General features: G+C 41.3%; 2 protein-coding genes, 1 long non-coding RNA gene and 1 pseudogene across 8 annotated transcripts; 1 reads left to right on the top strand and 3 right to left on the bottom strand.

Moving 5' to 3' along the window:
- The first annotated feature begins 8976 nt into the window (after positions 1 to 8976).
- On the top strand, positions 8977 to 41693 carry LOC136099247 (uncharacterized; annotated as a pseudogene).
- On the bottom strand, positions 33861 to 36141 carry LOC139827724 (uncharacterized). Its single transcript, XR_011738642.1, has 3 exons — positions 35913 to 36141; positions 35701 to 35801; positions 33861 to 35040 (listed from the first exon to the last, which is right to left on the bottom strand). It is a non-coding gene; the product is annotated as an uncharacterized lncRNA (long non-coding RNA).
- Positions 41694 to 44863: 3170 nt separating the features above from the next.
- On the bottom strand, positions 44864 to 50348 carry TTLL2 (tubulin tyrosine ligase like 2). 3 transcript variants are annotated; one of them, XM_065835343.2, is made up of 3 exons: positions 50245 to 50326; positions 48495 to 48699; positions 44864 to 46774 (listed from the first exon to the last, which is right to left on the bottom strand). In XM_065835343.2, the coding sequence occupies exon 3, from the start codon at positions 46758 to 46760 to the stop codon at positions 45102 to 45104; it is 1659 nt and encodes a 552-aa protein (XP_065691415.1). In that variant the 5' UTR covers positions 46761 to 46774; positions 48495 to 48699; positions 50245 to 50326; the 3' UTR covers positions 44864 to 45101. The 3 variants fall into 3 exon arrangements, with proteins under 3 accessions (XP_065691415.1, XP_071662454.1, XP_071662455.1); XM_071806353.1 differs by lacking the exon at positions 50245 to 50326 and adding an exon at positions 49440 to 50227; XM_071806354.1 differs by lacking the exon at positions 48495 to 48699 and having other exon boundaries at positions 50245 to 50348.
- Positions 50349 to 51277: 929 nt separating this feature from the next.
- Positions 51278 to 72468, bottom strand: UNC93A (unc-93 homolog A). 4 transcript variants are annotated; one of them, XR_011738333.1, is made up of 9 exons: positions 72009 to 72468; positions 69344 to 69525; positions 68187 to 68416; positions 64984 to 65109; positions 61935 to 62152; positions 60644 to 60779; positions 58923 to 59054; positions 53172 to 53488; positions 51278 to 52559 (listed from the first exon to the last, which is right to left on the bottom strand). XR_011738333.1 is itself a non-coding variant. In XM_065834673.2 (8 exons), the coding sequence occupies exons 1-8, from the start codon at positions 72093 to 72095 to the stop codon at positions 53223 to 53225; spliced, it is 1377 nt and encodes a 458-aa protein (XP_065690745.1). In that variant the 5' UTR covers positions 72096 to 72468; the 3' UTR covers positions 51278 to 53222. The 4 variants fall into 4 exon arrangements, 2 of the variants coding, with proteins under 2 accessions (XP_065690745.1, XP_071662453.1); XR_011738334.1 differs by having other exon boundaries at positions 51278 to 51479; XM_065834673.2 differs by having other exon boundaries at positions 51278 to 53488.
- Positions 72469 to 121896: the final 49428 nt, after the last annotated feature.

Raw genomic sequence — 121896 nt, 5'->3', positions numbered from 1 at the left:
ATATAAGTGAAGACCAAGTTTTGATACAGCATTGGTAGAATGAAATTATTGGCAGAGAATATAGAAAAGTTATTTTGCTGCTCAATGATACATTGCATGATCTCTGATAAAGTAATGGTTATTTGATGGTGTATGCAGTGAATTAAGGTGTTTTGGTGTTTTTTTAAATCTGTTTGCCCTTTAAGTAAAACTATATTGTTGTGTAAAAATTATTCCCAAATACTGTTTCATTGCAGAAATATTCACAGTTTTTGTGTACATTTTATGCATTTAGACAAAATCTAAACCAACTGGTTTTAAGGAAAAAAGGAGACAGAGGTAAAATAAAGGCAAATCAAGGGCCAAATCTGGACTGAAGCACAAAATCAAAATTACAGACGTTCTTAGAGCTTTGTAAAGGCCCTCAAGCAAACCACAAACCAAACAGCTCTTTGAAGGGTTTTGCCTGGACGCTGTGGTTGTAAACAGTCTGTGACCTTCCCGTCAGTGCCCTTGATCACCTGATAAAAATTAGTATTTTTTGTTAGAGCTGTAAAACCAGGTTTTTTAGGAAGCCTTCTTGACTCCAGCTTGTCTGCTGACTTCTACCCTACAAGAGAACTTCTGGGAATGCAGTTATCAGAAATTAATATTCCTTAAAATCTGCTACCTCCTACAAAGGCAGCTAATATGCCTGAGACATGGGCAAATTTGGATACTCCAGAGGGCCTGAGAAAGTCCTGAGTTTCTCCAGCCAATAACTGGAGCATACAGGAATCTTGTTAGACATAGACTAGTTCATATACTTCTTGCCTCAAGACAGGAACCAAAGCACAACAGTGGACTGAAAAGATAAACAAAAGTTGACATGTGACAGTGGAGTTTATGGGATCTGACAGCTACAGAAACATTCTCAGTAATGTTTTCAGCATATGTTCATTTACGACTCTTCCCATGGACTTTCATATCCCACAGAGTCAGGTGTAAGAAAAATCTCTGGGGGAAAATTCTAGAAGGAAACCTCAGCTGTTATAGAATCTGACATCAGCTGAGACATACTCACATTTACAGGGTTCTGGCTGCAGAGAGGTTTATGCTCCCACATTCCCAGGTAGTGACTGTCACTACTGGATGCATCACGTTTGGGTGGAGAATATTACCTGGAAGAATTGTGCATGAAAGGAACATATAGTGTGATTTTAAAATACCCTTAACTAATGAAGAGCCAAGGCACAGCTCTCAAGATAATACTGTCCATGGAAGCCTGCCTTGCAAAGGAAGAAGGGGTTAGTGGTAGCTGGCATAAAGTCCATTTTGTTGATGTAAGCTGTATCCACATTATTGTTGTTATAGTCTGTTATAGCCAGAGTGTCCCTCTTGTGGACTTTGCTTAAGGTGGTCTGATAACTCCAGCTGGAAAAGTAGATGTAACAAAAGTAGACTGAGTGAATTATGTAGTATCACCTAGTTCAGAAATATAGCAGTGCTCCAACTTAAAAACCACCTGCAAATTATTGTTACTGCCTTCTTGACCTGAGTTTGGAGGCTTGGGGACTTTTTGAGCTTTTAATCAGTCTGAGTTCTGTAGCCAGTAAGTCATGCAAAAAAGCCACTGGTTATTGATTATGAATTTTTGAAATTTCACATTTAATATCATGACATGTTGTGAGACATTGATGCTGTCCTGAGAACTTTTTCAGACAGCATGCGTTTCTTTTAGGTGTAACATTATTTTCGCTGTTGCATTTTTTTTTTTTTTTAAAAAAAAACATCTGCATGCTCAGATTTGTGTGTCTGTTTGCTCACTCAGAATAGTGCAAGATTTCCCTCTAGTGGTTAAAACTCGTACAAATGTTGCGAAAGCATAATGCAATATCTGTATTACCTAGTTTTTTGTAATTGTACACCACAAAATATGCACAGGAACGTCACTTTAAATAGATGTTATTTGTAGATGTAATCAAAGCTGCTCTGCAGCTTGAATAAACAGAGACATTACAGAGCAGAGTGCAGTAATGCAGGGTTTTTTTTGTTGTTGTTTTTTGTTTTTTTTTTTTTGAAAACCAGGTCTTTTTTTCATTGTTGTGGGCTTGAGTTGTCTTGTGTAATGGAGAATATGTGTCCATTTATATCAGTACATGTAACTTTCCTCTTCCTCTCTCGCGGGGTGGGGGGGGTATTCTTCAGTTAATGTGTTTTCTTTGTGGTTTTTGTTGTGTGGGTTTTTTTTTTTTTTTTTGTGGCAGACACCAGTGTCTTCAGAGACTTCAACTGTGGCCCTTTTTCACTCTGTCTGCAAACTCCTCTTCTTCTAAGTAACAACAACAGATCATACAACAGATAAAGCATCACATGGTCATTCCAGAATTTCACGCTTGCTTTGGTTAATTCCTCTTCTGTTTAGGGATTAATTTATAGAAATGAACAACAGGAGAGGAAGCTTGAAGTCCATTGTCAAGCTGCTTTTAATTACTATTCTATTTTGGAATTCAATTATAGCGAGTTGCCCATGCCCACTTGTTTTGTCTAAGGGAAGTACTGGTTTTGCTGCAATTGTCAATAGATGATAACTTGATCCCGGTTCCACCCTGAAAATTCCACATATCCTTGATTGACAGGTAGTAAGCAGAACTATTGAAAAGGATTAGGCTGACCTTGCAGAGGCAAATGTCTTTTTACCTAGAGCTTTTCCTCCAGATTTAGTTGTACATGGTTCTGATAGCTTCTTCATAAGCTCTATGTAACATTTATGTATGTATTTGTACACATGTGTTTATATATAATTTACTTATGTATTTTTATATTATGTACATATTTATACACTATGGTAGTGCTTCCTGGTTTGAGAACTTTCAGGTGTTATTTTCATCCAGCTTTTATCTTCCGTAAAGCACTTGTCAGAGGTCCCTGCGCCCTAAGTGTTCCTGCTTGTTCATATTTGCCTGCTTCTTGAGGCTTTGTGATCACTTCCTCTGCTAGAAACCCCAGCTAAATGTACAGCAGGCTAGACTTCAGCTGGTTTTAGACTGAGTTTTGCTCCCATCGTATTTGCTCCCATTATGTTTTCTTCTTGAATAGGATTGGTTTTGAATACGAGAGGACTGCCAACATCTCACCATGTTAGTGCCATGGATGCTGAGGATGTGGCAGCTCAGTCACAGCCCCACTGTGGGATTGGTGTTGGAGGCTTGGATAGGAAATGGGCAGTGAGAGAAACGTAACATACCTATAATATGAGAACATAAGAAAAACCGTAGGATACTTTTGCAGCTCCAGAGACATCTTTATTACGACATGCTGATGGCTTTTGTTTAGCTTCATGCAATTTGTTACCTCCTTCCATGTTTGTTTTCAATTCCAGACTAGTATTTTTGTTGGGGCTGGTGAAAGGCACGGAAGTGCAGGTGGTTTTCACATCACTGACAGAGACAAGTGATGTGATGTGTTCACAGGCAACAGGATTTCTCTTTTGTTCAGCTTCTGCTGCCTGTAGCTGTATTTTTTTCAAGTGCTTCTTTCAGTGTGACTGAGAACAAATCAACAGGAAGGTCAATAAACTGTATAGTGCAGATATGTGTGAGGAGGCAGGGGAAGATGTAAGTACCCAGAAAGAAACTTGGAGGAAAAGACTGAAGTTGAGCAATACAATTTCCATATTGGAAAGACAGTTCTTTCTGGAACTATGCTAATCTATTTTGTAACATATAGGATTCTAGTTTACTTGTATGAAACAAAAAACACAACCTCATCCCTTCCTCCAAATCTCTTATCTGCCAAAATTTAAGGGAAAGAACTGGGTCTAAGTAATATCTGTTCCCCAGCCACAGGTCTCTTCTCTGACATTTTGACTTTTTTTTTTTTTTTTTTTTAATTTGTTCATCCTTTCCCTCCTCCTACAGTGCTGTTTGTTTCTTATTTTGCATCTTGGTAGAGCTACCTGAGTTGGTCTCACAGTAGGCAGGAGAAGAAACGGAGGGATCTGTAATGTAAAGGGAGCTGACTGCTAAATGGATGTTCTTTCTGCAGTGACTTTCCCTCTGCTCCAACAGTGTGGAGCTCTCCTGAGCAAGCCAAACAAGGCAGCTGTTTCAGCACTTCTTTGAGCTGCATTTTCAGAATGTTGATCATATTTAACTTTAATAGGTAACTAAGCCATCCTATATTTAATAGAGGTCTTTTTCTATATGGCATGGTGTACAAATGGGAAAGAAAAATCCTAAACAAACTGATTTGGAAGATTTCTACTGGGACAATAATTCTGTTGTAGTGAAACTTTAATGAACAATAAGCACGGCAACAGAAATCTCTCCTGAGGCTTCTTTGCAGAGGCCAGGATAAACCATATGCACTTAAAGCACGCTGGAGTATCCTAAATGGTAGATTATAAATGAGCTGTGCTTAAATGAGAGTAACTCATGTCAACTAGATTACACTAAATTGTGGATACTGCTACTAAGTTGCTGGTAATGTACACTCAAAACTAGTAAACAAATCACACTAACAAGTAACCAATTCAAGAAGAGCAAGCCTTTATGCTGTTGCAGCTGCATCCTGGGGGAAGTAATGAGCTTGGTCTCAAACTGCTTATCCAATAAAGAACAGGAGCAAGTACCAAAAGGCTGGATGTCACAGAGACTTAAAAAAAACCCCAAACAATCAGACAACAATAGCAAACTCCATCTTGCTAGTGGGGCATCTTGCTGGAAGAAGACCTGGCATCCACTTGGAGAAACAAGGGAAAATTCTAGAAACACCGATGTTAAGGTACACAGACTTGACAGAAAAATATTTCCATGGCAGAGGTGGCATACTGGGGTTCAGCCGAGCTGCTCAGGGTGAGGAGCAGTGTTGCTCCACCACCAAGGAAGCGCTTCAGCCTTGCTCCACTGGACTATAGTTACATGAATGATGCTGCAGCAATAAAAAATGAGACAATAGGTGTGGAACTGACCATAGATAAGAAATAATTTGTCACTGTTCAATGTTGGTGATTACAGTAATGAATTTTAGCAGTCGTCAAATATTGGCTTTTAAATGACCAGTCATTGTGATCACAGGGAACAAGTAAGAGCTTAATACAAATAAATGGCTATGTTCTTCACCTTAAATAAATGCATGATTTCCTATTACACCATCAAACAATTGCATATTACATAAGACAAATAAATCTCAAAGTATAATGAAAAATAAGCAAATATAAACATAACACAACCCATTAATAACTTAAAAAAAATATCACCCAATACACCTTCTAAATGTACTTGTGAGCACATCTCTTACAATGAACGACTTGAAGGTTATAATTAAATCCTAAATATCACTAGGAACTATCTGAAAAATCGATTTTGCTTATCTTGAGACCAGTCTTGCCTTTCTCTTGAATCGCTCAAGGTGTGAAGCTAGATAATTGCTCTGGTATTACTGATAGCTCTATTTTGCCCTATGAAATTCCTTGGTTAGCTAAGTATTTTTGGAAATTATTCAGTACTTTTGAAAGAAAAAAAATAGATTTTTCTGGTGATGTATGTTATTTTTCATTGTATTAGTTTAGACCTCTCAAAGCATACAGAAGTCAATGGGAATTAATGGACAAACTTCATCCTTTTTATGTTTTTTGTCTTTTGTATTGTATGTTCACCTTTACAGAAGCCAAATATAACCCATGAAGCAGCTGCATACTTATTTGTATAAGCAAATTTCAAAATAAAGTGTCATTTTGTTAGGGGATTGTACCCTTCCCAGCAGAGAAGGACCAAGATCTGTGCATGGGATTGTTAGGTATCAGAGCACCGCTGATATAGAATAAGAAAAAATTAATCGGATTTCAGAGACTGTTTGCAGTGAGTGTTGGGTAAGTCCAACACTTCAATGCTTGTTGAATATTTTATATTATGTGCTGTTTAAAATAAAATTATCACCATTTATTTATGTCTCCTTGTTTTGTTTATCTATAGGCATCAAGTTTATGGCTGTTGCTCCACGCTTAATACAATTTAAAAAAGCAAAAGGAGAATTTACAAATAAGAACTTCTCATTGCTCTCTGGTAGGGAGAAGCTTGGTGAACTGCTTCAGGGTTTAAGAAAATTCTTCTCCCAAAAAGTCTTCTAGCCAGTGCTCCGGGAAGAGTGGTCTTTGAGGTGTCTTTGTCACCGACAGCTCTTGCACAGCTGCGAGTCTGGCTCTGAGGCTTCTGCTGAGGTCCACAGGCCTGAGCATCTATGGTTAACTTCCCAATGCTGTTTCTGGGGAACTTATTAGAACTGCTGGGGTTTCAGTAAGATTTCTACTTTTTTTCATTGGAAGTTTTGAGAATTTAGCGGTTTTAAAGATCAGGTCACGTATGCATAGGTGTACTGACTGTGCACACACATACTGACTTTATGCACGCCAGTATCACATCAAGTGCTTTAAAATTACGTGGTCGGAAGGCTCTGTGAAAGTGCAAGGATTTTGCATATTTATTTTGTCTTATATTTATTAAGAGACTGTCTGGGATAAAACATATTCATCTTTATAATAGTTTTTAAATTAAAAAATCTGCTGAAACCGAGAATCCCCACAAACACTTAACAATTGTCAGCCTGCACCATGCTTCCTTGTTTGCTCATGCCGGCTGCCCAGGTGCTCTGTGCAAGGGTATTTCTACCCCACCGGGAGCAGTTTTGACCGTTTTGGCCATATTTACTGAGAAACTACTTCGTTGCCTGGAGAAAGGGAGGTTTTGTGGGTTTTGACTGAGGAAGAACCACAGGGGCCGGGGCTGTGGCTGAGAGCTGCTGTTTACTCACTAATTCCCTGGCAACCCTCAACAATGAAAAAGCAAACATTGAAAAGATTAATGATAGAGTGAGTTTTAGTGTTCAGTTTCTTATCCAAACTAAAGGCAGCTACCAGCCTAGGCAATGTTAATTCTAATAAGCAAATGATTTCTTACCTCTGAAACCTCATACGTTAAGAATATACCTCCCCCCCAACCTTTCTGAGGTAGCAAGATATTAAGCTGATGAAGAAGATCAACTATGATCAACAGTTATTGGATTTTTCTTTTTACTTTTAATGGGATATGTATAGGATATATTTTGGCACTGTCGAGTTAGTCACTCGCAGACCTCCTTATCAGTGTTGTGGTTTGAACATCTTTTCCATGCTGATGATTTCAGGGAGGTTTCCTTACAAAATCCCGTTCTTCATGTTTTTACCTGCTGTGCAGTGGATGTGGTGCCTAAGGCGATGTAACAAAGAAACAAATGAAAAAAACCCAACCAACCTGCATATGGTGCTATACTCAGGAAATCACTGGGAGGTTGGAACTTCTAGTTCCATTTCCATTTAACCTGAAGTGGCGACCTGTCAGTGTAGAAAACTCTCGTGTCCTGTGCAATACCAGGATCCAGCCAACACTGCTGCAGGTAAGAGAGGAACAGGCTGACTCAGGAACTTCATGTTCCTTCTTAGGTTTTGGAGGGAATTACAATATAGGGTCATGGGCTCTACTCTTTTCTTTAAATATCATTTCTTAGCTCATTCTTTCTGATCTGTTCCTGTCCAGTCCTCTGTCTTCACTACATCTGCTTCCAGGTTTTTTTTCCACTCCTGTATTTTAGTGCACAAGCATCTACCCAGACAGCCTGGACCTCTGTTGTTCTAAATTCATAGATTTTTTAAAATAAAATGTTTCCGGTAGTACTGTAGATAACTCTGATGGGAGTTTAAGCCTGTAAACAACATAACGTTTCCTAGCTACACATGATGGATCTGTCAAATGAAGTATTGAACCTGGTAGGGTGTGTATACAACTTATGCAAACCACTTAAAGTAGGAAGAAGGCATTAAATAATTTTCTTGTGAGCAAACGAAGTTCTTGGAGACTCCACTTTTCTCAAAGAATGCAAAAAAAACCCCCTTTAAATCCTCCCACAGCAGAACAAGATGGGGAACCTCACTAGCTTCAGCTGCTGAAATATACTGTCCTACCCCAATGTTTTTTTAAGGTAAGTAGCAAATTCTTGGCCTCTGTCTTGGAAGGACTGAAGCCCAGTGCTTGAAGAGGGGAAGCAGAATGTTTGTGTTGCACAGCTGTCTCAGCCATACCAGTCTCAAATAGAAGGGATACAAGGTGTAGCAGTGTAATCCTATAACATCTTTTTGAAATAAACATTATTCTGAGCTACTTAAACATTGAGTGGTTTCCTAGTGGTGGTTTCGTTGTGGTTTGTTTGTGTGGTGTTTTTCTTTCTTTCTTTTTTTTTCTTATTTATTTGTTTGTTTGTTTGTTTTTTCCCCACATGCCATTTGTTTTCTCATGTTTCCTCCTGTTATCTTCATTTTCTGCTTTCTGCAGTCTTCTTTGGATGTTAAGCACTTTCTCTGAATTTAAAGGCTGAAGATTTAGCTGAAAGACAAGGTTAGGACAGTTCGGCAAATGCTTCTAGTGATGAATAGATTTTGGTATTCATTGTAACTAAGTCTTGCATCTATTCCTGTTTGTCTAAGGCTTGAGGATTTAATAGTGAAAGAGCAGGCAATACATCTAAGCCATTTTACCTGGTAGAAATTTTGTGATTTTATAGGTTTTTTGTATTGCGTGTATCCTAACAGTGTTTTTTTTTTATATATGGGTATATTTATATGTACTTCTATATGTGTACATATATGTAAAAACATAGAGAAATATATGTATAAGTATGGTTTACAGTTTCCGAAGTCAGGAGTTCAGCCTGGGCTAAAAAAATAATCTACTGGATGAAAAAAAAAAAAAAAAAGAAAAATACAAATCACAATATTTACTATGTCAGTATGACACCTTTGCTCATGGTGGTTTTTACTGCACATCCCTAACATGGATTTTTGGAAAGCAGGGCATGGAAGCAGATGCTTTTAAGGAGGAAAATCATATGTCACAGCAGACTGCCAGTGATCTGGTAAGCACGGTACCATGTTCCAAAATAATAATTGACAAGATCATGCTTCCTTTATCCCTAGGTTGAGTTTCCAGCATGAATGAATCCTCTGGCAAGCAGTGTCCAATTTTATACAGCTCAGAAGCCAGTGGCACAATGGGTAACAGTAATGACTCAACAGAAGACCTGAACTACGACCAAGCTTTTCAGCATGCAAGGCAATTAGGTAATTTGTCCAGTTCTGCATTTTTTCCTCAAAAGTTCGCTTCCAGTGTAACCCAGGCTGGAATTCATGATGCAAGTGACACCCTGGAAATGTTCACTCCTCCTCTGCTCCCTGACTCAGAGCTTGGGATGAACCATTATACTCCCACCTACAAAAACATGGAACAGGTTAGTTTGCTTTAAATAATCACTGAGTTTATAACTGCACATTACATATTTCTGGTAGTTGCACAGCCTCTCCAGGAAGAAAGGATCAGTAACTTTTGTGTCTGTCTATTGGTAGGAAGCTTTATTGGCAAGCATGGATGTGTGCATCATAATACTGTGTTTGATTATATTGCTCTAATAAATCCATTAAATAAAGTGCTTTTCCCAAGAGACAATAATTTTCTTCTCTTGTTGGATAGTTACTGTTATCTCCTTCCCTCTGGTGAAAAAGATTGCTTGTTCTGGCCCCACATCCTCATGTGTGTAAAGGTCATGTGGCATTTTCATGTTCTTATTTCTGTACGTCTTTCTATCCGTCCTCTTCTCATCCTTGATCCTCTTTTTTGGCTTTTTTCCGTTTCTGACTTTTCCTCTTCTTCTTAGTTTGGACAAAGAAATGGACAGGAGTAACTCCACAGTATCTCTTTCAATGAGTGCTCCATGTGCTTCTTTTAAGATAGTAAGCAATACAGTGATTCACAATTACAATGCACAGTGATGCACAATACAGTGATGCACAATTAAAAAAACCTCATGTTTCCAATATAGTTGAATGTATTATTTAGGGTGTGTCTGTGCTGGCAGTTTTCAATCCTTTCTTCACTGGAAGTCTATCACAACTTTAGCCTTTTTTGATAATGTAAAAATCATAAGTACCTGTGCTAACAAGGCAGCATCTTCTGCCGCTTCCCTTAAGACCAACTCACCTCAGATCTTTTCTTATTACTGTTGGTACCAGAAACATCAAGAAACACGGTTTGATATTGTATCTTCATGATATTTTCAGACTCCAGGGCAGCAGGACCAGGTGATGAGGCAGCATGTGGAGCAGTTGCAAAGGCTGGTGGCTGAACAGCAGAAAATCATTGCGCTTTACAACCCAGGTATTTGGGGGCTCCCTCCTCATGCTGCAGCACCCTTGTCTGCTGACACTCACATTAAGGCAGTGAAATGTGGCAGTTCCTTAAAGAAAGAGAAGGTTTGATGGTTGTTTTCCATGGCTGGGAGCTTGTTCTCTAGCAGCTGGGCTAAAACATTCATTTCTTTACACACATTTTACACAAGCTGTAAACCCCATAAAACATTCATTTCCACTTTCGCACACTAAAATTCCAGGAGAACTATGAGGAGGAGTCATTTATGTTTAATTATAGTCCTCCCATATAGACTTATACTGAAGTATGGGCTTGAATGGTACTGCAGAAAATTATAATATAATGGTGAGCATTACAGAAAAGTGGAAATATCCTTTTTTCTTTTTATATACCTATATATGAAAGGCACAGCTTTAACTTAGATAAAAGGAGCAGAAGAAAGGCAACATGCCATGCTTCTGTTAACAGACTTACCTTTAATAGTACAGCCTGTTTTTCACAGCAAGATACAACCCATTGAACAGCTTCATTTTACCAGTGATATTGCCAGAAAACACCATCTGCTCCGCAAGCAGAAAAAGAGGAGACCTCCGCTTTCAACCTTGTCCACAGTAGTAGCACATTCTCCTTAGCATGTGACCCCATGATGGAAGAAGAACTTTGGGAAATCATGTAGACTTGTGATGGCATTGGCCGGGCTTTATCAGGGATGCTTGTGCACAACACTAGGCAGGGAGTATCTGTAAGGGCAGGAAGGTCAGGGGATCCTTGGATTGCTGCTGCTCCTCAGACAACCTGCTGCAGAGGCAGCTTCACCTCACCCATGTGGTAGGAGTCCGAGCAGCCTAAGGCATCCCCTGTCTGCATCTCTGCATTGTTCTGGCATCAGTTTTCTCAGTCTAATTTCAAGCTTCTTTACCCAGTTGAGGAGCTGCAAGGTCTCATTCTTCTAAGATACCAGAGGACAGTTAGGAAAAGAAGATGATGGCACCTTGCATGCTAGAGCTCACTGTAGCCTGATGGGGTCTTACAAATAGCTTTTTAAAGCTGAACAGCTGCAGGTTTTTTTCAAAACTTTCTTATGTTCTAACCATACAAAGTGTGAGAAGTGCTCTCAGTTAAAGACAGCCATGTATTTTGCTGTTCCTCCATGCATGTACAAAAATACTTCATAGCACACCTAGTTTGACCAGTTTGGATAGAATAATTTATAATAAAAAATCAATTTTGGCTGCCATAAAAGGAACTTCTGTTTGCAAAGTTCCTTGCAAAATAGTAAGCATTACTTCAGGTAGAGTTAACGATAATAATAATAAAACCACCAAGAATTTATGGTCTTTTGCTTTTTCCCCCTCTTGGAAACTCTGGGAGTTGGCGCTTGTTAGCTGGCTTTAGAGAAATGTGACTTTATATTATTGTTGCTCAAAAGAAAATGAAACTTTAGCAAGTTTAATCTACCTTGCTAATGTACACAATAGCAATTATTAGTGAACAAAATAAAAGACTTTAGAAGAGTGACACCAGCATGCCTGGCTGTCATTGTATGGATTTTCCTGATGGAGCAATACCACTGCAAGATAGTTGTCAGGAGCCACCGTTGTATACCAGGGAGACAGTCTGAGAAAAAGACAGAACGAAGACTATGGCTGAGTAAATGTAATCTTCATGATCATGTGCTTTTTGCCTCAGAGAAAAGTTGGGTTGGACTGGCAGGCAAATGCTTAGTGAGTCGCCTGTGATGAGCAGGTTGAACAAATACACAGTCTGAAGCTTCCAAGTTTTCCAATGAAAGCAGAACAACCACAGGGCAATTATGTGTCTCATTAATACCTGCCCAAATAGCACAATCCACAGGACACTTGTTAGTTCCACCAGTTCTCTGTGAGCAGAACAGTTAGGCTGCACCACTTTCTTTGGGTTCTCAGAAAAGAATGAACAGTGTGAGAAGGAAAGTGTCCTTGGTGTTGTTACGCTTCATCATGCAAACTCCTCTTCACCCCGCCTCAGTGCTGTAAGTCACTTGATACATTTCTGAAGGAAGGAAGTACAGTTTGTATCATGAACTCGAGACCAACCTTATAAAGTAAGAAATATATTTATAGGGTGCTGTTTGGGTGTATTTACATATCCAGGTACATTTAGCTAACATATAAAGCCACAAATCTGCACTGAAAGTTCTCATTTGTTAGTGGAGGCAATGTAGGTTGAGGGTAGCAAAAGACATTTCATATTCTAGACCCATTAAGCTTTAAAGAGACAAAATATGAAGAACTACTACTATTTTGGTTATGACTGATGATTGCAGCAAGCATGTTTGACAATTTAAATAAAATAACAAAAGCAGAATTTCATTCTTTCACTCTGAACATGCAAACCACCAGGGAACACGAAAGCGACACTGGTTTTGTGCAACACCAGTTTAGCAAGAGATTTCTAGTTCAGTGCAAAATATTTGTCTTAAGCTCCTCTAATTTTTATTTTCTGATAATTGTTTCTAGGCTTTTCTGTTTCTCCTGGGATACCTTCCCAACTAGGAGACATGATGCCACTCTTTCCGTGCTCATCCACTACTCTAATTCCTAACCAGTTCCCATCAGAAAAGTCTTCCCAGGCTGAAAGCCTGGGAGGCTTACAGACCGCTCCCTTGTCGATGTGCTCAGCTTGGCAAAGCAGATCCTTGCTGTTCATGCCAAATGAGAGCAGTTCAGAAGTTTTGGGAGACCATGTGCAGCTTTCAGACTCAGGTGGGTAAAATGTGCTGGAAATCTGGAGCTAAGGCTGTTGTGCAGATCCTGTGAATTTTTGCCCTTGCCAGTGGTTGTTATTGATTTTATTGCAGATCAGGGAAAGGTGTTTTGTTTTCATGGTGGACTTGTTATAAAATTTTTTAAAGTATTTTAAACTTGTTGAGTTTTTTTCTACTTTTTAAATCACAGTTATGTTGCATTTCATACTGACAGAGAAACTGGAACTTGTAGATAGAAATGTAGCCAGAAGTCATTCAATTTGAAAAGCTGAGTTATGTGAAGTAGGGAATATGCTACATTTAGGGGGAGAAGCATAAAAAGTAGGAAGTGGATATAGCTTCCAAAGGTGAGAGAACATGTTTCTTTATCTAAGAAGGCCTGCTCTTCATCAGCAATCTTGGTATTTCTCACATTGATATGGAGTTGCACTGTTTGGAGGAAATACAATGTGAGCTGCTACTTGGTGTTTTCTTTTTCCTACACTTTTCCAGCCTTTTCTTCTGTGGGAAGATACCAAATGGTGAGAAAGAAGAGAGAGTGATTTGCAAGAAATAGAAAGTTTATTTCAAAATGGGGGGGGAAGAGGAACAAAAAGAAGTGGGAATGAAATGGCTTAAAGGGGATGACAATGTAAATCAAACCTGCATCCTGGATACCTTCGAACTTCAGTAGCAAGACCTGACTGTGACGCTGTGAGACAGTCCCATAGTACAATTGAAACTTTGATTTCATATTCTTCAAGCTAGCTCAGGACCAGTACTCTCACGGAAAGAGTCTTGTCTCCTTGTGCCCGGCATCACTATTTTCTTGCGGGGTTAACCTGAACCTGGCTCAGTTGCCCAGTGAATTTTACCAGAGAGCTTCAGAAATACTTCTGCCAGCACGAATGTAGGGAGGAAAGTGGTTGGGGACATCAGGAACCTGAGAGTAAGAACACATTAGGACAGGGGGAGGTACGACTGCTTTTTTGACAGCAGCGCTGACTTAGACTTGCTTTGTGTGTGTAAAATGTTGTCTTGAAGACGCGGAGGCCTCAATATATCAGGTTAAATCCTGACTGGAAGCTGGTCAGTGCAGATACCTATGAAATACCCTTCAGCTGAATGTGTAGTTGAGGACTGGGCTGAACTGAGACCTTCCTGACTGTTGTGACAAGTGTGAGGTTTTTATTGCTGGAAACATAAACATGAGTGTACCAACGGCTTGTCTAATACTTTACATTCTTATTTAAAGGGATAAGCACCGAGCCATTGCTTCAGCGTACTGGGAGCCCCACAAAACAACTTTCCAGACAAGATGCTCAGGAAGAGAACAGAAAAGAAAACAAAGGTGAATTACACAGCTGCTTGGACACGTTGTTCTTGCCTTGCACTGGGGAGCACTAGTTGAAAATTACAGTTCTGGGACACCTCTCATATTAGAGCATGTTGGAGACAGCATAGTCCCACATGTGAGACTCTGAGAAGGGACACATGCTCTGCATCCCCTGTAGCTGCCAACCTGCTGGATCACTTCTGATTCCTTAGACGTATTCTGGTGCAAGGCAGGTGAGAAGGAGGTGACAGAGAGAGCACCGCTTGCCTGCTGTCAGACTGGAGATTTTGGGTGTGTAGCTGGGAAATGCTGAGGGAAGGATGTAAAGCTTTTGTATTCTTCTTGTAGGACCAGAAAGTCTTTTCATTATGTTGTGAAGGACTTCAGGAGCTCAGGGTGCATTAATGTGATAAAGTGATCTATATAGTTCCTGGGTGCTGCAACAGTGTGTTCTATAAATGAGCCGGTAAAGGCTGTTTGCTCCAGCTGATAGGCCTAACTTGAGCTAAAAGAGCAAGTCTCCATTAGCTGACACTTAGAAAAAAAGATTAACTGAAGTGGGAGCCTTCTTGTAGTGAACATAACCAGTAAGCTTCAATAGAAAGATGTACAAATTTGCACTTTTGTGAAATAGGGTAGAAAATGCCTAGTTAGAAAGTCTCATGTGTACAAATACAGTTTAATGAACTGGCTTGCAGGTCACATAATTACAGACATATGAGTAGTTAAGTACTGTCTAACAAAGAGTCTTCATTGCAATGCTTAGCAGTGAACACATTAACCAAGCATTACAAATCTCTAGAGGTAAAGAGTACAAATCATACCATTTGCCCATTCCTTATTTCTAGCAACTAGACTTGAGGATAAGGAGCCTCTTTTTTTCATGGGTTGCACCCTTCCACCTACTTAATTCAATTGTATTTTGTGGAGCATTTTCAAAAATCAAAATCTTGCATATGTTGTTGAAAACATAAACATTTCTAATTTATTTCATTATGTTTATTTTTCATGTATTCATTCTATAAAGGCTTTGTTTTCATTACCCTTTTTCCTGTTGCTTAGATAACAGTCAAGTAAAAGAAATATGTTTCCCTGAAACTTCTTCTACTGTCAGAGAAGAACAAAGAGACCAAGTAAAAGAGGAGATTCCTCTATCTCCCTTCAGCATAGAGGGGAGGATGAAGACTGGAAGCATGGAAGACAGGTGAGAAATTACCTTAACCAGTCAATCAAGCTACAAAAGCATGTTTTCCTTGACTGTACATACACTGTGTGTGTTATATTTGTAACACAAAAGTTCTTACCTTTGCTTGAGAGTGGCCAGGTACACATGGGCAGGGATTGGACAAGTCCAGGGACTGGCAGTTGATCTGCCTCTGTATAATAGGATGCTGGTTTAGCCAAGTTAAATGAACTGGTCTTGCAACTATGATATTCAAAGGCTAGAAGTAAGGCAAAAGTTGGCAGGGAAAGAGGTAAGATCTTTTGTTATACCATCATTTCTTCTGCAGCGGCCATCAGTTTGTAATAGCAGCATCAATCTGATTAACTCCTTCATTCTTGTCTTTGTTCAGCCTCTTTAGCTGTGTCAAGACCAATTTTTATGTGCCTATATAGGGAACAGGTCAGTGAAGTAATCCTTGTTAAAATTATATGGAGAGGAAAAAGGTACCTTGATCGGCATTAGTGATGGAAGAAATGCTCATAGAGTTGTTACCTTTCCTCAGCTGATGCAGATAGAAGCAACAGCTTTTCAACACATGGAGCCTTCCATCAAGTATAAAAGAGAAGCAACAAACTTCTAAGCAAGTACAAGACTGGGAGTAATCATCATTAGTGTGTTTTACTGTGTTAACCATGTGGGACCTGAGCAGAGAAGGAAGACAAGGACCTCCAGAGCAAAAAGCCAAGAAGAGGTGGCAGGACCATAAGTACCTCTTGGCTAGCAGACCTGACCTCATATGCCTTTTTGGATCAGCAGCGAGCTTCTGAAGTCTGTTTCCCAGCCACCCCCACTCGCTGTGCTTTGGTTCACATCATGGTCTTAGCATGAGCTGGAAGAAATTGAAGCACAGAATGTGCTCCAGTTCTTTGTGGTCTTGTCGCTATGGGACCAGGCTTGAAGTAAACTTCCTTGAAATGCCTATTGTCTAATGCTGAGTCCTCAGCAAGAACAGTTTTGGTCTACAAATCTGATCTTGTTAGGCCATGCTGCTTGCTAACAGAGCCAGACAAGAAGATATTATCTGTGGTACAGCGGTGATAGGTGGAGGTGGAGTATAGAAAGAAGAGTAACTTGCTGTGTGACTAGTAACTCTATTAAACACAGGATTTTTTAATATGCAGTAGAAATTATTACTAAGTGCTGTAATTAAGGCTCTAAGCATATTTCTAATGAAATAAGACATGTCCTTGTATGCTGTATTATGCTTCATTTTGAATCAGTGTTCAATTTGTCCTTCCACAACACTATAGACATTATTTTTCTCCTCTATCACTCTTCACCAGCTAATTCAAACCACTCTGTCAGAGAGATAGGGAGTTCTTTGTCAGTGTAATGAGCTCTAGTCTGGAGAAAATGCCTGAAATATTTTTTTCCTTTTGACTGTTTTCTGGTTTTAAGGACTGATCCCAGCCAAAAAACTGTTACTTGCTAAAAGCATGACTAATGTTTAGTCTAGACAGGATGTTTTAAAGTGACACTTACGTGTCACATGATAGTGGGCTTTTTAGTAACATGCTTCACATTAAAAAAAAAATGGAGAGAACATTTCAGTTCTAAATTCAACATCAGCTCCATGAGAATTATTGAAAGAAAATTATAGGGTGTTTCAAAATGATGGACCCACTTTCAAAGCAGATTCCATTCAAATTTGGTCCATCTTTTTGAATCATCCTGTAGTTGGAGAACCTTATCAATGAGTACCTTCCTGTTCCTTGCCTAGGCCAATCATACCAGAAATTGGTACTGGACAGAAGCCTTCTGAAGAATTTGTTGAAGAACAGCTTACAGTAGATAATAATCTCATAGCAAAAGAGCAGAAGGAGCAGCAGGTACTGTGTCATTGGTGCATTCACTTTGTTTTTGACAAGTTCTCATGAACTTGGGTATTGTTTGGGATCTGTTTTGGCTCATTGGCTCATTCCACTCTTCATTCAAGTGATGTTGGAAGATTTTTCCCAAAAGCAAAAAAACTATTACTTAGTCACAGTTGTATTCCCCAATGCTTCTCTTCTTCTCTTTCCACATACTTTCCGGGTGAGAGTTTGTGCCGGAGTATCAACATACTTGGATAAATTAGACCTAAGGTTGGTTCTGTTAGTTTATTTCATAATAAATGATCCATTCAGTCTCTCATGTACAACTAATGTGAGAATGGGGGCACTTCCAAATATAGTTTTTGTACAAGGGCCAAGTACAGTATTACTGTTCTGCTTTTTGCCTTATGTGCAGTTTGAGATGAGTTTATGTCTGACACCCCTGGGAGTCAGACTCAGCATTTTGTTAGGCTTGTTGACTTGGAGGATGCACATTTTGCCATCCAGGAATTTTCTCAATGTCTACTCAGCAAAATAACATCTCAGACTGTTGCACACACACACACACACATATATATATATATATATATATATATATATTTCTGTGTCACATTGTAAAAAACCATTCAAATTTACTTTAAAAACAAAGACAGACAGAACTTGTCTCATTTTCTTCTATATAAACACTTAGCATCATCTTAACCATCTGACTCTGCTAAAGAATGAATTGAGGTGTCACATGGTGACTGCTTCTAAAAGTTCTTGTACCTTCCCTGTAGTCTCAGGGCTGTTACTTATGCACTCAGTTATCCATAGCCAGTGTCTTCGAGACTTCTGGTGTCTCAGCTTTTTTCATTATCATAAATATCTTCCTTTCTGGAGAATAATTCTCAGACTGTGACTGTCAAGATTTTTTGTGTGTTGTTTTTTAGAGTAAGGCAAAAGTAACACCTCGAAAGGCTTTTCTGAAACGAAAAGAAGATATGGCAAGGCTCAAAAAAACCAAACAGAAGTCTTCAAAAGAAGACAGCAAGCATTCCAGGAGAGTTTGTTTGGACTGCTGGGATCATTTCTGCCAGCGTGGCCAAGTGGATGTAGGAATACTACAGCCAGAGGAATGCTCTCAGTTAAATCTGCAGGTCAGTAGCTCCATGCAGATGGAAACACATGAAAAAAAAGCAGACTGTGCTTTACTTGAGTGGGAGATAAAGGCTCAAGGTGAGTGTGAAGCAAAAGTAGTTGAGCAAAGTACAGAAGAAAAAGAAGTGACTGGGAGAGATGAAGACGCAAAGGAAAATCCTGTTGACTCACCACAGAGAAAGTGGCCTGTACTGCTGTTAATACAACCATGTCCTGAAACAGTCACAGAAATGAACCTACAAGTAGGTGAGGAAAGGGAAACTCATCATATGGATTCTCTAGGGCAAGCAGGAAGAACTGATGGAAGACCTGTGGAGGGTACCCTGCAAAAGGGCCTAGGTAAGGTGGATGGCATCTTGAAGGGTCATGTCACAGAAGGAGCAAAAATGCCCTTGGAAGTCGTGCAAAAGCATTCTCCACTTCAGGATTTAGAAAGAGATTACACCAAGGAGACAGAGTGGAGTGCAGGCCCTGTGTTCATGCAGGGACAGAAGTGGGTTCAGGTATGCCCACAGGAACTTGTTTTGGGGAGCCAGAGTGCAGAAAGCAAAAGTAAAATCTGTACTGGGTTTAAGATGGTCAATGATAAGATAGTAAAAATTACACATAGCTCACCTGAGGCTGTGGAGAAGGGAAGCTCATCCTCAGTCTTGCAGCAGAAGTGGCAAAGGAAGGGGACAGCTGCCTCAACGTGGCATGTTGCATCTTTGTCTTGTGAGTCAAGCTGCTTGTCCTCCAACAGTGATGATGACCCCAAATGTCACCACATTCAGTATCCATCCCAGCATGAGCCTCAAAGAGTAGATCATACTGACAGACATTTGGATCTCTCTGATGGTGATTATGCCAGTGACGAGCTCAGTGAAACTGAAAAAATGTTTGTTAAAAAGTACAGCAAATCACCCCCAAGGAAGCAAGATATCCAAGCGATTGCAAGACAACAAGGGCTCTCCTGCAGCACAAGCAGCAGTGATTCCAGTACTAGGGATGTCAGGCTGAAAGAGAGCAAGGCTCGCTCTTCTCTTCAGCAGTCCCTATTTCATCTCACAAGATCAAAAAGGAGAGGGCATGAACCTGAATCAAAGAACGAGTATAGTGCCAGGGATGTTACAAGCCTGGATCTGCCATCCTCAACAGTGGCTGGTGAGGTTCCTGCTTTCAACATTAAAGAAACCCCTGCAGTGGAGGAACCACAGAAAAAACTGCTTACAGACACATCAGGTAAGAGCTACTCAAGTTTTGATTCACACTTATTTTCTATAGGGGAAAAGATTTCTCTTGGATTTCTGACTCATTCTGTGTGTGCTCCCTAAGTATATGCCCACTCTGTCGGTATTTCTCAGTCCTAAACTAGAAAAAAAAAAAGAGAGGAGATATATATCTGCAAGCCCCTTCTTTTGCTTGACTCTCCATCATCGCTAGCCATTTTTCCTAAGTCTTTTGCTTTAGATGCACTTTCAGGTGCAGACTTTTGACCCCATGAGATGGGTGAGAGGTTCAGTGAGTCCTCGGGGTCAGTGCTAAAGTTTCCCATAGCTTAGGTGTGTTCCTCCCACTGACCCCTTGACAGTGAGTTGTTCACATTTTTTATTTACCCTCCTGAGAAATAACATGACTCTAAAAAGATGGGCAAAATAATTTCTCAAATGTGCATATTTTTTCCTAAGACACAGAGAGCCTCACATCAGTGGAAAATTATGATTTCCCAAGAACATCTTTACTCAGTTTGTTGTGAATGTGGTCCAAGTTCTTTGGTCAACGAATCTTTCCAGCCTTTTGGTCCAGTGACCTTAGTTCTGGCAATGAAATGGTATCCTTTTTATCAAACTGGTTTGCAACTTTTCTTATTTCTTAGTTTCTACTGAAGGACTTTCCCCACACTGACTCTTCATCCCAAACCTATTGGCTGTCTCTTTGTGTAGGATCACTCGAAAATTAGTTGTCCTACCTGAAGTAATTGCCAGAGCAGAAATATTAACTTCTGATGGCTCCTAATTGCTCTGTCACAACTTGTTAAGCACACTCTATTCCATGTCAGATTGCTATTAAAAATAGGCTCCTGAGGTCTCTTTGAAAGTTGCATTCAAAATAAGGTTGAACTATGACGTGGCATTCACATTCCTGAAAAGGAATTCAGCTACTGACTCTGATACATCCCCAAATCTGTTTCACTTATTGTAATTTGTAGGTGTTGGATTGCACTACTAAGAACTATGCTGGGAATGGAATACTTGCATAATTAGGCAAAGACACATTAATTCTGTTTGATTGATCAAGCAATAGAGCTTACCGCACTTTTGCAGTCTGTGGTTTTAAATATGAAGAGGGAGTCCATAAATATTCACAAATTTCTGTGTACTAACACAGATATCTATATAGAAGAAACCCAGAACATCCTTACCAGAGGATTAGAGACTGGTGTACGTAATGGACGAACCCCTTCACTGACCAGGGTGAAAGAAGAACGAGAGAAAGCAATCAATTTTTGCAGGTAAATCTTTATACAACAGAAACCAATTTGCATGTGCAGTTAAGGCAAATATTTCCTTTACTATCCTTAAAATCAGGCTGCTAAATTCATGCTTATTAGCTGTCCTCTTCTCAGCTGTGTCTATGTTGTTTCAGAACTGAAACACTTATTTAGCCATCTGGATAAAAAGTGAATACCGAACTGAAGTATGCCAACTGTGAAGACACTGGTACAGTTTGCGACTCAAAGCTGAGTAATGCCAAATGTTTTTTATAAGTTGCTGAACGTCTTCAGATTACACTGAAATCAGTGAGAACTCAGGATAAGCTATTTTATGGGATCAGGCCTCTGATGGAATAAAGGATTAACTTCTCTTATCACAGTCACATCAAGGCAGCCCATATTTCCAAAGATAACAAAAAGTGTATAGCATATGTCAGTGCCAACAGCACTGTTATTTCAGAAATATTTATCTTCAGACTAGACTGAGGATGGATTTGTTACCATACAGATGAAGAACTTGAAAATTCACATGAGAGTTGCTTTTGTAATCTGTAATTATTAAATGCTGAAAACTTTTGGTTTTGTTTTGGTACATCTTCACAGAAGTGAAATAATTCCTTACTGTAAAATCCCTGCAGGAAATAAGCTTTGAAACTATGGGGTTTGGAATAGATGTGCAATTACAGCTGTAACTAATTATAGGTTATGCAAATGCCTCATCAAAATTTAGTATGCTTACAATCAAATAAAATATATAATTTTTAATGTGATGAAATCTGTTAGAAATGACTAGGTATCATCAACTCTAAACACAGAAGAGATTATTTTCCTTTTTGCATTTCAAGCCTAGTTCTTAACTAGCGGCAAATAATCCTAATTTGTTGGTTTGGGGTTTTAATATATAATGCAAACTAAAAAATTGTTTTTCACATCTGCTTGTTCATTCCTTTTGATTTCAAAGACTGTGGAATTAGTGACAGAGAATATTTCTGAATGACAGTTATCAGTTTGAATGATTTCCTCTTATAGCTCTCTTTTAGCAAAATACTTTCACTATCTTAAAAATAAATAATTTCAATCAGGATCCTTTTTGTTTGTGATCTTGCTAACATACTGGAAGATGATCACCAGCTGATCACGATAGGTGTTCCAGATGTGAATATCTGTGGGATTTGGCAATTCATAAAACTACTAATGAAATTAGGTGCTGTTTTTACTTTTACTGACATAAATTATTGCTGTGTAGGGATATATTGGTGCAGAATTACCGCAGTGCACTCTCTGCTGGCCCTGTGTTCTCTATCTGCTGACAGTACTGCCTCACATGGCCTTGATTTTTTTGTAATAGAGCAGGGTTTCAAAAGAGCTTTCTGTGAATTTATCTGTCATTAGCCATAGCAGATAATTCCTGCCTACTACATTGGGTACATCTTTTCACTCACTTTTTGTATTTGATGAGCTAAAACTAATTACAAAACGCAGCTTCTCCTCCTTGACTGCATTGGCCCTGTGCTGATTTATTTAATCTGAGAATCTGCTTTGTATTTTTAAACCAATAAGCCTACAGGGAAGACAGGACGGTCACTGCATTGATAACATTTCACTTGTGCCATGTTGACAACTTGCCAGAAGCAATGAAAATCCTTTTGAGGGTGGCATGACGTGCCTGGACCTGCCCTGTCTATCCATTCTTTTGTTTCAAGGAACTTTGTTTTTAGACCTTTGCAGACACAAATAACACAGGCAAGGGGGTGAAAACAGTTGGGACGTAGTGTGTTGTGTGTATCTGGTACCTAAGAGAGCCTAGAGAGCACTCCAGGCAGCAGCCTGTGCCTCCACCCTTGCAGCACTGAGGTAGTTACCATTGACATCAGCCAGAGGATTCAGTGATGATCATTTCCTTGTTCCTTCAATCAGGACAACTCGTTTGCTATTTTTAATACATAATTTCCTTGTAGGATCAAATCTGTACTCTTCTTGGACCAACAGTAATAGCCAGCAGGAAACTAGCAAATAATTTACTATCATATTAAAAACAAACTCAGCAGCTGGATCATAGTAATACGAATATACTCCATTTGAGGATATGTAAAGATTTATACTCTTCCCCTCTTGCTGGGTTTTTAAGTGTATTTCTAGGTCACTAATGCCTAGAGACATTGAGTCCAAAGCAAAAACCTCTTCTGGGAGCTGAGCTCCCTCATTTAACTCTTAAAGTATATTTGCCTACAGAAAGCTCAACATGACCTAGCAATGTGCATTTGCGGCCCAGAAAGGCAACTGTATCCTGGGCTGCATCAAAAGAAGTGTGATTAGCAGGTTGAAGGAGATGATTCCCCCAGCTCTACTCCACCCTTGGTGAGACCCCACCTGGAGTGCTGCATCCAGCTCTGGGGCCCCCAACATAGGAAGCACATGGACCCATGGGAGCAAGTCCAGGAGAGATGATCAGAGGGCTGGAGCACCTCTCCTATGAAAACGAGCTGAGAGAGTTGAGGTTGTTCAGCCTGGAGAAGACTCTGGGAAGACCTTATTGGAGCCTCCCACTACCTAAAGGGGACCTACAAGAAAGCTGTAGAGGTACCTTCTGCAAGGACATATATTGATAGGACAAGAGACAATGGCTTTAAACTGAAAGAGGGTAGGTTTAGATTAGATATAAGGAAGGAATTCTTCAACACAAGGGTGGTGAGGCACTGGAACAGTTTGCCCAGAGAACTTGTGGATACTGAATCTCTGGAAGTCCTCAAGGCTGGGTTGAACAGGGTTGTGATCAACCTGGTCTAGTGGCAGGTGTCCCTGCCCATGGCAGGGGGGGGTTGGACTAGATGGTTTTTAAGGTCCCTTCCAACCCAAACCATTTTATGATTCCATGATAAACTAAAGTACTTTATCCTCTTTCATTCAAGTCCATGGCTGCGCTCATTTGTAGGAATGACTAGGCTACTGGAAATACAGCTCAGTTTGCAGCCTTGCATGATGAAGTGCTTCTTAGGTGCGAAGCCAGGGAACAAGCCGTGCCTTCTGCAGATCTGCTCTAATTTAGCTATTTCTCTGAAAAGAAAATGTGCTTAAAAGACTCTAAGTTCATGGTCACTATGAGATTAGAAAACTTCAATGAGAATTATTCCATCTGCTCGGTAGAATAAATTTTGCAGCTGAATACATACGTGAGTGTTCCCAGTGACAAAGGACCTCAATTTTGACAAGTGCTGATAATTTTTTGCCACTCCCAGCAGAATCAACATATATGGAACACATCCAAGCCCTCCAAAAATAATTCCCAAATAAGGTACATCTACAGACAGTCCTTTGTAATATTCTTTATGCCAACTCCATACTCTTTGTTTACCTTCTGAATAGAACACAAATGGACCAGTTCAAGACTTTCAGGATCCAGGAGCTGACTCACCCTTTGGAAAACAACAGAGACCAAATTCACACACCGCAGAAAGAAAAAATTGCCCATAGCAAGTTTAAAGGAACAGCTAGAGTCACTGGAGAGAATGTGAAACCACAAGAACTACAAGTAAGGTGTCTTCTGTAGAATAAATACGCAGTTCTCAACAATTAATATCCTTCCATACAGGCATCTTATGGCAGTACCTGAGTCCTTCCATTTGTCACAGATGGCCAATTATTCATGCTACTTCTTGAAGATGGTTGTGTGTACAGTGAAGATATATCATGTTAAGAAGACATTGCTTTGGCTTGTGTTTTAAATGTATATCCCGCTTTCTTTATATGAGACAAAAAATACGTGGTAAGGAAGACTGAGAGGTTCCCATGTTCCTTATACATCCTTGTAATCGTTTTACCAGATGTGAGCAGGTTCTTGAAAAATATCAAACTCTTACCATAGTTAACTTTACATTAGTTAGTGGCATAGTTAACTTTACATTAGTTAGTGGCGTAGATTTATTTGCCATCATTCTCTATTCTCATCCCTGAGCTGGGAGTTTGTTGATTTTTTTTTTCCTTAAACTATCCTGACATTTGCCTTTGATGTATTATATTTTGATGATATCTGTATATCTAACAACCTGGCCTGCCTAATAACATCCCTGAGTCATTTATTGTGGTTTCTTCCAAATTCCTTTAGGGCATTCTATTTCTCTGAATCCTCTATTTCAGCCTCCTTAGTGATAAAGCAATCTCTGAATATCTGTGGTTATTATCCCTCTTAAAAATAGCTATACACAATATAACTTGAAGTAATCGTCTAGAACAGTCACTGATAAAGAGAATAAAAAATGGTGAGCCATGTGAGACAGTGATAAAGGAGATGGGAGCAGCTAAAACTGTATTTTTATAGGATTAAAGATTAGGCAATGGTAATGCTCAGAAATGTCTGGAACAATGTTCTTCTGCAAAAAGATATCTAAAACAAACTAATAGATTTGACAGCAAACTGACAAGTTCAATTATTATCTTGACCAGAAAAGTTTCAGAACAAATTAAACTGGTGAGATAGTACTTGTTCAAACTCTCTATACTTTTGTTGTTTTTCATTTGTACATTTTTGAAATACATGTTTTTGTACCTTACACATGGTGAATATTTTCTATGTTCATGTTCCGTATTCCTCTAGAGGTAACATTTACAACAGGAGTTGATTAACTCTTTCAGTGAGTTTATTTTACTATTTTGAATATAGTCTGCACAATATTTTGAAACATCAACTTTATTTCCACCTTTCATCTTGGATTTAAAAAAATTGTTAGAATTTCTGCTGGGGAATAATTGTGTTTCCTGATTAGGTCTAGCCCTAGAGATTATGTTTGACAGAATTGTTTTAATCTTTTGTTTGCACCTGATAACATAATGAGTGCAGGTTCAAAAGATTAGTTTTCCATAAAACAATTATAGAACACTTTCTGAGACACTTATCTATGTGATTCCCAAGTTCAGAAGTCTACTTTTTCTTGAAAATGCCCAATAGATATGCAAAATTGTGATAAGGCAGCTTGCAGTAAAGAAAGGATGATGATGAGGATACAAATGTGCAGATACACAAGTGAAGGGAAAGTAGGAAAGGGTTGCATATGACAACTGGTTGACTACAGAACAAACTGCACATTTCTCGCTTAACTCCACCAATGTTGCGTTTGCAACATCTAGCATGAATGCTTCAAAGGAAGAGAGCTCAGTGCTGGCATCAGCTCAGCTGAGGGAAGAAGAAGGAGGGAAAAAAAGACTGGAGATGCATGTGTACGGAAAAGTCCTCTTCAAAGTACACCAAATTTCACTACTTTGATTTTCCTGAACTCCATTGAAAGTTACGTCTTTGTGATCCCCTGCTGTTTGTAAGGATCATTTAACTAATCATGTGCCCTTGTAACTACATTAAGATCTAACAAATTTATGTTTTTGCCATAAAATATACCTTGTATCTTTTGCTTTTTTTGAAAACATCCACATTTATAGTTTTTTTGTTGTGTTTTTTTTTTTTTTTTTTTCCCCTGATTAGTTTGCATTTCCTGATTTTTCCTTCACACAGCAAGGACTTTTCTCTGCTTGCTTTGTAACAGTTTGTTTTATAATTTCAGCTACAGCATTTTGCAGGGCAGTGTTTTGATTGTGATTTTTTTTTAAGAGATAATTTAAAATGTATTCTATTTATATTGCAGACCTTTATGCTGTAGACCTTTAAGCAGAACAAAATACTCCATGCTTCCTTCTGGGTATATAAGGTGGGCATGCCTAGTCCAGAGCAGGCAATGACATGGCACACTTTTTTCTATTGGTAGATATTAAAACAACAGATTGCGGGACTGCAGGAGGAGTTCAAGAGAAATGAGTCCTGCTGGCATGCTGCCTATGGCAAGCTGAGAGATCAGGTTGAGATGCTGACCAGGCAGAACATCGAGCTTCGAGATGAGCTCAGAGTTTCAGAACATCAGAGATGGAAAGCAGAAAAAAACACAGAAGCTGCGGATTTCATGGACAGAAAATCAGAGACCCCGGTATTGGAAGATCTTATCTGTTCAATAGTGTCTGAAAAATTCAGGCATAGTTTCTCTTTGCAGCTGGCATGTGGGAATACTGTTCCTCCATTCCTGCCACGATCAGCCTGAAGGGGGGAAATTCAGCTCTGTAGTAAGCCATGTTAAAATACTCTTACTGTGGTCCTCTTCCACTTGGCCTTAGTTATCCATGATATGGGCACCTCTACAAGATAATTCAGCCAACCTGTCTTAGACATTTATATCAGGGCATATGTATCCCTCCACTAACTGAGAAGGGAGTTTAGATAACTCATTTACATTCAGTGCCTAAATTAGACAATTGAAGTTACCTGGAATTAATGCCAGTATTTATGTATATAATGCAATTTCCTTTTTTAATAGAAGAGCTCTTCAGCCAGATGCAGGCTGCTTTCTGGCAATAGATATAGTGGGACCTTTTATAAAACCTCATTTCAGTTCTTATTTTGTGGTATTATCTTTCTGGGAAGAAAACCCTATTGGTGTCCTGCCTTGCAAAGTTGGACTCCTGAAGGAGTGGAAAATATAGTGCCTAGTGTAAATGTCTCCAGCAATCTCCTGAAATCAAAGAGGTTTAATCGTAGGTTAACAGATCCCATTGGTATTTCTCATTCAGTATCCTATTTGTTTAATATACTTGTAGAGTTACTTGCTACCTTACTATAAAACTGGCTAACTTCATTTAAGGGAGTTAAAGGTAGAAGAGAGTTGTTACCCACTTCACACACAGGAGACAGCAAGTCTTAGTGGAATCAAAATGTACAGACTAGAATTCAAAAGGCAGAATTCTGGTTTGAGTGGGTCATTTCATCTCCCATGTATTCAAGGGAGAAAAATCAGTTCCTTTAGAGAGAGATCAGTTTCATCCTATGTGTATCAAGGTGACAAGAACAGATAATCGTCTTCTAGATGGTGCAGTCTAGTGAGATGAAGCCCACTCTTCCACAGAATGGCTGAACCTAGGAGAAAATAAAATTGCATCATTTACTCCTAGATATTTCCCTAATTTGCAACTCTAATTTCTAGTAATATCTCTTTAAAGACATTGAAACCACTAATTAAAGTGTCTTTTGCTTTATGATGTGAAGAAGTTTTGGTCTCTATTTGATTTTAATGTACTTGTTAATGCAATTTTTCACCTATCACTATTAAGTTTCATTGAGAATGTCATTTCAAGTTACATTTCACTTAAATTTTCCCAAACCTACCTGTTCATATGACTCATCCTTTTACAGATTGTGATGGTCAGAAAAAACTCTTAGTCACATGTACAGAATGAAAATATATAAAAATTACAATAAAAGCAAGGATAAGAAAAAGTTAGCTAACTTTTGATGCAGGTCAGATTTCTGTATTATTTCTACTGCTTTGGGACATTTGGTGATGTAGAACTACTGCTCAAGACACAGAAGATTTTTGTTGTGTGAGAGTAATATTAGGATGCTGTATGTAAAGATGCTAGGATGCTATATGCAAAGATTCTTGTGTCTGATATCAGGGTGTTTCAGTCCATAGAGTGCAAGATGCTGAATTTCATTCATTGTGTTTAAATATAACTGTATTTATTACAAAAGAAAAGCTCAAAGCTCAGATGGCTTTGAGTGTTGTTTGATTCTACCAGCTGTGCCTTGAACGTAAAATTATGTATTTATAATAAATTCTCCATTAGGTTGCAGAAGCTATTCTGCGAGAGACAGCATCTTCTCCCAAACAAGAAGAAAGATCCTGGAGAGATAATCACAAGAACTACAGCATCTCTCATGTGGGCCCAAAGACATCTTTGCAGAAACATCTCTTTAGAGATGTGAATAGCAAGGTATGTACTCTTATTGCCAGTAATAACTTTTCCATAGTTTCAAATATTTATCAAAGAGAACATTATTTGTAATCAAAATTTGTGCAAATGAAAGTCCCTGTATAAGCATGGTCATGTTTTCTTGCAGTGCGATTGTGCTGTGATTCAGAACAACTTCGCTTGTAGTTTTTTTCCTGGTTTTGCAGTAGCAGGTGACAACACTTTTTTACCTTTTCCAGACCTAACTGAATTGTCTGTTGTTTCCAGATATGCTCTGAATTAACTGGACTTGATATTTCATGGATTGATTTTACAGAGAACTGGCATACCTTGCCTCAGCAAACCATAAATGCAGTATTTTGCTATTTGCGGCCTTACTTGCCAATAAGCACTAGTGGCCTTCCTGTCTGATAAAGTCAGAGGGAAAAGCACTTAGCTTTTTACAAGCTGTGACAAGTTAACTCAGTATGTCAAGTGAGATGCTTGTTTCTGGCTGCTTCTCCACAGCCAGTTTACTGCATTTCTTATACATCTCACTGTTTGGAATATATAGATATCTAAATATCTTGTAATCCTTTTCTTTCTCTTGGCTTTGAATTTCTTGCTTCTTATTATGAACATCTTGAATATGACAAGTCCCCATTCTTCCTTTTCTGCACAGTTAGCTGAAATCTGTGCTTTGTTCAAGTGAACAATCTCTGAAACTCTTCCTACCTACTGGAAACTAACCTTCTGCCTCCATTGGCTAAAGCAAAACTTAGCTCAGGTCACCCAACACACTGTTGTCTCTGCCTGTTTAAGGACTGAGATCAATGTAAAATATGTCAGATGAGAAAGGAGGCAACTATTCCAATGTAGTGATCATGACAGTGTGTGACTTGAAAGTCACAAGATGGTGGCTTTAGTGAATCCTGCATTGTATGAAAAGAGATAATTATAAGAATTACTATAAACTGAATATGCTTAAAAGAGCAGAATCAGTCACATGTTAAATAGTAGCTTCAAGGAGGATGCAGGTATTATGTGCCTGCCTTCAAGGCTAAGCAATATGTGTTTTTTATAAGTCAGAGGTTGAGGGTTTAGCTGGAGGAGTTTGGTTTATTAGTTCTATACTGATGTCAGATCTCCCCAGTGCCTTCTAGAGCTGGGATCTCTCCATTCCTCTGTGTTGCGGTGAACAGAATTACAAGCCAGACAAGTAATACGGTATATAATATCTGCAGTTAAAGCGGCCAGTAAAAAAATCTATCTTTGGTAGCTTACCCTGGAAATTTTCAAGGTATGAAAGAGTTTGTTTCATCTGAACATCTTAAGCACTCTTGCAAAATGAGGAAAAAACAGAAACATTTGTTCTACATAGAGACTCCCTAAGACCTACTGAGTTAATTTTCCTCCTGTGGCACACAGCCACATGCAAAAACATTTGTGGCTTCAGCAACAGTTCTGAGAAGGGGGGAGCTGAGGACAGCAGACTTTTGAGCTTGCCATTATCTGAGCTTTCACCATCCATCCAGCATTGGATCTAATCCAACTGGAATCCAGTACAAGCAGGAGCTAGACTGGTGGGCATAGTGCCCACGTGTCCTGAGCGAACTTTGAAATGTTTGACAGAGACACACATTTTTTATCGGATCTGATCTCAGAAGAAGGCCTTGCAGTGAATAGAGTGGCTGCTGATTATTGGAATCTAGAGTTGATCGCTCAGGTACATGGAACTTAAACAGAAGCCCAAAATCTGTGTTGTAACCATAGATCAGAACATGGTGACTCACTTGTGTTTCCTTTGTATTTCAGGTCTCTTGCTAGCAGGTGGATGCTTTCCCTCAAAGATTCTGTGAATCTGGACAATTCTAAATTTTGGACATAGATAAAACAAACTCTCATGCTGTTTCTGTCCAGAGTTGAGAAACTTTGCATGGGAGTGCCTCAAAGTGAACGGGATAACCTCGAGTAACAGAAGTAGAAATGCATGCCACACGGACAGGTTTATATCTCTATGAGATATTTAAGTTAAAGCTAGCTAGGACTGGTGACTTTTATCAGCTGTAATCAAGAAGAAAAAACAAGATTTAACATCTGACAAAGCTAATAGAATTTGAGGATATGTACAAAAACAACTGGGTAGCAAATCTGAACAATGATCAGTACAGATTAAAGACAGATTTTTTTAGAAGAAGACTTTATGAAAAAAAAATACATATCTGAGAGATGTTCTGCATCTCTGAAAAACATATATTCTTGTTCCTTTTATCAATGATGATTTCTGTTTGTACCGTAGCACGACCTAGCTGGTGAGAAAGGGGTCACTTCAAGCTGTGCTTGGGTGAGACAAGAAAAATGTCAATTTTAACTGCATTAGTGATTCTTTCAGAATACGGCTTGAAATATGTATGGATTGGCCAAAATGGTTAATATTTATTAATTACAAATATTTATTAATAGAAATTGTCTCCAAACAAGCTGGTTTCTGAATGTATCATGTTATACATTTGGCAAGAACAAGTTGTCAGTTTCCTGCCAGACATGCAACTATGGATACATGTCAGTTATTTCTATGAGAAAAGATACGTTAATTTGCACAGGTGGGCAGTTCTACTGGAAGGTAGGCTGATAACATTTATTAGGGTTTTTCTTGGAAACATTTCAACCATGGTCACATGCACTTACTTCCAATCTTATTAGAGGAATTTTACTATCCAATTTTGCAAGGGATTTTGATGACCTTTAAAGATGTTATTTCATTGTCTATGAATATTCTTCCTGACCATTTACTAATTCTGAAGCAGGGAACTATGCGTTCTGGGAACAGGTAGGTGGACTTTTGTAGCATTAGAATTTTCACTGCTTTATGCATGAGTATTTCTTGCTTTTTCTCAATTTTTTGATCTGTTAGTGGGAATGCAAATTCTATGTGATACAAACTGTGATACTTGAAGGCCACAAGAGATACCTATTTATGGGAACTAGCAAATGAAAGATTTCCAGGACAATTTGATTTATATCGGAATGACAAAGAACTATAGGTGTTAACCTGTGGGAGGAAAATCTCATTAGAAAATGTAAAGAATTATTGTTGAGTGTAAGAATCAAGGAGAATGTAACATTTTTAAAGTATCATCTCTGGCCTAGGTGGGCCCTGAGTACCAGCACGTTCTCCTGCTCTTTATTGCATGCCTGATAGCATAGATCTGGGGACAGAGGAAGAGGAGTGGGACTCCAGCAGTTTGGACTGAGATTGGCTTGAATTGCTGTAAAACTGCACCATTAGCTTTTCAAGTTCTCTCAGATCACTTTGGAGTTTCAGTCTTGAGACCTTTAGCAATAAAATGATGGCTTATGATCTCTTTGTTTCTATCCTTCTGCAATTTCTGAGATAATATCTCTTTATCAAAAATAGTTTTAAAGATCTTTAGTACTATATAATTTGTCTTTATCTGAAGTCCCAGGTATATTTTGACAGTTCACTGGTTCATATTTGAAATAATGATCATATTTAGAGAACTCAGGCATATTCACAGAATCTGTCTGCAGAAAACATCTTTAAATTTAAAATACAAATCGTATTCCATTAATTCAATTAATTTCTGTACTTTTTAGTGTCTATGTCTGAAGAAGTTAATCAATTACCTGTCTCCTGCTCAGAACCATTTTATGGTTGGAGGAAAAGATGTAGCCCTTTAAAATTTTACCATAGGGTTTCTTTCTTGGCTTCTTCCTTGTAAGCACACCCATTAAATTGTAATGTCATTTATTAATATAAATAAGCGATTACTATCCACAACAAATCACCTAAATTTAATTGATCAAATGGACAAAACTTTACAGATGTCAAAAAATGGCCGTAGTGACAGTTGTCAGTGAAGTAATTGTGCAATCATCCTGTGTTTGTGCTTTGTTAGTTCCATGTCCCTTGAGTTCACGGGCTTGGGCAAATGAAGCCAATGGCAAATATATTCTTTCCATGGACTGCTTACACTCACCTTCCCAATCAGCCACTTTCCTGTGTGTGAGACATTTCAAAATCAGAGTACCTGGTACCATTTCCACAGGTTTTTGAATGTTCCTCTGTTTCTGATCATCATGTGCTCACTCCTAGTCATCCACCAGATCAATGCATTAGAGATTCTTCTGCTATCAGATCTATCAGACAAGGACATTGTCCTTGCCATTTCTGGGATGACTTCAGCAATGTGGGCCTTTGTCTCACACTGCCAGATATTTCTGCATTTGGTTCAGTACCTTCAACATTTTGACTAGGCAAGAGTGCAGCCTCAGTTTTACTGTCATACCAATGTAATGTTTTCTTTGCAGCTGCCAACCCCTGGCAGTCATTGCATAAATCCCATAATCTCATGGTGATCATGCAGGAATATTGTATGTTTCCTCTGTGCTCTGATCTAAGGTCTCCAAGAAAAATCGGGGAATTTTCTCCAAGCAAATTGGTTTGCTTTTGAGCAACTGTGATCTTTCCAGTTTAAATATCTGATACAGATTGCTTGAAGCTGTTCATATCTAATTCCCTTCTGTGGCTTATATCTGTCTCAGGGTCCTACGAGGCTTGTGTCAGTCTTAACTGATGGAGAGGTTTGAGGGCAAAATGTAAAAAGGATGGACAACTGGCAAGTAAAAATGAACTGTCATGCAATATATTTTACTGGAGTCAGCTCAGCTGTGGTGTCCCAGGGAGGGATATTTTTCATGTTGGTGGACAGTGTGATCAGAGCCTGAGAGCAGCTGTTGGTGTCACACTATGTGCCTACAATTGCTCGCAACCCGCATCATTCTCCAAGTCGAGAAAAATGTGGGAAGCAAAATAACATCCAGATAAAGTTTTAAGTATAAAACGTGTGTGTGTGTTGTTCATCTGTGTGTATGTCCAGATACAAAAATCAATATTTTCCTAAAATTTTAAATGCCTAATAATGCACCTGTTGTAGAAGCATTTTTAATGCTATTTGAAGATGTTTATATCAGCTTAATACAAATGTATTCAAACTTTTAGGCAATAAAAAGTTCTGTGCAAAAGACTGATCCTTCGAGATTGGTGACAAAGGAACATCAAGAAAAGAAGCCATCCAACTGCTCCCTTGGCAGAAGCACAACACCAATTGGCAGGAGAATGCCTCACCAAGGAAGACTGACACCTTTTGAACCAGAAAAAGTAAGCCAGTAGCATGGTCTACTTAGGCTGCCTTTATTTTATTTTTACAGTATTGTTCAGAAGCTGGATCAAGATCATGATCCATACATAACTGTTTCTTGGTCTTCTTTCCCCGGTACTGCAGGTTTTTTTGGCAGAAATTATCTCAGAGACTGTACATACACTGAGGTATTCAGGTATCTGCAGGCTAAAGCATGTGTGAAGGCTTTGAAACCTGCCACCCCTGCCCTCAGAAAAAGTTCAGAGATCATCACAAGCACCAAGCACTGGGACATCGCATGAGCCAGGAGCTCCCTGGGACCAGGGCCTGGGAGCATCAGGGGCTCCCCAGGGGGTTTGGCAGGGAAGGGCCCGTCCCATTGTCCCAGTCAGGGAGAAGGGCAGGCTGGCAATGGGAATCAGGGTCAGGCCAGAATACCAAGTGTCAAAGCCCATAGTGATGATTCAGGTCTGGGGTTACATCAGAAAGTCAGTCCATGAGTCAGGGCTGGGGTTTCAATCAATAAAGCGCATGGCCAGGCTCAGGCATGGCTGCAATGCAACCCAACAAGGACTAAGTGTGAGAGCCACAGCTGAAATGCAGTTCCCGAGAAAAGAAGGGGGTGAGTGGGGACTGTCTCAGGCTTCTTCCAGCTTTCACCCACATCTCTTTCTTCACAACAGTCTGAACCAAGATTAGGCACCTGCACCATATCAGCAGGTTCTGTGCACAAGCAGCTAAAGTCCAAGGAAGTGGAAGTGCACTCTGGCCATGTCACTGTTAGCTCCCATGTTGTAGAGAAGCATGACTGTATGTCAGGACCTCTCCATTTTGCTGCAGGTTGTACATCAACTCTCTCTGACTGGAAGAAGAACAGATGATAGGAAGTTACCTGGAGCTGTCTCACATCAGCATAATTTTAAGGAGCCTAACTTATCTTCCTGTGTGAAAGGTAAGATTTGTGGGAACTTTCTGCCTGCTTAGAGTGGTCTGCAAATGACTTGGAGACACTGGTCCCCAGCTCTTGGCTCACAGGCAATATGTTGTCAGTAAAATTCTCCTATGATTCTTAGATGAATTACAAAATTGTATCTTACAAGAGAGGGAGAACAGATTGTGCCATTGGCTGCAATTTACTCATGTAGTTTGCTGTCCTGGAAGCCCAGAAGGCGGAGAATGGACATGGTCTGCATTGTCTTTGGTCCAGAATAAAGCACCTTCAGGAGGATAAGCAAGCCGTTAGCAAATACTATCAATATAAGAAACAATGTCTTACAAGAATCTGAGAGCTAGCATCTTTAAAAAAGTCTTCTGAAATAGGTATGGAAACATGTGATGCAGCCATTTTCATATGCTTTCAATGACCATCCCTTTCACTTTTCTTTTTTTCATAGGCAGGCCGTTGCCCATTTCTGATAGCTCAGAAGACATGTCTCTCTCACATAACCACAGCAACAACACTTGCAGCTTTGCACTCTGCAGTAATGATGAAGTAACTGAGGTATTTCACTATGTAACTCTATAAAATAATTCAGTGTCTGTGATCTTAAGTTTTCATAGATAGTATGCTAACTCCCATTTAGCTGGGAACAATATTCTCCTAGTTTTATTTTCTTGCCTCTCCTCATAATAAATACACTCTTTAAAGCAATATTGCAATGGATTCAAATAATATAGTAGATTTCCTTATCAATATATTCCTGCACAACCATTGGACATCAATAAATTTATGTTGCTAGTTAACATTTTAATTTTGGCTCAGGAAGAAGAGACTCTTAATCTTAAAAAACTGGAAAAATCACTAAAACCTCAGAATAAAGTGGCTTTTGTGACCACACGCAGGAGAAGTGGCATAACTACTTATGACAACAAAGTACCTTCGGACAGTTCTGCTTTTCTGGATGCTGAAGCAAAGGTTTGAGAAACTTATGGTTCTGGCTTTTATCTGGTCAGCAGCTATCTTCTTTCCATTTCTGAACTGAAATAAAACACACCAAGAAAAAGAAAATCTTCCATTCCTATTTCCTGTGCTATGCAATGGACACAGAGCTTTAGGGATGGATATGGCAACTTAAAGCATTGTACTTACAGCTTTATACTGGAGCATATAATTGCCCTCTGGGGAGTAGTACTCTCTGTTCTTTGGATCACACAATTCAAAACACATCACCTCTTCCAACTGTAATTAACATTAGTTAGTAACTGTTCTATATGTTAAGTGCCAGATGTCAATTAACTTAAGGCTCCTTTATAAAGCTGCTGAACAGTGCAAAGGGCACTGACTGTAGCGGTAAATTGGATGTGTAACATCGTGAATAGTTACATAGTTAGCATTACCTACAGCTAAGAACCGTGCAGTTTGTTTTGGAAGAGTGTGTCTAGTTAATACATGTACCCTTTTTTGCAAATCAGTAACCCAATGTTCAGAGATATTTGTTCTTGTGTTTATTCTCTCAGTTTCCTGTAGTGTAGTTTCACCAGAATGTACTCTTGTCCCCTCAGTTTTGGACTTTCTCTATGCTATGTTTTGCTCTGCAAACTGAAGTTAATTGGAGTTAATGTGCAACACTTCTAGTTACGACTGAAATTCACTACAAATGAAAATTCATTACAAATGCAAGGCAATACCAGAAAGAAGGGCAACTTTCCTCTGTGTGTGTGAAAGTAAACATGGGGTTTGCATATTTAATTAAAATATGTTAAACCGAGTTCTGTTTATATAACACTAACTGCGATGTTTTCATTATATAGCCTCCAAAATCAATATTATCTCAAAAATCGGTATTACATCAAGAAAGAAGAAAAAGTGAGGAAAAGGTGCAGGAAAAAATAGAGTATCGTGATGGAAAGGTGAGATAACGTAGGATGCAAAATTACTTGCAGAAATCACCAATAGGACTGTAGTATAGATGGGAATCACTACTTCAAGTAGCCAGAGATGATTATGTCTCCAATTAAGTGTCTATTCCTTAAAGGAGAGATAAAGTGTAAAGTTCCCACCATGAATGGTAGGCAATATACATAGCTGATGGGCTGGAAATCAAGTAACCAAATTATTTTCTTGTCTCTGACATGGATTTGCTCTATGACTTTCACCAAGTCCTCTTTGTTTCAGCTACCTCATTTGCAGGCTGTGAGGAATAATATACTTACCATTAGAGATGTGCTAGTGGGGTAGTGATGGTGTTTTGTAGAGCAAGATTAAAGGCTGTACTTTTATTTCCTTGGAAGTGAGTCTAATGGCAGTGAGCTGTGCCAGCTGGACACTACATGTGGGAAATGCCTTTTCTTATAGACAGCTGTCTACACCTGAAGTAGCATCAGCAGAGCTGTGCTCAATGCAGCCTTTCCAGCTCGCTCAAGCCACCTGTCAAAATCCCCAGCAACTCCCCAGCTGCGTTTTGAGATTGTTTCCAACTGTGCCTTGTCCTGAAGCCCATAGCTCAGCATGGCAGCTGCTTTTGCCCCTTTTCTGGAAATTCCTGCCTTCCAGGAGGGGACAAGCGAGCAATTCTTGCTGGCTTCCTGTTGTGTCCCTACCCTCATTGACACCAAACTGGATAATTCATTCCTGAGTGGCCATGACACCTTTCCTGCACAGCACCTCAGGAATGATCTTGAAAGGCTGATTCTGTAGATGAGTCCATGCACAGGAAATCTGGTGTCTTGCTGCTGGGAAAGGTTGTCAGCAAGGCGACCAAGTGAACTGGTACTAGTTTCCCTGCTGATAGGCAAGCACTCTTTCCAACACTGTCTCTTCTCATCTGGGCCAGATATGAACTCAGTCCCAGATATTTCTTCTATTGCACTACTCTAAGCAGGCTCATCCTATTAAAACATTCCTGTGATACTGGCTGAGGGCAATCTCTGACAAATTACAGTTGTCAAGTAATTCAGTTTCTGTGTCAGTTCCATTCTGGGCTTCTCACACCACCAATACAGGCATTGATTAATGGATAACTTCCAGTGAGCAGTCATAGAAATAGCTTTTGCAATATAGCAGTTGTTCAGGGAATATTGGTTTAAGATGACAGTTCTTTTACTGCTAATGCTGAGATGAGCTCTGTGAAAGCTTCTAAGAATCACATTTCCCTCTTGTAGAAGTAGAAAATACAGTATCTGTTGTTTTCATCCTCAAAAGAAAAATTTATTTATAAAATTGAGCGTTGGGCTGGACTTTCCTGTGCAATTAGAGAGAAAAGTCAAAAGGGGGATTGATACCTTTAGATAAAAATATTAGTTCTCGTTTAAACTATGTGGAACTTTTTGCAGCAATGCCTTTTGTCATAAGTAGGTGTAAGAACATCTTTCCATTACAAACTAGTAATTTTTAAATAAAATAATTTCTAAAAAACTAAAATCTTGCCATCAATAACCATTACAATGACTGTTTGGGGAAATACCACATACATTTCTCTCAAGCATATTTATTCCTTGTTTTTGGTTGGGAGGTATTCCCTTTTTGTGGAGAGTCTGATAAAATTGGAATCATATGGCAGAGCTATAGAGCAGCTTCTGATTGTCTTCTTCCTTGAACTTCAGCAAAATAACCATGTTATGGGATTTGATATATGCTGAACAGAACGAGCTGCCATAGTAACTCCAGGAAATTGATTAACCAGTGGCTATGTTAGGTATGAAGTCTTCTTTGACCAATGCATTGTTCATAGAACAACAGAACATTGAGCACACTGATGACATTATTGCCACCTGTTGTTAAGAAGACTTCAGCAATTTTGTAGATCTCTGCATACAGCCACATTTTATTTGGTAGTACTGAATGTCTGAACAATCTTACATTACCTGAAATGAAATAGTTGTTAACATACGTTGGCAGTCTGTCTTGATACATCAAGTTCAATCACTTTGGTTCACACAATCTAGAACAGGGGTCTCTTGAATGACCTGTGTGGAAGGTGTACCACCATATGTGAAAGTAGATACAGCCAGCAACTCACTGAAGCTGGTGAAGGAAAACCCTGAATGGCTTCCCTATGGCCACAGGGCTGTGTGCTTCACCTTGCTTAACAAAAAAGCAAGGTGGTAGGGTGCAAATGTGGACCGAGTGCTAGAAGTGAGTTAATTTTGTGAAAAATACTTTTGGTCTCTTTTACGCACAAATGAAGCAAAAATAATGTACCTGTGCTGCAGAGCTAGCTTTTGAAATACAAAGGAAAGTGTGACTTACTTCAAGCTCCAATTTAATTGGAAGACAGTGCAATATTACTCATCTCCTTTAACTTCATTTACATCAGATGCTCTATGTGTTTGAAGGTAGAAGAGGTGCTCACTGACGGACGCCGAATCATCACTTTTCACAATGGTACTAAAAAAGAGATCAGTGCTGATAAAAGGATGACTACGATCAGCTTTTTCAATGGAGATGTAAAGAAGATCATGCCAGATCAGAGAGTGGTGTGTAACATTGTTTTTTCTTTAAGGAAAATTAAATTACTAAATGATTTTCCAACAAGGTCATATGATTTATCTTGATCTGTTGGTTCTGAAAGAAATTTATGAGGAAGGGTGTTAGTTTAAGAACCATGAATGGTGAGACTGCTTCATCTGCAAGGACAAAAGTGGAAAGAGAAGGCGGCACAGTCAAAGGAACAAATGGGTAGTTGGCCAAGAAGATTAAAGGAGACTGAGAGAAGGTGAAGGGCAGGGGCAGTCATCTGAAGCAAGGACTGAGTTTCATACATTTCTAGTGTAGGCAGGACAGGGGCTTCCTCCTTCTTGGTATTACGTAACTATAAATTGTTAATAATAATTTGAGCTAACGAGGAAATAAGTGAGGCCTTGGCAGCAGTGGGACTATTTTAAACCAATAGTGCATGGATGGGGAGACAAAGCAAAGAGATGGGAAGATGACTTCCGTGCCTGCACTGTTGTCTTGTACAGCCACGAGGAGAGATGTGAATGAGGGGAAGGAACAGCAAAGCAAACATAGCTACTTTTATAGGTGACAGATACAGAAAAAGACCTTGAAATGACTTTTTTTAAGCTGGCTTATTTTTAAGCATATTGTTATGGTTGAATCTGCTTATGCAAATATTATGAATATGCTGCAAACACTTTACTCTCCTTCCAGATTTATTATTATGCAGATGCACAGACAACCCACACTGCTTACCCAGATGGCCTGGAGGTGCTGCAGTTCCCTAATAATCAGATAGGTATGCAAGAGCTCATAAATGTGAACTACATGCACAAGAAGGTTTCTGCTATGAAAGTGTCATTTGCTTCTGACTCCAGCAGACTGTTTTTTTTTTTCTCAATTTGCATTGTCTTTGCATTTGACTTTCAGTCTCTTCCATCACTTTACCACTCAGTTTCCTCCTACAAAGCAAAGATTATAATGGGGTGTAAATGCATCTCTTCTAATTTTGATTATCTGATTATGTGATCCTTTAATTTCTTCAGCAGTATGCTGGATATCATTTCCATCCTCACTAAAATGTAAAAAAAAAATCTGATCTAGCTCTGTGTAAAGCAACATGAAAGGATATTATAATAGACAGACTTTTAACACCTTCTTTTCCACAGAAAAACATTATCCTGATGGCACACAAGAAATTGTGTTCCCAGATCACACAGTGAAATGCCTCTATAGTGATGGATTCAAGGAAACTTTTTTCCCAGATGGTACAGTAGTAAAAGTAGAAAAGTAAGTCTTGAGTTAATTACAGGAACCAGGCATTGGGCACAGGTACAGTGATAATGGCATTTCAAACTGTGGTTGGATTCTGCATGGCTGGGAAATTTCCAGATGTAAGGAGAAATTATTTGTAAGATAACAAAGGTTTTGCTACAATGAAGCACTGAAAATTTGTTAACTTCCACCTTGGATGATAGATCACCATTTGTCACTGGCAAAGGGACTGTGAAATATTCCTCATTTAGTTCCATGTAACTTTACACTGGTCAAGGTTACTGGGAGATGACCAATCATCTATGTTAACAATGGGACTTCAGATGATGACTTCTGAGCTCTATTCCTAGCTTTTTGGCACACTTTCTGATCTCAGGCAAGGCATTTAATGTATTATCTCTCAATTTCTCCATGTAAAATGAGGAAAAATATCAACAGCACTTTCTTAGACATGCCTCTTCTGGACTTAGGGAGGATCCTGTTGTAAAATAGATTTCTTGCTTGCAAAGTGCCTTGAGAGCCTTGTATGAAGAAGTCATTTAAAAGGCAGATGCCACCATTCATTAGGTATTATACTATGTACTGAAGTACTTTTGTATTGAAATCTTATTGTGAGATCAGATCTCTAATGCCAACCCATATAAATTCTGAGGTGAATTACAATGTGAGGGAGTTGTCATTTGACATTATTTTCCATTTCCATTGTGTCGCATTATATGGCTCAGTGAGACAGGTTAATAACAGATAGTGCCTTCTCATCACTTAATTCATTGCTGTTTCTTTCAGGAATGGAGATAAAATAGTGACATTCAGTAATGGCCAAAAGGAGGTTCACACTGCGCAGTTCAAGAGACGGGAGTACCCAGATGGCACTGTAAAAACTGTGTACTGCAATGGCAGACAAGAAACCAAGTACTCCACTGGACGAGTTCGAATCAAAGATGAAGAGGGTAATATCATCCTAGACAAGAGGTGATTCCTCCCATCAAAGGGCGGTACTCTGCGTAAGTAGCTCAACCTATTTTCCCATCACATCAGAACTGTTAAGAAGATTTAAGCCTTGTGAAAATGAATGGATGGATCTGTAGAGCTGAAATTTACTTTGGTTGAGTGACTGGTGCTCAGTGTGGAATAACTTTACCCAAATGAAATGTCTTCCAAGTGAGACTTCAAGGAAATGCAGTCATGTATGTCTCAATAAAATAAATGCCCATAGTACTTTTCATCAAAGTGTTTGTTTCATGATACTGATCACACTTTCCCCTGTTTTTCTTCTAGTTAGTGACAAAAGTGGCTAAAGTTAAGAAGCATGGCATAAGAACCTCAAAGTTTTTTGCATTTCAGTTCAGTGCTGCCTTCTGCTGACTAAAATCTACATTTGCTTGTTTGGGAGCTTGTTGTTGGTTTGGTTTGATTTGGGTTGGTTTGTTTGTTTTGTGTTTTTATTGTTTTTTCTTTCTTTTTTCCTCTCTTAACCACCATTAAAAAGGTGGAAGCGACTGATGTTTTCAGTTTGGCTGGGTTCTTTGGAGCAGAAGATCCCAACGTGCATCAGACCTTAAAATGAGCTGTACATTAGACAAAACCTGGGTGGGAGTTCAGTGAACAGTCACACCTCTGGATGTCTCTTCCAATGTAAATGATTCAATAATTATATGATCATAATCTAAGAACCCTGTCTCATGCATTTGAAGACAAAATGTAATATTTATTCAATTCTAGTCATTATTCTGGATGAAACAGCCCACTTTTTTTCCTTCAGCACTCTTTCATCAGACCTCCTCTGTGATGCTTTGTTTTTGAATTCACTTCTCTCACTACTGCCTTTATTCTGCCAGTAGTCGAAAAATATTTCTGGTCAGTGAATCTTTCCAGCCTCAAGGCTCCTTGGATTACACTTGATACCTAGGAGAACAAATCATTTATCACATGCTGCTTTCAACTGCCTTCCCCGTGGACTGCGTGTCCATCATCTATCTCGAATTTTTCCAAAGCACTGAAGCATTTCCCTTGTAGACTTCAACTCATTCATTACCTGCCCATTGACTAAGGCGGCCAATTATCTGCTCATGCCCTTCAATTTCCTTAGCAACAAACACACTTTCACAGCATGCTGCTTTAGCTTTTTCTCACACCTAAGTGCAAAATAATTGTAATATTATGGAATTTCTCTTTCTTCTCTTCAGTTTCTAGTGAGTCAGACTGTCTACAAATCACCAAATCACAGAGCATCTTTGGAAGAAATTGACTGAATACAACAAGAAGCATTGCTAATATTGATCATACATATGCTGCAGTTTATTAATTTAATCATGATACCCTGAATATCCATGCAGTTTTGATGTCAGCTGCTGTGATAATAGAATTGCATTGTTTTTCCTTTACTCATGTATAACAAAGGAACAGTTTCTAAACCTGTTCTTTTCACTACTGAAATATTCAATATATTTTATGTGTTTTGTAAAAGGAATCTCTAATTAAAAGAAATCCAAGAGATTGTTCTTTTCCACATGTTTCACCAAGAATTTCAGTTCAGTGATGCCTTTTACTCACTAAAACAAATCTACATTGTTTGGTTTTTTCTTCTCAATTAAGCATCACGAATGGAGTGAATGTGATTAATGTTTTCAGTTTGGCTGGGAAACTAGATGTGATACGAATGTTTTGTAGAGGATCACTGTTTTTATTCCCAGGAATTCCTTTTAACAAAAGGTCCCTGTTCTCCAGTTAATATGCTGACATTCTCTCTGTTTCCATAGTAATAGAGAAAACAGGCTTTATTTGCAGCTTTTAGCCTTAAATCACCATTTGCCATTCAATAACCTGTGTATATAATCCCTTCCAATTGTAAATCAAATAAGGAATGATTTTATTTGTATGCTGCTTACTCCTTGCTTCATTAAGCACTCTCTACTGCACTTGGAGGAAGCACTCAGATTCTGGAATAACGAGGCCTGCGATCCCGCACAGGTGTAACACACAAGGGACATTTGCAAGGCAGTCTGTAAAACTGTGTTGGTGTAGACACACATGTGTGCAGGCACCTTGCTGATGTGTGCAAACACGTTGCTGATGTGTGCATTGCCCTGGTTGGCGCCTGCTTAAAGGGAGCTTGTGATGGTACCCAAGTATGGGCCTGGTTCTACTTTCTGGCATATCAATGGCAAAACTTCCATTGGTGAAATCAAAAGGTGAGACTACTGGGGATTTCATCGTACTTTTGTCAACCAGTGTGTGGCCACCATTTTTACCAAGGTGTCTTTTTCAGGTAATATTTTATAGTGTAATAGCAAAGGGATTATTGAAACAAGGGGCACAGATTTGGTTTGAAAAGGAGACAGAAAACCACCTACATAAACAACAAGCTCTGTCAGGTATAAGCGGGAGTCCTGCACAGACCAGTGTACATTATTTTTCTCAGGCTGATTCTCACAACCTATCTCCTCCACCTCCCACTTGCATTAGTGCACCAGAAGCAGCAATGACCCTACCAGCTATAGTTCATTGTTGTAGGAAAGCAATCCAATTTAAGTGTGACTGCATATGTACTTAAACTGTAGCAATGCACGTATCTACTTTACTATGGTTTTTGTCCTAGAGGGTTTATAGTGAAAATAATTTATGAATCCTTCAGGGAGATAGAACAGTTGGGAAACCCCACTTTTCATCTTTCCACCTTTCCACAGGTTTTCTGGCATTAGTGCAAGCCTGCTACAGCCATTATTTGGCCTTAATTTTGATTCAAATTTAGAATATGCTCCAACTTCTGAACAGCTAAGGACAACAGAGATGCACAAGGGCAGGGCAGTATTTTGACCATAATTTCAAATGCTTCAGTTCAGCATCAGTATTTTTCCAGCACAGCTGATAGCAAAAGTTTTATTGCAAGCAAAACAAAGCTGCCTAACCACTGTACCCACCAGGTGGCTAATTCAGAGCCTGCGAGAGACAGGTTTGATCCAGTCTTCCGAATGTGAAGTCTGCCTCTGTTACCTTGGGAAGCCCAATGATTTCTTTCTTAAGAGGTTTTCTGAAACAAAACACTGGAACAGCATATATATCTTTAAACAATTACTTTCTCTAAGAATTTCTACAGAATCCTACTGGTAATAAAATGGAAGTCATTTCATACTGTTGTTTCATACAATGTAAAATTAATTTCTGAAAATGAATGCTGGGAAGCTCACTGGATTCTTCGAAAACATGATAGGTTTGTGTCATTCATATTACCTGCACCTTTGTAAAATGAGTGAATGTTGAATGTTCCCCATGTAAAGTGACTGGTTTTCCAAGCCATAAAGCACCGTTAGTTCAGAAAAGAAAAGAAAAGAAAAGAAGCAAAGATCATGGAGAAAAATAATAAACAAAAAAAGTCATTTCTGAGAATGTTTTGAGAAATTAAATTCTCCATTTTTATTCTAGGATTACTTTAATATTGCAAGAATTACTTAAAAATTAGTAATTTAATTTTAAAAATTAATCTTTAATGGTAATTGCTAAATTACAATTTTAAAATTGTGTATTGTTTGAGATATCTCTCTTTTTAATTCAGTTTCAGTGTACATCTACCTCCTTCAAGCTGAAGTTGTAATTTATGATATGGCTATACAACCTACCACCATGAATTTACACAGAAGTTAAACATCCTACCCTTTTCTTCGTGTTCTGCTCTTTTGATGGTAACTGTTTGCTCACTAATTTGTTTATTTCCTTTATGATGCTCTTCACATCTGTCCCATCCTTGGAAGCTTGAAATGCAGCTTCATTGAAAGGAAAAATAAGGACAAAATCTCCTACCCGGGGGATAGGTCTCTGGTCTTTATCAGAAAGGAAATAGGGGCGTGTGGTCAACTTGCACTTGCAGAAGTCAGGTGTAGGTAACCAGTGGTTGAGTTGGTCAGATTTGTGTGGAGAATACCCAGCTCCTTGGAGTTGCTTATTTTTAGCTTCAGCTTTTTCTGGGGAGGGTGGTTTTGGCATGTTCATCCTTTCCCGCATCTGGGAAGTCAGTGTTTTTCTTGGATATGCTTTGGCAGTTTTCTTGCTCAGGGTAGCCACCTTACCAGTTGATCCTCTTGCAGCCTGCAGGGCAGGTTGTACAGAAGAAGCAGAAATACATTTAGCTACTTTTTGGCAAGTGAGTAAGCCAGGAGCCTCCCTGGTGGCACTCTCACCCGCTGCGCTCCAGGGCACCCGTCTTCTACCAGCCTTTGTCCTGGCCACTTGGTTTTGCCTGAAAGCGTCAATCTGTCTGTAGTTCAGCAGTTCAACAATATCATGAAGAAGTTTTCTCTTCACAGTGTCATCAGTGGAACAGTCTAAACGCAAGGCTGGGTTGTAGTTGACTTCTAAAAGCCATGGCTTGAATTTCTCATCAATCAGGATGTCAAAGCCAAAGAGCTCAAAGCAATTGGAAGCCACTGGTAAAGGGGTTACTGCAAGCAAGGTGAGAATCACTATGTTATTGATTTTCTGCCAGAGGAGCATGTCATCAACCCCAAATATTTGAAGGTAAGAACGAAATTTGCTGAATGTCCATTTGCTGCCACAGCCAATGCCTTCCTTATATTTTTCATATGAAGCCCCGTATTTGTTGATGCTGGTGTTCGTTAGGTGGGCATAGACATTGTCCAGAGAACCAAGGTCAAACTTTTCAGTAGCAAACCTCACCAGCCCTTCTTCGTAAGTGTAAATGGTGAGGGGGCAAAAACTGGTGACACAGACATAGAGGCGCAGATCCAGTTTATACCCTGAAATGAGCAAAGGGTTGCTAATGTACTTCTGCACAATAACTGTACAGTCATATACTAAGTCTTTAATGTCTTGGAAAATGAGTATGCCCCTTCCCCGGGAAAGACCCACAGGCTTGCAAATCCAGTAGCTAGATCTTCTGCCTACTGACTGCCCCTCCTTGCTGTATTCTGATAAGAATTTGATGTAGTCATTGGGCATGATGAACGCCACTGGACTAAATTCATACAGAGCTGATCCATATGATCCCCTCATACGTTTCAGATGCCTTGCCAAATAGTCTTTTCTGGTGATCCGGACAGCTTCTGGGTAGTGGTTGAGCCTCTGCCAGGGTTTAATGCTGTGGTGGTCTGTCATACGGAAAGGCGAGTTCCGCCAGTACAGGTTCCAGTCGGCATCATCTTGCTCCTCTTTGTCAAATTCAGTCCAGCCGCGTTCCAGTAAAACCTCACGGACTACTGCAGGGGCATTCTCATGGAGACGGAACACCAAAGGCCTCCAGATCTCTCTTGTATCATAGTCATCTGCCATCATTTCCACATTACTAGCTGAAAGGAAACAGAATCGCCAAAAGAAACAATGAAACCAATGCCACAGGCAGGCATCACCCTTACCGTACTCTTAATGCCATCACTGCCAAAATATGAGCAAAGCATGTCGCCCTGTGTGTTTCTTATGATCCACAACTGAGAAGTCAAACGGTGTGTTTCAGCTCAAAGTTCTCCAAAAGGGCATCAATTCCAGATAGCTGTAAGGCAGCACAAAGCATTGATTGCTGCAGAGCTATGTCTCCACCCTTTATTTACTTTTTTTTTTTGAGGCAGCTTACTAGAGCAGTAGTTATCTCAAAGCTTTTCTTATTCTTAGATACCTAGAATTTGCTTTTTTTTTTTCTTTTGCAACTGCCTTCAGCTTAATGGTCACAACTTTGCACTGCTGAGACATTCTGCTAATGTATTGTGTTATCCTGCCCTGAGTAAACTTGATTAAGATTATAAAGGCCAATGCAAAACTAATGGCAGACAGCAGGAAAACACATATTGATATCAATGCTCTTTTCCTCCTTTGACACAAGCTGATTTAACTCACTGATAATGTTCTGCTATTCCTCCAGTGAGCTCCTCTTCAGATCCTGAAAAGCAGGGCACATTCTTCTCTCATTGCTTTCCTCCCAAGACAATTATGTTCCATAGAAACATACATAGATTTTGAATGAAATACCATTTCCCATTAGCTATAGTGGAAGTAGATTACGGTCCCTGTCTATTTCGAGTTATTTTGGGCATAGCAATTCTCATATAAACAGTTCATGAAGTGTGCTTTTCCCTCCCCAGCTAGTCCAAACTAAAACAAGATGTCCTACTGGGTGGTGGCACAGGGGGCAAAAAAAAGTCCTCTGAACTGGTAGATTTGAGAGTGTTGCTGTCTCAGTTTTAATTTCCCGAAACCTTGTAAACTGTGTAAACCGTGAGGATTAAACTCTGTGTTTGGAATGGAGAGTGTCTTGGATGAAAGAATATTTGTGCTGAGGACTATTCTGATACAGTATTAACATACTGACCTTCACCTCCTTTCAGACAATAGCAAGCATAAGATACAAAGTGGGTGAGACATACACTAGATACAACTCCTTTTACATCCTACTACCAAAGTGATATCCTTGCTTTCTTTTCAGGTTGAGTTTTAGACTCCAGAATGAGTATTCTCTGTCTTCCAAACAACTACAGAAACCAAGGGAATATGTCACACCTGAAAGTACCCAAAGCAGTGTGCAGCTGAGTTGGCCAGGGTGCTTTTTCTGTGGAAAAAATTATGGTTTGTTGAAATGCAAAGCTTTTTGCCAGAGAACAAGAGTAATCTTTTGCCAGCCTTTGGTCCAAGATGTGAGGAATGAGGCTTCTTTTGGAAGTGGACCTCAGGCCTCACTAATGGGCTGAGAGTGTGGCCAAAATCTGAATTTCTGTATAAGATGACTTTTTATATTCCAAAGTAATACAATAGTAATATGAATGTATGTAATGATGTTTTACAGTCAGATTTGCAGTACCATTCCAGCTCAGGTTTAAGCTAGTGTTGGGAGGGAGCAAGATCTAGACAGCACTGGAATTATTTCTCTGAATCTCCTTAGAGATCAGTGATTCCCTCCTTGTACAGGCAGCAGTTGAATTCTCCTTAGTGAGAGCTTTCCTTGGGTGAGTGGTTTATAGGAACAGGAGAGAGAGATGATAAGTAGGTACTGAAGTGCAGCCATGATCTAACAGGACTTACATAAAACACCACGAAGGGGTAAGCAGTCTTGCTGTGTCTCTCGCAGTCACTGCTTCTTTACAGACCTCAGAAAGCTGGTGGCTTGCTGCATAGCTTGCACAGAAACCTAATGTGGTGGACTCAGGAAATGTTTGTTATCTTCACTTCCACTTTCTTTCCAGGGAGTTCTCTTTCCTGTCTGCTTATTAAACAGCACTATGTCACACTACAAAACGAAAAAAAAAAAAAATAGAGAAAACTAAACAAGTTTTATAGTAGTTGGATTAAAAACTTGGCCAAGTATAACAAATTAAAAAAACGATGTAACTGAAAGTAGCCACGCTAAGCATTTGGATGTGTCAACTTATAGACTGCTGTTAGCTTTGTCTTTTCTGTGCTGCTCAACATTGCTACTAGCAGGTTTCAGTGAAAAGCACTGTTGTACATGAATCCTGTGCCATCACACTCTCCACTAGGTAATAATGAATTAAGCTGTTAGTAATGTCCGAACAATGAAGCCTTCTTTGGCAGTTTGTTCATGCCAGCTTGTATTAATTGAACATCTTTCATACCTCTGGCATTTGGGGAGTACTTTACAGGTAATTGGCTCAAATTCCCTGGTAATTAAGTGTTAAGAAAATAAAATATTTCAACTAACAAAGAGCACCTATCTGCTTTTAAGGATGTCATATCATATAAGCAGAAGCTCTTGAAGTGCAATTATGAAACAGTAACTCTAGGATAAAGCATTGGTCTAAATGAATGAACACAAATTTCCCTCCCTTTACTCTGTATAAACATGTGCCCAGATGAACACCCATCTCCCCATTAGCCTGCATTCCCAACGGCTTTGTGTTCAGCCCATTCCTTAATAACTTGGAAACCCACTTGTGTGTTTGCAGGCATTTTTCCATAATACAAAAAATGCTACAGCTGTTTCTGACATCATTCAAGTTTAACACATACCTAACGCTGCTGCCAAGTGGCACCCAGAAGCAGAGACCTTCCCCCTGAGGACAGCAGGACACTGTCATCTGTGATCTCATGGTTCTGAGCCCATGCAGTTGTGCTGATGTCAAGCAGCAGACCCTGCACCAGCATCCCTGGGGAAGCGCTCAGGTGAGCTGGGGCTTTGTGCTGGCCATGGCTACTGCCAGCAGTTCATGTGTTCCAGTCACTCAGTTTTACACTGATGGGAGGAAATACAATCCTTAATGGTTAGGTATCAAACATGCTTGTTTGCCAAGCTAACACGGAATGTCTCTGTGTAATTAGACTCAGTAGACTGACTGGTGCTTTTTCTTGTCAAGTCTTCAATTCCTCAGGGTGACAGACTACAGCGCAGGTCTGGAAGCTGCCTGCCTTGAGATTTCATTTCAGCAATACCCATTTTAATAATTTCTTGAAGTGATGACTTCTATCTGGCACACCACCCAGGTCCGCCCTGTCTGTCTCAGGCTGAACAGCTTCCTCCCAAAACTCTTGTAGGCTGGCGCCGGGTTGCAGGCAGGGTCCGGGGCTGCTCACCCACTCGCAGCCGCGCACCCACCCGGGCAGCTCTGCACACACTCTCCGAGCGCCCGCAGCCTCTCAGCGCTGCGACACCGCCAGCAGCACCAAACGCACGTTCCCGAAGGCGCAGAAGCGCGGCTGAACTGCTGCACATCGCGCTCAGCTTAGCAAAAGTGTTAGTATTTAAAGCCATGGCCGCTGGTTATGCCGTGGCGGGGGCCAGGCTGAGCTCCCCCCCTACCCCGGCCGCACATCGTACCTGTGCCCGCCGGGGCCAGGGTGCCTTCCCCGCTTTCCGCCCGGACCGCGGCCAGCCCCGCCGCCTGCTCCGGGCCACCCCCGGCCGGAGTAGCCAGCCAAGGCGGGCGGCGCCGGCGGAAGGGCCGTCGGGCGGCCGCGGGCCGTTGCCTGGTGATGGGGAAGGGCGGGGGCGGGCGGCGGGGCGCGGCACAGCTCACCCCGGCTGCCCCGGGCCTTCCCGTGCAGAGCCTGGGGCTGTTGTTTTAACCGCACGAAGCCTTTTTACCCGAGCCAGCCTGGGAGGACGCACGCTTAGGGAGCCCAGAAGGATGAAAACCCATCAGTTGCGGCTCCCCCTTCTCCCACCGCAGTCGTTACCTGCTACCCTTGCTTATGGTGCTCTCTTCTCCTTATTGCCTTAATAGTAAACAAACCCACATAAATTCTATAACTGTGTGCTGTCCATGCATAATGATATCCTATATGGCAGTTTCTGTTTAGATCATATCCAAGACAGATGGGCAGCTTTATCCTCCCTCTGTCCCAGGAGTAAGCATGCTCTCTGTATCAACACATATAGCTGTGGTTTTCATCACCAAGGCAATGGAGTTTTTCCTCACGCTACCTGTGGAATGGAAAAGTTGGTTTTCCCCTTGTTTTACAATTGGAAAAATGACTACAGTAAAGTTCTATGACAAAATAAAGAGCGGAAACAGCTCCCCAAACTGCAGGCCACAAGGTCCTGTCTCCCATGTTGACTCTATATTGGTGACACTGGGCTCCTCTCCAAGGTCAGAACACCTCTTTGGTGGCTCCTTGGTGGTTCCTCACATTTTCAGCTGGAATCTATGGAGTGAGGAGTCATTGGCTGGGATGCCATTGCTGAATTGTACTGCAGACAAATCCTCGGTGCACAGAGTACAAAACACTTAAGGAAGTGTGCTGGGTTCATCCTGGCCACCAACAAAGCACCCACCTAATTGCTCATTCACCCCCCTGACCAACAGGACGGGGGAGAGTATCAGAAGAACAAAACTGAGAAAACTCATGAGTCAAGATAAAGACAGTTTAATAGGTGAAGCAAAATGGCATGTGCAAGTAAAGCAAAGTAAGGAATTGAGCCAGTACTTCCCATTGTCAGGCAGGTGTCCAGCCAATTTCCGGAAAGCAAGACCTCAGCATGTGTAGAGGTTGCTTGGAAAGAGGAGAATTCAGAGATCTCTGTTTCACTGTTATTGAGGTGAAATCAAGTTTCTATATGAGATGGAAGCAGAGCAAGGTGAGAATCAGCAGCAGCCTAACAAATCCATCTGTAATCTCTGGATAGCTGCGAGGCCATCAGGATTCTGCAGCCACAATAGTTTTGCCATTTGTATTTCCAACAGAGAGATTAACAGCACGCTTTTGAGCTGACAGGGCAAAGCCACAAGAAAAAGGTGGATCTGTGAGGGAGCCCACCTGTCGGCTTCTTTTCTGCAGTACATAATAAATTTTACTTAGTTGTAGGAGACCTGGAAAATAAGCTTACCGTATTAAAAGCCATGAAGCAACACAGGGGAAGTCTGGAGGGGAGTTCAGGTTCTCAGAAACAAGAAATTTTAGAGAGATAGTAAAGTAGCATGAAAGATACTGTTATTTAAAAGCCCTAACAATTTGGGGATTTTTTTCCACATAAATTGTTATTGATTTCTATCATGCTGTCACACCATATGGTGCCTCATCCTCCTGTTATGGCTGATAACTGAGAAGTAGTTTCAAGTGTTAGCTTTGTGACATGCAGCAACTTAACTAGCCATGTAGTTTATTCTGAAGGGCAGCACTCACCTTGGAGATGAACATTTGTCTCCAATTTCTTTTATGCCGTCTGCCTCACACAGAGGATCTGATCATTATCAGAGGATCTGATCATTATCAGATCTGTCATTATCAGTAATGATCATGATATTTATGCAGTGTTTTCTCATCAAGATGTAGTGACACTGCTCAGTAATTGCACTGTAGCATTCTTCTTGCAGTAAAACCACAAAAATGAAATTCTGGAAACAATATAGTATGTATAAAACTAAATAGAAGTTGAGATGAAATGAGGGAAATCCTCATGTGTGCCACTGCTAGATGCATATAGGCCTCAAAGAGATATTACAGCATAGGCCCATCCTCCTTTTCTCCTTACTCTATGACTTGCACTGTTACCCGCATCCTCTGCATGGCTGGGCTCCCAAGGTAACGTGCCCTGGCTGCTTATCTTGAAAACAGCTCTGTCCATGGATGGGAAAGTGGGGAAAGACTGAAGGATCTGGTCATGCAGAAGGCATCTGTCTTGGGAGAAAGCTGCTGTAAGCAGTGAGGGAAAAATTAGAAACAGGAAGCCCAAAAGAGAAAGAGTGCTGGGGCAGAGGGGTGACATGGGCAGAAACACAGTTGTCTGCTGAACTAAGGTTGGTAGACTCAGCATTTGGCAGATTTTGTAGTGTTCAGGTATGAACTGTAGATACAGCCAGTTTATAACTTTATGTTATTTACAGCAAGTGTTAAAGAAAGCACAATAAGAACAATGAAAGTCTTTGTAAATAGTGGTTCCATGAAATTATATGTGTTGTTCACAGTAAGCTGAGCAAACTCAGTTGCTGTCATCTTCTGATGGTCCATGTGGGATTTTCAGGTTTGATTGTAAAGCCATGGTACTAGGTCTGATCCACAAATACGAAAATGTGAGGACTTTAAGAGTCTTGTTTACCTTTATTAGGACTTTATTAATTAAAAAAAAGAGAAAACATTTAGTTTGACTTCTGTATGGAAGAGTGAAGTTAGATGCTCTTCACTGATAAATCTGAGATGTCAAAAGACATTTTCACTCCTAAGACATTTACGTTGTACTGACCTTGAAATCTATTTCTTTGCCTCTTTCTGGAGACAGTACGTGTTGAAAGACCCTTGAAGACATACCTGTAAGAGCCGGCCAGTTTGCTTTGGCTCCGTCGCTCTGATCCTGCTGGATTACATGTATGTTTCCTGGGTGAGGGCTCCTACATTTTCCTTCTTTGTAGCAGTAGGGGCTCCAAGGGAGCTCTTAGCTTCAAGATATTCAACCGCGCCATATGTCACCATAGACAACATAAGCACAGACAACAAAATGTACAGTTTGATGTAGACTTGCAATTTGGTGCTATAACCAAAGGCAATGACGAATCCAAGTGATTCCCAGAGACGGTAATTGGCAAAGGCGGCCTCCTTGTGTTTCTCAAATAAAATGCCATAGAGTCCTAGAAGAAAGGAGAGACACAGCTCGTGAAGATTAGGTCTGAAACCACGTATTTTCTGCAAAGGGAATAAATAGACCACAATGAGGAAGAAAGACTCTGCTTCATAAATGTCAGAGGAAGGAAAATATGAGCTTTGTTTTAAAACATTTTTGCATTCCTGTGAATTGTTGTAAGTGAAATAACAGAGCAAAAAATGACAAAATAGAGAATATCAGAGAAAAAGGGAAAGAAAAGGAAGGAAGGAAGGAAGGAAGGGAGGGAGGGAGGGAGGAAGGAAGGAAGGAAGGAAGGAAGGAAGGAAGGAAGGAAGGGAGGGAGGGAGGGAGGGAGGAAGGGAGGGAGGGAGGAAGGGAGGAAGGGAGGTAGGTTTCTATTGAAGTGAGAGAGAAGGAAGTTTGTTTTTCAGATTATCAGCCACAAAAGAGAAGGTTCTTGTACTGATAAGTAAGGAAGAAGATGAGGTGGCCAGGAATAGCCCTTGACACTGTAGAGTCTCCATGTATATTGCTATTGGTAAGGTTATACCGGGTCCTTACAGGCTTTCAAAGAACGGGCAGTTTTGTCTAGGGACATGGTCCTTAAGGACGAAGTTGCCCTTTCAGTGTGGGGTAGAAAGGATCAAAGAACCATAAGGACCTCCCTGCAGCCATCCTTCACCACTTTCATGGGGAACCTGCATGGACCCTGCATGCACTTGCTGTCTACCTGTTCCTGAAACCATTTCTTTCACACACCTAAGAACACTGAGAGACTGTTAATGTAAACTGCACGTCCCTTATTTTCACAAGAACTTGGGCCTCAGGGAGCCCTGAGGTGAGGCTTGCACAGTGTTATCCATGGTAGCAACGTGTGCTATTCATATTCGCTTGGAGAAACAAACTGACCCAAAACACTTCAGTTAGAAAGTTGAGGAGAGCACTACCTCTGAGCTCAGATTTAATATGCAAAGGAGATTCACCTCTCTGAGATAACCAGGTTTTCAAATTTTCAGCTCCTGGATGGGTTAGCAAAAATAATACCCTTGATGCATATAGAACCTCTGGGCTACAACTGGAAAATTTGCTTGACATAGAGACATAATTAGACTGATTATCCTAATGCAGTTGTGTTCACTGGGAAGCTCCCACTGAGTCCAGCCAGCTGCACACCCATAACTGGGAGTCAGGGAGGGATTCCCAGCCCCCAGGTCTGACCAGCTGGACACACAGGGAAGGGGAGAGAGCTTGCTCTCCTCTGGGCACTGAGCTAGCATCAGTGGTGGTGAAACAGCGCGAGTTTCCAGTGACTCAGCTCTGGTGTGCAGGGAGGGCAGGGGAGGAATATCATGAACCTTGACTCTTCTCATCCACTTCTCTAACAACACATCTGTGTGAAATATGCATATTCAGCCAAAATGCACAGAGGACTACAAAGTTCTTGAGAAGTTTGAGCAGGCTCAACTAACCCTTTTGAGTTTTGTCAAGAAGGGGAAGACATCATCTATATGTAAAAATTCACTGCTTCCTGATGACTATAAGAGGACATTTACTGAATGATCCAATTTAGATGTAATGGAAAACCTGGACAAGTGCATCACAAGATGTACTTAGTTCATTAAAGTTCCTGAGTATAGTGTAGTGTGAATTATTTGATAATCCTTCATAGTTTTGCCTAATAAATGAACAAGTTGTTAATATAATTTTACTGATATGCCCTATGCTATCTTCTGAAAAGGGATTAGTGAAGACAGTTTCATATAGGGAGGCTTTTAATGCGTAAATATTCTGGCTTTTAGGAGGCACCTGTTTTCCCTTGATATTTTGAAGCCTTCTTTTTTGGTCAAAGCAATGGGAGAATCCAGTGGGGATATAGTTCAAGGTTCAGCTCTAGGAACAGCTGACTTGGCAGGAAAATTCTCATTTCCAAGATGCATATGTGGTATTAGCTAGCAGTTACATAGGAACACAATCATGGCTTTGTCTCAAAGCTAAACATTTCTCCTCATCACAGACACTGTCAAGAGCAATGGGGGTGCAAGTTGCCTGGCTGAAGTTTTAGCAGGACCTGCCAGGCTGTCTGCGGGGAGGGGCAGCTACATCTGATGGAAATTATTCACGCTAATTACCCCTAATTACCACTCCCTCTTTCCCCACTCATTCTCCTGGGTAGGAATGGGTATATAACAGCACTGCTGGAAATAATTGAAGTCCAGGTCTATAAACTTTCCAGATTGATTTGTATCCTTTCTAAAAGCTCACGTCAGCCTGGAGTGAGTTTTTTTACTGGATTTATTTTACTGTAGTCTATCCTACAGCTCTGTGCTATGCAATTGTTATGACTGAAGTGCAGTTATGGCTGGACGGTAGTAATAGCATCTGTTAGATAAGAGAGAGCACTGTGCGGTTTGAAACAAAGCAGCTTTCACTGGAAATAAATGGGAGTGTCCACACACGTACACAAACATGTTAGGAAACTTTGTAGGATGAAGTGACTAATTTACTGTGAGCCTATATGCCCTCTAGGGGGAACTCCAGCATCAACTATCCACAGCAGGCCAAGGAAAGCCATCTTCCATCACCACAGACTGCCTTAAGTGTGCGGCACAATGCCATTGTATTTATTCAGTGGTTAATCTCCTGAGGCCCAAGCATCAGTCGTGGGAGCTTCCCAAAGGAAGGGCCACAGACCTCGGTCCCCAATGCTGTTTTAGAGGTCTCATCTCACCTCACAGACTTTGGAGCTGGCAATTTCTCATGTGATGTATAACTGTATAAAACTGATGAAGGGGAGAAGATATTTAGTTCTAAATGGGCATGTCACACTAAAGATCCTGTTCTGGAATGCAGCATTACTCCACAGTAATGTCACTGCACCTCTCTGTTAAGGTTTATTGTCATTCTTTGATGTTTCAGTGTGACAACGCGCAAACTGTATATTTTTATAACTGGGAGCTATGGAACAGCTGAAAAAAGTACAGACAAAAAAAAGATACTGTGCAAGCATAAGGAACATTTGTGTTGGTTTGTTGTTTTTTTTTTTCCGAGCTAACACAAACGTGAGATTTTCACAAGTATCCTGCAGGAAATCTGGGAATGCAGATGACCTGTTACAGTGCTATAACAGAGGTCAGTCTTGTCACAGCACTGCAAAGCTCACTCACCATCAAGTAAGGACAAAACTTTGTCCACCATCTATGCCTCATCCAGGGGTTGGGAACTGCAGCCACTTCCCAGGCTCCTTCTCTGACACTTAGGTCCTCTGTACTTGTCCCTTTTCCTAACAAAGGCACCAGGTGCCTCTTTTTCAGGCATGTAGGGATAATACTCAGGAGAAGTCTTTCTCAAAAGATATCTCAAATGTGTATAAATGCCCGAAGAGGATGGAGCCAGGGTCTTTTTGGTGATGTCCAATGACAGCACAGAGGGCAAGTGGCACAAACTGGAACACAGGAGGTTCTCTCTGAATATCAGGAAAAGCTTTTTTCACTGTGAGGGTGTTTGAGCCCTGGCACAGGTTACCCAGGGAGGGTGTGGAGTCTCCATCCCTGGAGATCTTCAAAAGGTGACTGGACATGGTACTGGGTAACTGGCTTCGTGTGGCCCTACTTGAGCAGGAGGGTTGGACAACATGGCTTCAAGAGGTCCCTTCCGACCTGAGCCCTTCTGTGATTCTGAAAAAAGCCAAGTGTCTGAGGGCAAGGCTTTCTAAAAAAGGCAGAAGCAGGGTAAAGGGCAGGTCCTTTATCCCAGTGAGAAACTGAGATATGGCTTTGAAGAGTGTTGGGAAGGAACCTGATGAAAAGTCAGGAAGACCGTGTCTGAAGAAACAGGAGGAATGAACAGCTTTACTTTAAAGAGAGCAATTCCTCACCGAGGTTGAACTTCCATGAACCTGAATAATGAGAGTGCTGATTTAAAATTCTACCAAAGGGAAGAGAGAAGATGAGAGGGCGTCACTTGATGCATGTGCTAGCTCTTCTCTAAGGGATATGAGCTGGAGCGGCTGGAGGGCCAGAGAAGTCTGACTGGTCACTTCTTTGTGTGCAGAGGGGTTACTTATGTGTGCTGGAAAGGAGATTGCTACGAGTGCCTCATGTGGGCCCAGATGAGCTAGTTCTGTCACGTGCATATTCCTATGGCGTCTGCCAAATATGAATTTGAGATAAACAATATTCATAAAATAAAAAGAAAAATATGGGAGCAGATGGGAAAACATGTAACTGTCTTAATGATACAGGCTATAGCATTGATTTTAAAAGAGTGTGACTGACAGTGATTAGCAGATTTACTTCAAGTCATCACAGACTATAGCTCTTTTTTGCCCTCTTCAGCACTTTAGAGTCTGTCTTTAGCCTCTATAAGAGAACTTCCTCTAGTTGTGATTGAGGAATAAATTTAAATAATCCCTTACGGAAGTCAGTTTGTATCAGCTCATTATCTGAACTGTCAGTACACAGTAATTGCACTGTATCAAAAGCAGTAGAACATAAAAGATGATGTAAACAACCATAGTACATCAGATAAGAAGTCCAATGGTAGGTATACTTCCAGGAACAGACTCCTAGGATGAGTGTGAGAAATGAGGCAAGTATACAGTGAGGTCTCCCTCCTGCATCCCTCCTGACTGTCAAAGACACGGGGACTTTCTTAGTTGGAGATTTCCTCTGGACCACCAGACTATAATAACTCCCAAGAACATTTTCCCCTGAAGTGACGTTAATTCCACCTTGAAAACATTTACATTTTTGACAATGAATTCCATCCTTCGATTATGCATGGTGTGAAAAGTGAATTTCTAATCACCTTTTCCATACTATTAATGATCTTACTGACTGCTTTCCTTACTTATCACTTGTCCAGGCTAAAGTCTGTTAGTCTTCCTTCAAGTGGAAGTCTCCCATGACTCTGTTCTTTTTTATTGCCTTCTTATGTCTTATCACATTTGATTAAGCTTTTGAAATGGAGCAAATCAGAACTGCATGGATTTACTTCTTGGTTCCATGATGTTGCTTTCTGTGGTTCTCTCATTCAATTTTTTTCTAATAACTCCTAACAGCCAATTTTCTGCTTTTTTTTGTTGTTTTTTTGCTGAGCTTTGAGTTGATATTTTATCGAGAATGCTCTCCTCTATTACAAAAGACAGCCTAAATGTATAATTCTTCTGAGTTTTCTGATTTTCTTTGAAATACTTATACTCCTCCAGAATATTTATTCTGAATATCCATTATCATCTGCAGTGTTCTTGTCTCTTCATCTTGGAAAAAAAAGTTTAATGAATATTTTACTTTCTTATTCCCAGCTTGTTCTTAGTTTTTGTACTTTCCAATGAGCTAACATATTTCCTTTAGATGCTGTCTTAAACCCATTATCACTTTCCTGCACGTGTTGTTTTATAAATACAAACAGACACTTTTTTATATCTCAAGAGGATTCATTTCATTGTCACCAGGACTTACCATTAGTTTGTGTCTGCCAAATGGCATCAGATAGGCCCCAAAGAGCAGGGAATACGAAAAACACAGCAAGGTGCTTAGGATGCGGTTTCCACAGCAGTAGCGCTATTATACAGGCGGTGTTTGTAACTGTAGCTGTTGATTTAGAAAGAAAAAAGAAGAAATATAAATGCTATTACAAACAGGACAGGTAGTGGTAGATAACGCTTTCAAATTCCTTCCCCAACTAGAGCACAAGGGAATCTGAAAGTCTTTCTGGTTCATGGAGATTTGCACTGACTGAGTCGTTATCACATGAAATACAAGACAATGCAGTTCTTTTGCAGGCTTCAGATAATAGTTCTGGGCAGTGACCTGAGCTGAGAGATTCTGAGCGCTGATATGGCTGTTGGCCCAAAGGACAAGAACTGCCACTGAGTAGGAGAAGGAGCTACTGAAAGACTTGCAGTTATCATATGGGGTGTGTGGGAAGGGGAAGGGAGCCACCCTTCTGCTCTCCTTACCTAGTCCTTAAATGCAGGTTTCCTTTCAGGGCCAGAGGAGACAGTTACGGATATCTGGAGGGTCTGGTGACTTTTTGTCTTTCTTTTTAAAAGCAGAATGTAAACGAGTCACTGATTCCTCCCTACACAGGAACACCTTTACAGGCTGAGTACCAAGATCACTAAACAGAACAGAGGGGTTCAGAGGTCTTGCATAACTAACACTGTAGGGGTTTATTATTATTATCTGGGATTTTTTAAAATCTAAAATAAGTTTCACAGGGTGAGACATACATGTAAGACAGACATGTACAGAAGAATCTCTGAACTATTGACTATAGCGTAAAGAACTCTAAATTTCTTTTTCCTTGCCAAGGTTTAAAGTTTCCTGTGGAGGAACTGCCTAGAATGTCTAGATGCACATTGACTCAGTCAGTGACGTTTCTAATAATACAAGTTGCTGTGTAGTGCAAGTAAGCTATCAGTACACTTCAGTATGAATACCTTAGTGGATACAGGTACACAAATGAAATATTTCTTGGTATTTTTCTGCCTCCATTACTCTGCAACTCGTTGGAACAGTGTTCTCTGGAGAGGAAGATGTTCTTAAATAAAAAAACTCTTCTCATGCCAACCTGAAAATTACTGACACATACAGAGGTCCTCAAGTTATCCTAGCCAGACACACTGGCATATGACTTTTTTTCATTTTTCTCCCTATAGAGCAAGTATTAAAAAGGACATCAAGCCAACTTTTAAAAATTATCCTGAAATTCCTAGATTGGTTGCCTAAATTCCAAGTTCACCATCCCCTGAGACTCAAATCAACAGTGTATCTCATGAGGTTTGCTGTTGCTTTCACTCCATTAAGGTGAGGCGGTTTCATGCCAATGGAGAAATCCATCTCTGGTCTACTCTAGACCTCAACCTCTGTGTTGTAAGATCGTTTATCACTGGTTGCATTAGAGCCGTGAAGCATCAAAGCTCTAGGGCACTTTATAGACAGCACCCTCAAAAGCAGGGTGAAACTATACCACCAGCAAAGTTATGTATGGCAATGACCTCAATAAAGTGGTTAACTGTGCTGCCTCTCTTCTCATGAATGAGGTTTGCCTCCAGATTGACTTTGGTTTTAATTGATAGCTGGCAGTGAGCTCTCCCTTCATTTTGCACGCAAAGCAGGGAGCACTGGATTTGATATGTTACACGAGGTGATCAGTCCTTCAAGTGACCTTTACATACCGAATGCAAATAGAAGTTTTCTACCGGTGAACTGAGATATCTTTCCAAAGAGCAAAGAGCAGAGGGAATTTACGGCTGAAAAGCAGATCATCGCATAACCAACATAATGTATCCCCAGGGCACAGGTCACATACGTCTGGAAGAGAAGAGACAGTGGTGACATGTTTTCTTCTATGAAAATATCCAGCTAAGGTTCAAGGGTCTTAGCCTGAGTATTTGGTAAATAGCCAGCACAGATGAGATCAAAGGACAACAACTGCAGAGTTTGCTGACAAGTCCCTGGCTTACTGACATAGTTGGCCTTCAGCCACGATATTCCTAACCCAGTTCCCCATCAGACTGATGCCATGCAAACAGGGCAGTAACAAGCAGGAGAAGAAACCAGAGCACTGCTCACTATGCAAATAAAACTCCTGCAAGTAGCATTAGGAATTTTCTGCTATTCCATTCATAGCCCAAGAGATGAAAATTGATAGTCACCACTATGGCCATTACAGAGCAGCTCCCAAGAAGTGAAGAGGACCTCACCTATAAGAGTGTACAGCTCATAGAGATGGCCATGGAATAAGTGCCCCTTTCAATCCATTCAAACACAGCAGCAAGTGCCCCTCCTCCATCTGCTTATGTGCAAGGTTTGAAAGCTTAAATGTCAAATAAGCAACTCAGGAAGTTTGCCCCCTTTCTTTGGAGGTTTTCTCAACAAATGTCTGGAGAACACACGTGCTGTGGCTGTTGGTTTGTAGAAGAACTGGAGGAGCAGAGGTGGTTTTGATCATTTCAGTCCATCAGGGTTTGGACCTGTTGCACTAGTGACTGGTGAGGGATTGCAGCCAGCCACATAGAGCGTTTGCCTTCTTACCATAAAGGTTCTCAAAATAAAACATGCCATAAGTGTGCTGACTTGCACTTATACAGACTCTAGGGAAACCAGAAGGAAGGAAGATATAAAAGCTTTGCAGACTTCTGGCTTTTCTCCCAGTTTGTTATTTACAACAAGCTGAAGAGCTTGAACCTGTAGATCTCTGCTGTGGTCTCCACTGATGAGTTAAGCTCCATACCTCATTCTCTTTATGGCTGTTCCAAGGGACATATTTACTGCTGGCCTCTCCTGTTTGAAGATGTCACTCAGAATTCATTCAAGTAGAAGTAAGCAGTAATTTAGCAAACCACAAATTGCCACCGAAAACATCTTAATTTAACAAGTAAATATAGATCAGATGCAATAGTAAGACACAAAGACACACACACAAAAAAAAATCAGACAGAAATAGATTTTCTTTGTCATCCACACCTTTGTGTAGTCACCAGAAAGAAATCCCTGTTCAAACCCACTGTACATTGTCAGAGGAATTAGAAGACACTGTCTTTTATCTTTAAGATGCTGGAAAGTTGCTAGGAACGTAGACCAAAAAGATGGAGTCTCTAGTATTTCTTTCTCAGTCTCTGCTTGCTCAGATTTGATCTGGTCCAGAAATATAACAATCAGCAACACAGCTAGCACACCACTAGCTGCAAAAACAAAACAAAAAGTTCATGAAAAAATGAGGAATGCTGGAAGAATGATGGGAAGTCGCTTGCTGCTGTTATTGTTCTGACTTAGTGCTTAGCTCTCTGTGGGATGTTTTGGCAGATGCCTCTGATTCTGGTGCAGTGCAAAGGCCATTTCTGTGAAAACAAGGCAGCCTGATCAGCATTCACATCTTCTACATACAGCTGTGCACCTCACAAATCCCTTCAGCTTGGCTGTGATGGGGCTGTGGTGACAGCCGCCGGGACGGCTGCTGGGCCGCAGGGGGTGATCCTCACCCTGCCAGGGCAGGCCAGGGGCTGCAGGGATGGGGAGCTGGCCAGAAGCAGCTCCCTCGGGAGCTATCAAAAGACTTTAAATCAACACAACAGGGGATTATTCACTTGCAGTGCCAAGGTTTTCATGGCTAGAGGTGATCTTCCTTCAAATACATGCAAAGAAAAATGAAGGGCTAAAAGTAGAACTGCTGTCTTGGATCTCAGTATATGTTGCTTTTTTGGAGCCATACTTTGAGTACACAATATGTGCCATTTTAAAGTTGATAGTGAGCAACTCTGGGTGACTTGAAAAAGATGGAATTTACAGCTTTGAACCCCTAATTTCCTAGCAGAAGCAGTATATGAAAGAATGCATGGGGTAGTTAACAGAAAATGGTCATGCATACATCGCTGTAGATTTATTGCTTGTTTTTTTTTAATGTAATCAAGAAGATAACTGTGACTCATAATATACACGAAGCAGCCACAGATTTACAACTGATTGCTTTGTTACAGATGCAAGGCATGATTATGTTTCCTCTCTTACTTATGCTGACTAGAAATCCATCTGTGGAAACAAGTGGCGTTCAGAGAAAAAGGGAAACCAGGCACCTTTTCTCATCCACATTGCCTGTTCAGTGTGCTCCTACATTACTATGTACGGGCATGCTCTTTTCTGTGAACCTTAAAATGTCCAAATATATTAGCAGATTTACACTAAATTGCCATCAATTTTTTATTCTTTATTGTTTCTACCAGAATGAAATTATATTTTCCAGTGTCCTGGTTCTCCACTGTGGCTGAGCTGTAAACCTTTCATCATGTAAATCATTGTTGGTTCTGCCAAGGTGTTTATTAGTGCTTACGGGCTGATTACAGGACTTACATGGGTGAGAGCAGGACATCCACATTTACAAGACAAATATTCTAACAAATATGTCAAATAAATCAAGAGCAATTGTAGGAGATAAATAACTGCATGGCTTAATAATAGTTGGTATGAATATAAATAGAAACATCCACAGTCCTCAAGAAAACTAAACAACAGAAGACTTATCCATTATTATCCTCACCCAAGCTGAGCAAAATATGTGTTCAGCAACCAAACAGAGGAGACATTTTAAAAATGTCTGTGAATGAAATATTTAGCTATTTGGTTTCCCTCGAGGTAGGAAAAGACATATCTTTTATTAAGAGCTTAAAAGAAAAATGAAACCCTACTGACGCACAGTCAGTAGACAGCAGAGTTGCATTCATTTTGCATGAACAAAGCCTAAGGGAGTACTGTATATGTTAGTCATCAAATTTAAATTTAAAGCTGTGACCCAAACATGCCTTTAGCAGAAAGGCATAAGCTCCAGCACGAGGTGGAAGGGAATTAGGAGGATATTCTTTGCATTTTCTCACCAATTAGGAATGGAGGTTGAAAAAGGAGGGGGGTTTAGCAGCGATGCACTTGTCTAATGAGGGCTGGCTCTGACCAGATCATATACTCTCTGCTTGAGCATATGACAAATTCTGTGCATCTGTCTCAGCATAGAGAGTACATCTATGTGCAGAGACTGCAAAGATATTTTAGCAGAGCTAAGGTGGCATATTGCCTTGCTAGATACTTTCCCTTTATCCAGAGAATAACTTGTTTTGAGCCAGATATGTTTTGAACTTTCCTTGCTGAATAAATCTTTGCATATCTGTATTTGTCTTTCTGATTTCTGATGGCATCAGCCTTCCCTCTGCTTGATTCCTTTCCATCCTTGTGCAAGGAAGGTCTATAGCAGCTGTAGTTGCTAAATGGTAGACACAGCAATTTGCCTAGTGCTTCATGTTTTCTTCACCTTTGACACTAAGACACATAATTCAAGCATCACAGCTGAGAATTGACTGAAGTTGTAAAACCTCAGCAGGGATTCAAAAACCTGCCACCAAATGACTGCATGTTCTGAGAGCCACCGTTCAGGTCCACCTCTAATTACAGTGCAGTTCTTGTGCTAATGCTGTTTTACACATGGCAGGATGTCAGCCAGTTCCAATAGGCATCCCCAGATAACTAGAAGTTGGTGAGTTCGAGTACCACTAGCTGCGCAGCTCTTAGCATCTTGAACCTCTGCACATACATATACATCTGCCCAGTGCTATCAGTAATTAGTTCACTATTGCTGATCCTGAAGACAGTGAATTTAAAAGTATTTCATGCATAACTGGATAAGCTGCTGCAATCCTCTAATTGCAATGTGGGCATAATTTTGATTCATGTCTGTAAAGCAACACTGACTTTGGGTGAAACAGTGGGGTCACCATACTGGGCTTCAGCTTTATTCCAGGTGAAAAGTGTAAAGAGTGTGTGGCTCCTTTAGATAAAAATGACATGACACTGGCACAAAGCATTTGAAAATATTTAGGAAGGAATTGTTTACAGCTCTCACATATCTTATTTCCTTTTAGCAAATTGGATTGAAGGAGGAAGTAGGAAACTTAATCTGCAAAGCCATGCTAGGTTTCACAAGTAGTAGGTTCCCCATCAGTGATACGCATTAAAGAGTGTGTGGATTACTTACCTGTGTAGATCCCTAGCAGAGTGTAGATCAAGGAGTTGGAGGGTTCTGCTGACCCAGTGGTGTTAGTGATCTCGGTCATGCAGTCATATGCTCCGCAGCATGCCAGGTTTTTTTCTGAGATTTCCACTAATTCAGTAAGAACCAAAAGAAAGGTAGGACAGGGGAAAAATCAGATGAATGCATGCTATATGTAAGGATATAAGGAGAAAAGAATCCAGCACGTGGTGATTGGTCCTGATTTCAAATCCTTCTTGATTAGAGATGTTAGCTTCAGAATCCCAGTCTAACACACAAAAATCAGGTTTAACAGAAACAGTTGCTCAAGACAACACACTGAATTGATGGTTTCATGGAAACATGGACTAAAGCCAGAGGCTGAAATCTGAATCCAAGCTCAGTTTGCAGTATTTAAAGTTCCAGTGTGTATCTATACCTTTTAATCATAATACTCCATGAAACAGGTCCCGCAGTTTACCACCACTGAACTAATGGACCACAGTTCTTACAGTCAGAGCACATTATACCTCTCTGGGTAATTTCTGTATACGTTACAGGAACAGAAACCATCTCGAGACATCTTTTTGTTTTATAAGTTTAAATTACGATTACCCACTAATGCAGCCTTCCAAGAAATCAGCTTTTCCTGGCTTTTTCACTTTATTACTGGCTTTATTGCACTTTGAGAACATACTTGAAACTAGAACAGTTTGGCAGAGTTTGGAGTAAGACTTATGCTTTGTTCAGTCCCATCAGTGTTGTGCTGGGCATGTGTCAAAGCCACAAACGTGCATGTACTCACGCACCCTATGTGTCACCACGACACTGTGCCCACTCCCTCCAGTTCCTTTTCTGTAAAGGAAAAATACTAACCCAAACTGTGAGCCTGAATAAGCTGTGTAGTGGGAAGGATGATAAAAAATGTACAATTATTTCAGTGCTCTCACTGCAGAATTTGTCACTGGACCAAGCATAATAAAGGACAATACAGCATACCTTGGCTGATTCCTTGAACAGGACTTGAACTGTAATTTTTCAGTTAGAGTTATTGTGTAACTATTTTTGGTACATTTTTCCCTATTGCTTCTAATCAAAGCTGCTCCAATGTCAATCAGCCATTTAACTAGCTTCATAAACAACTTTAGGTTCAACATCAGATAAAACTTCATAACATAAAGAAAACCATTACGTTATTATAGCCAGTGGCTACTGCTACAGAATTTTGAACAAACAGACCCTCAGCAAAAATACCATATGCAAAAGGTGAGTCACACTAGTCAAGTGTAGAAGTGTGTAAAGTAGGTTTTTTTTATGTGTTCACACATCATCTGAAGATGGAGATGCACATGCAATTAGTGATATGGAAGCTGCGAGGCAGGGTTTGCTCTAGAAGTAAGGCTGTAATATTGATGAGTGAGAAAGGATGAGTCTCAGAATTTACATTGATTACTGTCTTCCATGGTAGCATTACCTCATGGTGCAGCCTGCCTTGCTGTGTCGGGATTCAGTAATGCAAGCAACATGTCAAGTGTACGTACATGTCTAAATTTTAGGCATTTTGATTCTGCGGGTACATACTGTATCTTTCTGACTGCTCAGTGAAATTATACATTTTAAGTGTATGGACAATATGGGTGGATATCTTTGCTGCACTGTCAGAGGAGAGGAAAAGAAGTGAGTGCCTGGAGACCCTTACGCCCCTGCAAGAAGCACCCTCTAGATTAAAGCTGAGTCTCACTGAGGAGGCGCAGTTGGGAAACTTATAGCATGACTGCTCATCACTGTTGTGAAGATATGCAAGGCCTTTGGCTTTGAGAGCTGTTCATAGCACATTCACCAGGAGCTCAGCCTTTCCTGAAATCCAATGTAACTGATCAAAAATCAGTAAAAGTTAGAGTTTCGTTAGAATTTAGAGGAACATCCTCAGATGTAAAACTAGGAGAGGATTTACAAGGAAGAAAAATAGTATTTTAATCCTCTTAACATCATTTAACATGATGCGTGCTGTGAGGCAGAGGAGAGTAAAATGGTTGCAGCCTGTGCAGACCCCAGGGCTGCCCCACAACCTCTGCCCTGCAAATGGAACCAGAACGGCTGTTCCCTTCCGAAACATTCTGTGGCTTAGCGATCAGGTCAGCAGGGATCAGCTGCACTCGATACAGTCCTTTAGCTTTCTGCTTTGATAGTGTTTCGCCTATAGTTGCTTGAGTTTAAAGGATGCATGATTCTCCATAAGTGTCACACCATGTGACAAATTCCATGCCATAAAACCAAGGATTCAAAGATTAAAACTTGATGCCAGCTCCCTGACATTTAGGTTTAACTGAATATCTGTTTGAATACCCTCCAGAGGACATACTGTTCAACTGAGCCAGGGAAGAGAAGTAACTTCTTGCTATTCATAGTAGCTGTGTATCTGGAAAGTTCTTTCCATGCCCATCCTGTTCTGACTTCGACAGGAGAGGGAATGCACAGGAGACTGCAATGCTAATAGACTGCAGCACTTTCAATCTCTAAGGTGGCATCCAAGTATTAATTTATCTTCACAACTGCCCCTTTAAAGTTTACGCAAATTAAAAGCATAGGAAATGAGAGCAGGGCTGTTGAGTGATTTCTTCAAGCTGCATCGACATCTCCTGTCTGGGCCTGAAATACAGCAGAGGAGCCCTGGCATGCAGGCTCCTGCCAACAGCTACTTCTATTTCTTCTTGACAATTCTGTAAAGCACTGATTTTCAGCAAGCACCAGCATCAGCTTGACTAACCTTGAATGCTTAACAGCAAATTAATCCAATACTACAGGCTGTGCAAAAAGGCTGCTTTCAGTATTTTGCCTTTTGTTTTAACCACTTTAAATAGAAGGCAAATGTGAAAGATTGTAGCTGCCAGCAGCCTATCTGTGCTCTACAACACAGGGGTGGAATTCAAAATTAATTTGGTAGACATCTGTTTTTGAGCTAGTTGTCTGAACTCCCTTTGTGACTGAGGAAGAGTAGATAGGAAATAGACACTTCCAGAGAGAAATTTAGCCCATCTATTTCAGACATCTACTTTCAGATTAGCTAAATCATATCTGAAGTGCCTGTTTCTGCTGACTATGAAGGCAATGGAGAGTCACTAGCTCAGCTACAGAAAACTACCTTTTAACTATCTAGAATTAGCTGATGTTTTTAAAGAGAAACAACAAGATTGTTAAATATATTTTACCTTTGTTGGAATCTTGGCTAAATATCAAGGACGAGATCAGATTTCCCCAGATGCCAGAGGACTGAAATATCAGAAAGAAGACCCCAAAGTATTGGTTGATAATGTCTTTAGCATTTTTTCCTGCTTTCTCAGCATATGAATTGCCAGCAATGGTGAGGTAAGTACATTTGGCAGACCAGAGCGGTGCTCCTCCTAAGCCCAGGATCACAGAGGTAGGGATTAGTGTGTACCTGCCAAAGAATACTTTATTTAGCATAGATATCATCCATTAGCATAATAATCATTTGCCCAAAGATCCAGAGGCAAAAATAGACAACAAAGAAATATATTTATCCTCTGTGTGATTCCATAAATCTACTATGTGGAGCTATGGAAGAGCCAGTCTTTTGAACTTAGGATGTGTGAGCACTCCCAGGGGCTAGGTCTGGGCTAGGCTGGCTGGATCTGTGCTTATGTGTCTTGTCCTCTTGTAACTGAGAATTAAATTGCACCTGCACTTTGGAAGATGGATCACAACAACTTTTATCTGTAGAGTTGTGTTCCCTGTCACTGGAGAGCAGAGGGAAATTGTTCATCCACCTCTGAAAGGGCAACACAGGAGTTGGCCTTCTCCTGTCATCCTCTGCTCCTGGAGCCACTGACTGGAAGACAGCATTCCTGTACCAGTCTTTTCAGAAATATTCCTGAAAGTCATTAGGATTTTAGAAGGAACTTCTGATTTTTAGTTAATTTTTTTTTTTCTGAAGAAAAATCTCTGCTACACACATGAGTTAGAGAAGCAGCTTTCAGATGGGCTGATGGATGCATTCATTCTGGCTTCTTGCACGTATTGACCTTTCTGGTTCACCTGCTGCTGGATTTATTTATCCCTGTTTCCTGTAGGTAACACCTTTTGCATCCAGCTTTCAAATCCACAACACAGAGGCAGAGGAGAAATTGAGGGAAGGGAAGGGAAGGGAAGGGAAGGGAAGGGAAGGGAAGGGAAGGGAAGGGAAGGGAAGGGAAGGGAAGGGAAGGGAAGGGAAGGGAAGGGAAGGGAAGGGAAGGGAAGGGAAGGGAAGGGAAGGGGAAAAAAAAAATAATAAGAAAGAATTTTCCCCTTACTGATTTTTTTTTTTTCAAACACAATAGACAGGGTTGAAGTATTTAAATTGTACCAGCTAGCGTAGAAGTTTCCTAATGAGAATGTGATGTAGCAGCACATAGAGCCTGCGATGGTCCACTTGCAGCCCAGCTTCTTGATGAGGAGTGGAGGGAGGAACATGGACGATAAGATGAGCGCAGCATAGATAACACTTAGGGAAGCAACGCCCAGGCCTTCTGCTGAATGGAGACTGCTCTGCGTGGACAAAAACAGTGGCTGAGATTATTTTTGTCACAGGCATGTGTTACTATGGTGTACAGAGAGTGGCTTCAGGCAGAAATAGACATGGAAGCTGGGGCTGACTATTGCTGTCTCCATTCCTCAAAGCAACCTGATTATGGATTTATGTTTTTTTCTCACAATGATAGCCCATTTATGAAAATGGGATACAGAACCAGGTGACAATTGCTCAGATTCAAAGCTTCAGTCAGACTTTAAATTATTCAGTGTAACTCATTTGTCTTTGAAAGCTACCTGAATGAAGGATAACCTCTTTTCTTGGCCTTCCCTTTTTGTCTCAGGCAGGAATATCCTAAGATCTACAGCGCAAAGGCTGACTTAACAACAGTGGAAGATTCTTTGCTTTAAACTACAGGTCTGATATTTACTAAATTATTCAGAGATCAAGGTCCAAATATCCTAATAGGCTCATAGCAGCCCTTTCTAGTTGGAAGTAATCAATTCACCCACATTTTCAAAAGGGAGAAATAACATTTTACTGATCTGAATAAGTTTTATATTTTTATGCTCAGACTGGTTCTCCTCTTGATACCATGAAAGTTTCAATGAGAAGATCAAGATGCTGCTTATCAACATTTTGCTATTTATTTTCATTAAAAGCTGACACAATCCAGTACAATTTTGGAAGGGGGAATGGATGCTGGGAGGGTAGCACTGGAGGGTGCTGGAGAAGAGCACGGCTGCTGGTGGCTGCACCAAACACTTCCAAGCCCTGTGGTAGCTGCATGGTCGGGCCATGCAGGACCATGGTGGCAGCCACCTGGCACCCTTGGCGAGAGGCTGTCATCAAGACAGCAAGGTGTTTTGTAAAAGGGCTTCCTGATCACTGAGATCTTATTTCTGAAACACTACATGCCAGTTTTTTTCAGCTACACCTTCCAAAAATTAGAAGCCAGGCCTCCAAAATCATATGATTACCTTAATTGCTACTGGTTCTTAATGTTTGTTTGGGTTTGGTTTTTTTTGGGGGGTGGGAATATTGAAATAAATAATGTAAATTTCTAATGCTTGTCCTACAGGCTATAATATAATTAAATAACCTCCTTAATTGTATCTCAGCAAGTCTGCTTTAACCACTGAGACAAAACTGAGAGAGAGGAGGACTACTCAGTGAATCAACATCCCTCCTTCCTGCAGCATTACCGGAGGCTTTACATTCCAGCAGTTAACATGAGTATGGTCCATTTCAGATGATGTGGCTGACTTGCGGCTTCTTGGGTTTATCTTCCCCCAACTTGTTAGCCTGCCCAGCTCATAACATCTCCATCTATTTCGGGGACTGTTTTTGCAGAACTCCCCCAAACTTGGAATTTAACAGCGTCAGAGAGGAGAGGAGAGGGAGAGGAGAGGGAGAGGAGAGGAGAGGAGAGGAGAGGAGAGGAGAGGAGAGGAGAGGAGAGGAGAGGAGAGGAGAGGAGAGGAGAGGAGAGGAGAGGAGAGGAGAGGAGAGGAGAGGAGAGGAGAGGAGAGGAGAGGAGAGGAGAGGAGAGGAGATGTATGGGGCTATTAACAGCAGGGACCTCTTCATGAAATGAGGTCAACCCCTTGTCACTGCGAACAAGTGGATCATGTAATATATCAAGCTCTGCCTTTAAAGCACTCAGGTTCTCACACCAGTGGGAAAATCTGACCCAATTGATCAGAGTCATCTTTTAATATCATTTCTAAAGTTGCTTATAGATGACTTACACCCATTTTTTTTTTTTTGTCATTAGACTAGCAGAGTCATCTAGTCTGAGAAGTTCCTCCCTGTGTTTTTCTGCTCTGAAGTGTCCATAGACCGCAACAGTAACCCTCTGTCTTTTATTTTGGCTATGCTGAACAAGCCAGCTCTGTCAGCATCCTAAGCATTCAAGTAATTCTACAGCCCCATTTCTGCTAATGTGTTTTAAGATGTTATTGCCAATACAAGATACAGCCGCCCTTGATGTAAAATAATATTTTTATTATTATATTATGATGCCAGGAATTGTATTATTTTATACTTAAATTATTTCATGTATTTGGCATACATTTTTAGTATTTTATGTTGCTGCATACTAATAATAAAACTATAGTGATTTAGAAATCTTCAAAACAAACCCTTTCCAGAAATGGAATTTGTTTTCTGCTTTGCCGCATATTATTTTGAGAAAAATTCTCATAGAAATTTAGTTTTAATTCAAACAGCTTTTGTGGACATGAAGAATATGTGTCTAACACAAGTGTTCAAACTATCTGAGAGGTACTAGAATAAAATATTTAGTAAATGCTGTGAATCTGAGTGATCTTGGTGCATCAGCCTGCACCAAGCTGATGTTCTAACCCACCTCAGAAAAATATTGTGCATGCCTTCCTCAGAGAAAGCACGGAAAGACTGGCGGGTTTCCCACAACCAGCTGGCCTGATGCTCTTCCAGGCCAGCACTCCTGCCAACCAGTGGGAAACGCTCCACTTACCTGTAGACTCTGGAGTCCTCCATAAGCAGTGAAGAGAAGTAAAAATCCAAAAGAAATGACCAAAACATTCTTCAGATTCCTTTCCATGTTGATTCGCACAAGACAAAGGTCTGCCGATGCACAAAGCTGATCCAATTATTCCAGGGGATGCTTTGAGCTGGAGAAAAATAGTTTATGTTTTGTTTCAAAAGGTTACTTCTCACTGCATTTGTAGAAGAAAGTGTTGTTAGTTATTTGAGGACTGGCCAGTGAACTTCACCTATTCTGATCCTGAAAACTCCTTACAGAGTTGTTACTCATTCACCTGGTGTGACTGAAGCACAAATGAGCACTCCCAAAGGACATCTATCAAGTTTTATTAGATAGGTCTAGAAGTTACTTGCAACACTTGGACCAATTTTAGTGTTGCGGTCGTACATTACACAGCTCTCTACTAGCACTAGCACAGAAGAAAAAATGTGCAAAGTGTTGTGTCTGTCTGATATAAAGGGCACTAATCTGTAGAGAGCAAAGGTTAAAAGATGGTACCAAAGTCTGTATTAGGTCTATTGCTTAACGAAGGTTACAAAAGAGTACTAGGAAATGAGATTGTTTGTGTTACAATGTTGTCTGCATGCACCAGCCCTATGGCTGTGCAGCGTAGCAACCCAGGGGTGTTGGCTGCTTGGCAAGCGGGAGAGCCTTCATCCCTGCTGAACCCTGCAGCTTTGGTGTTTCAAATTTACCAAGTCATACTCCTGAAAATAATTTTACTCCATCTTTCACATCAACTCAGAAGCCAAGAAGAAACATAGCTTCAGCAGATAAATGAAAAAGCAGCTTCCCCTCCCTTCCACTGGCCCCTGGAAAGACAAACAAACAAAAAACCCAAACAACAACAACAAAACCAAACCAAACCAAACCACCAACAACAAACAACAAATAAACAAAACCAGCCAGTGTGGGATGTATCTACCTTGCCAGAGCTGTCCAGCTCAAGAAGGGAAAAGTTTTCCCCCATGGCCAGCCCACCTGGCTGTGTTTGCCTTTGCACTTCCCTAATTTCAGAGCCTGCCCTTATGAAGTTGCATTGCCTGTTTGGTCTTGAGACATTGGCCATCCTGCAAATTCTGACTGAACTTTTGAATATTCCCTTTCTGAGCACACAAATTCTTCTCTTTTCCCCTAAGCATGGCAGAGCAAGCAGATCGTCTGCAGACCCTCTCTGCAGCTGTAGCAGAGAACGGATTTGAACTGGAGGGCAAAGTGGAATTAAAAAAAAAAAAAAACCACCATGATATAACTTAAGCCTATTGATGTGGAGGTGGTTTGTAGGGTGTCCGTAGTATCTAGTGGAAATGCACAGCTTGCTCTAAATCCCACTAGATGGCACAATTTTGCTTCCCTCAGGGACGTTCAGGGGTGCGGCGAGGAAGCCTTAATGTATTCATTCATTTAATGTGTTAAAGAGGTCATAGCTAGTTTCTACTTTGGAGAAAATTCCAGTATGTGCCTTTCCATTTTCTTCTTCTGTCTTATAATCTTCTTGAATGAAATAACATAGAAAACATAATCTTTTAATTCTCTATTGTTAATGGTACTTCTATATTGCAAGTCTAGATGGTGAAATACTTGCTTTTTATTTTACAGAGTCTTATGCTCAGCATGCAAACACTTTCAATTAGATCACAATGCTACTCTTGTTTTGCAGTGTTTGTAATCCTCTACAAGGCTTATAAACCAAATTGGTGGTAGTTTTTCTAATCTTTTTAAGTTTTATGAACACTTGCAATTTTCAGGTGAAGAAATTTCAGAAGAAATTTACACCTGGTGATAACATGCTTTTTTCTGGTTTGGACCCCTTAAAAATAGTCTGCAAAATTCTAGGAGTTTGAGATCACAGGTTTAAAACCCCTAGAAAAAATGAATGAGAAATAATTATCACCTTTTCTGTCAGAGGCAATAACCAAGGATAGGGCAAAGCACACTCTAGTTAATAAAGGCCTTTATATTGGTGCTCTTTCTTGACATGAGCAGTAATAACAACACAGCTTTAAAAAAATCAGCATTAACTGGATGCTATTTTTAAAATGCAGTGTTGAATAGGTTATTTGATCAGCACTTCTGCTCTGCAGGAATTCTTAACTCCTAGCTCAGTCATGTCCTCTTAGCAGCAAATGTCGGAGAGCAAACAGGAGATGATGGGGCTTTTGTGGAGTTGTTTTTTTTTTTTTTTCCTTTTTTCTCTCCTTTTGACTGATCAAAGACATTTCAGCCTGTTCTACATCCCTTGCCCAGAGCTTTGGGTTATCACAGGGCCCGGTCCTGAGCCCCTCCTTAGGAATGTGCAGAATCTTTACCAAGCAGATCTGATAAAGCCGAGGAGCTCTTCCTTTGGTACCAGGCAGGAGCTGCTCCGGCAGACCTGCTGTGTATCATCCGTGACACTGCTTTCATTCTTTCTGCCAGTCTAAGATTAAGTGAGCCTCAGGAGTGGTGCAGTGTATTTAGGGTTTCGCTTTCGCACAGGGGACTGCAGCCACCAAACTCAAATGTCTTGCCAAGTGTGATCACAAAAATGGGAGATAGAAGAGGCTGGTTAAATTCATTACTCCATCCCACAGGCCATTGTGTTTATTTTCTTTTGTTTATTTTCTTAGTGTAAATGAGGGAAGTCTTTGCTTAAAAGATTATAGCATCAGAGGTTAATCTTTGTTGGGGCTTGTGCTTTCATAATTATCACTTCCTTATTGACCCTTTGCTGGTTAAATATATTGTTCAGGCAGTTATTTTAACAACAATGACAAAACAAAAACCCAAACATCCAGAATACTCACCATAGGATTTTCTGTCTTAGGAGGCTTTTAATTGATTAGCTCCTTGGTGGTACATAGTATCCCTTCAGTCTCTCTGTAGAAAGGATGAATATTTTTATATGCCAATGGTTTGGTGAGCCACATAGTATGGGCAAGGGTTGCAGGTGCTCTTCTCAGAGCTGGCCCTAAGTAGCACTGATCTCCAAAGAGCTGACATGGAGCAGGACATGCAGAGGGCATGTGCTTGCTCATGGATGCCTCCAAACACAGTGATGCAGAGAGGGGAGACAGATTCTGCATATTCCCCCTTGGAGAAATGAAGCTGCTTCTTGCCCTTATCCCATGGTGAAGGCATTGCAGATATACAGGGCTGTCCCTCAAAAGGCTGTAGCAGTGTGAGTGTCCTGAGGAAGAAAATCACTTCTACAAAGTGTGGGGTACCTGTAAAACATAAGGCTGATGCATCGAGCAACATTCAGTGATCTCGATATGAAAAATCTTTCACAGTCTGCAGCTGGCATAGGAAAGCACAGCTGATACCTAGGAGATGCCGAGGCATATCTAACTCTACTGCAGCCACTGTTTTTTCCAAAGTGCTGTTCTCCCAGGAAATTAGACTGTTCTGACATACCTACAGTGTTCCCATCTGCCAGATCAATGTCTGACTTCTCGATTTTTATTAGCCCCTTCAGAAAAAAAAAAAAAAGCTAATTAAAATTCAGGACTGCTTGGTTCAGGCTGCCTACGCAGCGTCTCTCTTGCTGTGAAAGACTGTCCATGTTACTCTGTTCTTCCCCTTCTCCTTCACCACTGTTGGTGCCCTTCTGTCTTTGGACTTGAGACAGGAATGAATAAACGTGCTGCACATGCCTTGCAGAGTCCAGCCATCCCTGACAGGAGGTTTGTGATTTTAGGAGTTTACCTCACTAGGGGTTAAGCTCACCCATTTCCTCAGGGTTGTGCTCAAATCTGCAAGGGTCACATCATATCTGGCTTCTCTTGGCGTTTGCAAGCCTGTGCCCATACTATGCTGCTAAGTGCTGGTTGGGAGCTGAAAGGACTGAGGTACACTGACCTGTTGTTGGTGGCCTTAGAAAATATAGGCTGTTATGTGCGGAGAAAGGGTCAGAACTCGGATGTGAGATCTGTAATACTAAGCCAAACAGATCAAGCAGCAAAAGCTGTTTTCTCCTGGGAAGGGAGAAGAGAGGGAGTGGCCAGTCGGTGAACTCATTTTGCCCACAAAGTCAAAGGAAGATAGTTTTTGTTCTGCCAAAGACTCCAGCAGTGTGAGTTGCTCCTGTATGACTCTAAAGGTCTAAATATCTCCCTCTCCTCTAGCATTTCAGGTCTTATTTCCAAATTTCGTGTATTTCCCTTCTCTCCTGTCAAATACTGCTTCTCTTCCACCATGCAATGTATCCACTGATATTATCCTTTCATCTGTTCTCCCAAGCCCCCTCTACATGCATGGCTGCATTGACATCAGATGCCACTTCTGTCTGAATCCTACCTGCTGATGTCCTCTGTCTTTCTCTGGAGGCACCAAACTGTCTATCTCAATTTTCCTTTATGTCTTTGATGCATGCTGTCCTTCCTTACTGCTTTGCTGCTCTCTAACCCTCACCCTGCCTTCATCTCTCTGCTTCACCCTCCTTACATTGTCTCCTGAGTGCCAACAGACTTTTTGCTTCTTAAGGGAGAGTCACCTGAAAACTGCTGGTTGCATTCCCATCTCACAGACTGTTACATTACTTTTAGCCTTGCTGGCTGTAAGATCCCTCTCCCTCCTCCTTCAAGACTACTCTTAATATCTCATGAGGCCCTTTTCCAGCTCCACCACCTTATGGAATAGGAGGAGAGACACCTTGTCTTCTGGGCTGGTAGCCCAGAGGAGAGAGGGTGCAGACCACAGGCTTCAATAAAGTTGTGACTTTTATATCAGTGTAGGTAGGGGACTTTCCCTGCAGGACATTTGTCTGGTCTGCTGAATCCAGCTGTCCAAATAACCAATGTTGTCTCTATAGTAAAGGCAGGACTCAATTTAAGATAGGATGATGTGATGCCAGGCTCACTCATAAATTTTTATGAGCTTGAGAAACAGTTCCTTTAAGTGTTGGACTTATAGATGTTACTCACCTCCTGAGATTTTAATCTCTCTCGGCTGGAGCTTTCAATGCATGAACACGTCTATGAGGGTGTTCACAGATACTAATTCCTGCCTAGGGAGAGATTTAAGCATTTTGAAAGTAAACCCCTGCTCTATGTAGCAGCCAACCTCTCTGCAGAGGACAGCTAAGATCAGCCTCTCCAGGCAGACAGCTGCCCGTGAACAACTCCACCAGAATTGTCTTGCATTAATTCTCTTAAAAAAAAAAGCTTTAATCTGGTTCAGACTCAGACTATTCACATTTTACCTTCTCAAAACTGTTGATTGAGCACTAGCACAGTACATGTGCCTTGCCCTGCATTTTGGGTTTTTTGGAATAGCTGGGGTAAACCCATTTCTAATCCTAAACTAGCGTCTGTGACTCAGTTGGTAGGACTTAACACCCTGCTAAGATAAACATGCCGCTGTTGTGATCTGTGCTTTTATAATGAAAGGGCAAGGAGGCGGATCCTGCATATGTACAATAGGCTTTTGTATGGCAGCGGCTCTGAAGTCTTAAGAGCCATTCACTGGAAGCTGCTTGACTGCATACTGGTTGTTCACATGAGCATGCATCAGAAATTCTTTGCACACACCCATGATGTGGGCTGGGAGGATGGGACTCTGTCAACAACCCCAAACCATGGACTTTTGCCTTTTCTTTTGGTTCACAGGTGTCTGCTCATGTTATTAATGTCCACTATCAAGCTAGCACAAAAAAGGGAGTATACTGCTCAGCCAGGAAGGACCTTCTTTGGAAGGGCACAAAGACTTGTGACCAATTTATCTCCTTGTGGAATTAAGAAAGGGGAAGGAGAATGAGGCTTGGTCCCAGCAAGCAGGGTTGCTTAAAGGCGTATCGGTGCAGACATCCTAGGATGTGGAGATTCTCACTCTCCAGTGCATTCCACCTTTTACTTGTCCATTGGTTGCATCTATTGCTGAAGACTGGCATAAGAGGAATATTTACCAGCTGTTTACCACCCACTTGCTATCAATGCAAATATCTATGGCAGATAAAAGGAAAAGGTAGCATGAGTCTTCTCCTCTGTAAGCTTTGCTGCCCCTCGCGTGTACTTTCTGTACCCCGCATAGGAGCAGGAGCTACCAAGCTGCAGAAGTGCAAGCAGGGTCTTTTGAGAGTGAAACATAAAAAAAGGGCTGTTCTGTTCAGGCTGGTGTGCAGTATGGCATGAGAGAAAGGAGTTGTTATAGAGAAAAAAATAAGATATAATGGAAGTAATCAGAATAGGCAATTTTGTTGTTGTTTTATTTCTGGTACTAAATTTTAACAATAAAACTTCTTTCCTATCCCAGTAGATATCACCAGGTTCCTGGGGTAGGTGATTTCCTGTATTAGCTGGCCTTTGCTGTGACATAAAATATGGGGAAGCTCCATAACCTTCTTCTAGGGTGACAGAGAGTCTCTCTCAGGTCTAAATAACAGATTCCTTCCCTTGCCCCAGTATCGATAAATCATGCAGTCATCCAGGACACTGTTTCACTACCAGCCGTTCCTGACCCTTTTCCTCCCATCCGCAGCACTGCCTTCTCCCACACACGTCCCTCCAACTACAGGCCCATTAGTCTGCATCTCCTTGCATTCAATCAAATCAAATTACCTTTTCAAGTAGCTTTCTGTACTTTGAAATTATGGAGCTATGATAGACCTCCCTGGAAACAGGTACCGGAGTCCAGCAGGGAACATCTTGACGGTTGCTGCTCTGAACAAGCTTCACATTTCACATGTGTTTTAGGGAGGTTATCAAGCCATCTGTGTACCTCTAATCTTGCACCGATCTTTATGGAAGCTGCCCCAGTATGTTCAAGAGGGTTGCAAAACTCCTATCCCATCCTTGTTTTGAAACTCCTCTTCATTTTGTTGGTCCTTATGTGAGCCTTGAACCAAGAAGCAAACAGCATTTAAAAAGACAGGACACACACAGCCCCACCTCTTGCTTATCGCCTGAAATAAGAGTAATTACTATTTTGCTTGCATTCCTGCTTGCATATTCATTTCTCGTGAACTGTTAATATTCCACCAAATTGATCCCGCCTCCAGAGGAGTGCTGAGATTGCTGATCAGCGTCACCACATCCATTTCACAGAAGCCATTCCATAACTTCAGGATGGTGAGGACTATAAGTTAACCCACCACAGGTCAGCACGGAGTGAGGACCTGAAGGTGAAAAGTAACAGTGTATTACCACCCATTCTTTACTCATTTAGTGATAGCACAGAAGAGCCACTGCATACAGATAGTTTCAGCCTAGATCACATCTCTGGAAAATCATCCTTGTTGTTTTTTTCCTATTAAGAGTCACTCAAAGGGTCCGTTCCAGGATCCACTGGTGACTTTGGCAATGGTAGCTTCAGTCCTTCGTAGGCTGGGGGATGGATGCCCTTGGCTTTCCCATGTGAGAGAGTTAAAGCTTGGCAAAGTTAGATTAAGCAGGAGGGTAAAGACTTCCGAGCATTGTAGGACAACTCTGCAGAAATGTGTAGGAAAAACTGTCAGAGCAGTGGGCAGGAAATCTAGAAGCAATATCTATTTCCTAACAGACTGCTAACTTTAATAGGCTCTCTGTGAGAAAAGGCATTTCTGTTCTGTTTGCTGGATTCCTTAAGGCCAACAAGCAGACCAGAGTGGACTAAATATGTCTGTGGGTACTTTAAAAGAAAAAATTCAATATGCTTAACTGTCAGAAGTTACAAAAATTATGCTAAACTTGGATTCTTCCATGTTAGCCCTCTGGAGGTATGGTAGTTTTAATAATTCAGCATTAAAGACTGACTGAATTAAGTTTTATCTTAAACATTCTTTTCCTGAGATAGCTTTTTAAGTTACTGTAAATGTTTTTCATAATCAGACCAATAGAAATAAATCTAGAGTACACTACAGAAAATCTCAGTGCCTTTTCATTGTGAGATCTCTGCTCTGCAAGGGAGGAGAAGAAAATCTGGGAGTAAAACCACATCACATGGAGAAAGAGTACCAGGTAGTTTGCTGCAACAGTTAGAGAATAGCAGACTGGTAACCTGTTTTTTTCTGATTATCAAACTCTTAAACAATCAAACTCTTCACATCTTTTAATGATCAGAGGCAGACGGCACACATTCACAGCTCTCTGTCATAGGACGAGAACACGCATGACGAGGCTTTCAATAAATATACAAAATCATAGAATCATAGAATCATAGAAGATTATAAGTTGAAAGGGACCTTCAAAGGTCATCTTGTTCAAACCCCCTGCAATGAGTGGGAACATCTTCAACCAGATCAGGTTGCTCAGAGCCCTGTCCAGCCTGGCCTTGAATGTTTCCAGGGATGGGGCATCTACCACCCCTCCGGGAAACCTGTCCCAGTGTATCATCAGCCACATTGTAAAAAAATTATTCCTTATATCTAGTCTAAATCTACCCTTTTTTAGCTTAAAACTGTTAACCCTTGTCCTATTGCAACAGGCCCTGCTAAAAAGTCTGTCCCCATCTTTCTTATAGGCTCCTTTTAAGTACTGAAAGGCCCCAGTAAGGTCTCCTTAGAACCCTCTCTTCTCCAGGCTGAACAAACTCAACTCTCTCAGCCTGTCCTCATAGGAGAGGTGTTCCAGCCCTCTGATCATTTTTGTGGCTCATCTCAGACCCTCTCCAACAGGTCCATGTTATGAGGACACCAGAGCTGGATGCAGTATTCCAGGTGGGACCTCACCAGAAGGAATGGTAATTAATTTTGATTTTGATGATTCTGAATGACTCTGGCTTTTGATGATTTTGATAATTCTGAGTGATTCTGGCTTTCTGTGTAAATATGTCCAGTTCCCGCTGATACCTTCAGGTCCCTTAAGCTGAACCTATGTTGAACCTTGAGGCTGTTTTATACTTTGGACCCTCTGGTGCCTGGAACAGCTCCAGTGCCTTTGACCATCCATGGATTTAGACAGTGGAGGGTGCACAGGCTGTTTCCCCAGAAGGCCCTTCTACAATGGAGAGGAATGGTAAAAACAAGTGGGATGTCTGTATGAATGTAGCTGTTCATGGCAACTTTTGACTGGAACCCAGGGCTGTGAGGAGAGACAGTTTGGTACATCAGAGTGCAGGCTATAAGCTAGCTGTCTGCTGTGCAGAATCCCTCTACAGAGATGAAAAAACAGCCAGGAGGAGTAATCTGTTTCTTGTTCTTTGCATGGCTGTTGGAGAAACACCAGGACCTTAATCCCAGGGGCTGAAAGCATTCAGGGCTTGGTTTTTCAATTAGTGGAGCTCAAGGCTGTGTTTTGGGTTGCAACTATTCTTTTACAAGTCAAGATCCTGATATCGGCTTTTAATTAATTATACTTTAAAATCTTCCTCCTTCCTATTTAAGTTTTGGGTGTAGGTACAGAATTCCAATGAAGATCAGCTTCTGCTAAGATAGAGCTCTTTGGCAGAATGAGTAACTCAGACCTCAGAGAAATAGATTAAATATTGCAGCCTAAAGAGTTTGCTGAAATTACAATTCAAAATGGGTAGAAGTCCTTTCATTTCATTTTTTAAACAGAGGCAGGGCTCTCCTCAAGATGTAATCTATGAGGCATGTCAAAGGTTTTTGGCATTTGAAATTATAGTTGTCAATTTGTAGCTTTGTGGTTTTTTCTCTCTGAAATGTAATTTCTTTTAGCCCCCAGTACAGCAGCAGTATATTGTTGTTTGTCAAGCTACTTGGATTTAATAGATAAGAATCAATAAACGAACCATTTACTGACTGTGAAATTGACTCCTATAATTGAGAGACTACTGAAAATGTTTATATATCTGAGGGAAGCAAAAATCAAATTGCATTATATTGTATGTTTGCTGCAGATCTAAAATAAATAAGTTGATGCTTTTGGGTAAAAGTTACAGGATCACATAAATGTTGGATGGAAGGGACCACTGGATGCCATCTACTGCAACCTCCCACTCCAAGTAGTGTTGTCACAAGCACAAAGTCAGGTCAGCCATGACTTTGTTTAGATCACGTCCCAAGGAGGGAGCCTACACGGCCTTTCTGGTATCCTGTTCCTGTGCTGTGCTACCCTCCCAGTGAGGAAATGTTTTGCCGTGTGTAATGCAAAAGTAATCATTCCTGGTTTCTACTTATTTTCAATTTTATGTTAGAAGGAAAAAAAAAAGAAAAAAGACCTACCTGCACTGCACAAACTTCAAAGCAGGGAAAGGCTTCTTTCTGATGCCAGAAATCAGGTGTCTTGGCTACTCATCCAGGCTCCCTAAATGTGCCCTCTATTAATGGGGAAGCAGTGGCACTCCCAGATGGAGATTCAGAGGGACTACTGACCAGAATGAAGGGCCTTCTGCTACTTCAGCACTGGAGGTGGTGGGTTTGTGTATCAACTGACATTTAAGGTTATCGAGTCAGGGTGTTTTCTGCTCATTATGCGCAACAGCCTGAAACATTACTTAAACATAAGCAAAAAAACTGATATGAGGCCTGGAACAACATAACCTGGGCTGAAGTTAATGTTCCTGTACCAAGGACCACTGCAACATTTAGCTCTAGTGAAATAATACTGGACAGTGGGAGTTCCCTGTGGACACTTCTCCTGATGGATCTTACTCCTCAGGCAGGAAGCCCTGTCATGAGACTTTCCCCAGAGACACACATGAGCAACGTATTCAGCTGCTAGATGCTTATGGAGAGAGCCTGTTATTTTACAGACTACTTGGGTACCTTATGTATCCTTACACAGCAAGGAGTCCACAGTGACTTCTAGAGAAAGGAATAGCGGGTCTACAGAATCTATTATGAAATTTATGACAAGTAGATGGTAATATAAGCTCTTGCTAGACATGACCACAGTGCAAAATTAGGCTAATAGTAATGAATCTTGCCTTAGTCTTTATTTTGGATTCATGCCTTGAATCTTTTTGCAGGCTAGGGCAAATCACTGGGTTTAAATAGCTTGTTCTTTGGAGGACTGAGAATTCAGATCTAGATATAGAGTTGCCACATAACCCCTTTCTCTTGAGTGCAGCATTCTGATGCTCCGAACACCATGGGGTTGTATGAACTTACAATAAGAAATCAGAAGCACTGTTTTACTTGTTGCTCGGGTTTGTTGAATTCTTTCTGTTTGGTTGAACTCTTTCTATCAAATCAGTTCTTAGGTATTGAACTTATTTGGCATCTTGCCTCAGTAATTTCCCTGGACTTGCTCAGCTAATTTTCCTGAGTGATTCTTCCATATCTGTTCAGAGGCTGAGAATCTCACCTGTGGCATGGCCGATCTTTCTTTTACCTTGCTTATCGTATCATCTTCCCAACTCCAGTCTCTGAGCCATGAGTTGATAAAAAGGCAAGCTGAACATAGCAGATACAGTTGACCTGTCAATTTGAACCTGGAAACCTGCTCCTTCGCCATCTGACTCTGTTTAACAAAAAACAGGCATAACAAATTATCAAAGGGAACTCTGCCTCTGACTTTCTGCTTTTCCTTAAGAACTTGCTGTGAAGATCTATTTAGTATCATGAAGCATATAAAATGAAGAAAAAAAAAAAAGCTGCCTTCCAAAGACTCAAAGGCTGCCTTAGAAGTGTGTTGGCAGAAGCTCATGAAAATGGAAACCAGACATCATGTTAAAAGCTGCAAGGTCAGCGTGAAGATCCATAAGGGTCAATGCAGCTTTGAAAGGATGGGGAAAGGGTGGGTAATATGTAGGTATTCCATCATGGCATCCTGTGTTTGTTTGCACTTACTACTCTTGGCAACTAATACAGAAAACCCTTTATAAACTGGGGTCATATCAATCAAGTGACCTGATTTTCATCCAATTTAGATGAGCTATTGAGTTTTAAAACCAAAGCAGAAATTTGACAATTTGGTAACATGAAATGCCACTTTGTTCGTGTGTGGCTACTAAAATTGCAGTGTATTTAGAAATGAGGCAATCAAATAACATTTTTGGATTGTGTTGTTCCCAAGGAGAGAGAACGTGGTCACCAAGGAGGAAAGTTGAAAGAGAAAAGAAATGTGGCATGTGACTTAAAGAGCTCCTCTAGTTCATCGGTCTGTCCCATGGCAGGGTCATTTCTTAAAAATTTGTCTGATCTCTTCCTAAAGATGCCAAAGTAAAGAGGTGGTATGGACCTTCCTTGGAAATATATTTCAGTCCTCTCACTCATATAAGCTTATCTGAATACATAACTTGAGTCATTCTTGCTTCTGTAGGAACTAATTACTGAGGTTTCAGAAGTGCCAAGCAGAGCAGAGAGTTAACTTTGTATGTCCTGCAGACGACACCCCTGCCTATAAAGTCTTGGATGATGTTTCTAAAACCATCTTGAATTCTGTCTCGCTTGTGGTCTCTTCCAGCATCTTCTGCAGGTGCATTCACTTCTTTCTCTATTCAGGCCTCCAGATCATGAGTGAAATCAACAAGCAGGACTAGATCCGGGATAGATGCTTGCAAAACCTCGCTCAGTATCTCCGCTCTGGTCGGGAAACAGAATATGTAGTTGCTGGGTATAGCTCTCTGTGGGTTTGTATACAACCTGCACTAGCTTGCTTGTGAAAATGCCACGTGAACCAGGGGCAGCAACATAACAAAACAAAGATATGTGACTCCTACTCCTTCTCCTCTAGCTACAAAGCCTGTTACTCATTATAGGAAGGAAATTCTATTGGTGTGACATAAACTTTTTTTTTAACAAATCCGTACTGATTGCTGCTCATTTCTATTTTTTCGTCAACAATTATTTCGTAACCATTATATCTACTTTTTTTTCTTTTTTTTTTTTTCCTCACCTGGTTGTTGTTGTTGTTATTGTTGTTGTTGTTGTTTTCCCCTGGGAATTGAAGCTTTGTTGACAGTTGTGCAAATTTTCATGCATGTTTCTATCACTTTTCAATATAAAGGTGATTTTCACTTTTTCTCTGTCTACAGGAAAACTTTCTATACTGGAAAGAGGGGTAGTAATATGCAAATCTAAGGACAGGTAATTAAATGCACAGGTGGAAAGAGCTGGCTTAGGATGGCAATCCGTGTGAATAAAGGTTATTGGAAATCACTTAATGGATCTGTATATTGGAGCATGAAAAAGAGTACTAACAGCACTTCTTGTCATGAGATAGTGCTGAATTAGAAATAGAAAAGGTGTGGCTCTTGATGTTGGCAAACACAACTTCATCTAGAAAAACAGGATTTTATTTTTGCTTTTTTAAACATAATTTCTCTCTTCTTATTAGAACAACCAAAATTCAGAAGATTCTGACCAGGCCTGTTTAGGACCATGCAGTTTAGTCTGCCCGAGTTTTCAGATAAGCCTTTGAAAGGCAGTCTTGTCTTCATTGAAAAGATATGCAGGACCACTGCAATCCAACCTTTGACAAGATGTGTTTGCTATAGTAGCAAATCCTCTTTTCCTTCTCAGGAGGTTGCAGTTTTCCATTTGTTTCCTTGTTTCCTGGACCATGTAGTCTTTTAGGTGTTACCAGGTATTTGGTGTATTTGGTATTTGTACCACCCACCTTCCAGGGAGACCCGCAGGGTGCTTGTGTACAGGAACTTGCCAGACCCAGTGTTGTGAAAGGAGCTACAGAACTGCCCTGTTCTGCATTGTTCATTTCCAAGAATTGGGGGCCTGAAGCTGGGGTTCTGAGCCCTGAAGCTGGGCAGCAATGGCTTGGCATAGCACCAGCAATGCTGCCTCAAATACATCCTCATGCATGTAAGTACTTATGTATCTAATGAATTGGGTAGTCCTGCCTACCTAGGCAGCACTGGACCTTCATGGATTTGCAAGAAAGTCACCACTCAAACAAGGTGAACATATTTGCTTGTTTTATCCAAGTGGAGAACTTCAACAAACAAAGGAGTGTTTAACACACAGAGCTAAAGGAAAAAAATTATTGCATGGCTTCTGCTTATCCTTGGTTTCCCAGAAGATAGTGGTGCATGCTCTACAAATAATTGGAGTCATCAAGACATCTACTTTACGCAGATTTCCTATTCAAGCAGACATCTAAGGTTGCTTTATAAACAAATACAATATAAATCATCTCTTCAACCCACACATAAACATATTAAAGCCTCCTAGGAACTGCACGCTGTAATCTTTTTCTTATGCTTACTGAGATGCTCCCCAGTGTGAGTTCTCCTGGTTGCCTAGAACATCCTTTTGCACAGAGCTGCACACACAACTGGAATGTTTGTGATATGCAACCCAGTAAATCCAATGAGTTTGAATTAAGTGGGTCAAACATCACCAAATGCACAAAGTCATACTTCCTCTCTGTTCCTTTTAAAAGCTAATTGATGGGAAACTGTATTGCTGGCTGATGAGCTATTACTCTCTGTGGAGAGGCACTGTTGTCAGAGGGAGGTCTTAGAGATTCCAGTAAGTTTGTAGTAAGAGGAGAACAATCTAGGATTCTTTCAGTCTCAAAGGTTACATCTATACTCATGTCAAACAGTGTACTCTCACTGAAGTCAATGAATTTAGGCTGATTTACAATAGCTAAACATTACTGCCTGTATGTAATTAATCTGTAGGGCTTGGAGTTTTTTTCTGCCTAATTTGGCAGCCATTGAAAGCCAAAGTACATTAATGAGACTGTATGAATTTCCTGTAAATACAGACAAATCTCCTTAGAAGTTTCTGCCTTGCTGATGAGTGTGTAGGAGTACTGTGTTGCTAGTCTATCCAAAATTACTCTTAAGAGTAAACAGTCCTCTCCTCTTATACTTGAAAGGCAAACACAGGACAGGAGAAACAGAATATTATGAACACTTTTTTTAACACAGGACAGGAGAAACAGAATATTATGAACACTTTTTTTTTTTTTTTTAATTTCTGATGAATTAGAAGCAGATCCACAGAAGAACATAAGGCTTTGCAACTCTCGATGCATCACATATATGGTGCTCGGGAGAGGGCACCTAGAACTAGTCCCTGTTCCATGTTTTATTATTTCATATTAAGCAGTACATAGAATACAATACAGGATCCAGTATCCAGTCTTCATGTTTCTTCATCCCCTACAGAGTGAATACTTATGTCACTGGATTATAGAATCATTTACACCCTTGCTGCTTTTCCCCTATCTAATGTATCTACTGGTCTTTTTGTAAAGTGTGAGATGGAAGTGGATTGTAGAGCCCGTAAGCTGGCAGGCTGGTCACCCTTCTTGCAGGACATGAGAGAAATGGGCTTGAGTCTCTGCAAAAAGAAGAGGGAATCGAATTTGTTTCTCACAGTCAGTCCTACAGAGGTGTGTTAGGTGCATTCAACATACGTGGTTAAAGTCCCTCTGAGGAGACAGGCCCTACAGGAAGCATCCCCTAGCCTCTTATTGCTAATTATAGGTGTAATTTACTAAATGCAGCCATCTGGGAAGTGATGCTATTTAAAGAACTTTAAGACTCTCTAACTCTGGAAGGTACTGTGTAAAATCAGGTGCTATCCTGGTTTACATAGACTGTGCTCAATTATCCATAAATTTCATTGGCTGTTGGGTAGAACTTACATTTTAAAGAATCCTGACATCCTTTTATGGATGGGCGATTTTGAATCTTAAATGATGGCTTCTTGTCTTTTACTTTGATTGACTACTTCAGATTTAAGTGCTGAGCTATCACACATTTGGGTGTTGTGAACTGGAATTGTAGAACTTTTTTTACTTCCTAAAACCTCTATAACTTCAATGTGCTGAATTAAAAGAAAAAAAGAAAAAACAACAACAACAACAAACCAAACAAACAAACGCACAAACACACAAAAAACCAAACCAAACCAAAAACCAAACCCCAACTCCTTTGGAGACATCACATGCAATCCCAGGCAATCATGCTGAAGAAAAAGACAAAATGGGCGGATGGGGGCAGGGGGATCAGGGAGATGGTGTGAGAGGAGGGAAGATAGGAAGATATTCTGTTAGATAGGAAGAGACAAAGACAGCAAAACAAAGGGTGAGAAGCCATGTGCTTGTTATCTAAAATAAACACACTACAGAAGGAGATTTATGTAGGTTAAAGGACAAAGCTGGTGCAAGATCAAATAACTATTAGGTAGCCACAGCGAAATAGAGGCTGCATATAAGCAAGCTGCCAAACCATCAGAGGAAAGACCTGACAGAAACCCAGGTAATTTAAAAAATAACTGTATCAATTTATGGAAGTGACAAATGACACCTGTCAGAGTGAATTCAGTAACCAAAGATATCCTACTTAGTCCCATGTCCTGCGTCAGCCTTTCAGTGAAAAGGAGTTGCTTCTTGCTGATTTTAGGGGAAGTGTTTTTTCTCCTATGATGTAAGTGGATTACAAAATATGCATTCTGATTGTTGTTCAAGTTGCAAACTAAAATATTCGGGTTCAGTGTATGTAGCTCACTCAGGAATGCACATTCATGCAGGAGGATATTGTTCTAGCAGTGGATAAGCTGGAGGAGAGACTGCACTGCTTTCAGCCCCAGGCTGTCTGAAATGATTTTTCAGTGTCCTCCATTCCCTGTGCTCATGAAATCACAAAGACAGCACTACCAATTCTAAATATTCAAAATTATAACCAGAACCCTTGCTGTAACTGCTAACATCATCATTTTGTCTTCAAGATAGCAAGATTTCAAGAAGTGAAGGATGTCATTTGCGTCTTGATTTGGGAGATGCAAGCTTCATGTGAATAGCAGCTTACTGTGTTTTTTAAAACAAGAGCTGACATCCTTGTACGTAATTCTAGAAACTCGGACTTCACAAAAATACTAAATAACACGAGAGAAGAGGAGGCTTAGAGGTGATCTCATCACTCCCTATAACTACCTGAAGGGAAGTTACAGCCAGGTGGGGATTGGTCTTTTCTCCCAGGCAGTTAGCAATGGGACAAGGAGGCATGGGCTTAAACTCTGCCAGGGGAAATTTAGGCTGGATATTAGAAAGAAATTCTTTACAGAGAGAGTGGTCAGGCACTGGAATGGCCTGCCCAAAGAGGTGGTGGACTCACCGTCCCTGGAGGTTTTTAAACTGAGATTGGACATAGCAGTTAGTGCCATGATCTAGTAAACTGACTGAAGTTGGACCAAGGGTTGGACTTGATGATCTCTCAGGTCTTTTCCAACCCAGTCGATTCTGTGCTTCTGTGTGTGTGAGACAGAGGGGAGGAAAAAAAAAGAAGGTGCCTCAATCAGCATGTCACTTTTTTTCCAGACAAAAACATAAAACAAACCAACCTCTCCAGAAAGTATTCTGGTGACATGAATGTTTTTGTATCTCATTCTTCCTAGTAATGGATATAGATGGAAAAGCAACAACACAGAGGTGCAATGTGAGAGGGACACTGGCTTGTTGTGGGAGCAGTGGTCAGGAAGGGCGTAAGGACAAGAGTCTTTCAGGTGCAGTCTCCATTCCTGGAGTTGCTCATGTCTGACTTTGCCCAGGAAGGCAGAAGAGGAGGGACTATACTTTGAGCTAACTAAGGAAAACTTGGCCCCTGGAAGAAATGGCAGGAACCAGAAAAGTTGGGGAAACCATCTATGACTTTAAAGACTTGTTCTTAGGCTCAACTGCCACCAGTGCAGTCTCAAAACAAGGGCATTTGTACTTGAGAGCAACCAGGCAAGACAGACACTTCCCAGCTACTTGTAGTGCTAGAAGTAGCAATGCTGGAAGCCCCACCCTGTTCTGGACATCATGTTCCAGTTAACGAAAATCAGCCTGACACTCCTGACCATGTCCAAACAACTGAGAAGCCTGAACACAAAAGTCATGTGGTCAATTAGTTAAACATAACATTGCAAGACTTCTTGACCTTTCAAAACTGGAATGAATTTGCCGAACCAGAAAGAATCAGAATGAAGCAGAACAAGTAATTCAAAAACCCTCTAGGTCTAATCTGCCAATGTCTTGCACCTCCAGCATCACATCTGGCCTCCTAGCAGAGTAATTCGTGAGTGTCAGCAGATTTCCAGGGGTGAGAGCAGAATCCTGCACAACCAGCTCCACCACTTCTGCTTGTGTGAATTAGAAGAATGCGGTGTTTTATCTCTATTTTACACAGACAGAAATGTGTGTCCTTGTGTACGTCTGGCAAGCACCTATCCTGGTTGGGTTATTAACTAAATGAATGTTCATTGCATGTGACTAATGTACCAAAGGACGGACTCAGGAACAGCTGTACCAGTTCAGTCCTCAGGTCCCTCTGCCCCACCACTTCCTTTCTGTGCCATAGGAGGAGGTGTGGGGAGGAATAAGGTTGGGGCAAGGGTGTGCCATGCTCCTCTCTTCCAATATCTAGTTGTTTTCAGGTTATTTTCTGGAATCTGACACAGTCCTCTTTAGTAACCCTTAGCTGATCTCATCTTCAAGTATTTGCAGTGCTTGTATGAAGCTACCAGCAGATCCGTCCCTCAGAAACAGACGTGTCATGCAGCCAATGCCACTGAGATGGCGGCTACCTGGATTTATTGATATTTTCTTTTCTCACCATGATTTGTGTGTTCTTCCTTGATAGCTGTTATCTTCTCCTCTGGAAATAGTGGCAGTGGTTTATTTTTTCCATTTGCTATGTTTTGGGAGTATTTTCAGTGAGGTTTCCAGGGCTGCCCACCTTTGGCCTCAGCACCCCATTCCTCCTTTTGCACCCCTATGTGCACCCCCTGGGTGGCCCTGCTGCCAGGACTTGCAGGCACCCCCAGGTACTCACAGGGGAAAGATAAAAAGGAAGAAGGAAGAGGGGAGGGGAGGGGAGGGGAGGGGAGGGGAGGGGAGGGGAGGGGAGGGGAGGGGAGAAGAGGGGAGAAGAGGGGAGAAGAGGGGAGAAGAGGGGAGAAGAGGGGAGGGGAGAAGAGGGGAGGGGAGAAGAGGGGAGGGGAGGGGAGGGGAGGGGAGGGAAGTGGAGGGGAGGGGAGAAGAGAAGGGAGGGGAGGGGAGGGAAGGGGAGGGGAGGGGAGAAGAGAAGGGAGGGGAGGGGAGGGAAGGGGAGGGGAGGGGAGAAGAGAAGGGAGGGGAGGGGAGGGGAAGGGAGGGGAGGCGAGGCGAGGCGAGGCGAGGCGAGGAGAGGAGAGGAGAGGAGAAGAAAAAAGAAAAGAGAAAAGAGAAAAAAAAGAAGCATCTTATGAATAAAAGGAGCTGCATTCCCCATTGTCTGACAATCATGCAACTGCCTTGTCTGGCTTTGAACCAAGCTCCAAATTATTTTTGTCAGTCTGCCTCTGGGGCAAAACTGCACGGGAAGCCAGTGAGGGCACCCTGGACACAGAAACTGCTGGGTACACTCATCTTCCATGCCAGATCGGAGCAATGACTCAGTGGGAAGGGTGCTGTGTGGTGGGTTACCAGCAGTGGTATGAACGACACCACTATCAGGCAGGGGGGCTCATAGGGGAAGCCTCGTTCTTGACATTGTCAGTGTGTTGGCCCTTCTCTGAATTTCCCAAACTTAGGAAACTTGGCTATATAATTTGTGGTAATGGGAGATTACACCTGCAGTTTTCCCAGGGAAAAACCAAACAAACAGACAAAAAAACAAACAAACAATTAAAGTAATGCAAAACCTGGAGATGGATTTATATTGGAAAAACAGGCCTGGGCACTAATTTAGAACAGTTTGAACTGGTTGCTCAGCCTGGCCTCTACCTTAAATGAGCACAATGAACATCAGATCAAAACTCTGAAAACTTGCATCTAAATGCAAATATGAACTGTGTGGCTTGAATTTTTCTCTGCAGGAAATCAGTTTTGTTTGAGTAATACAGTAGCCTTCTACTAAGGCAGTCAGCAAAAGGGACAGTAGCAGGAGACCCTGGGGATAGTCCCTTTTTAGTTGCCTAGAAAAAATATTACTGCTGACAAATCCGTTAAAACAATAGCTTCCTTGTAAGCCTGTTAATGCTCAATAATATGGGTCCTTCTGTATATTTACTGACCATATCTTTGCTGGGAAAGCTCATCATTGGCACCGCACCTTTTGGACTGAGATGTGTGTACAAGTGGAGCATTTAACGCTGCAGTCAGCAGCACGACTGGAGACAAGCCAGACTTTCCGAACTGACCTCTGTTCACATGCTGCACTGATATTGTTCAACTTCTAATATTTTGCTACCCTAGGCAACCACCTGTTATGCTTTTTTGTTGCAAAGCCAGTCTGCCATGGAAACACTTCCAGCCCACCAGCAACTGCCATGCTGTTAGGTCATTACAGAGATGTTAAAATGCGGATTGCAGATGTATGTGCTGGAACCTGAAACACGAAGTACTGTATTGTTTTGAGATGAGACTGCCTTCACCATTGTTTGTGCCAGTGGAGCCTGATGCAAATTCTTCTGTATCACCTGAGACTCCATCTATGCCAGGGCAGGTAGAATCATGCACCTGAACCCTGATTTAATAATTGATGTGCTTCACAAAAAGCAGTACTAAATGTTGCATCAGTCAGCGGAGTGACCACCCTGATGCCACCAGCAGCTACCTAGAAGGCCAAAGTGAGTGTGCTGTGTGAACTGCTGTCCTCGGGACGGCCAGGAATAGAGAGCCAAGTGTATGAACTGTCATGGCAAGGTGGGCAGTGACACAGCGGCATTGTTTCACAGGGCTGACAGTCTTGCTCAAGAGCAGCAGTGGAAGGATGAGAAGGGTTTGTTCCAGTGATTCTGCACACACAGCTCATGGCCCTTTAAAGTCATCGTGTGTGACCTCAGTGACTCAACACGAGGGACACCAGCAAAACAGAAAGGAAATACCAAAGCCCAACACAATTGTTTCCAAGCAAGAGGTTTTCTGGTGGAGAGCCAGGTGCTAATGCCCAGCTTGACATGGCAGCTGATGAAGCTGGGGGTGCCCGGTGCTGCTCACTGTGTGTGTGTCAGAAGCTGGCTGCTCCTCATGCAAACTCAAATGGGCTGCACATTTCTGTGAGCTGAGCTCTGCTGTTCCACTTATGTGCGGGATATACAGTACATCTGGAATAATTAATTTCTCAGGTTATTGTTACTCTCTTGTGGATCAGTCGTTTGCTGCTTCTGAAGCCTGTTGACTGCATTCAATATCTCTTCCTGTTTAACTTTGTTATTCTGGCCTCCTACTTTAATTTTTTTAGTGCTCGCTTTTCATTTTCCCCTTGAACTAGAGAATTTGCCTGAAGTATGGATGAGTCACAGATACCGTATTTCCTCTTCTTTGAAGCACATTTACATTTTTGAGGAATTACAGATGACAGTGATCAACCATATGTTCCAAAATATCCTTTCAGGGAGGAGAAGGGAGGAACAATGATGATGAAATCAGCCTGAAAGGTAAATGACTGAAAGAGGGAGAGGGAAATAGGAGACAGAGAGTCTGAGAAAGGCAGCCGGATGCAGGCACTCACTGTGCAGCATTTGATGGCAGTGCCTCAACTGATAACATTCCTGTAATCAGAGACACTGTCATACCTGTCAGCAGCCATTCAAGCGTATCACAGGCAGGTCTAAATACAAATATCAGAAGCAAAAGGGATAAATATTGAGAACGTCAATCCATTTCCTCTATTATTAGCCCAGCATTTTCTGAAGTGAGGGAAAGTTAGTTTATAATGGAGTGTAAGACACTCTACCAACACTGCATTAGCTCATCAAAGCCATCAAACTAATTTAAGCTGGGATAGAGTTAATTTTCTCATCATAGCTTGTATTGTGCTATGTTTTAGATTCATGCTGGAAACAGTGTTGATAACACAGGGATGTTTTAGTTATTGCTGGTCAGGGCTTGCACAGTGTCAAGGCCTTTTCTGCCTCTCACACCACTCTGCCAGCAAGCAGGTTAAGGGTGCACAAAAAGCTGTGAAGGAACACAGCTGGGACAGCTGACCACAACTGACCAAAGGGAAATCCCAGACCACATGATGTCATGCTCAGCAATAAAAGCTGGGGGGAAAAGTTTGACAGGGCTTCTGTTTCTTGGGGACTGGCTGGGTGCTGGTCAGCTGTTGGTGAGCAGTTGTGAGCTTTTGTTGGTTTCACTTCTTTTTTTTCCTAGTTTTGATTTTCTTTGTTTCATATTTTAAACTTATTAAACTACCTTTATTTCATCCCCTGAATTTTCTAACTTTTGCCCTTCTGATTCCCTTCCCCATCCCCCTGCAGCCAGTGGGAGCTGAGCAAGCCGTGTGTGCAATGCTTGGCTGCCTGCCGGGCCAGCCCACAGCAGCTGCACAGCTCCAGAGGAGCTCCATGCTGGGGCTCCCACCTGGTGGATTGCAGTAATGCAGTCCTCACCCTCTGGTGAAGCTGCATCTGGAGCACTGCATCCAGTTCTGGGTCCCCCAGTTTAAGAAGGACAAGGAATTACTGGAGGGAGTCCAGTGGCGGGCTACAAAGATGATCAGGGATCTGGAGCATCTTTATATGAGGGGAGACTAAGAGAGCTGGGTGTGTTCAGGCTGGAGAAGAAAAGGCTGAGAGGGGCTTTTATCAATGTTTATAAATATCTCATGTGTGGATGTCAAGAGGACAGGACCAGACTCCTTTCAGTGGTGCCCAACAACAGGGTGAGGGGCAACGGGCACTGACTGAAGCATAGAAGAGTCCATCTGAATATGAGGAGAAACTTCTTTACTTTGAGGATGCCAGAGCACTGGAACAGGCTGCCCAGAGAGGCTGTGGAGTCTCCTTCTCTGGAGACATTCAAAACCCACCTGAACAAATTCCTGTGCAACCTGTTCTAGGTGAACCTGCTTTAGAAGGTGGTTTGTACTAGATGATCTCCGGAGGTCCCTTCCAACTCTAACCATTCTGTGATTCTGATTTTTAAAGCCTTATATTTTTGCCTCAGAGGTAAACTGACAATGAAGGTTCCCAGCTTGCCTTGTGTCCCAAGCTGTTTCCTAAAGCAAGTCTTGTGGTTTAGTTTCTCACGTTTCCATGGGATTTTTTGTTGGAGGATTTTTTTTTTTTTTTCCATAAAGCTGTAGCAACTATTTGTTTCATAAAGAAATCTGCTACTGAGGTTACTAAGGGTAAAGTTTGTAGGGCCACTATAGCCTCTGCCTTTTCATCCCCAAAGTGTAAGGCTGTGCAAGGTGCAATAATGGAAGTCCTATCTACAAGCATCAGAGTGAAAATCAGACTTCTCATATGCAGTCATTGACAAGTCAGCCTAATTCCAACTGTCTCTTTCTGCCTGTCAGAGTACCTTACATAAAAGCCCATCAAGAGCTCATCTGTAGCAGCAAGTATTTGTGCAACAATCAGTGATGGCACACTGCAGTGCCCGGAAAGGGTCATGCTCACCTTCAGTAATGACTGGAAGAAGATCATGTTAACGATCTCACTGCACTGAACAAGTTATTCCGGCTAATCTTTTGTAACTCCAGCACAAAGCAGGCTCCATGGCTGCTCTTTTGAAAAAGCAGATGTAGAAAGGAGTCTGCTCTTTGCACCTGCCTCTGTGAGTTTTCACTGCACAGCTGAAGGGTGCAGCTAGGAAGGTACGACGTGCATAAACCACCCTGCTTCCTGGTCATCTCCTCATTCCCAGTGTCTTGCCTTGTCTCACCTGATAGTATACAAAATGTTGTCAGTTCCTGCTACTTCCAGGTAGTGCATGGGTTTGGCAGCACGGGAGAGTGCCAGCAATCAGATGCTGCATTGTGGGAGGCTGGTCCTCTGGAGGTCTGCTTGGCTGGGGACAATCTGGGGTGTGAAGGAAAGGACAGCAAGGAGACTGAGGCACTTGTTATTAATTGGGAAGAAAAAAAAAAAAATCTCTCCATGTACTTGCTTGTTTGTCTGAAGATCTGCTGATAAATCTCAGAATATTGGGAAATACAGTGATGGAATAGGAAACACTGACTATTTATTGTTTGGTTTTTGTCTTTTTTTTGGTATCGGTAGAGGCTTATTTCCCGTATCTGTGTTGGGTGAGATATTTCACTCCAGTTCATTATTTCTTCCTCACTTCCTCAACGACTATCTTCACCCCTCTTACCATTCTGGGGAAAGCATCTCTCAAAGACATTCCCATGATGAGAGGCATTAAGGCAATTCTAGGTGGATGGCCTGCCAGCCTTCCATTTATGTGTGAGGGGGCAAGCTGGTTTCATGTGATCACTGCAAAATGGATAGAATTACCTGGACAGTGTTCAAATGGAGTCTTGCTATCTGTGAGCATAAGTGGTCCCCAAGCAGACTCAATGAATTTGGTAGCACGCTACTAGCAGTAGATGGTAGGATATTTGAATGAAGGACTAAGGGTCTGACTAAACAGGTAAGAAATTACGGCTTCCAAACTACTAGCAGCAGGCATAGTATTGCCTGTGAAGTTTGCATGGCCATTTTTTCCAGTGTCATTGGTTACAGTGGAGAAAAAGCACAGGTGCTTTGAACCTAATCCTGGCTGCTGCTGTTTGTGTCTGGCAGATGAGTTAGTTACATTAATAAATGCTCAGTGATGGCTTCACTGTTGTTGCAGTCACTCCCTGACAGTATTTGAAATTTTGCTTTGTTTGCTAAGCGGGATGCTATTTACATAGCTATCGAGTTTATTGCCACTTCTTTAATGTGGATGAGTGTGTCAGCTGTGGCAGGGCTAATAAAAGATACTGGATCCACAGCCTTAGAAACTGAAGAGATGGAGCCCCAACAAGAAATTTCCTTCCTAATGGAAGGAAATTGCCCAAAATATTGGGAGGGAGAAAAGAGGAGACTATTGGCTGACCCAGTGAGTTCCTGCTACTGGGAAAGTCCCTCTGGACCCTGTGCAATCAGTGTAGTTTAGAAGGGTGCTTGAGTTCAGAGCTGATTGAGGAACAAGGAGACTCTTTCAGCTGAGCTTGTAATTTCCTGGAGATGCTGAGAAAAATCTGTTGGTTTTTTTACATAATTCACTTCCCAATAGCTTGCCCATTCCTAGTTAGTTTTGCAGAAGATCTTAACATTAGCTAACAGCAGTGTCTGTGGTACAGGCCTTTAAGATCAACTCAGTGCTTTCAAACTTCAAACAGCTGGACATCTGGGTACTTTGCTAAGCATGGATTAACCAACTTCAACTTTCTTCTCACACTGTGTATTCTGTCAACTCTTTTTTAATGTAAGTGTGAGGAGACTAATCACTGGAGCTCACTGCCACTGCTAATTCACTGCATACCTCTGTCTTTTCTTCAAAAAGTATCAATGACCATTTGTGGGGCCCGGTTGTTTTTTCCCCAGCATTTGGTGATCTAAAGTAAAACCTATAACTTCTATTCTAGCACTAGCAATAGTGAAAGCACAAGTGAATACCAGCTATCAGCCTTTCAACCACCTCTGCCAACACTCCTGTTCAACGTGGCTTTTGGTAATATAGTAGCAGACAGTGTCTTATCTATGCTATTTTTCCTTCTTCATAATGCTGGATATATGACATTGAAAAGTTTGAAGAAGACAAATGCAAATAGACAAAGGGCAATCAGTTTGTCTCCTGGAATTTAAACCAAGAGGACCTACTACTGCCAATTATGGTTGTCACGCCAGAGTAAGTTGGTACAAATCACTAGGGTTACAGATAGTGCAAACTGTATGGGAGAGGAAAGAGGCCTGGGACTCTCCAGTTTGCACAGTCTTCACTGTAACCACTTGTCCATTGCCTTTGTTGTGTCTCTTGCCTTATGTCGACGGTTTTGATTGCGGGGTGACAGTAAAACCCTGGCAGATGTATTGTTAACCTCCTTTCCCCCCACCTTTCCCCCTTTTGCCCCTCTCTCTCCCCGCTTCCCACTGAGGACAGGCGATCGGGAGGGAAAGAAGGACAGAGAGAAGAGAGTTGGAAAAATTAAAAATGTTTTATTAATGCTACTAATAAGAATAGAGTAAAAAATACAAAATATACAAAGCCAATCTTGAAAGTCTCAGCAACTGCAGAGCCGGCACCCGAAGTCCTGGATTGGACTCTGCAGCCAACTGGAGCTGGATTGAGTCTGTCACTAGACCTCAGTTCACAGGGACAACTCCTAATGTTGGCCATAAGCAAAAGGAACGAAAAAAGGGACGAGATCCTTGTGATCTCCCACTTTTATATGAAGTATTCACTTGAATGGAATGTTATACACAGTTGGTCAGTTTCTTGGTCACCTGTTTCTCGTTGCCCCTCTCACGAGATGTCCATCCATGCTTATCAATAACCTCACATTCCATTGCTATGTTTACCAAAACATGTATCTGGTTTTCCAGGAAAATGCAGCTAATATGAAAGCTTTAGCTGACAGGCAAATTCACTAAAAGAGAAACTTCTTATTTAACAAAACCAGGACACCTTAGTGCTGTGAATACCAGCCAAGTGCTGGGATATGAAGGAGAGGACTCCAAGGTAAATGGAGCTGGAGCAAAGGGTCGTGCAATGCAATACAGCAAGGCTCAAGTTAAAGATACTGACATCAGCACACAGGAATGCCAGACTCCCAGGAGTGATGGCAGAGGTACTTGACAGGGTTTACTTTCAGGTACCGAGAAGGCCAAGATAAAAGCAGGCTTCAGTGTATCCTGATGATTGCTGCTTGCACCCTCCTTTGTGTTCATGTCTCTGTAGCCTGTACCTCTAGTTTACAGTCTGCCTTAGAGCTTTGAGATCTTCTGTTACAAACTTCATCACAATCAGTATATTGTGGTGAAATTAATTGTGTGTATCTTTAAGACATCTGTTTACTCTGTGTATTTGTTATGAACTTAAGGATCACAATGATGGTCAAATGATTTAACACTTCAGATTGAAAGACCTTTTGAACTTCCTGCTCTCCACAGGTTCTGTTTTTCCCTTTCGAGTGGAAAAATTAAAGCAGTAATTAACAAAAGTACATCTGAAATTGGGAGATCTCTCTACAGACTGCAGAGGTGGCTTTACACAGGAAATGTTGTTTCCAGTAATTGAATATAGTGGTATAATTTATAGGTGCTCAGCCACGGGTTTGCACAAATCAGACATAATTCTCCTGATTAATCAGATTTTCTGTTTATCACAACACCACAATCTTCAGGCCAAAGATGAGTTCAATTTTATTCACAGCCTTCCAGGAGGCAAAAGGTTTCTGAGAATTGGAATTGCTTGGCTTCCCACATCACTGCCAGTCAGATGGGCTGCCCTTTACATGCTAGCATTTGTCATGGTTTGCCCAGCACCATATATCCCATTGCTGAATTAGCTGTCCTGTCATCCTGGGACACATGCAGCATGTGAAGTTGTATGAGCATGACCACACATGCATGGCAGTCATTTGGTGCCGTTCTCTATTTGAAAGAGATAAAGTTGTTTTTTTTTTTTTAATGTGAGTTGGGAAAGCAACTCCTAGATTATTAGAGTGGGGTTTTTGTAGATTATTCCAGGATTAGTTTGTGGTTTGTTGGTTGGGGTTTTTTTACTTTTTTTCCCCAGCATTTAGTGCCTTTGGGTAATATAATCCCCATGCAAAATTATATTGCTTTTTCTGGAACAGGTCTGGTTAGCTCCAGTGAAGCAGAACACTGATATGATGGTCTATTATTGTTACTTTCTATGTTTTAAAGCACTAGCATTGTGTTTAGTGTTGACTGAAACACGGGACATAATGGGAAGCCTATGGACTGTCTCTGAGCTCACTGCTCCCACAACGGCTGGGACTGGGACGGGAGAAGGTTATTTGTTCAGTTCCTCGCATAACACTGTAGCAGTCTTTGCTGCTGAGCACTGTAGCTCCCTCCTCATGTCATAGGTACAGATGTCAAGGCCATCCCTGGATTTATCAAGTCCTTAGTCATTTGGGTTCTAGAGAAGGGAAGAAATTAAGCTAAAAAATGAGAGCTCTGGAATTTTTACTTTAGTAAAGAAAGTAATGTTGTGTGAAGTACCCTGATACATGCTTTTGTAGTCCCAAAATACAAAGCATTTTTAAAAATCTAAACAGAAAGCATGATTTTCATGCAAAACGAAAGTAACACAAAGTCTGTGTGGATGCCAAGAGGCAGGTGAGCCCTTTTCCCAGCAGCAAGGCTACCTCCGGACTTACAGATGACCAGTTTCGATGCTGGTGGTGCAGGTGGAGTGGTGAGCATGGAGGGCCAGGAGCTCACCTTCATCACCCTGCAGCTTGGTGGCCTGCTCCTTCCCACTGCCTGGCTGCCACCGAGATTCCTGGAAGAGGGAAGGGCTCTCTGGTTTGCTTTGTGGGAGTAAGTGGCAGTCATGACTAAGCTACAGCAATGAAAAATAACCGGGTGATATCAGCCTTTTTTCAAAGCAGGGAGGGAAGAGATAAGGAAAAAAAGGTGGGTGCAAGGGGAGGTTTGCTGGCATGTGTAGAAAAGGTGGAACTCAGTTCCATAAAGGAAATAAACTAAGATGTGTAATGTTCCCTGTAACATTTCACTTTACTATTCAGGCAGGGCCTTTTTGAAGTCAGTGGGAGTCTTTCCACTGCTTTCAGTGGATTTTGGAACAGGCCCATCCAATTGTTTGGGTTGCTGACATATATCTGGCCCTTTACCTGTTGCTTTTAATGAATGCTTCACAGGAAAAGCATCGGTTTCCCGTCTGCTCAGAAAGCACCTAATGTGTTGTAGCTGCAACCTAGTGCGTTGAAGCAAACAGGTGGACCCAGCAGCCTGGTGTTTATTTACCCATGCTAGTTTTGAATTTACTTCATCACAGGAGTTTGTGCAGAGGACGTGACTGTTCTACACAGTACTGTAACAGTCCTGTTCTGTGACTGACCATGACTGTGACACAGTCTTCTGGAAGCTGGACCCCAGGAAGGAACAATGTGTCCAGTGAGCAAGGGCTGCTTTGGAGCAGCCAGGAGCAGAGGCATGTCCTAACCCTATCCCCTTACAGCACATGTTCCTTTTCAGCATGTGACAGCTTTGACACAGGGCTCTTCCCAGTCCCAAGCAAAGGATTAGCATGTTTTGCATGGTTCGGGGTGGGGTTGAAGGTGTGCTAGTGTTTAGCTTAGAGATCACAGCTCTTCAGCAAATAAAACCCCACTGCTCTACAAATTTAGAGAAATGTCATCCTTTTCTGTGTCTATCAACAGAGGAGCAAGGGGAGAAGCAGAGACGAGTATTTTGTGGAGTAAGTTAGCAGCAAGGTCATGCCTGCTCATTCCAATCACACTATTTGCAGTTTTTCAGGCAGACCTTCATGATTCTGAGTACTCTGGGGACAAAAAAAAAAAAAAAAAAAAAAAAAAAAGACAACAGTATCGGAAACCTATTCAGTATTTTAATACCAAAACAAATAACTGAGTTTTTATTTGTAATGGCTAAGGAACAAGTGAGAGGCCCAAAGTCCATATAAATGTAGAATCAGTCAGTGCTTTAATGTGCCCAAAGTTAGAAGTGAACCTTTGTTTTTCCTTAAAGTCAAATAAGTCACTGTGTGCCAGGTGGGTGTTACTGGTCTGCTGCTCCAGACTCTCCAGCGCTAAAATACTGTGCTGCAGTGCTCTCCTACAAATCACTTATTCTGGCTTTGTGATGTTCTTAGTTTGGAATTTTTCATACCGATATTTTTGTGTGTCTCTTCTGAGATGCTATTACTTGGGATTTTACTAGATGCTGCTGAATTCAGGCCAGTGCAGCAGCCACTGAAGTAAGAAGACTATTCCTCTTTGGATGGGTCCACAGTTCTGACAAAATGCAAGAGACCATTGTCACAGGTGGGGAAACCTGCTACGAATTCTTAGGACTTCTGGGTAATGAGTATGGAACTGTTTTTGATGAAGTGCTTGGCTATCTAGCCAGTCAAGCAGAATACCCCTTCCTCTCACCACACCAGAGGTGAAAGAACAAACAGATGCCTTCAGGATTAACACCTGTGTTGTTACAGGGACAGGAAAAGACAGCACCAGGCTGGCAGGACAAGGAGAAGAGAAGCCTTTGCCTCAGGCTCTGTTCCTTTAGCAGAGACTCCGGGGAAAGCTGAATGTAGGAGAAGGATGAAATTGCTTAAAGGGTATGAGATAGCTTCAATGAACACCAAGGATGACTGAAAATTGCACATAGATATGCTGGTTTTGAAAAACTATGGGGGCCACCTCTGATCTCAGAAGGGCCACAAGCAGGCTGAACACAGGTTCTCTTCTCCAGGATGCCCCTTCCACAATTAGCTGAAGGATGCCAGAAGTGAAGGAAAATACTGTTACAGCAGTCTCTACTCAATCTCACAGGAAGCTCAATGTGCAAGAGAAGCGTGTTGAATGTCCAGCAAGGAATTTCTACAGGGGTGGTCGCAGCTCCACTGGGGAGCATGATGTAGGAGTGATGAATGTGCATCAGGGTCCGCACGCTAGTTCTGCAGATGAGTAGTTGAGCTAAGGAGCAATATTTCCATCAACGCTTGTCCGTCAACGGGTACAGGGTGTGTAGCCAGCAAGGCTCCTCTTTAACTAGCACGCTGCTTGGCTTGTGAGCAAAAAGGCTGTGGCGGAAAGGGAAACAAATTGCAGATGCCTTTTGGTGTAATATCTGTCTAGGAGTTTTAATGTATTAATCTCTGTGCTATCTGAGTACACAATTTCCAGCTATGTCCCTGTGAATTCTTATCTCTCACAAGGTGTGGTTGTGTTTTACAAATAACCTTGTGCTGGCTGGCTGAAATATGAGCCCACAGCATTTAGACCAGTAATACTGTACAAGTTGTAGTGTTTTCCTCAGACTCCTGGGTATCAGTTAGCTGCAAAGCTGCCAAAGGACATTCCACAGTCAGAGGAAATTGAGTGTAGGTGGGCAGCTCAGAGCCCAAGTGCATACTTTATAAACTCTCAGTTGTTATAAAGATGAGTGTCACAATAATCATCCTACTATCAAATTCATGGTTGGGTGTGCTGCATTTTTTTCTTTTAACTCAAATATCATGTAAAAGTTGCCAGTGTTTTCCAGAAGTTTCATTTCTGGAAGTGGGAGAAATTGAAGCTAAGCTAGCTAGCTGACACATTTACATGTGTGCAAATACTGCTTTAGTTGTGCAGTGTTTGGTTAAGTGCAAAAAAGATTTTAAAATATTCATACATTATCTGAGGCTGAAGGACTCTGGCAGAAAATAGAGACTTGGATCCCTATTGTCTGATGTCAACCAGACATCTTTGAGTATTAGATCAAACTTCAGTGCTGGACAAGTGTCTTTAACTGGCCAGCATCACCAGCTGGATAAGCAGACAGTCACTCACAAGAAGCATATGCAAAGTATTTATATATTGTGCATATACAAAATATTTTGCCCTCAATTATTGACCTAGTCTGGCATAAGACAGAAATTGTTGGGGTTTTGTTATGCCTAAGTCAAGCTTTTAAAGCACAGAACCTTTCCCAAGAGACCTCCCGGGGCAGTGCCTGGGACAATCAGCATTGGTTCTGACAAACTCCAAGTGACAGCTTCCTCCAGTCTGGGAGCTGCACTACACAACCAGCTATTTCTGTGGGGTTTGCTGACACCACAAGTGAGTGGGCCTGGGTAGAACTTCTCTGAGACTGGGAAGGGACTGTGTTGGTCTTGAGCATCCCACTCTGCCCAATACTAATGCCAATCCTTTTCCAGTGCCTGCCATTCATGATGCACACAAGAAAACCCCATCCCCTACAGTGAAAAGTTCCAAGGAGGGTCTCCTGACAAGGGATCCTCAGTGTTTCTCCTGGGTTTGCCTCCTGCAGTATTTCAGGCAGGAGAAAGGTGGAGCAATGCCTTGCTTGGGGATGTCTTCCAGCTCTTTTCCTCTCCTGTGATGAAGAATTTTAGCTTGGCTTCTGAAGCCACCAGGGCCTTGCCCAGCCCATTGCAGCCTGAGTCCCCATGAGTGATGGGCCAGCACCAGCTGACATGTCTCCTCCAACTGGCAGGAAACGACTTGTAGTCAGAGAGGCAGAAACAGGAGGTTAAAAGCAGCATCAGCAATGACAGTCCTCTTGTTTCACTTGGTTACTTCTTGGATTAACCTGTTTTAAAAGCCATTAGTATCCTGACAGCATAAATGAAGAAAAGCCTGTTTCATTTAGATGATGTTAGGGATTCTTTCTCTACTTTGAAGTCATTTTTCCTGTTCTCTGCCTTGTCCTTCATGAACACCCTGGCAAAGGCAAACCTCTTTGCTCACGCTGCAGAGTCTCCATGTAGTCCCGCTGCTTCTTTTTTTCATAAACTATACCCCAAGGGAGCAGAAAGGCTGTAGAAATGGTACCTAGCCCTGAGACAAGCCATAAAATAGATACCCCCTCAGCCATGCACAATTCTCCATTTGCAGAAGTCCTGGCCCAGAGGTGACTCGATAATTTCACTGCTGAAACTGAGTGTCTTGCAGACAACACTAATGCTGAGGAATGGGGAGCTGATGGCTTTTTTTTACTGAAGGTAAAAATAATTTCTGATAAGTGTAATACAGTAGTTGTTAAGAAGGAGGCAATCACTGTCTTTGTATTGTGCACATAAGCAGCACAGCAGGCCCTGACTACGTATCAGGGTCTCTTGAAGGCATATTGGCTTGGCAACCCTGAATCCATATCTGGGTGCTTTCTAAGCCTGGTTCCCCTTCATTTCCTTCTAGTGCTCAGGGGCCATATCAACAGGCAAGAGCTATTTTCAGAAGAAAATACCCTTCATTTTTTGAGACTCAACCTCCCATCTTCCTAGGGAAGCTGAAGAGCAGGCCAGGTGGCGTACTGTACAGGTGTCTTCTGCATGTTAGCTTAGGCATCCAGGGCCTCCCAGCCCTGTGCTGTCACAGACCATTTCCTGACATTGTTCACTGGAACAGCTATTTCTTTTATCATTTTTTTCACTGAAACTACCTTTTCCCACTACTTCTGAAAACTGTATTATTCTTGCGGAGGTTGCATTTCAGTGGTTCAGTGACCCATGTATAATCTACCCTTTTGTACCAAAATGCTTAAATTAGTGTTTTGCAATTTGAAATGAGCAGCGCTGCAAAAATGTTAAACATTATCTGTTGCTGTTTTTATTTCCTTCCTTTGGAACAGGAATGAATGAAACAGTTGTTATAAATAAGACTATATTACTCATGCCTTGTACTGCTAACTAATCTGAATCTCAAGTGAGCATTTTTTGTCCCCTGTAGGACAGATATTACTATCTTTCTGGCCAATACGCAGTTTGAGCATTGCATTTTGTTTGTTACCACTCCCCATGGATTCAGTCTGATGTGCTGTTCTTTTTACATGCCACTCCACCCCCAGCACAATGGCTTGTCTTACACGCTGCATCCAGGCAGTGTTTTAACCTTTGGGGTTTGCCTGCCTCACAGTGCCTAGCAAACCTGAATCAGCTAGGACTCTGTCCATACTACTGAAGCTAATAAAGTCTTTTTCATTAACAATAATGGGAATTCGATCTTCTGGCACGCTACTGCACATCCTGAATTTCCAATGATTTTTAGCAGGACCAAGTGGCACAAAGGCACTCCAGTGCAGGTCAAAAGTGTGCATCTAGCTCCCGCTAACGAACATTGGAGACACGCAGTAGCTTTTTAAGGTCTTGTCTTTAGACTTGTAGTGCATTTCAGGGGTTTGGTATGGAAAGTACCATAGGTGCACAGCTCAGTACTATGAAAGTAGGAAGATGAATATAATCATGGTAGTTCACCAGCTCAGTGACTTCTGTGGTCTGGTACAATGTATCCAAGGTGCAAAAAATCCTTCTGTCCCACATTAGGTAGCTCTGGGGTAAATGCTGATAGTGCTCCTTCCAATCCACCATATTTAATAGCTCACTAGTGCAGTGAAGCTTACAGATGTACATATCTTCTAAAACTCTCACATCACTTTTGAGAATTAATATTTTTGGCACTATTGTTGTTTTCTGTATCAATGACTGATCCTCTTATCTCTGAGATGTTTATAGGGCTATTAAGTTGTGCCACTGAAATGTGCCCTACTGAAAAAACATTCGCTGCTGGCGCAAAGCACAAATGTATTCCTCTCATCTCGTTGATCACTACTGGCACAGTCCAACAAACAAAGTGAGGGTTGTTGAATGAGAAGCAGAGAAGTTTTTGGGGAAGCGTGTTCAAATTTCCATCTTCATTGAGGTGAACACAAAAACAGTGAACAGAGATTCTTATTTCAAGGATTTTGCAAGACCTCTTGTCTGTGTCCTTTTAAATAAATGCTACTTAGTTTGTTTCCTCCCTCATGTAATAATCATGGGCTACTTCTGCTGTGCTTGCTAAGCATGTTCACTCTTCACCGCATGAAGCTTACCTACTAGTGCACCTTGCACTAGAGATTATTCAGTGCAGCTGAATCCCAGTTTTTGCTCATTTTGTGACACACTGCTCATTAGACAAGGTGAATGCTGTCGTCTCTGTGTAGAACAAGAGAGTGTCACTGCTGTCTCATTTTCAGTTTGTATCTCATTACAGACATCCAGTTTCTCTGGTCACTGAGTTGCCCCTGGTTGCTTGTTAGCTTTCCTCTTAGTGTTATCTCCTCATCTTTCAAGGATGCAATAGTCACCTCTGCAGAGCAAAGAATCTCAGTAGGCAGATTGTTTTGCTGAGGGAAAAGCACACATATAGCTTAGCATTTAATGAACAGACTCTGAAGGGGAGAATTTAAATCAGCACTTGGGGGTGAAGGTGTATGGAGAAAGATAAAATATTGTCATCAGTGGCAGAAGAAGCTATATGACATAAGGACAGGAGGATACTATGCTGTAAACATAAAGCTAAAATGCTTAGATTTTCTTGTAGGTCAGATCCAGTTTATGAAACACTGGAAGACCTTTTGTAGAGCTAATGCTGAATGCAGTTGTGACAGAGAGCTGAGATGGGGTATGGCAGTTCCCTCCGCATGTAATAAACACATGAGGCCATACTGAGTGGGGGAGATATTTCCCAGAGGGTAACCGGTGAAGGAGTCACTGCAGGTACAGCCTTCTTACACACACACAGAGCAGCTCATGTCTAGGATATGGACTTGTTATTCCTCCTTCTCACTTTGACATCTTAGTCTCCCTGCCAATGGCCTCATGCCATTCCCTTGCTAATAAATGTCCGCTGTTACTTCCCATGCCATCACCTTCCCGCATCCAGTTCTTTAATCCCTTGAGAATCCCATTTCTGGAAGCTGCACTGCCTGTCCTCAAGTTGCATGTTCCTTCAGGCATGAGGAGGCTCTTTCCTATATCAAAATTTCCCAGTTTCCTACTGCACTGAGGCAGTCGTAGCCAACTCTTCTGTGAAGAGGCACTCCAGGCAGTAGTGATGCAATTTAGCTTATTTTATGTAGAAAGGCCAAAACCACTAATGCTGTTGTTTGCCTTTCTAAAGAGACTGACTCATGCATTTCTGGAAAGCAGGTCCCACTAAGAGGTCTCAAGTAGATCATCCACAAAGTGATGTGCTCCAAATCACGAGGCGCTTGCTTCACCCCTAGCTAAATAAACTGACTTCATTACTTCCCTCTCCATTTGTTCTCTCATCTTCTTTGCAGAGTCCTCTTCTCCATCCATATGTATTTTCTTGGTCATGCCAACAGATATCTGCATATCACCCCTTTCTCTGGGCTTTATTTTCTCCTGATAGCTTGTATGAACTTTTACTGCCTCGGCCTGGGTGACTTAGTTCTTACCTCACTGCTTTGCCAGCAAATATTTATCTTTTGTCCTCTAGATGTTCCTCTCTTGGTTGTGACTGACAGTACATGAAATCTGGTTTCTGCAGGAGGCTTTATTTGCTCTCCTCCTATCCCCGCAACAAGGACAGGTTTTGCAGTTCTTCAAAGTGAACATTTTGAATACCTGTAGATGTTCCAGGGATAAGACTCTGTGATCCTCAGCTCTTATTCACAGTATTCCCCTGCAGGAGGAATCACTCTTGAACTTGCAGTGTTTAACTTCAACATGGGCCCGAATCAAGTGTGGTACCTGCATGTCTGTGCAGGTTGAGTGACAGTCAGTTTTGGAGCTGTTCAGGGTATTGTGCCCAGGTCCATTTCTGTCAGGAGCTGATCCAGATCTGCTTATTCAAAAACCTGCTAGAGCATCCTTGAACTAGTAAATGGCTGCCCCTGCAGAGGCAGCATCCATGCAAAGCTGCAAGACCTCAGGGAGTAGATAGACAAGTATTCTCACCCACGTGCAATGATGTTATTTAGATATCAGTGAACCCTTTGAAGAGCATCCTCATCATGGCTCTACACATCCATGCTGTGTTGCCCAGCGGAGTTAGGGCAAGTTGTGTTTTGCCAACAGTAATGCTACCTTCATATAGCAAAACAACTGTAGTGGAGATGAGTGGGGAAATGTGTCCCAAAATCATTTTCTGCTGGGTGGGAAGAAAGAGAAGGAGCAAAGGAGAAAACCCTGTGCAATGAAAGACATATTTTAGCAAGCTGACTACAGAACAGAAAGAACATGGACATTATAAGACCTACCATAATGTTCATTTGATAAAAAACTATATGAGTTCAAAGTAATTTTTAAAGGTTAATTGAACAGAAGTGTTGTTCATTGGGGTTTTTTGTTTTGTTTGTTTTGTTTTGTTTTTATTTTGGTTTTGGTTTGTGGTTTTTTGTTTGTTGGTTGGTTTTGGTTTTGTTTTTTTCTTTGTTTTTTTCTTTTTTTTTCTTTTTCTTTTTCTGTACAAAAATTTTTCTGTCTCTTGCGCTTGAATCTTCTCCTAACGTGCTGTACAATGCCAGTATATCTTCTGCCTTCATGGAGAAGGGCTATTGGGCTCCACACTTAGTGTAGTATTTATTTAATTTCATGTTCACTCAGTTCTTCTCACTGGACTTTCATCTGTGTGTCTGGGTATACTGAAGCAGATGTGCTGCCAATAGGGAACATGCTCCCACTTCTCTTTTTATTTCTCTCTGGTTGGACTGGAGCCGAGAGCTGTGTAAAGTGGCAGTGGATTTTTATTTCCCTCTGCCCTTGTTGGGGTGGATTTATGCTAGAATAACAGCCAAGGTGTATATCTCTGGCCCCCCACTGTAGCTCCCATTGAGGTAAAGAAAAGGGGCTACTTCAGCAATTACATTAGAAGATGTCTCAAGAATGAGTAACTGTCTCCATGGTTCCCAGCCCCAGTGGCTCCATATGGACTCGACCAGCTGGGCATCTGTGAAGCATTGGCTCTAGTTCAAGAGGCACAACTGCTATTCACATTTGTGTTTCTGAGTCTCTATTTCTGCCCCATCCAGCAGGACCACCACCCCACACCACACACCCACAAGCCATCCCAGTATCCGTGTCCATAAACTTTAACATTGACTTGCTGCAGATGAAAGATGGCCATGAGCCTCAGCAGGTCATTATAATCCCCTAATAAAACATCCACTGGTATTGGCAAGAAAGCCCCTAGGGAATATATCTTCTGGAAAGACAACAATTAAAAGAGATGGTTGGGGTAATTGTGCTTGATTGAAGGGAGAAATACTTTTTCTAGCAGAAAAAGGAGCACTTAAAAATGTTCGGCCAGCCGAAGACAATTATCTGACTGGTGATGCGCAAGTACAGAGGGCAGTTAATTCATTTAAAATCACTCCCACAGTCAGGAGAGTGACTGGAAAATGACACCAGGCTGGCTCTTGCTCTGGGTGCAGGTAGTGGGGACTTTGGTGATGGTTGAACTAGGCTTGTTGTCACAACCCCTCTTTTCCTTGCTGTGACTTCTCATCAGGTCTATTCAGTTGGCAATAAGGTGTTTCCTTTCTCCTTACAAACTTGCAGAGGTAGCCTTGGGCCTGTGCTTAAAGAGGGGAATTATTCTCTCCCTCTCCAAGTGTTGCCTGTAATACACAATCTGCTTCCATGGTTTAGCTGAAAATGCTAAATATACCGACTACCTACTGTGGCAGCACTGGCCCCAACAGGAGAAGCTGTTCTCCCTGTCAAAAAAAATGTAGCAGCATGACTGACATTTATGCACAATACACCAGCTGAGGAAAACAAAGCCACTTCTGTGGTCTTTCCCCGCACTGATATGTTTTAACTTCTGAGTCACAAAATATTTTTCCCCCCCCCGGGTACACTAGAATGATGAAAGGCGAGAGAGCTGGCTTCTGAGTGGTACAAAAATGACAGTTTTCTAAATTTACTCAGAAGCCTTCAGAACCAGTCCATCCTGGGATTTGTCTGCAGCAGGAACCAAAACACCTGCTTGGATTTCCTTTTGCTTGCACGAGTAAAACGCTTCAAACTCACGTATGTACTACAAAAGAGGGAGGAAAAGCTTGAGCACTGACACGCTTCCCCGCAGCCCCCCTTTCCCTGTAACTGTGAAGATCTGAATTCATATGCTCATTTGCACCAGCACAACAAAGAGAGAGAGAAGCCTTCGGGTTTTCTCTCATTTGAGGAGAATTACAAACCACCAAAGTGCTGCTGTGGAGGATCAGATGCAAACATTACCTCATCAGCATGTAGTGCTATTGGCTGGAGATTACTGGAGGTGGGGTGGTGGTGCCTACCCACTCCGTGAGCACTGGGTTTGCTCATTATCTCTTTCTCTTTCTTTCAAAACAACTGACCCTTTTAATGGATGTCACCTACAGGGACAGCCTGCCTTTGTGGAAGTGTCTTACAGAACCTGGGAGGAACAGCAAAAACGTAATCCTAAAGACATTCAATGAGATCAATAGAAACTATTTTAAAATAAATAATTATTTAAATGCAATAAGTAATTGTGTATTCAATATGGCAGTTTTAACCATACTTTTAAAAATGCTGTGAAATCCCACAGAACAGGTCTAAAAATTATGTAAACACTTGAATCCATAAGGCTTCCTGAGTTTGTTTTATTAAGTCTCTGTCTGCTTCCTAAGGCTAAATAACGTAATTTTTATTCAGAACCACCCTCTGTGATTTGGTTTCAGAAAAGTCATCATTGATTGTAATGAGCATGAAAACCCTGGTGATGACACTACTGAACTCTTTCGAGGACCTGGGTCCTCAGTCATTGAGAACATACTGCCCTGTGAGGAGACACTAAGAAATTAGAACTTCAGCCCTAAGATAAATCCCAAAATACTTTATGGGGGAGAAAGTTACTTCTTTTACAGACAAGGAAAACAACAACAGTTAAAGTCACCTGCAAATGTGAGAGCTGCACGAAAGTGGCAGAATCAAGACTAGAGTCATCATGTTAATCTAAGCAAAGCTCTTCCCACTGGCCTTGGTTTTCACTTAGATCTCACTTCTGTGAAATTCCTTTTGTCGTGAAAGCAATTCGATGTAAACTAAGAAAGTATCTCAAGGTTTATTTCATGATGAGTAACACAGCCAGGTGCAGACCCAGTTCCAAGACTCTCTTCAGCATCTGTGCCATACAAAGCTGTATGCCATTTGTGCTGTGAATGCCCTTTAATCCTTTATTTCCTTTATGTGGGTTACTAATAGGGGACTGAATTCTCTGGCTCTTTGTCTCTCTGATGTCGTTTCCTTTGTTTCCGTTTAGGAGCAGCACAAGGGGATAGAGAGAAGACAAACTGCATTATACTGGCAATTAACTATCTCAGCAATACAGTGGCACCACGACAGTGGTAATTCTGTGTAACAATTTGCATACATTAGTTTTCATGTCCCAGGAAAGCAATTTCTGTAGCATTTAAGAGGAAAATAAGGAGAAAAAAAAAGGGAGGGAACAAAGGTTGAGCTGGGGTAAATATAAGATTTTAATTCAGCATTGTATTCAAAGAAAGAGAATGAGTGAAGCCTTGAAAGTACTTGGAGTCTTGTTAACACAGATGCAATTGTTCTTGAAGCAGTTAGTTGACAGCACTGATCCTGTTTGGGGAGATATACAGCACCTTAGGATGCACTGATTTCAGACAGCACTGTGGGTGCAGACTGTCTCAGCTGAAAGCCACATCGTAGCCCTGCATATGCAGCAACCCTGATGCTGCACAGGCACTGTCCCCTCCCTGAGTTGCTGCCTGGCTAGTGGATTTAAATTTCTGCAAGGAAAAGAGCTCTAAGCAAAAGAAAAGCCAACCCAAACCTGTCACCATATCAGATGATCACATACTAACAGCGTTTCCATTAGGGAAACAGAAGCTTTGGCAGTGACAATTTATCTGTTGTTGTGAAACTCCTTTGCATCCTCGGCTCCCTTACACATCAGGGATGTTAGAAGTGATGGAAATAGCCTCCTGGATGTTAAGAGGAGATACGGGCTCTCAGACCTGGGGTACAATGTGGTAGTCAGTCCATTGCAGGGGCTGTTCGGAGGTAGGGAAAGAGACTCAACTGTGGCTGCTGCAGCTGCTGGATCTCTGCTACCCCTGTGCTCTGGGTACAGTGAGAGCTTCAACAGAAGAAAAAGTAAAGCTCCTACACAGGCAAAACCAAAAGCTCCATTTTCCTTTGAACTAAACCACTACATAGTGATAATGATACCGCACTATGGTTATCCCAACATGCCTTTGAGCCCAGTTTGGTTGAAACAATTAGATGTGAAAGAGGAGTCAATGCTCTGGCAGGCTGTAGGGGCGGGGACACCCCAAGCTGGGAACCTGCAAGCTCTGTGCTATCTTCACAGATATTTCTCCACATTCATATCCGTGGGACATAGCAGCAGGTGGCCCTTAAGTTCTCTTCCTGTTCTTTTAGATTATTTACTCTGTGACTTCGGGAAAATTACTTAATATCTGTGTGCCTGAATTTTCCCATCCATAACTTGGGTGTATTAATTAAACAACTTCCTCAGAGGGACATTGTGAGGTTTAATGAATTCATGCTTGCAAAGTAATTTAAGATTTCAAAAGAAAACTGCTAGTGAAGTGCAAAATGCACTATAATTGAAACAGAGAGGATACAAAATAATAGTAATCAAAAGGCCGTGAAGCTTCTGATCACTGTAAAGGGGGAATATTTGTACTTGAAATTCCTAATAAAAACATCAATCACTGTGTTGCAAAGTAAGGTTTTTTAGCTACATAGCATTAGTTAATACTATGCTATTTATTATTCCGCTTAGTATTTCCACTATCTTTGCACAGAAAGAAAAAGGTGTTAAACTGATTTACTGTGGACCTATATCAAAAGGAGATCAACATTGTGTCCAAAAGATGTTAAAAGAGTGTAAATCCCTGGCATGCTTGTTCGTATGACTATCTTTACTGGCAGCAGAAGTCCATAGGGTGATTCACCTGAGTGAGCGCAGAAGCTTCTGTGGAACTGGGACCTTGCTGTGCAGGAGCGAGGAAATGAAAAATTGTCCTCTCTCCATAAAAAACATAGTCCACACAGGGTACCAAATCCTTGGAAAGGAAACAGAAGTTGTGTCGCACATCCCAAAGCCTCTTCCGCTATTGTAGATTTCATTGTGCAACACAGAAAACACAGGGATTAGTGTGACCTTACCTCCATAAAACAAAATTTATCTTTGCTCATGCCAAGTTGAAAACTGAGGGGAGGAAGACAATCACTCTTGTGAGGTATTTCAGAGAAGGCTGTTGGAGAAGCAGGACAGCAAAACCAGAGAAGAACAGGCAAGACCAATAGGTATATTCTGTTCATGAAGACACATCCAAAATCCAAAAATCAAAAATATTTTGAATCTTGATCCAAAATCCCCAAACTTTTGGATCCCAAAACCAAGCCCATGACCGGCTGCAGGTTTGTCAGTTTGTTCCATTACAGTCTTGTAAACTGGGGTGTAGGAGGTGACCTGCTTTACAGATGGAGTCCTCAGATAGTTGAAATGGTTATTGGTTTCTGCGCTTCATGTACAGCTAATACCAAATGAAGGGTTCTACAATCTTTTAAATAAAGATGGCTTTCCTGTTATGGGACAACTTATGCATGCCCTGTCTTCAGACGACAGTGCTGAACTGAGGGAGAAGGGATAAGACACGATGTTGACTATTCAGAAATGTAAGCGATCAAGTTGGACTTTGAATTTCAGTTTCCTAGGCATGTCTTTGAAACTTTGCTCTCATGTGGTTTAAAAAAAAAAAAAAAAAGAAAGAAAAGCATTTTTAATGTACTCTAGGAACTGATTTTCTCTTCATGGGACTGCATTTGGTCTCTCCTGAGATGAAATGGGTATTTGTCCTGGCATGGGACAATCTCAGAAACTGCCTGTTCCGGGCATGGCAAACCTGAAGGGCCCCTGGGTGACTATCGAGATCCTGGCCGGCACCAGCCTCTGAGTTTTGAGAGCTCTTTGGCCTCAGCTTCCCGTTTTGCAGCTGGGGAACTCAAGCAGTTCTGGTCTTGGGACAAGAAACATACAGAGTCTTATTCCTGTAAACCAGTTCCTGGTTCATCCCAGAAAAGCAGATTACATAGTGTCTGATTTAGGGAGAACAGTCTACACTGCGTAACTCTTAACATCCTTGGACATTGTGTTTCGATGAAGTATACATTTTAGGGACCTGACAGGGAATGAGAAAGAAAGGGATAACCCATCTCTATTTAAAAGACAAAAGGGGGAATGTTGGAAGCATTCCAGCCCTCTGCCACAAAAATACCTTAATCTATTAGTCATCTGAGTTTTTGCAACATTTTCTGACAGTTCTGATGCCAAATGTGTGACTGAAATATCAAGGAAATCCAGGTGTTTATAGTGTTTCTAGCAATGAGTGACACCATGGATATAGTATTAGAAAAAACCCATTTTGTGTTAGATATTAATAGCTTGGAGTCCAAATGTTTGCAAACCTGAACTCTAAGTCTACCTGCACTCTGGGCAGCATTTGTGGGCCTGACAACAGCTGCATTTCTAGAGTGGTACAGAACTCCTCAGCCTTGGTGTTGTGAAAGTAGATGCATGGGTGCTTTCACTCAGAGCAACTTGACAAAATAAGACATTTCCTTAGTGTCATGGGTAGATGTGACCCCACTGTGGAGTTGGGATGGTGTCACATGAAGTAGTTCATGCCTTCAAACTGGTCTGCTCTGTGGGAAGTGAGAAAGCATTTTCCCATTAAATCTGTTTCTGCCTAGTGTATTTCCAATATTTAGCACTCAGATTTCTTCTCTTCTTGTAGTATGGACAGATACCGGAAAAAAAATAAAGGTATGTGGCAACTCGACATCATCCTTCACTTAAATTTCTCAAAGTATATTGCAAAGATGAGAAAATGCTCGTTTCTCCTGTTCTCAAAAATGTAAAGGGTATAAAGCCAGGGCAGAGGTGCTGCAGGCGGCTGAAGTGATGGAAGAGGCAGGAATAGGGTCCCCATGTTCTCCATTTCCAAGGGTGTCCCAAGCTCAGAGGAGCAGGTGAGACCTGACAAATGATCTGGAGACAGCGCTGGAATCGGGAGCTCTTGGCTTGCTCCCCTGGTAAGTGTCAGAGTCCTGTTCTGTGTCAAAGCAGGGAACTTTGGAAAGGGCATCAAAGCACATTAAATTATGAGAAGTGATCAGAAGTATCTCTATAGTGGAGGCCATAGTTCTTGCTTAGAGGCATCTGAATTATCAGTGGGTTTATTGGCTCACTACATTGGATTTTCTCTTCATTTTAGCATTTCAGGTTGTCAATAAATCATTTAAGTATAACCAAATATTCTGACTGCAGAGAACTAGAAGTGTTAATCTAAAAAAGACTATGAAATATCTTGGGTGGTCCAAATTTGAAAATGCCAAAGATAGAAGAGTCACCATTTCCTTTGGTAGTTTATTCCATGAGTTTGTGTCTCTTATTGGAGGGGCTAGAGATGAGCCTGGTAAGAAGAACTGAAAATAAGGTTTATTTATACCTTTGAAACTGCATAGCTTTATGTTTGACCATCCAGTCCAGAGGTTTGCTAGCTGCTTGTTTATCCCAGGGAAATATTTTCTATGGACTTTGTCAAGTCACTTCTTGATGTTTGTCCTTTATCTTGACTTCCTCGTTCCCAGCAAGCTGAGCTTCTTCATTCTTCTACTGTGACACATTTTCTCTGGCTGATGGAAAACTTTTCTGGCTCCTTTCTGCCTCTCTTTGAATTTTCAAATGTCTTTTTAAAAACTTAGGTAACAGATTTACCTGCAGTGTTCCAGCACTGGTCTTGCCAGTCTCACATACTTTGATAATATTGTTTGTATGCTCACTCCTCCTCTGTTTAGATACTGCTCTTTTCTTGTACAGGATCAAGAACCATGGAAATTAAAGGGAAAAATCCTTTTTTTCTAGTTCCAAATATAACTAATTGTTTCAAATTACATGATGTGGACTTCTTAGAGTGGAAAATGAAAATATACTAAATAGGTAAAGGAAACAAGACAAGAGCCTGAAAATAGCCTACTGTTCTTGAATAGCTCTGAGAATAGTTCATTTCCCATATCTCTAAACCTATTCTTAGGCTAGTCATTTACTGGACGAACTCATAGTGTACTTCTCTCTACAATTTCTCATTTAAGGAGGTCTAAGTGAAGTTTGGTTAAAGCACAATCTGCCCGTGTTGCAGCTCTGTGCTTTCTGTGTCTGTACATCTGTTGGGATTTCTACACATGTGCATGTCACTGCACAGCTGCTGATTGTTCCAGCTATTCAAATCTTTCATCTTCTCACTGATCTGTGAAGATCATGGGTGGAGCCTTTCTTTTCACTTGGAGGACATATTGAGCAATAAATGTGTCTGTATTGCTAATTTTATTAGACTTCACATAAAACGAAACATTAACATTTTTCACACTGACAGTGATCCACCTATATTGCCCTTCTAAATGTGGATAACAAAGGACTCCAGATTAGGGTTAGGAACAATAGCTACAAGCAGATGTTTGAAGGCATATTTTCAAGAAGTTGGGTTTCCTCAGTCTGAAAATGAGACCGTCCAAAATGATTCTGATCAGTCAATTTTCCAGTAGAAATTTTAGACAACTGTTGAGATCCTGGCAACCTCTTTGAGGTAGAGCTCTTCTGAATATCTAGCCAATAAACCCCAGAGCCGATGAAGCAGAAGATTTCATAACTTAACTACAAGTGGGGTAAACTAAGCCTGATTTATGAAAAACATTAAAACAAGGCAAAATTCTAGAATTTGAAAATGAGTGCATACCCGATTAAAAATGTTTACATTTATAATAGGCCAGTGGATTTTTTTTTAATAGGCTGGTGGACCATCCCTGCTTCCACTGAAGTCCATGCAAGACCTCAGTGAAAGACAGGACTGGACTCTTGTTAATTGCCCATAGATAGATAGATTTTTTTTTTTTCTAAGTGATTGTCAAGGCTGTTCTAACCATCTTTTCTTGTCTCACAATTTTACTGATTCCTTGTGGGCTTCCTTGCTCTTGTTTCTGTAGAGCAGGAGAATGAGGGCTATGAGCCAAACGGGCTATTCTTTATTACAATCTGTAGTGGGAGTGATGGCAGCTGTTGATGGTAGTTTTTCATCAACAGTTAAGTAAAGCCAATAAGTGTTGTAATGCACTGTGCAGTGGCAGATGGTAAGTTACAGAAGGAGCTTCTACCGCAACCAATGCTACATGTTCATATTCACTTTGAAATACCATCTAAATAGAGTTTTAAAAAGTACTACCTGTTCAGGTACCTTATTCCCACATAACTTTTATGTGTCTGGAAATGTACTCCAAACACAAACTGTTAGGATAAAGCAGACTGCTTAGCACCAAAAGAAGGAAAAAATATCCCTTTCCACTGACAGTTTGGCTCCTACATACAGAGCAGTTTCTACCCTATCTTATATTCTTTTTCTTTGCAGAACTGAGTGAATGCCTAGGCCCAGAATAAAGCACCAGCCTGTGCTAAAGCTCAAACTTTTACAGTTTTTTTTCCAGTGTAGATTAGGGTAGAAGCACTCTTTCCACACCGTTCTTTATGTCCTGCTTGGCATTTCTCTTGAAAACTTGCTTTTGTTCCTGGTGAGTTATCTTTATACTCAGATTTTATCATAGGCAAAAGGTGGCCTCACACAGAGAAGCCTAAGCCTGACTGTTTGAAGTGGAATAATCTGAGGGAGAAAAGCAATATATGGTTCTTGAATTTCAGTTTTATTAGCCTCTAGGAAAACTTCTCTTTTTCTGCCAGCATCCATTTCTGCAAGGTCTATGATTACTGGCAGAAAATTCTCACTGGTACCAGCAACTGGACTACTTCGGATACTGTCATGATGATTATAGCACAGGATCTAGAGAGATGTTGTAAGTGGTTTCCCAGGCATTTGTAGGGTCTTGCATATCTAATGATGGTAATGCACTTCTAGCATTGTCATTTTTATATTGAAGAGGAAAGAATGTAAGTAATGGATTGGAGGAGAGTACTAAACCTTTAAGTAGTTCCTGAGTCTGCTAGTGGTCCCTGCTGTATTCTGAGTCAGGAGCTACTGAAAACAGTAGAGCACATATAGGCCTTCCCCACCACTAAATAGGTTATATCATGTGTGAAGCATCAATACTGTTTCTGTACATTATCACTGTTATATAGTGAGAATGATGCAGCACTGTATTTCCAAGTCAATGCATAAACTTCATGAGTCATAGCTATGATCTGAAGGGAGGTACAGATACTAATTTTTGGTTTATCTGTACTGAAACACCTGGAAAATTAAAGCAAAATGATCAAACATGCGAAGTCAAAGTCTGGTAGATTGATATGCTGATACTCATATGAAAAAGTAACCTAATGCTGAAAAGTAACTTAGATTACTGTAGTTTAATCCCCGTTCTCCAAGAGACCTACTACGCCAGCAGTGACTGGTGATAGTAGATGTATTTCCCATGTCCCAGCTGCTTCATTGCTATGGCTTGGTGTGATCATATCATTTACAGAAAGATCACTATAAACACCAATCCAACCAGAAGGCATTGCATAGGCTCTGCAACACAGCAAGTATTTCTCAGCAGGACCACTAGTGCAAAAGGTGCAGTTAGGTGTAGAATGCTGTAACTGGCATTCTGCCTTGAGGACTAAGCTTAAAATGTTCTGCTTTCCCTCAGTCTCTTACTCCAGGAGAAATGGAGAGGAGCTGCTTGTAATGAAGGCAGTGTACAGGCTGTAAATACATGGTCTACTACATTGTATGCTGTTTCTCCCTTATCCATCCACTGGGAAGGGGTATTTGTGAGCTTTGCTGATTTGCAGCTTTTTGCAAACATGGATTTCCACCCTTGAACCATTAAACATGAATTGTGGCACTTTGTGTATCTATGAAATGGGAGTTTTCCATGGCTGTTAGGAAAAAATCAGGAACAAAATGTTCAGTGATGACATTGTTAAGACTAAATAAAAAAAAATTAAAAAAAAAATCAGCATTTTGCTCATTAGGTGAACCTGTGGAAGCCCTTGCGAATACAGCTTGGACCTGCACAATCTACAGAGAACACTTTGATCCAGTTGTGACTCTCTTTTAGATACAGATCTTAAATGCGTGAGAAAAACATGTGTAGACAAATCCATATTTTTGCACAACACTCTGGTGTGTTACAAAGTGAACCGACATTAATGTCGCATAAACTTAATTATTGCTCCCAGTTGATGAAATCGTCTTTATCACCAGCAATCTTGACATAGTTATTTTCACAAAAAGAACATAAAGTGTGTTTAACTATAGTTTTCTATGAAGAAAGTAAATGGAAAAAACAAGAAGGAGTTTTCCATGGAGGAGACCGCAATGAATATTTTTCCTTCCAAGTGGTTGCAGCAACACTAAGAGTAGAATGGTGCTTGCCTTTGCATGTATGTATAAACAAAATGTCTGCAATCCCAAAACAAAAAGGACTTCACACAGCTGCTTAAAAGATCTCTTTGTGAGCTACCTGTGCTGCATGTGCAAGTGGTTAGAAGCATCTGCGTTGCAACATCAGGAGATCTGTGGCTGCAGCCCAGGACACTATAGAGATGGCTCTGGTCCATAGCACTCAGAACCCTATTGGAGATCAGCCCCAGGCTGCAGCAGGTCCCCATCTTTGACTCAGGTCTCGACTTCTTACTCTTTTTAAGAAGCACTGACAGTTGTATTAATTTCCAATAGAATTACATGTTCACCTCATCTCTAGAAACTCCTTATGATTAACATCAGCAAATGGATCTGAAGGAATTATTATCCTCCTCTGAGGAAGCATTGCTTCCTTCCTCTGTGGAGTTCGTGGTCTGCTCCCCACTGTGACCTTCTCTGGGAAATCTGGGAATTAGCCTCAGACACCCTCAGCAGTTTTAGGAGCTCTCCCAACCTTTGCCAAGTGTCCAGCCCTGCACCAGAGGAACAGCACACATCTGACCAGGTGTGTGAAGCCAGTAGATGCAACCATCTCTGGCAGCGCAGCCATCTCCTCACAGTCTACTGGTGTGGGGAAGGAGGTGTTCTGGTCTGAGCCCATGTCAGAGCTCTCAGCTTTATAAAGTGCTCCCCCGGCACAATTCCTTTTCATTGGGTTTCGATTTGACTTGGAGCAATGGGGGAAGGAGGAAGGGTTTGTCTTGGTTTTTGTTTCCTCAGCTGGGGACTTCCAGCCTGTCATTTTCTTCTGTGCATCTTGAGCCTCCAATCAGGGGCAATTATGATAGCACATTATGTAAATATTAAAGACAATAGCAGAGCTTTAATTAAAGCCAACTTTGTTTCTTTTTCCCCTCCCTCCCTCACTCCTCTCGATTTAAGTCAGGAACACAATAAACTTAATCAGCTGCCCCAAATTATGCATGCATCAGCCCGTGAGATTCAGCAAGGCCAGGCTTCTCAAGGACAAAGAAATATACTGAGCTCCAGCATCTCACTTTGTTTTCCCCAGCCATCTTTTGTGGTGTGTCATGGGAAAAATTCTAATGAGTCTCTCCGTGCTGCTGGAGAAATTCCTTTCAGGCATAAGCCAGTGGCTCTCTTTACTCTTTCTTTTCCAGATACAAATTTTTTGTTACCCTATCCTCTTGCAAAAGAAAGTTGTAGCAGAATAGACTGGACTGACACTGGCTGATCACAATCTGTGACAGTTCTGCTTTTCTGAACTTGATTTTCCTCCCTTCTCACACAACTTTCAGCTTTTTGGCACTGCAGCACACTGATGGACACGTTAGCTTGCATCTATAAAATAATTTCACTACATCTGCTTTCATTGTGCATGGATTTGATTGTGCTTGTCACATAGTATTTTTTTTTGTAAATGTGCTATGGAGCTGAGGATGCGATATGAAATCTTCTAGGGAAATTTCTGGCACAATGGAGTTGAAGAGGAATGTGCTAACCCTCCCTCCGTGTAACTCTTCCAGCTAACAAAACTGCTCAAACTAACAAAGCTTCAGGAGAGAGATACACACTGTCCTTCTGACTTATCTTTAGGAGGGGAGATTGCAGGCTGACCTTTTTCGCTGTGGATTTAAAGACAAAATTATTTTCATCTCCAGGTCTGTGTTCTTTATGCTTTGACCCGTGCGGCTCTGCTTTGTGCTCCCTGACATGCTTCAGATTAGCCTGGTTCTGCAGCTCTAGGCGAATGAATTGTTTCCTGACACCCAGGCTAGGAATCGGGCTGCCTGCCCACACATGTGCACAGGGAGGAGGAGGAATAAGGAGGGGACAAGGAGGAATAAGGAGGGGACAAGGAGAGAGGGCTGTTCGGGGACATGTCTGGGCTGCAGGACCTGCCTGGAAGAACAAGCTGGTGCTCTGGGATCTGTGCATACCTCCCTGAGCTGGGCCATCAGTCTGAGGATGTGCTGTGTGGTAGTAGCAGAAAGCTGCTTCAACCAAATGGTTGTGAGTGTTCTTGTTTGCTCATTGACAGAATAATAACTTGCTGCTCTTTGCATTAGGGAAAAAACCCTGAAAATGCAGCCTTCTGGAAATATTTGTGCTTATTTAGGTTAGCACGGCAGCCTTGATTTATGAAGTCAAACCAAAAATAGCAATTTCTCCTGTTTTCTGGCTGGTTTGCTCACCAGCATGCCACACATAGTTTGACAATAGACAGGCTCAGTATATGCCCAGTGTGGTAAAGCACCAAGAGGAAATGAGGGAATAATCTGAAGCATGACATCATCTTGTCTACTGAACCAGCACCCATGCTTAATTTCTCCAGATCAAACACAGATATTTACATATCTAAATTGAAGCCATTTGCCATGATAGGAATGAAATCTATACCATTTAATGGTTTTC

The sequence above is a fragment of the Patagioenas fasciata genome, chromosome 3, assembly GCF_037038585.1.
Source record: "Patagioenas fasciata isolate bPatFas1 chromosome 3, bPatFas1.hap1, whole genome shotgun sequence".
Lineage (NCBI taxonomy): Eukaryota > Metazoa > Chordata > Aves > Columbiformes > Columbidae > Patagioenas > Patagioenas fasciata.
This window is presented reverse-complemented; position numbering and strand designations above follow the sequence as displayed.

What these genes read in the sequence shown, in the direction of transcription:
- TTLL2 (XM_071806354.1), bottom strand. Translation starts at nt 46,760, where the DNA reads ATGATGGCAGATGACTATGATACAAGAGAGATCTGGAGGCCTTTGGTG.
- UNC93A (XM_065834673.2), bottom strand. Translation starts at nt 72,095, where the DNA reads ATGGAAAGGAATCTGAAGAATGTTTTGGTCATTTCTTTTGGATTTTTA. An exon ending in TAGCCAAGATTCCAACAAAG is followed by an intron (nt 65,110 to 68,186) that starts GTAAAATATATT and finishes TTACTGAATTAG; the next exon opens with TGGAAATCTCAGAAAAAAAC. An exon ending in TTGGCAGACACAAACTAATG is followed by an intron (nt 53,489 to 58,922) that starts GTAAGTCCTGGT and finishes CCTTTCTTCTAG; the next exon opens with GACTCTATGGCATTTTATTT.